This window comes from Megascapheus bottae, chromosome 6, assembly GCF_031878675.1.
Source record: "Megascapheus bottae isolate mThoBot1 chromosome 6, mThoBot2.hap1, whole genome shotgun sequence".
In the NCBI taxonomy this organism is placed as follows: Eukaryota; Metazoa; Chordata; class Mammalia; order Rodentia; family Geomyidae; genus Megascapheus; species Megascapheus bottae.
The window spans coordinates 40557944-40678744 of NC_143514.1; the positions used below are offsets into that span (position 1 = coordinate 40557944).

Consider the following 120801-nt stretch of genomic DNA (forward strand, 5'->3'; position numbering starts at 1 on the left):
CCCCTTCCCTTACTTTAGATTATGTGTTGAACTCTTTGCCATTTAACAAAGCAGTTTATATGTGCGATGCACCTTGATTCGCACCACCACGTACCACTTCATCATCTTCACCACCATTCAACCCAAATGTTTCTTTCTATTTCTCCATTCTGTGATATGATGAATGATGATCTGCATTATCTTTCCTTTCCCCCTTCATTCTTCCATGCCACCTGTGTGGCACATATTTGTCATTCCAGTGACTTGGTCAGTAGCTAACCTGATTAAAAGTCAGGCTGAGCTAAAAGTGAGCCTCTATCTCAAAAACAATCCAGGCATGGTAGATCACACCTATAACCCCAGCTACTTAAGAGATAAAAGACAGACAGTGGCAGTCTGAGGCCACCTCGACAAAAGCACACGCCTTTAATCAAAAAATGAAGCAAAAGGACTAGGAGAATGGCTCAGATGGCAAAGTGCTTGCCTAGCAATCCAGAGGCCTCCTAGTACCTCTGGTCTACCTGGAAAAGTTGAGTGTAAGGAGGAAGCCAGAGTTTCACAAATATAGTGGCTCTTTGACTGAGACTGGGACAGAAGTCATGTAGTGTGAGTCCTGGACCTTAAGCTCCCTCCCTTGCACCCACTAACACACCATTCTCCTACAATAGCAGAAGAATGGAGGATGTCAAGTATTTTTAAGGGTTGTTCCTTCTTTTTCTCAGTTTAGCATTTGTTAACTCTTAGGTGTTTACAAGTTAGATAGAACTGGTTGAAATAATAAAGCAGAAGTCAATAAATTTAAAACAAGCAGTGCTAAAACCCTTTGATCTGTTAACCCTGCAATTGCAATTTTTAAATTATCTTAAAGGTTTTCACATGAATTTGTAAACTAGGCATGCCAATCAAGCAAAGTAGTAAACTAAGCAAGGAAAACCCAAAAGACAATTCCCTAGAGAAAGGCCATCGCTTATTAACAAGTCTCAGACCAACAAGAACACAAGGACAGCAAGCCTTCTGCAGAAACTCGGTGCAGCTGACCTCAAGGGTCTCTGCATGACCCATTTCCTGGCCACCATCTAATGCCAAAGAATACGAGGGTCAGGTGATACTTGAAAATGCATTTTCCAAAGCCCAGTTTGGGCATTTTTCCTCTTGGTAAGCAGGAATTCTCTCAACTTTTCCCTCTCGGGTTCAGTATCCTTGAATCCAAGACCTTCAAAACAAAGGCCAAATCAAAGCTTCTTTTCAATAAATCAAATACAAGATGTCCTCAAGTGAGGATGCATAATGAGGGCCAAATCAAAGAGAAAAAACAAACAGGAACATTTCAGGAAAGATCTTGAGACTCTTATCTCTAACCAATGAAAGAAGACAGAAGAGAAGAAAGGAGGAGGGGAAAAGGATGGGGGAAAAGGGAAGAACCCAACATTTTACCAAAGTTACTCACCAACTGAGATGTCTTCAAAACCCAGAAACCTTTCCTTTTCTGAAGAAGTCAAGTTATACTCCAAAGTTTAACAGGACTGAGCCAGAGAACACCTTGAGAGTTTGAGTGTGTTCCTCCAGAACGAGCAGCTAATAAACTCATTCCAGGCTCTTGCTACAGGTAAAGAGGCCGACAAGCCATAGGAAAAGTTCTGTCTAAATTGCTAGCCAACAAAGCACAGTATGCTGATTACTGAAACTAGTTTCAAAAAGGTTTCCTCAGGCGCCCATGCCTGAGGAAATGGGAGACCTAAATCTCAAATGGCCTGCCTGGTGATAGGTTCTGGGTTGTTTTTAGAGGAAAGCTGATGGGAGATTAACTAAGAGAGTATCAGGTGGGTAAAAAAAAAATCCAAGTGCATTCAGGAATAAAGAGCAGGTGTTCAGATTTTTTTTCCCCTGAGTTTCAAGTGTTCAAGACAGGCAATTTTCTTCTGCCTTTTCATAATATGACCAGCAGGTGGCAGCAAAGCACAATGCAAGTGAAAAGGGAGTTGGCAGGTGCTCTAGGAAAAAGAAGTAATTATTATACAACCTGTCCCCAATTAACCATGTTCTGCTTACCATTTTTCTACCTTATGATGGTGTGAAAAGAATACCACTCAGTAGAAACCATAGTTCACATTTTTAATATTGCACATGATAGTAAATACGGGCAGTGGCAGTAAGCCACACCTGCCATTAGCCATGCAAGCCTAAAAGACACCTGAATTAAATGCATTTTTATTGTCAACAGCTTCAATTTACAAGAGGCATATCAAGGTGTGGCTTCATTGTAAGTTGAGAAATGTGGATACTTTTTGTTATTATGATTGATGCTTTTTTCCCCCACATAGTAATTTAGTAAGTCTTACTTTACATTTATAGCCCCTAACTGTGTCCTAACTCCTTGGAGATTTGGATCCCAGTGGCTTTCTTCCTCAACCACTGAGGAGGTATCTTTGTAGCTTGAGGAAGTCTTTCTGTTCAAGTTGAGGGGGTATCTTTTTTAAAAAAAAGTATGCTATTGGGTAAGCTGTCTTCAGGCTCAAGAATCTTCCTCTGACTCTTCCATTTACTGGTTTTGTTAGTCATCGGGACTATTAAGCATTAGGAGAATTTAACTGAGCATTTATAGTTAAGTCACCAAGACAACACTTGCCACACAGGAAGTCCTCAGAGCCAGTTACCTTGCTCTTTCTAAGACAAGTCAGGTGAACAAAGAGATAACCTATTGTGAGAGGTGTCTTTTTCAATAGTCTAAAGGAAGCAGAGAAGATTCATAAATCCGATTTTTCCTTGTTAATATCTTTTCAACTCTCTGTGGATGCCAGCCATGTCCATCACATTTCATTGTCCTACACATCCTGCTCACATTGGTTTTGTTCACGTGCCCATTTTTTTTATTAAATGCTATTGAAGACACGGGAGGTGCAAATATAGGAAATTGTTTTGTGTGGCTCTTTAGAAATAGAAAATACAGCAGGAAAGCAACAGAGATCAAACAAACAATGGCCTTTGAACACACACACACACACACACACACACACACACACACACACACACACACACACTTAGTGACTGCCAGAAAGGATGCAGGGCTGAGCTAATAAAGAAAGAATGTTCTTTGCTTCCACAATGAGCCAACTTTTGAACAGAAATACACACTTAGGCTACTTACACTGTAACTAGAACTGGATCTGAGAAAAAAAACAACCACTGGGAGAAAGGCAGATGAGAAAGAGTGCTGTCTGTAGCTCAGGCCTGCAAAGGTAGCTGAAAGTGTAGTGTGGAGGTGAAACACAAAGTCTTCAGCCCACACTAAATCCAAGGCACCAACATCATAAATTCACCCTTCTTTCCTACTTCTGATTATTGTAGCTTCACTATTCCACTTAAAAAAAACTTCATATATAACTTACAGCCTATTTATTTATCGGGTCCATATTTTATCCAAGTGAACTTCAGAATCTCTACCCCATACTGCTGTAAGAAACACATTTACCAATTAGAACAAGGGGCTCATATACAGCTCTCTTTGTTGTTTATCTTCCAGGAAAAAAATTCAGAAGTTAAAATACTATTCAGATAGACCTTCCCTGTGATCCCATCATACCACTTCTGGGCATCTATCCTGAGCATCATAACCCAGGATATGATAAGGACACCTGCTCAGCTAGGCTCATCTCTGCACTATTCACAATAGCCAAGTGATGGAAACAACCCAGATGCCCTACTGCAGATGAATCAATACCAAAAAATGTGGTGTATATATACAATGTAATTCTACATAGCCAACAGACAAGATAAAATAATGGCATTCGCTGGGAACTGGATGAAGCTACAGTGAATCATGTTGAGTGAGATAAGTCAAGACCAAAGGAACAAAAGGCACATGGTATCCTTAGTATGTGGATATTAGATACAAACAGTACAAGAGCAATGACTCAATATTTGGGTACCCAATATTATATATATGGACTTAGAGATATAAACATAACTACATGGACATAAAAATCTATGATGGGGAGCCAGGAGTTTGGCCTAGTGGTAGAGTGCTTGCCTAGCATACACAAAGACCCAAGTTTGATTCCTTGGTACCACATATCTAGATAAGAGCTAGAAGTGGTGCTGTGGCTCAAGTGGTAGAGCTCTAGCCTTGAGAAAGCCCAAGGACAGTGCTCAGGCCCTGAGTTCAAGCCCAGGACTGCTATGTACTCTGCAGACATAATATTTTATTACATAGATTAATATGCACCTATGACATACAAACCCTCAGCTTAATTTTAATTAGATTCTAAAATCTAAGTGCCAGTGATTATATACAGAGATTCCCTTCCTCAATACTTGTTTGCTAAACATGACATTTGAAATATGATGTAAAAATCAATGTTAAAAAAGCCATATAATGAGTGATTGTTGTCATTAATGTACTATCTCTCATCTCTTTTGCTATCCCTTGGGTTATCTCAAATTGTTACAGTACTTCACCTTTTTATCTGATATATTGTATGTATGCATATTTGGTTATTTGAAATTGGATAGGGAAGGGGGAAAACAAGATGAGGGGCGGGGGGTGAGGGAAGGGAAATGGGGACCAAGACATGAGAAAGGGTATCAATGTTTGTGAAGTAATGCACCTCCTATCTGGTGGATATAATGTAACCTTCTATTAATTACAATAAAAATATATGAAGAAAAAATCAATGTTAATAAATTATTTAATAAAAAAAGGAAAAATGAAAAAAATTAGAGTATGTTGGGAGGGAAAGGGGGACAAAAACATGAGACGGGGTATCAATGTGCGAGAAGTAATATACCCAAATGTAACTGAAACCCTGACAATAAAACTTCAAAAAAGAACTTAAATACTATTCAGATACAGTGATCAGCCCTTTACTTTCTTTTCTCCTCTTTGTTGTCCCGTAATTTATTATGTGTACTTTCTCATATTGTTACAGTATCTTGACTTTGTTACCTGGTATATTGTATATACGTTTTTTTATTTGTTTATTTGAACTAGGGAAGGGAAAAGGGAGAAAACAAGATAATTGGGAGGGGTGAGGGAGGGAAATGGGAACAAAAAGGTAAGAAAGGGTATTAATTTGCGAGAAGTAATGCACCTGTTGCCTGATGAATGTAACTGTAACCCCTCCATACATTATCCCTACAATTACAAAAAGAAGTACAGAATCCAATAAAGAGCTTCTGATGATTACAAGAGTGATATTTCATTGCAAATCACTGGAATGGCAGCAAGAACCTAGGAAAAGAAATCCCTGGAGGCAGTTCAGAGAACAAAAGCAAAAGGAGACACTGGCTGTAAGGTGAGACAAAGGAAAAATGGGGAACTAGTGCAGCAGCCATATTCACAAGACACTCTGTTAGAAATGAACTTTATAAGTGGGGAGGAGAGGAAGGACAAGGGAAAGTGAGAAAACAAAGGAGAGGGTAACACTATTGGACAAGAAATGTATTCATTACCTTACCTGTATAACTGTAACCCCTCTGTACATCATCTTTACGATAAAATGATGTATTGTTTTTAAAAAGATGTTGCCAAACTTCTCTCCATGAAAAGTATGGGTTGGTAGGAACTTCAAAGGCCAAGAATGAGTTTAAAAATTATATTAACTACTTACACAAATACAAAAATTGCCTTTATATTTTCAAACATTTGACAAAATAAATTCTGCATCATTTAATGGATAAAATAAGCATTCATAATAAATCTATTTGGATTTAGGCTTCTCCAAATTATAACATTGCTTATGATTCTAAACAAGAGTAAGATGAAAATACCTGGTTATATGTCCAGTATTTTCTCAGTAACTTTGGGAACACAAAGGAAAAGGAAGAAGATAAATTTTATAAGAGAAATCAGTGAGTGTATCTTGACACTTAGGTTTATAACATTTATTACCATAGCAACTGTGTGATCAAGTTGGAGTATTAGCTGCATGCCAAACACTCAAAGACAGGTTTCAAAACCACAATATTGGTTATATAAGTGTTTCCCTACAAAATTAATATCTTCCATACTTATTCTCAGTTCCAAGGTTTTGATGATTTTTTTAAACAAATATGCTATTTAAACAAACCTATCAGAAAGCCTCATAAAATTAAATTTAATGTCCTACATCTCAAGCATAGATATTTTTTAAAATAGACATTTTCAGCAGCTTTCCAAAATAAATATTGGTAAACTTTGTATAAAAATAATTCATTCAATATAAAACTCCATGGAGACCATTCATTTCCATACAAGTAAGTGTAACAATATCTGTTCTAATATATAGTTGTGCTTTTTTGTTGCCCCTCTGACAGTAAGAATGGGTTCAGAAGTTCTTTACTTTAAAATAGTTGGTTCAAGAACAAAACTAGGGGCTCAACTAGCTTTCTTTTTCATGAATAGTCCTTCAGTCTTTTTACACTTACATTTACGTGTTTCCTTAAATGCTGCCTAGCTTCATCATAGGAGAAAATTTTGAATAATTGTATTCCGAAGTCTAATAGTGCATGTTCTCTCAATAAGGTATACTTCAGGAAAGTTGGTTAGAATGACTTCCCAGATGATGCTTAGAGAGAAGTAAAAGAAAAAAAAAATGTTTTTGTTTCTTGAAGACTACAAGAAATAATGTAGAAAGAGGTGTCTTTCTGCATCTGCCCACTAGGTGGCACAAAACTTTGTGATTGCAGTGTGCCTCCTTACATGGGAACCTGTGTGCACAATTCTTAACAGCCTACTTTGCTTTAGCTATCAATAGTATGTGTGTGTGTGTGTGTGTGTGTGTGTGTGTGTGTGTGTGTGTGTGCACGCGTGCACACAGACACGTGCACGCTCATGTGCACCAGTACTGGGGCTTGAACTTAAATGTCTCTTAACTTTTTCTTTTTCTTTTCTTTTGTAGATCATGGGGCTTGAACTCAGGCTGGGTGCTGTCCCTGAGCTCTTTAGCTCAAGGCTACCATCCTAACCTTGAGCCACAGCCCCATTTCCTGTTTTCTAAAGGTTAGTTGGAGATAAGAGTCTCAGGTCCTTTTGTGCCTGGGCTGGCTTTGAACCTTCATCCTCAGATCTCAGCCTCCTGAGTAGCTAGGATTACAGGCAAGAGCCACCACACCAGATTTAATTCTTTTTTTTTTTTCCTCCACTCAAGATTAGGGTTCTACGGACAGGGAGTTTTGCCTAGTGGTAGAGTGTTTGCCTAGCATGCACGAAGACTCAAGTTTAATTCCTCAGTACCACATACATAGAAAAAGCTGGAAATGGTGCTGTGGCACAAGTGGTAGAGCTCTACCCTTGAGAAACCCCAAGGACAGTGCTCAGGCCCTGAGGTTCAGGACTGGCAAAAAAAAAATTTTTTTTTAAGTTTTTCAAGATCCAAGCTTTTGAGCCAGGCACGGTGGCTCACGCCTGTAATCCTGGCTACTCAGGAGGCTGAGATCTGAGAATCAAGGTTCAAAGCCAGCCCAGGCACTAAAGAACATGCAGTTCTTATCTCCAATTAATCACTAGAAAATGGGGAGTGGGGCTGTGACTTAAGGGTAGGGATCTAGCCTTGAGCTCAAGAGCTCAGGGACAAGTCCCATGACTTGACAAAAACAAACAAACAAAACAGATTAGGGCTCCACAGCATCATTTTTCACTTTCTGCTGGTTAATTGGAGGAAAGAGGAGTCTCAAGGACTTTCTTGCCTATGCTGCTCCCATATGTCAGCCTCTGGATTAGCAAGAACTACAGTATAAGCCACTGGTGCCCAGCTAATAATTAATATATGTATAGTTATAGATAGTTGTATAGTTATATATGTCACTGAAGGATGGGGCCATACTTGATGTTTGAAAAAAAATAATGATTTGGTTTTATTGGAAAAGGGTAAAAGAAAGTCGGAAAATGTCCTGGCTAGGGTGATCAATCCTTATTGTACATCCAGGACCTCCCACTGGTATAGGAAATGTATCCAAATCTTTCTATTTTGTTTACATATTTGCAAAGCAAAGACTATTTTTGTACTGTTTGTGAACATGTGGTTCATGTCTAAATGGAACATAGAGCTCCAATACATGGCTCTTACTCTTGGTAAGAACTGCTTTGTGTTTTCTTAACTTGGCTCTTGGGGATTTGAAGCTAGGAAACATTTTATTCCTGCCAATGCTGACACATGATTAATCTTCAGACAATCTGTTTTAACTTGAAACTCCCATGATTTCTTCTTGAAGAAGTTCATATGTAATGAAACCAAAGAGTAGCTTGTGTGACAATTTGAGGTCATCAAACGAAATACTCCAAATTCTACATTTATCACAAGTTTGGAAGTCCAAGGATAGGGATATCACTCAGTGGTCTGAACACTTGTTAAACATGTTTGAGGCCCTGGGCTCATTCCGCAATATCAAGAGAGAGGAAGTAAACATATATAAACAAATAACACAAATGCCGAATTTCAGGCAAGCCCTTGGAAGAAAATGGGAATATTTGACTATTCTGAAGTATCAAATACTCTAAAATTGCCTCAAACTTCATAAAAATCTACTTTTACAGAGCAGATAGTCTTCACAAAGACTCAATAAAACATAGTACTTGTGAAGTCAATTGTAAACATGGAAACCAGAATTCAACACACTGAATAGCTCTAAATCTATGTGAGTAGGCCAGAATATGCCAATTCAGTCCTCAATCTCTTCTCTGCTTTACCTCTTGAACCACCAACTCCTCTGGCCTAATTCTTTGTCTCTTCTATACTGGACCTTCAATTAAAGGTCTAAATTTTATAAGCACATATTAAAAATGATCAATAGACTTTGCCCCAAATTCTATATATGTAAGCATTTACTTCCAAATATCTACCACTGAATATCATTGAAAACACTCTCTCCTTAGCTTATTCTTACATAGAGCTAACATTTTTGTTGTCACACTCACTAGTGAGTTGCAGTAATTCCTACAACTTTTTCTTTGTAAGAGGATCAGTGAGTTGAGTATATTATATCCTGCAACAGTTTAACAATGCTGACATGAGACAAGCATAACAACATTTTTTTCATTACAACATTATTTTCTTCAAGCAAACACTTTTTAAGAGGACCCATGGGTAAGAATTTTTTTTTTATATTGACTGGCCAAAAATCCAAATAATGTTCATGTCGGGAAAAAATTACATTATTTAAATTTCAGTATCTTTCAATTTGATTTTACTAGAGCATAATAACTTTTAAAGGACAAATAACCAGAAAATATGTAGAAAATCTTTTAACTGGGGATCTTTCTTGATTTTTGGAACTGTTCAGTTCATAAAGCTGCAACTGGAATTAAAGTTGCATACAGGGATATACTTCTGTAGTAGCAAACTAGTAAAATCCAATCTCAATGTAAGCAACCCTAAACATATTCCTTATCACTAACCCATTTAGTTTGATGGTCTGAATAGTCTAGAACTTCTTGTCATTGAGTATCTAAACAAACAGGTTCCTAAGTATAGTTTGTTCCCTAAAATATGGCCATTGAATTGTCTTGAAATCAATAATGTGTACTGTCAGTCTTAAAGCCAAAGATGGATTTGTGCAAGCTTCATTTCATTCCTTATGCAGTAATTTATTTTTTACTAGATTCTTTTTATTACAAGTAAGTACTTTTATTATTTATTTATTTTTCTTTTCTTGGTTGTGGGGCTTGAATTCTGGGCCTGGGCACTGTCTCTGAGCTCTTCAGGTCAAGGCTAGTGCTCTACCACCTAAGCCACAGCACCACTTCCAGTTTTCTGGTGGTTAATTGGAGATAAAAGTCTCTGGGTCTTTTGTGCCAAGACTGGTTTTGAACCGCAATCCTCAGATCTCAGCTTCCTGAGTAGCTAGGATTACAGGGGTGAGCCAGCAGTGCCCAGCAAGTCAGTTACTTTAATTGCTAGTTTTATGTCATACTACACACATACAGAGTAGCACTAAAAAATATACGAGTTTGAATCTGAATTTGGGTTCTATTGCCTGTTAACTCTGAGACTTTGGACAAATTACTTAATAGCCTAATCTTTAAAAATAGTATGACAGTATTCTAAGAATATAAATGTCTAATACAATTATTTTAGCAATTACTTGAGTTAAAGTGAGTGTATTATACTAACAATATTTTCTTTCTATGGACTGTACTTGAATTTGATATACAATGATGAGCTAACTTGTCAAACCTTCAAGAGTGTAAACTTTTATACCAGAGCTAAGTTCTCTATTTATATCCAACATTTAATGAAGTACCCACTTTAAGTCACTTAATCTGATGACACAAAATACGAACATATCACATGTTTTCAAAAACATACAAGGATCCCTACTAAGTAAAAATGTGTGGGTGCATGTAGGTGTGTGAATTAACACAACATAGATAAAACTTAAGGTAAAACAAACACTTTTGAGACAGTCATATCTCATAAATATTAGTCTGAAACCTTCTTTTAGATGTGAGTATAATACAGAAGGTTAGTTTTCTATCCAGGTCTAATGTTCACAAACAATGGTACTCAACTAACTTATTTCTACTTTGTAAATATAGACTCAAAGAGTTTGTATACATTGCTAGACTCATGAAGAGTTTCTCACATTTTTTTAATGTCTAATTACTCTGACAGAAAAAGTAGACATCAATCATTTGGGAACAATGATTTTTCAAGTTAGACTCTGATCATTTTCTTTCTTCTCTCCCCATCCACAACCATAAGAGATTGTATTATACTGCTGATGACATACTGTAACATGAACCCAAAGTGTTCTTCATTGAAATTACACAGTTAGATCACACATCTTGTTTTCCATTATCTTATGAGTCTGCGTGGAACATGTTTGAAATTGGGGCATGTATGATACAAAATTCTTCTTACCAGAAGTTCCCAAGCTGAAATTATTTTCCACAAAGCATGAACAAGTGTCCTGGAGGACTCTGAGATCACTGAATAAACAGTGGGCTGGGAATGGGCACAGTACTGCTGACTCCTCTGTCAAAAACACATCCTTCTCCCTTTTTTTCACTGGGGTGATCCCTACATAGTAAACAGCCTTTTCACTGTGATTTTCTTCAGGGAAAGTTCCCTCCAGTTCCAAGAGGTCTTCCAATCCTGATAATGACAGAGTGGGTGAAATCATTTCAGGATACTGATCTGATAATATAAAAAATGCCTGCGTGTCTCCCTCCCAAGAGATATCAGAGAAAGAATCTTTCCCTGGAGAGCTCTTGCTGACAGAAGTCGGTAGAGGTCCTGCTTCTTCATCCATCTCACTTGATTTTGAACTACTGAGCAGGGTTGCATATTTCACAGAGGGCTGGCTCTGGCTGTCATCCTCATAGGTGATCTCTGCACTTTCTGTTTCTGAAACGTCCGCACTGTGGCATGGGTCACTGGTACAAATAGAATCCTTCTCAAGATCTGGAGTTGTCAAGAGAAGCGAGACCACTGGAGCTGGCATCAGCTCCTCTTTGTTTTTCCATGATGTATCAACACTGATATCTTCTGAAATGGTTTCAGGCTCCAGAAGGAGTGGACCAAATGTCACAGATTCTGTATGCTTGGTAAAAAGATGCTCAAATGTTTCAGGCTAAAAGAAAAGATATATTTTAATTCTCAATTATATTTTAAAAAAATTGTTTGCTTCATTAGGTCAGGTTCGCCAAAATGCAAGTGTGTAAAGTTAAGAATAAGGGACAAAAGTAAACCATAAATTTGGATACTATTTGGGGATTAAAGGAGATATATTAAGAATCATGAGGGAAATGGTTTAAACATTTAAAAGTAAAACAAGACAAAATTAGGGAATCTTCTAACTCTATAAACACAAACAAGCATAGTAATCAGTTTCTTCAGTAAAACTGAGCTCAACACTGCTTCATGTGATGGTATCTGAAAACACCTCTCAAAACTGATAGGTTTCTATAATTGGAAAACACTATCATCTGAAGAATTCCTTGTATTTTTATATTATCTTACATTTCCACAAATTTGAAATTTTAAACCCCAAGTTAAAAAAAACACCAAAGAATAAAATAAAACCAAAGAAGCAAAGTCACATGTCCAAAGATAGTTAACACAACTATTTTAGGACATAAGATATGAAGTTAAAATAACAGTGACTATTAAGAACATACCTTCCTTAGGTGGTAACGAGAATCTTGTTGAGACTAAAGAAAATCAGTACTAATAATACCTATTTGTTGAAATCAATGATGACGAAAGAGATGACAACAGACTTATAAACTGCTCCTCCTTGTAAACAACTTCCTATAAAATACAGATTACGGAACACGTGGAATGAAGACAAACACAAAAGACAAACGTACATTATATGTATTAGAGAAATGATGGTTACATCACAACAAAAATCCTGCTAAGTAGCTACAAAACAAGAACCTGTTTGTAGAAAAGTTCAATTCATACAATGGAAACATGCTGAAAAGAAAAATGCAAAATAAAAAATACATTACACTGAAAATTAACATAACTAAATAGGAAATGTATTCAGTTTACATATACATTTTAGCCTTTGAGTTTTACAGTTTTTAAGCTAATAGTGACTTATTAAGCTAATGATTAAGCTAACAATAGCGTGCCAATTATTAACCTAATAGTTGAGGCTTATTGCCTGAGATAATGTCATTCTCAACTGTTCTTCATAATGGCAAGTATATTCCATACAAAAATACAGTTTAGCAGCTTGAAATTCTTAAGTGAAATATATGAGCAATTAAAACAAAAAAGGAATAAATATACACAACTATAATGCAATACACTTATGAATTAAAATATTGCACAGTAACAAAAAGTGTTTATACAGTTTTCATTCTATCAGTATCATATATGAAAATAGTTTATATGCCTACTTTGTTACAGAAATCTAGAGATTTCTTATTTCCTTCAAATATTTGCTTGTTTGCTTTTTTTCCCTAAAGGATCCAACACTTATATGCTTATAGAATCATTTTAAAATGTTAAGTAAACTTAGAAAATTAAGAATATAAAATAAAAGAAATAGGTTTTTATAAACATGAAAACAAAAAAGTACAAAAAACTCCCATAATATATAGTACAGCTCACAAAGTATTCTTCAAATGACTTGTTATATTTTGTACTCCTTAAAATCTCAGCTCACAAAGTATTCTTCAAATGGCTTGTTATATTTTGCACTCCCTAAAATCTCAGTATGGGTAAATAATTGTTGGAATTGAATATTATGCATTTCTTCAAATATATTCAGATGGAAAATTTTGCTAAAAAATCCAACTCCTGCATTACTAAAATATATTTTACCAAGGGTCACAACTTTATTAAAAGGGTGACACTGATTAAGATGTATTGCATTGGTAAACTGCTTTGTTAACTGGCATTTCTTTTTTATAACTACTTAATGATAAAAAAATTAACAAAATATTTCATTCTTTTAATTTGGGGGAGACATATTAAGCATTCTTTCAGCTGGTAAAAATCTTTTTATAATTTCACTCTTGGATTTTACATTCCAATGACATCTGTTAATAGTCAATGGAGAAAACACATTCCTCTGAGGGTTTCTTTTCATCCAAATGAAACATTTAATAAATCTAATATAAATGACCCATGCATCGGCTAAAGTTGATAAATTTGATTTTATCTGAATGTAAGTAACAGCACAGAGTTAATATGACAATTGTGTTCTGGCAAGTGGTCTCTTTTCAGGTAAAAGAGTCCTCACGATGAACTATTTGTGAAAATGTCAATCTCTCTTCTTTGCATAACTGCAGTTTCCTGCCTGCCAAAAGTCTTGGGTAGTTCAGTGGAAACAAATTAAATTTAGGCAGGAATTGCCTAAGAAGGCTGAACTGAAGGCTGATGTTCTTTTTTGATCTCTACAATCTGACCTGAGTATATAGGGTTATTCTTGTAAGAGCTGTAATTTCATTGGTCTAGGACCAGCACTAACATCTGGCTTTCTTCAAATGTTATATGATGCCCTTTTCAAGGCTATTGAAAACAAAAAAATTTCGAGATTGATCAGTTAGATATAAAAAGTTACAAGACACTAAAAAAAAGCCAGGAAAATAGATCCATTTGTAGGTTCAAGTGTCCATAACGTAATTTAACATTAATTAATTTTGGGACATAAGAATTTAAACTAAGTAGTTTCATTGCAATCTGTAGTTGGATTCATTCTATTTTTAAGGAATTGCATCAAAAGTTGCAGTTGTGGAGTTCATCTTGGTACAGCTGATCTAATGGATGATTTATGATAGCAGGAGTCATAATTTTTAAAAACGTTTTATGATGAGGAAATGATATCTCAAATCCAGAAAACACCAATATTATTTTCAAGCATCAGTTAAATTTGAAAATTAACTCTCCATCCCTATTAAGCTAGATTCAAATCTGTAGTAGAACTCCAAATTTACACATCTCTTTTAAATACAGTATTTGTTAGTTCTCAATAGTTCAACCATTATGTATTTTTTGGTTTAAATGTCTCCCCTTCTTCAAAATGTAAAAATCTTCTAAAAGTATATGGATTGTTGGAAAGTTGGAGTACTGGGTTCATCTGTAGTGATCATGATTAGACTTCAAAGAATGTCCATTCTCTGTTTAGATAAAATGAAACAAAATAAGAACTCAAAAAAAATCTTTTATAAATCACCCAGAATACAAAAGAAAAATATCTCATAGCATTTTCTGTCAGGCATACTGCTGGATTGTAAATTCTTATGTTATATTACTATAATGCATCCATTTAGGAAAGGATTTGAACTATAGCTTCTTTCATTTTCTTACAGCATATCTTAATATTATACCCCAAGGATAGAATTTATTAGTCCAACATAAGAAAACTCAGAGAAGAATAATAAAGTGGGGAAAAATCAGAGATAAGAATAAAGACCTGACTTATAGATATATAAACTCTTATTATAAACATATAATAATAATAATAATAATAATAATAATAATAATAATAAAGAGTATAGTTTGAAGAAAATGAATAAAGGAAACAGAAGATCATAAACTATCCAGATTAGGCAGTGTGTGAAGAAACTGCTAGTAAAAAACACAGGAAGAAGGGAAAATTGAGGATAAAAACAGGCCTGAAGAAAATTCTGTTCTTGGAATGGGGCCCTTTGACTACTGCTGAACATAGAAGAGCCCTCATAAAAGAATTCCCTCTGTTTCAAAGTTGAGTATTTATTCTCAAGAGGGATAGAGAGACAGACAGGGAAGATTAGAGCAGCCATGAGATAGTAAGATCTTAGCACATGTCCATCCTCATCTGCCAGAGTACTGCCTGCACACCTGGGACAACAGACTCCACCTATATGTACTGAGCTTCCAGTCAGCCTAACTACTTCTTTATTTCCTAGGAAAAGAAAGGAAATAACTGCCAGATATTTAGGAGAAGTCTGAGATCAGAAAAGAAAAACCAAGATAATAAACAAGAGTAAAATGACCTGATGAAAACAGAAAATTCAAAGGAGAAAGGTGAAATGTAAAAAAATTTTTTTAAATAGCTAAGATTCAGTGTACATTTGTGAAATGGAAGCAAATAATTTGAGAGAATGAGTAGAGTTGGGAGGGAGAATAACAGAAGGGATGCCATTGATCAAGTACACTATATTCATGAACTGATATGTTGAGTTGAAATCCTTTTGTACAACTACTTAAAGATAATCAAATATACATGATATTTGATTTTGATACCAGGTATATAGTATATATGCTATATATAGATATCTTTATATACATAGATATTTGATTTTGATACCAGGTATATAATTTATATACTGTATGCTATATATAGTATATACCCATATATTATATATGCCAGTAAATAGTATATACAGGGTATATAGTATATTTGAATTAGGGAAGAGAAGGTGAACAACAAAAGGATGAGAGGGCAAAGCTGCAACATCAGTGATACTCATAAGACAATATGTTGGAAATGAACTCCACAACTTGGCAGAGGAGAGAAAATGGTAGAAAAACATGGGAAGGGATAACAATGTTTGACAAGAAATGTGCTCACTACCTCATGTATGTAACTGTAACCCCTCTGTATATCTGACAATAAAATTAAATTAAAAATAAAGATATTTTAAAATTCTATAATTGGTATTTATGGTAGTATTTAAGAAAATTTTGCATGTATAAAATCAACAAAACACTGAGGAAGATAGTACCTAGAAATGTACAAATAATATTAGTGTTTAAACATCCAACAGCAGTACTGACAGAATAGAAAATGGCAAAGTATCAGAATACAAAACAAACAGAAAGACACTGCTGTACAGATAATCCAACATCTAAAAAGGCAGAACCAAAGAAACAAGAGGAAAATAATAAAAATTTCTTAGACTTAACAGGAGAAAGAATTGAAAATTCCTTTAAATGGTAACCAAGTTAAATTTTTAAATATATTGTAAAAATTAACAGTACTCAGGAGGCTGAGATCTGAGGATTGTTTGAAACCAGCTAGGGCAGGAAAGCCCTTGAGACTCTTTTTTCAAACTAATCACAGAAAAATGCAGAAGTGGCCCTGTGGCTCAAGTGGTAAAGCACTAGCCTTGAGCAAAAGGAGCTCAGGGACAGCACCCAGGATCAGGGTGCAGGCCCAAGTAACACTGAAGTTTTATAATATTAAAAACAGAAAGAATATTTTGTAATAGCAAAAAGATAGGAAGTGACAAGAAATTCCATATTTGATTGAACAAAAAAGAAAGTAAGCTTGGCACTCATGGCTCACACCTGTAATCCTAGTTAATCAGGAGGCTGAGATCTAAGGATTGCAGTTCTAAGCCAGCCTAGGCAGAAAAGTCCATGAGACACTTATCTGCATGTAACTAGCAAAATGTGAGTAGTGGATCTGTGGCTAAAGGAAAATGCCAAGACCCGGAGTTTAAACCCTGTATACACATAAAAGAAAAAGGAGAAAGAAAAGGAGGGAAGGAGGGAGGGAGGGAGGGAGGGAGGGAGGAAGGAAGGAAGGAAGGAAGGAAGGAAGGAAGGAAGGAAGGAAGGAAGGAAGGAAAGAAAAGGAAGGAAGGAAAAGGAAGGAAGGGAGAGGAAGAGGAGGAGAAAGGGAAAGGGAAGGCAAGGCAAAGGGAAGGGAAAGGAAGGGAAGGGGAAGGGGGAAGGGAAGGAAGGAACAAACGAATGAATGAAGGAAAGAAGGAAGGAATGAAGAAAGGAAGGAAGGAAAGGGAAGGGAAGGGAAATATTTAGGTAGGAGGATGGGAAAAGGAGGAAAGAAAAAGTTCATGGATGAATAAACTTTCACGAGTAAATACAAGTTTATTTACTCTCCTACAGGAGAGTTAAATTATTTGAACTCTCTTTTCATTTACTATAGCTTCTAATTACTGTTATTTACAGCAGTGCTTCAGGAATCATGTTGTATATAACTATTTGGTTTTGTGTAGTGCATGCCCTGATATTTCCTGCTAAAAAATTGGAAAAGTACATGTGCACAGTTCAGTAGAAAGTAGAATTAATTTTATCTTGCCAGTTTTAGGAATATACAGTCTACCTGGCTTCTAGGGTAGGAAAACTACCATATTATAAGCAATAATAAAAAATATTCAGTAAACTTTAGAGTTTTCTAAAAAATTCTATTACAGAAGTAATAGAATTTCATTATAATTGAGCCCTTCATAAGGAACTTCTGCTTAAGTGGAAATATGTACATAAGTTTTATTCTAATTTCATTTTTTAGATAGTAGTATGTGAAGATAAGATTATTTGATCATTTGAAGTTATTTAAATAACTATGAATAGCAAACAATAGTGATGAAAGAATTGATTACTACCCTTTTGCCTATCCATAGTTTGCACCCAAAATAATGTAGCCAATTATCTATTTTCCAACACTGTTGACCTTTAACATTGATTTCATTATGGTCTGTGAACAGGAGAGACATATATATTGCCAACTCATGATAAAGTACTGATTTTTGCTTCCCTCTATTTCCTGCTATTCTTAAAAGTACATAATAAACCATATGAAAATGAATTGCATGAAAGCTTTTAAATTTTAAAAATACTAAAGGATCTAGAAGTCATATGACATCTAAGGTATGTTCTGAATTAAATATATATATATATATATATATATATATATATAAAATGAAAAAGTGAGTGACCTTCTGAAAATTCAGTCCTTGTGCCCAGGAACAATTCTTGGGATTTGGAACATCTTCCCAAAACAGCTTTTTCATTCTACAAAGGAAAAATAAGAAAATTCCAGAATTACAGGAAAACACCTACATTGAAAATGTTATTGTACAGACCAATGGGATTGGGATAAGGGGCAAGGGAGAATGATAAAAGAAATGACACTGGTCAAGATGCACTACACACAGAAGTGTATACGTTGAACTGAAATCTTTTTTGTATGTTGACAGTTAATGAGCATACAGAATACACATTAGTTCAGCATTCCAGTTGCATTTACATCCTACCACATAAAGTATTCTACCAAACTTCTATCTTGACCTAAATTAATAATATCCTAATAACTTGTTCTAATATTCTGATAAAAATAGCTCTGTGCCAGGTACTGTGCATTTGGCTTTCTCCAAAACTAAGCAATTAAAAAGAGCTATCTTATTGTCAGAGAGAAGCCCAGCCCACTGGCATCCAATAACTTACTTGACTAGAAAGTAAAATCAGACTCTAAATTCTTCCTTCTTTTTCTTTTGATGGAAGAAAAATGTTTCCTCAGAAATCCAGCATGTGTGAAATGGCCCCATTGGTCTGGATATGACAACACAGGGTGATGTGGCACACAAAATAGCTCAGAGAGCTCAAGGCCATTTCTCTGACCACCCAGGCAGCCTGGAGTCAGCAGGCCCATTCTCTCAGAGCAAAAAACTCATGGCTCCAGGTCTCCACTAAAAGTCTGTTTGCAAGGTCCTATGCTTACCACCAAACCCTCGATCCCAATTAAAGAGATCCAAAAGCTTTTAGCTACATCTCAGAATATGTTACCTAGACGTTTCTCCTATAAGCCTGTCCATTCTTTGATGGGTGTAGATGTGTGCGTATACAGAAAACTAAACACCTTAAATTCATCCTTGAGCTTTCTGTTGTGCAATCAGGGAGAAAAAGTATTTCCTGAAAGAATGTCTTTCTTTTTTATGCTAAATTCATTGTATACTACATACATACAATATCATACAGAAAGCTTTAATGTCTATTATTTAAGTTTTAGATCAAGGCTTACATATACATAGGGATTTTTCCATAAAGATTTTTAGCACTACATATAATACCTTTGATGTGATATGAGCAATGTCCCAAGCAGTAAGACAGAAGAAGAAATGATTATGGGCACAATTACAAATAGACCTGTATCATTTTGGTGTTTGTCGATATCATCTGAAAAAGAAACACGATTTACACAAATCTCGGAGTATGAGGAAATTTTAACCTATTTCTGTATAAAAAGTATACATTATTCTGATTTAATCACAAATCTGTACTAGCCTCAAATTATAAAAAAATAGGGAAATAAGAGCACAAATTTTGTGGATATTAATAAAATAATAATTTTATTCAATATTAGATTTAAAGGTAGCAAATATTTTCCAGTTATTTGCTTGCCCAGTTTTTCCATGTGATCACTTTTAACTCATATGAGTCAAAAGTATCCATTAAAGTTCATATGATGAGTCTCACTGGCAAAGCCAGTCAGCAGCACCTGCCAGTGTTTCCAGTGTTTATCTAGATCACTGCAGATGCACTGATTTCCTTGCTGTTCTTTGAACCACTGGGCTCATTCTGCAGGGCCTTGGCACATGGATTCTTTAGCCTAAAGAGGTAGAAATTCCTACAGGACTATACTCAAACATCAACTCTGCAGAAAGAGAAAGGAAAGAAAGAAGGAAAAACAGGAAGGTAGGAAGGAAGGAAAGAAGGAAGGAAGGAAGGAAGGAAGGTAGGAAGGAAGGAAGGAAGGAAGGATAAAGACAATTTCTGGTCATCTTGGCTACAACACCACACTTTAACTGTATGCCTTCATATTATTTTATTTTCCTTCAAATATACATCTGTATCTGATATTGTACTTTACATAACTTATATATTACCCTTCACTCATCTTAGAACCTTGGAAATTAAGCTCAGTAAGAGCAAGAGACTTGCATGTGTGAGCTCCTCCCAAGTTATTAAAACAATACTCAAGAGATATTCCTTAAATAACAGACAAAATATTGAAGTTATTTTTATTCTAAAAAGAGATGAATGTTTCTTTCTTGAAGCCACTTAGTTGAGTTGCTTGGATTTGAAGACCGCTTTAAAATAACAAAATTGAGTCACGAGCCAATGATTGACACTTGTAATCCTGGCTACTCAGGTGACTAAGAGTTGAGGAAATAAGCCAGCCTGGGCAGAAAAGTCTGTGAGACTCTTATCTCCAACTAACCAGCAAAAAGCCAGCTATAGGAATATGGTTAAAGTGGTAGAGTGTAAGCCTTGAACAAAAAGCCAACTAAGAGTAGGAGCTCTTCCCCTGAATTCAAGTTCTAATACCAGCTCAAAAAAAATAAATAAAAATGTTCGTTAAAATTAATTTGAAATAAAAGAGGACCAGTGTTTAGAGAAAAATGTATATACCGCCTTATAATAAATATTTCTACATAAAGATTCAATTCTCCCATTATTATATCAAATAAAATAATAATCCAATGGCACCATTACTTCTAACAAATTACAAAACATACCCATGTACAAAAGAAAAAAAACTAAAAATAAAACTTTTACCTTGAGTGAAACTATTAATTATCTTCGGTTTTCCCACTCCCTCCATAAATATTGGATAAAGACTGAACTGATACTTCTCAATGGGGATAAAATAATCTGCAGAGAAAGATTCAGTAGGAGCTCATTGGTACTTAACTGAGCAAAATGCATACATACAAAAACACAATATATATATATCAATTTATATATATATATATATCCATTGAAGTGATGAAAGCAATCTCAAAAGTAACCCAAATACTTCCAGTTTTCTAGCAATGATAATTTTCCACATAATTTTTCAAACATCATACCCACACACAGACAGAGGCAATTTTCTAGGACGTGTTCGGGTATAGCCATTTGGTTCAAGTTCACTGGTAAATGGCCATTTGTCCTTGCCTCATCTTCTTTACCAAAAAATTATCTACCCCATTGTTTCCCTTATCCTCACAGTAGGTAATAGTCTCTTTCTCCAAAAAGGCTATTTTACTTAATGTGCCTATGCAAGACATCTGGAAGATTAAAGTCTTGTGAAGTCTTCTGTAAAGCAGGAGACCCAGGATTCTCCTGCAGTCTCTGGAAGAGATCATCCCCACAGAAAAGCTGAAGAAAGATCCAATAATGGTTTTCACAAACGCTAATGAGAATTGTGTATTACTTCAAAAAAGGCAAATTGCCTTAAAGTCTAAATTCAGTATAACTCTGGCTTAAAGAAAGGCACCGAGATGGCATAGGAAGAAAATCAGTTCTCTTTCGATAATTTATAATTAAATTTACCAGATGGCACCTTCCAGACCACTCACTGGAAGGGAAAGGGACTGTGAGTCCCGTGGATGATACTGCAGCATGACTATGGAAGCCACTGGCTCTCTGGGTTAACATACTTTAATCCTCACCAGGACTTGTCAGCGCTAGGAAGGGCACAGATGGAAAGTGCTCTGATGTCCTCTTGGGATAACTTGTCTGTCTTCAAGAGACACTGGCCTTGGTCATCAGCTCCAAGATCCTTCGACCTTTGACCTTGATTTCCCACTCATTACCATACCATATCATGAATGGGGCATAGTTTGGGAAAATAATTTAGCAGTAAGTATTAAAAGCCACTAAAAAGAGTGTTTTGTTTTTGTTTCTTTGAGGATAAAGTTGGAAGCAACATGAATAGGTTAAATAGATTTTATAATAAAACATTATATGTGACAAAAAACATTAGGAAGAAATATAAAATATTTAAACATGTCTGTGTACAATATGAAAAGAAGCCATGGAAATGGGACAAAATGTTTTGCTAAGGTGAAGGACATAAGTATTAAGAGGTAGGTGTTCATCTATATTTCAAAGTTCTTTTTAACAGGCAATATTACTTAAGTACTCATCTACTGCATCACATTAATTCATGGAAGAATTACTAAAAAAAAGAATACTTGCCATGAATATAATACTTCTTGACATTTGAAGGGATCCTAAGCCATTTACTTTCATCATCTTCGTTGAGATTTTTCCATTCCATAATTAAGTACATTAGGTTGTAATCACTGGGTGATAGAATCCAGGAAAGAATCACACAACTGCTGTTTAAAGGATAAGCACTGAGTGACTGCACGATATTTACTGAGGGAAAAAAAGGAAATTTATTTTTAAATTCAAAATGAATGAGCATTTACTAACACTTTGAGGCACAGATAACCAATTGGATGAGGGGAAATGGAAGAGAAGACAGACGATTTAAATAAGCATAATATGTGGCAATTATTTCTGTGGGGTAAGAGTCACATAAACATAGAAATAATATGACCCAATCAATAGTAAGGAGGACAAAAGAGATTCTACCTAGAGCCTAAAAGAAGGAATGGTTCTCAGTAGGAACCCTGCCAAAGTCTATTAACTATTCTATATCTCTCCCACTGCTGGATTGCCATTCTCAAAACACAAATCATATCCATGTTACTTTAATGCTCCTGTGGGTTTCCATGCCAGACGCTGGCATTACTGTTGTGTCTACAAGTCCCTCATAGCCAAGTGTCAACCGCGTCTCTGGCCTTTGTGCTTTATGATGCCCTCCCGTCTTTCTTCATGTCTTACTCTGTGTTGGGAGGTATTTGGTCAGGTTTCTCCTCTGCTGGAAACATATGGTCTTTCTACCTCCCTCAACTTGGGGAAATTTAATTCTAACACTTCAGATTTCTGTGCCATACTATTTCCTCAAAATGACTTCTCTAACTCTCAAAGGCAGATTAGGTTCCCTTTTCTTCCTTCTTTTCCCATATAATTATGTTTCTTTCCCGAGGTCACATATCTCAGTTTCTAAGTAGACATTGTATATTATTTTATTATTATCACCTCTTAGTTCCTGAGTGGTGCAACCTGTATATTTTTTCTCACGTGAAAATTTCCACCACTGCACACTAAGCATACAATAAATATTTCTATACCATCTATATTGAAAACAGTATAAAAACATAAAACATTGTATTGGGTGCTCTGTGCTCTACAGGAAATTTACACTATGCATTCAAAAGTCATCATAACATAAGTCAGTCTGCAAAATATCGTAAGAAAGTTAGAAAGTGTTGAAATTAAAAGAAGGGGCAAGACACACTCAAACCAATAACTAGGCTTGGCATAATGACTGGTGCTTAAAATCCAAGTAAGTGGGAGGCGTAAGTAAGACTATCTGAACATTACCTAGCATAACCAGAGCTGGAAGCATGGCTCAGCTGCTCAAGAGCCCACCTAGCAAACATAAGACCCTGAGTTCAAATTCTAGTACCACCACCACCAAAAAGATAATAGGCCAAGACTTCATGGAAGAAACGTTACTTGGAGAGATATTCAGAGTTGGGTAGAGTTCCAGAAAATTTGCATTTCCATTAAAAATAGGTACATTGTATAATCAAGATTAGAAATTCCGGGCCGGGAGTTTGGCCTAGTGGTAGAGTGCTTGCCTAGCATGCACGAAGACCCGGGTTCGACTCCTTGGTACCACATACTTAGAAAAAAGGCCGGAAGTGGTGCTGAGGCTCAAGTGGTAGAGCTTTAGCCTTGAGAAAGTCCAAAGCTCTGAGCTCCAGCCCAGGACTGGCAAAAAAAAAAAAAAAGATTAAAAATTCCTATGAGAGTAATTCCCAGTTCTCTGAATAGTTACATATATCAAAATCAATGGAAAAAGGATTTGCTACTCATATTAAATGAAGTTCACAGTGATTTTCAAGTCTTGACAATTAGCCCAAATCCAGATAGCATGTCATACCACTACAATATATGTGCATTGCATTTTATATGGAAATCCTATATAGAGACAAAGCAAAAAGAGAAGAAAACAAAAACAGAAAAAAAAGAAAGAACCTCTGTTTCCGTTTCCTGGAGTTCATTTCCATAAATACTGTTCTGTATGATCAGATATGCATAGGTATCGCACCTTTTTGTTCCTCTCCTAAGCGAATCTTCCTTTGATCTCACTGTGGGTGAATCCTACAGCCTTATAGAATTTATCCTAGCTCAGTTTATTTTTGATCTAGTTCTCACATATGAAATAAAACATGCTTTCTTTGTTTGTCTATACGTCTTTGGGAGTGAAAGGGGAGGCGCAGAAATGGAGGGACAAAGGGTGAACAATTCACTGGGGCCATGTTGGAAATAAATTATACAACTAGTGGGTTGGATAGGAGGGAAAATCAGGGAGAGAATGAGGGAAGATAACATTGTCCAAAAGAAAATGTCCTCTTAACTTATGGAACTGTAACCCTCTGGCTAATAGATTTTTTAAATAATTAAAAAGAAAATATTGTATGTATATATAAATAAATACATTATATTTATATGTATTTACTCCACACAAATACATATGCTATAATGTCCACAGTGTATAAAAGTATGCTACATCTAACAAAACATCATATATTTACATACAAAATAATATATATACTTATTTTTACACTCTGATTCACACTTAGAGTCACACAGACACACACATAGACCTACAATCTTCCTCTCTCCAAAAGGATTAAGTATTAGATTTACGAGAACATTCTCATTTTATTATAACACTTCAAAAATGTTCTGGCACATGAATACAATCACTGTGCAGTACGTTTTGTTATTTTTCAGGCAAAGCAGAGTGATGGATGAACGGGAATTCCAGACAGCTCAGAGAGAATTTAGAAGGGAACAGTGTTCAGCAGTGAAGTGTTTACAGGAGCAATGGATTCCCATTCTGTAACTCTTCTCACCTTTGCTCATGGGCCATGAGAATGTGAGATTAAAATTTGCAGAGGAAGCGCCAATGGAATTGATGGCCTGAACTGACACAGTATGCACTTGCTCTGTCCACAGGAAAGTGAGCTGGGTATGATTTCCCACATCTTCTGACCATGTTCCATTGTGGGAGGTATGATGTTTTACCACGTATCTCCTCACACTGCACAGTGAGTCATTTTTCATCAGGGGCTGTAGTAAACATAGAAATTGATTAGTTGAAGAACTACAGTGCTTTTTATATGAAATGAGCACACAGAGCTCTGATTACAATTTCCCATCAGTAGGTACCATTTAGATAAAGGCCAGGAACTGCCTATTACAATGCTGAGGGAAGTAGGGAAAGAGAGAAACTGCCTCCAAGCACATTCTCAGTGATTGTGTCTGGGTAGTTACGGAGAAGACTATATATCCCTTGAAGATATTTTAGTAAAATGTTTCAATAGACTTTAGAGAAAGACTGCTAAGTAATACTTCAAACAAACAAACCAGAACTAATTTTACACAGCAAAAAAAAAAAAAGGACCTGTGCATTCATTCTTGGAAGATCCTTAGCTCTGATGCATTTAGAAGAAGATTTCAAGCAGAGAGTGTTTGCAGGAAGGAAAAGAACACTACTGGGTTGATGTATGGCCACAGACTTTCTACCTTATAGCCCTTTGAAAAGATTAGACCACATTTTTTTTTAAGATTCCTACATAAAATGCGTACCAATATCTTTTACATCCAATGTTGTTCTTCCATTCTACAGAGCCTAACAATCTATACTAGTGCAGACAGGATTAAATGTTACCAATCCTTTCTAAAGGCATTGAAAGCTGGCATTGAAATGTACTACAGACTAGAAGAGTGTGCCTCAATTTTTTTGTGGAGGGGCAATTTTGAAAGCTTCTCATGACTTAAGTGGGAAATTTATGAACAAGTATTCTGGGTTGAGCATCCTTTACCTGAAAATTTGAAATCCAAATTGCTCCAAAATCTGAACTTTTGAATATCATGTCAGTGCTGAAAATAGTTGAGTTTTCAGTGATTATTTTGGATTTCAGATCTGAGGCTTAAGGATGTCTTGGTTCTGGAGCTCTTGCCTTACAAACAGAGTGACTAGACCATGAGCTGAGGCCTTTAAACCCCAGTGAGCTACAGTGAAGCTTTCCTGCTTATACATAGTTTATAGCTGGTTATTTTGTCATTGTGAGAGAAAACGAACTTAGGAACCATTATATTTGACCTTTCTAACTTCAAGTTAGAAAACAGAACTAAAACAATACAAAACTAAAACAAAATTAAAGAAGGATAATTCAGTCAAAAAAAGGCATTCAAGTTCTTTGAAAAGTGATAGATGAATAATAATGCTTTCTCTCCTTATTTCATATTAAATCTAAAGAACCCAATAGGACTGACTCTGGCTACTGTGGCCATTTAAATTATCAATTAAATACAAGCTAAAACTTAAGATTTTCTGTCACTTTAGGCACATTTCAATTACTAAGAGCTACATGAGCCTACTTATAGGACAATGCAGATACAAACCATTTCCATTGTTACAGAAAGTCCAAGTGAACAGCATCATTGAGGAAACATGGAATCTGTGGTATAAAGAAAACTTAAGAAGATCAGAATGTGGTCAAGAGGTAGAGTGCTTGCCTAGCATGCATGAAACCCTGCATTCGATTCATACACAGAAAAAGCCTGAAACAGTACTGTGGCCCAAGCGGTAGAGCATTAGCCTTGAGAAAGCTCAAGGACAGGGCCCAGGCTCTTAGTTCAAGACCCAGGACAGGCAAAAAGGAAAAGAAAAAAAAATAAGAAAGACAATTTTGTTGCTGTTGTTCAGTTTGTTATGGTGGAAGAAGAAGGAAGGAATGACTGCAGCCTGGGTAACAGTGCAGTTGTTACAGTCATGAGGGGCTAAAGACAAAGTAAAGATACTGAAATTCTGGTTACAGTTGGCCCTACCACCGTCTTAGAAACATCATCGCCGGATCTTCACTATAGAAATGCTCAGATCTCTGAAGCAGGTGTCCATAGAAATAAAACAAAGGAGAAAAAGGAGGAGGAGGAGGAGGAGGAGGAGGGGAAGCGGAGGAGGGAGAGGAGGGGGAGAAGGGAAGAGAGGAGGAGGAGGAGCAGAGGAAGAGGAAGAGGCGGAAGAAGAAGAAGGAGGAGGAAGAGGAGGAGGAGGAGGAGGAGGAGGAGGAGAATCTGTTGGGTAAACAGCTGTTTCTTTTTCAGCAGAGCTTCCTTCCTTGGTGAGTTTCACTCCTCAGTCAGTCAGAGTACAAGACCCTGAGCTCCTGGGAGTTAAAACTGCTCAAAGAAATGATTAAGAAACATCAGCATCAGTTTTTAAAGCTAACATTAAATTAGAAATATTGAAATAGAGAACAATTTATAATAGTCTTGATTATACAAACAAGTAAAATTATACAGTAGCTAGATTTACAAATGAAAGGTACATAAACTCTATACATTTTTTTTTGTCAGTCATGGCACTTGAACTCTGAGCCTGGGCATTGTCCCTGAGCTTTTCAGCTCAAGGTTACCACCCTTCCCCTTGAACCACAGTACCACTTCCAGTTTTCTGGTGGTTAATTTGAGATAAGAATCTCATGGACTTTGGTGCTCAGGCTAGAGTTGAACCATGACCTTCAGATCTCAGCCTCCTAAGTAGAATTACAGGCATGAGCTACCACACCAGGCTTACATTTTATTTTTTGCATAACGATTGAAATTAGATCAGGAAACATTTTTAGAATACAAGTGTTAGTATACTCTTGGGGAATGAACTTTAATTTGACATGTAAGGTGATCAACATTGTTTTACTTCGTGTGCTTCATTCCCAAATCAGTCTTCAAATGAGGTATCTCTTGGGATAGAAATTAATTCAGGTGAAACAGAGAATGTTTTGGAATTTTTGAGCATTTTATCATTTAGCAGAATAGTATTTATCTGCTCCTACATAGATATATCTTACATTTTAGATATTCTGGAAGTATAAAGGGGAGTCTACCTTTATGTTTTTCAAGATTAAATATAAGTATAATTTTTGGACTCAAGGGTATGTACACTAAATATCATTTGGCCCAATTTGCATTCATACACTTTTTGAATCTTTTCTTTTTTGCCAGTCCTGGGCTTGAGCTTAGGGCCTGAGCACTGTCCTTGGGATTTCTCAAGGCTAGAGCTCTACCACTTGAGTCTCAGCACCACTTCCAGCTTTTTTCTAAGTATGTGGTACTGAGGAATCAAAGCCAGTTTTTCGTGCATCCTAGGCAAGCAGCCTAACTCTAGGCCAAACTCCCGGCCCCTCATTCTTTCAATCTTGACATCTAAGTAATCTCACAAAAATAGTTGTGATACAATTTTGTGAAAAGAGAATTAGATTTTCCTAACTCTGTTCCAATGCTCCAACCACTACATATCTTTGTTCTTTGCAATCAGATCTCAAAAATGAAATGAAAATAAAAAACTGGAGGTAGTTTAGGAGACTAAAACTGACAGGATTATGAACAATGAAATAAGGATACCTTTTAGGAGAACAAAAGTAAAATTGAAACCTAAGATAGAAAGCAAGGAATACCTTCCAAAGTAAGGTGACATTTTTCTCCTTTTTAGTAACATCTCCATTAATTATTCTCCACAATTCCGGTCCTCTCTTGGGAACTACAAAATTACAAGAAGGCCAAATTGTTCATGTGTCTTTTTTTTCATTTTTTTTCATGTGTCTTTATAACAAATTATTTCAGTCATATATAAAGTGATGTCAAAGCACTTGCAAGACTCATTTACAAAATCTTTGCAGACCTTTGACATCCATGACAGCTGTGTATGCTGGGCTGCTCCAATTGCTCCAGTACCCTAGGCCGTCCAACCTCTTGCAGCGCATCTGAACAATGTAGACCGCACATAGATCTGGCACTGGGAGACTGGCCGATTTTGATTTTGCATCATACACCTCATGCATCTGTAAGACAAGTCAACGTAGTATACTGAATTTCACTAGTATGTATGTATCTAAAGGACCCTAAAGTACATTTTCCTTGTAAACCTTAGAACATTTCCAGAATTAAGAGAAAATGGGTTTGGGTTCAAAACCAGCCCGGAAGAAAGGTTTGTATGGCTCATCTCCAATTAACCACCAAGAAGCTGGAAGTTGAGACCAATGACTCAAGTGGTCGAGTGCCAGCCTTAAGAATAAAGCTGACATTTCACTTACTGTTTCTCCCTAGACAATCAAATGGAAAAAAAAATCATGTTTAGTTGAAATAATTGTGAGGTAATACATAATTTGGTTCCCTGATATGTCTGGGTTTTTGTACATTACTACCTCAAAACTAATGGGGAGAGCAATTTTACACACACTTGCCTCTATAGATACAAATCTGCAAGTTTAATTAAAGCAACTTCTTTTAAAGTATATTCTGCTGAATGTATGTGTATGCACTAGTAGATGTTAGAGGAAAACATGGTCCTTGGAATGAGTTTGGGAACCACCAGATTAAAAAAAGGCACAACTGTCTCATTAATTAAGACCTTTCAGACAGTGAACATGCCATATACTGCAACACTTCCCTACAAAGATACACTGATGCAGGTCTCACTAAACCTATTTAAACATATGTCTTAGGGAATTTGTGTTCTGGGAACATATTTTGAGAAAGGATTGATCCAGAAATGTTGTTCCATAAAAGCATTAAAAAGGCTGTAAATGGGCCAGGAGTGTAGCCTAGTGGTAGCCTTGTGCCTAGTATGCACAAGGACCAGGGTTGATTCCTCAGCACCACATACATAGAAAAAAAGCCAGAAATGGTGCTGTGGCACAAGTGGTAGAGCTCTAGCCTTGAGAAAGCCCAAGGACAGTACCCAGGCCCTGAGTTCAAGGTCAAGGACTGGCAAAAAAAAAAGACTGTAAACAATCTAATGAAAATACAAGATGATATACTTTTATATGCCAATAACTTTACATTAAAAATAACTCTTATACATTAAAATAATTTGAACTTAGTGAAATGAACTGAAGAAATTTCTAAGTAAAGATACTTTTCACTTCACTACTACACTGTTGGTGGTACTGTAAACTCATTCAACCACTATGGAAAGCAGTATCTTGGTTCCTTAAAAGACTAAACATAGAGCTCCCCTATGACCCAGCAATTCCACTCCTTAGCATTTACCCAAATGTCCAGAAACAAGGACATACTAAATCCACTATCACAATGATGCTCATTGCAGCACTATTTACCATAGCAAAGATATGGAACCAACCCAGATGCCCCTCAGTTGATGAGTGGATCAACAAGATGTGGTATTTATACACAATGGAATTCTATGCTGCTGTCAGAAAGAATGACATTTGTTAGGAAATGAAAAGACTTAGAAAAAAATCATATTAACTGAAGTAAGCCAGACTCAAAGGAACATAGGCTCAATGGTTTCCCTTATTTGTCATAATCAGTAGAAACCTTAGGCTCTCCTAGCAGAGATTTGCAATAGAACAAAACATAGATACATAAGGCCATATAGTATGTTTGTGCAGTAATGCGCCTTCTATCTGGTGAATATAATGTAATCCTTCTATTAATTACAATAAAAATATATGAAAAAAGATACCTTCCACTGTATTTCTTTCCCACTTAATCCATATCGAAGCTGGAACTGAAGCTTATTCTCTGGAAAGAGTGGCTTTTCCCAGGATACTTTCAATAATCCAGTATTTACTGTCATTTCTGCTTTCACACTAGATGGAGGAAATGGTCTCACTAGAAATTATGAGAATGATATTATGGAATGGCAATTTAAACAGCAATGTGCTTAAATATCATACTATAACACATATTTATAAGCCATAAAATATTTAATTCCTCATATTCATAATCTAAAATCCTCCTAAAACTTTCTCTTAACCTCTATAATTTTATGCAGTATATAAGAATTATTTCTATTTCACAGACAAAGAGTTTCCTGGAGAAAAAAAATCTATGATTAATTACCCATGGCACTCTATAAGTTAAGAAAATACTTCATTAAAAATTGAGCCACTGAGCAACGTTTGTGTTTGACCAACTTTTGAACTGTCTTGCTAGCTTGAAAATTTGTGTTGGCATTGGAAAAATCAAACTAAACAGAATTCCCATATGTGATTGATATTCTCATATATCGACTGATCACATTCATTTTGATATCAATCTATGTCAAAAAATTAGGGAAATTAATTAGTTATTTTTCCCCCAGATGAATAGTGATACTCAAGTATGATATTTCTTTTAAAGGTCTGTGCCTCCAGATAACTTTCTGTGAGGTCTGCTGTTTTCTGCATTCATCATTTTTGCTACTTTTATAAAGAACTAGTGTATCTTTCAAATAGCACAAGAATGTTTTAAAATTCTTAATTACAAAATGACTCTGTTACTGACTTAATGTCTTTAGACCTAAAGCATATAAAAATATTGATACTTCAATATTTCATTAGTTTCCAGGGGGAAAAATACTCTCAATCTTTTGTAAAAGGAGAATTTTTGCATATATTTTTGCTCTGTAAATAAAGATGCTTATACTCTCATAATAACAATTATGTATTTCTTTGTGTTTTTGTAATTTTACATAAAACAGTTATTTTCTATTTTTACTCAGATAAAAATATTTGTGCATAAAATGTAAAAGTAGTAAATGAGAAAACTAAAACTATTATACATTAAAAAAAAATTGAGCCACTAAGACTAGCAGGATGTAACTCACTCATCAAGTGCTTGCTTAGTATGAGCAAGGCCCAGAGTTCAGTTCATGGGAAGGAGAAAGGCATGTTCAAAGAAAAAATAATGGGGAAGGAAAAATGTCTTGGAAAATAATATAACTTGTGACACAGGCCTTGCCTAACATGTATGAGGCCTTAACTATGATTCCCAAGGCCACATAAAAAGAAAAGAAAAAGGAACAAAATCCTTGGCACTGCATAGTAAAGGTATCACACGGAAGACATTGGTATTAATTTAACCTGTGACCTTTAACTTAGACATATCCAACATAAGAATTACCTCCAAATTCACAATTTCTACTTTAAAGCCACTCTTCCAAATAATAAAAGACAAATATAAGCTTGGGATATTTGACATAAAAAGGTGAAAGTCTATGCATAACTGTGAGCCTCTGGGGTTCCTGTCTCTATTATCTGCCCAGTGAGAGGACAGTACAATGTAGAGGTTGCAGAGCCAATTGATCAGATACATGAATGTTAGAAGTATCATACTTGCACACCAACTAGTAAATAACTGCTTTCCACAGAATATCTCTAAAACCAGCTCACACTGGCTCTCTCATTTACATCTGTATGACCCAGTGGCTAAGAGGTAAGTGCCTGATACCAAAAAGGACCCCCACAGAGAGGCAAGAATGCCACTCTTCTTAGTGATTATTTTCAAAGGTCTTCTCTGCATCCATGCAATCCAAAGTATTTATGTGACAGGTCCAAGTTTACAAAGCTAGCAAATGATAGAGCTGCCACTGATTTCCGGGTTGAATTTGCACATTGCTCTTTTTTTCCCCCTAAGACCATAGTTTCAAAAAGACAAAGCACCACAGGTTATGCAGAGAACATATATTGCTGAATCCACGTTGCCTCTGTCATGTTACATGTGTACATGTGAGTGCTACTTGTGTGTGTCAATGGGTAGGAAGTTTCTTTGCTGTCCTAATTTATTTAGTACCCATAAAACCTTGCACAATAAAGTTACATACAGTAGAAAGTGAGTTACATGGAAAGTTTATACTGAAAAAAATACATAATTAAAACAAGAATGTCCTGTATTAGTAAAATGTGCATTTTAATTTAAATGTGATATAATTAATTGAATAAAATATTGATTGGGGCATAATACCCAACAAAATAGTATATAGAAACAATTGCTATTTTTTAACTTCTATACAAATGTTATTTCTCAAAAATTTCACAATCATAATGGAAATACATACCAAAAATTTCAAAGGCTCTCTGAATGTTTAGATCCCAAAACACTTACTGAAAAGATGTCCTAAATATTATGAATGTGTCATCCTAGTTTATTTTGTAATTCAGAGTAGTATGCTAAAAATATTCCAATTGGTGTGCACTAGCTGTCTATCCCTATAAAGAAGCACACCACGCAATAATAATATAAAATAAACTCAATTTTAGATGGGCACGGTGGCTCACACCTGTAATCCTAGCTACTCAGGAAGCTGAGATCTGAGGATTGCAGTCCAAAGCCAGCCTGAGCACTAAAGACTCTGAGAGTTTTATCTCCAATTAACCATAGAAAACCGGAAGTGGCACTGTAGCTCAAAGGGTAGGGCCGTAGCCTTGAGCTGAAGAGCTCAGGGACAGCACCTAGGCCCAAAATTCAAGCCCCATGACCATCACCAAAAACAAAAAAATCTAGCATAATTAGAAAATGGCAAAGAACAATTTTAACTCTAAATCGTGTTGCATCCAAATCTACTACTTACCTACAGAATCAGGGACCACACATGTTGGTGGGGAGTTGAGTGAACCTAATGAATGATTGATTCTAATCCACATTGTGTAGCCAGATAATAGAAAGATGGGCTGGAAAACACACTCATAAAAGCCATCCTTCTGCAAATGGCAATCTTTGGGCTCAGATATAGTATGAATAGATGGACTATCAGAACAATAAAGACTGCTCCTAAAGACACAAATATAGTCAATTAACACACAGCATTGATCAAAGCAAAATGGGTATTTGAGAATTCAGAATTGTTCTAAAAAAGGGGGGTATTTTTCTCCATCTGAAAATAGGTGTTTTATCTTCTTCAAATTCAAAATTCCCAACTATTTTCCAGGATGTCTTTCTATAGAAATAGTAATATGTATAAAATATTTTATTCATCATTAATTAGAGTAGATTTTTAAGGCTCAAATAAGAAGATAATCCAGTTTAGAGATAAAATCTAGAATATATTGAAAACCAAGCTAACATTTTATATTAGTGACAATTTTTAAAACATAGATTGCATATAATAATAGCAATCCCCAGAATGGGAATAAGGCTGATTCTTAATACTTTAAATCAGGAATTAATTCTACCAAAATTATGCTGTCACTGACAGTATAACTTAACAGTTTCCATCTAAATTAAAATAATGATCTGTATATGAACAATACAGTCAAGTGTATTAATCATTTTCTCAGGTAATAAAACAGTTAAAATTCTGAGACTCAACCAATATTCTACCTCAGGACATACAAAGAATTTCTTCTCTACTCTGGGACACTGCTTCCACTACTATTTGTTCTGAACACAGCACTCAAATGGCTGAAGTAGCAGTGAAGAGCACAGAGCAGAAATCAGAAGAAAATAAAACGTCTACAATGCTCTCTCTTCCATCACTGTGTAAGCTTTTTCCCCCTTAAGGTTATTGATATAGGTCTAATGTATTGGGGGGGAATAAGTACTAGTGAGTGAGAAAATCACAAGAAGGAAGAGGATCACCCGCAGGCACAGTGTAGTGTAGAAGCAAAGTGAAGAAATAGTCCACTTGGAAAACATGCCAGCATCACCATCGTGAGAGCGATTAATCATTAGCGAATGCTTTCTGGAAGTTAAGAATTTCTAATACATTTGTCAATAAAATATCTTCTTAAGTCCCACAGAAATCTTGTAAGTCCTGCTATCTCTCCAGCTCATAGACAAAGCTACTGAGGGTCCCGAGACTGAGAAGCTCAGTGGTATGCAACTAGTTTCACATGTGTTCTGTAAATGTCAATAAGGGAGATGAGCTGTGAGCTTTTACAAAAGGTTTCCACAAATTCATTCTGTTTCATGAAAACACCATGAAAAGAACATATTATAAAAGTAAAATCACATCACCATGAACTTCTTATTGGGTTTAAAATACTCAAAGCTTGTACTTTTAAGGGAACTATTGTCCCATTTCAGAAACTGCCACATCTATACTAACACTTCACAGTAATCAACGCACAGAATTAGGACCAGAATTCAGACTGTGATATTTGATTGAGGGGATACATTCTTCAAGTTGAAATTTCAGATTTTAAGAACAAATGAGCATGTTATTGAAAACCTCCAACACAAATAAACAGTGGGGCATAGTGTTTAAGAGCAGAATGTGTTTTTGAAAATGATTATGAAATACTTTAAAAATAAAAATGTATGTATATTATCACCTCTAATTAAAATAAATGATGCTAGGAAAAACAAGAGAAATGATAGGAGATGTCTTAATAAAAATAGCATACAAAATAAGCAAGTACAACACAAATTTCTTTTTATTAGAACTTATTACTTTTGATTATTGTTTATTTCCCAAATGACTTCACCAAGAGATTGAACTTAGGGCTTAGCATATGGGAGACAAGCTCTCTGTCACTTGTACATTGTAGTTAGTTTGTTTCATTTTAGTGGTACTAGGGTTTGAAATCAGGGCCTTGAGTTTGCTAGGAAGTCACTCTACAACTTGAGCCACACCACCAGCCACACCTTGTATTTTGCATTTGAGATAGGGTCTTGTCAGCTTTGCCTAGACTAGCCTTGAACTCTAAATCCTTCTGCCTCTGTCTTCTAAGTAGGTGTGATTACATGTGTAAACATGGCTCCTCACCTAGTTTTTTCTTTTTCTTTTTTGCTTTTGTGTGTGTGTGTGTGTGTGTGTGTGTGTGTGTGTATGTGTGTCTGTGTGTGTGTGTGTGTGTGTGTGTGTGTGTTATAGGGCTTGAACTCTGGGCCTGGGCACTGTCCTTGAGCTCTTCAGCTCAAAGCTACCACCCTACCCCTGAAGCCATAGCCCTACTTCCCGTTTTCTAGTGATTTATTGGAGATAAGAGGCTCACATTCTTTAGAGCTGGCTTTGAACTGTGATCCTCAGATCTCAGCCTCCGGAGTAGCTAGGGTTTTAGACAAGAGCCATCACACCCAGCTCCTCACCTAGTTTTTAAAACCGTTCATATGTGTCTTAGAATCTTTAACTTTGACTCTTAAACATTAACTTTTAGCCAAATGATGTCAATCATTTTTAAGCCTCCACCCTCTACTATAGACAGTCCTCAAAGTCAAATTTAAATGTATATAAGCTTCTCTTTCATCTCATTGATGAGTTAAAACTCCATTATAGCTGGTCATGGGCGGCTTATACCTGCAATCTTAGCTACTCAAAAGGCTCAGAACTGGACATGGCGCTGTGGCTCAAGGGGTAGGGTGGAAGGTTTGAGTTGAAGAGCCCAGGCCCAGAGTTGAAGTCCCACAATTGATCAAAAAAAAAAATGAATAAATAAGGCTGAGAACTTAGGATCATGGTTCAAAGCCAACCTGAGGAAGCAAATTCATGAAACTCTTATCTCCAATTAACCACCGAAACACCGGAAATGGAGATAGGGCTCAAGTATTAGACCACTAGCCTTGAGCAAATAATCTCAGGAACGGAAGCTGGTACCTCAGTTCAAGCCCCAGGAATGCCACAATAAATAAAAAATAACCCTCAACTAAAGATAATGAGTTGTCAGACAAGGTAACTTAAAAATAAATATGTATTATTTATTGTCAACCACAAGTGTGAATTATTTTAAAATTTCCAAGTGAGTTATAGTCTACCTGTTGCTTTCAAGAAGAAATCTACCAGACTACTATTATGATGGCTATTTCAGTACAGAAAAACAGAACAGCAAACAAAAGTCACACCTACCTGTGATATCTTAACTGCAAAGAATTTCCCACAAGTGATTGGATTGGATTTGCTGGCCATCTGCAAGTCATTTTAGTTAAGTACCCATCAGTTTCACATGATATATTGATATTGACATCTATTTAAAACACATTAAAATATTAATATAAAACAAAAACAGTGAATGAAAAAAATTAATTTATTTACACATTTATAAGACTCTGCTATTGAGAGTCCACAATAAGAGTTATATTAGGGGACAAAAGGAAGAAGACTTTGGAATCCTTACCGATCACGTGTAACTCGGCATAGCGGTGGTGGCACTCCTGCTCATGGCAGCAGTACACAGCGTCATAGGTGAACTTCCCACGTGGTTTGGTGGCTTGCACGTGGGGAAAAGTGACTTTGCTAACAAGGTCACTCACAACATTATACTGACTCTGAGGGATTTTCTCAGCCAAATTCATCCACCAAACAATTTTTGTGGAAGACACAATCTTGTTTGCATGTTTATAGATGCAGTGGAAAGACACATTCGACCCAGCACTTGTCAAGATTTTAGCTGGGAAGTATATGACCTCTGCAATGAGGAAGAGAGAAAGGAGATGAGATTAAGATAGAGAGCACCATGGAAGTAACGCATACTATATAAAAGAAAGAAACAACATAGTCTAGGGTTCTATTCTGTCAACAATCCAACCAACGTACCAAGAAATCAGACAATTCTAATTGCCTGTTCGTGGACAGTTAAAGACTCATAACTTCTGTTTCCAAGTGATTGAGCTTCTATAATGCCTTTGCTATCTTCTAAATCCACAGATTTACTCATCATGAAACATGTTTTGGTGAGTAATTGTTACTTGCTAAATTTTAAGCAATTAATAATAATAATACAGTTTCATTCTACAGTGACATATTATCCACAGCCACTGCTTTAAGATGAGAGAAATCTGGGGAGAGCACTTAGGATAAATCACCATGAGACAAAACCCAGAAAGAAAAGGTGGTTATTTCTATTGTCTTATTTAAATTACATGAAAATTTCAAATAAATAGGTAAAATAAATAAAGGAAAAATATGACAACTCATTAGGAAATAAACCAGCCAAGGAAGTAGGGTAAAGAGTTAATAGTTGTAGAACTATTCTGAGTTATCCAATTCCAGTGTCCAGTGTTGGAGGACAAAGATTGTATTCTAAAACATGACTTTTACTTTACGTGTCTATTCATTCCATGTTTGTAGATTTTTTTTATTAGAAACTTTGTTTGCCAATCACAAAGGCATATTGATAGACCATATCCCTGTGAAGGAAGAATAGGATAAAAGTAGGCTAAGAAGAAATCATTTGTATTATGGTTTATGAAAAACTAAAAAGATAAACAGTCTAGGTTGACTGCATGATTTTCCAGTAAGCCGTTTGGTGCTGATAGCCTGTTTGTATTTTGTGTATCTATAGTAACTGAAACAAGAAAAAACTTAGTAGTAGGAAATTACTGAGCAGAAGCCAGGCCACTCAATTATGAGTACTGCACACTATAATCCCAGCCCAGAGGAGAATTCAGCCTTCACGTGTACATTACATACTAAGCTCCTTCAATATACCTGAGAGATTGCTAACCTACCTCAACAATGAACTAGCTCAAAGTCTTAGAGCAATTATTCCTTATTTTTAAAAAGTACATAGGAACTTTCACCAAGGAAATTCAATTATCTGTTAAGCAGAGATCAAAAATTAACATCTAAATTTGTCACAATACACCCCTGAGTCTCCAAGGCAAAATTAATTATTCTACTTATTAAATACAGTATTTAGCTCTTCTCACAGTCTTACTTCAAGCTGAGAAATGAGTTACAAATCATGTCCATTACCCCACCCTGCTAGATTTTGAACACATAGACTATGGAGTCACAAACTACAATGGCACTAATGCTTACCAAGTGGATTCTCTGGTATCTGATAAGCACTTCCTTGCATTACTTTGTTTCATCCATAAAAAACTCTTCTGTGTGTGTGTGTGTGTGTGTGTGTGCGCACACACACACACGCGCGTGCGAGCCTTTCCTAGGGCTTGCACTTGGGGCCTAGGTACTGTTCCCAAGCATTTGTACTCAAGGCTAGCACACTACGATTTCCAGCACTCTACTCTACTTTCAGTCTTTGGGTAGTTAATTGGAGATGAGAGTCTCATGACCTTTGCTTCCCAGGCTGGCTTTGAACTGTAATCCTCAGACCTCAGCCTTTTGAGTAACGAGGATTACAGAGCAGAGCCACCAGAACCTGGCAACAACTCTATTTTATAGGTAAGAGAATTGAGACACAGAAAGATTAAGACATTCAGCAAGTAAATGAATGGTGAGGCTGGTATTCCTACAAACTGTCAGAGTCTGAAATCAAGTCACTTAAACATTTAATGATCCTTTCTGACTAATACTTTTTAAATGGTAACTAATCAATAAGTACTCTTTTTGAGTTACAACAAATATTTGCTTAATATTTTAAATTTGAATAAGAAAAATAGTTTCCCTTGTGACAAATCAGATAGCCCTATTGAGTGTCTTCGTAAAGTCACAACTTAACATGAGGAAGGATTAGGACTACGCTGAACTCCGGGGCAGCTGTATGAAGCTCTGGAGCTCAGTTTTTATGGTGAAGCTCTAATAAATTTCAGTTTTTTTGTTATTAAAAATGATCTCAAAACTAGGAAACTTTACATTGAAAAAATGGAAATAATTCATTTATTAAATAACATGACATTAAATATATTTTAACATTTTATGACAAATATACTTGATTTTATATAAATTAAGAAATCATCAAAATAACTGCTGTTCTGAAGTGAGAAACTTTATAGTAATTGATTGACTGACAGATTGGTTTAGCAAAGGAGCTCACAGTTCTGTCTCAGTCTCTCAAGTGTTGGGTTTACACCTGTGAAATACTGTGACCAACACAACTCTCATCTTCTTTTTTCCTATGAGAGAAATTCACTAAAAAATACTTTGAAAGTACATAGGAATTCCACTACAATTTTAAGTAATCATTCAGCCTGTTCAAATTTTAAATAAAATATCAACATTGTTCCCCATCTTTAATTTTTTGGGCCATACAGCTCAAGATGTTTATGACATACCAAAGGCAAATTCCTGAAGTCTATTTCATTCTATTACAAGACATACCTTGAGTGGTAAAGGCATGAGGAAAACTCCATTCACTCCAGACTCCTGCCCCATCCAGTCTTTTGCTCCTCACCTGGACCTCATATGAGGACCCAGGAAGCACGCTCTCTACCAGCAGGGATGTAGCAGACACAGTCTCATCACCCTGTTAATATCATGTTCAAATATCAAGTCAGCGTAGAATCGTAACTAAAGCTGATCGTATGCAAGTCTCCATACCAAAAGAAAGTTAATGCTACATGGGAGGTATCTGGCCAGAGTTGAATTAAAACAGAAATCAGTGACCAAATAACAAATAATTGTCAATAAAATGTTAACTACTCTAGGGTCAAATCATCATATGATAGTTGTCAAATACTTTTAACTGGATGACAATGAATGGATGCCCTTTAGAATATTGAAAAATGAAGCTAATATCAATGGAAAACTCAAACTATTGCTGCCATCTATATACCTGATATAAAAAGGGGGAGAGGACCCTATGACCCAGCAATTCCACTCCTTTGGCATTGACCCAAACGTCCAGAAACAGGGACATACTAAAGCCACTAGCACAACGATGTTCACTGAAGCACTATTTACCATAGCAAAGATAATGGAACCAACCCAGATGCCCCTCAGTAAATCATCGGATCAACAAGATGTGGTGTTTATACACAATGGAATTCTATGCTACTGTCAGAAAGAATGACATTGCCCCATTTGTAAGAAAATGGAAAGACTTGGAAAAAATCATATTAAGTGAAGCAAGCCAAACCCAAAGAAACACAGGCTCCTTGGTATCCCTCATTTGTAATAATTAGTACACATCTAGAACTCTCCTAGCAGAGAATTACAAAAAGCTAGGTACATAAGGTCACATAGGATGAGACTAAATGAATGGATCTCTAGGATATGGAAACAAGGGCTTTATCTGGTATGACTGTTGTTCTTAATGCACTTTGTTACTTGTCTTCTCCTTTGTTGCCCTTTGGTTAATCTCATTACTGTATCTTGACTTTGTTACTGGGTAGGGTATATTGTATATGCATTTATTTGTTTATTTGAAATAGGAAAGGGAAAGGGGAAAACAAGATGATTGGAAGGGGGTAGAGGGAGGAAAATGGCGACAAAAACATGAGAAGGGGTATCAATGTGTGGGAAGTAATGCATCTACTATATGACGACTGTAACTTTAACCCTTCTATATATTGCCCCAACAAAACAAAATAAAAATGGGGAGGAGAGAGGAGAAGAAGTAGAGACCTATTCTAGCTTCTAAAGGAGTGATTCACAGCCAGAGGGGTGAATGATTTCTAAGAAAATGATCCTGATAATAAGCTAAAGCTATATGGCAGGTGTCAAAACACAGCTTATAAACCAGAAGGAAAACATCTGAGTCCAAAGCCTGCATTAAAAATCCTCTAACTAAGAAACTTCTTGGTGAATGCATTTAGTTTTCCTGTGTAATGTTCTTCAATGTTACTAAATTCTCTGGACTCTTTAAAATCATAGGGCCAAGGAAGCAGAACTAGGTCACAGTCTGAAAATGATAAAAAGCATCAGTAAAGCATTAGGCAATATCAGATCACCCGCATTTGAAATCCTGTAGTGCTCACTTTGCAGATGAGAAAACAGAAACCTACAGTAACCTACAGTGTCTTGTTTTCAAACAAGACACTTCCTATCTCCAATCTGCTGCTCCTGGTGAGAATAAAATTTTAAAAAAAGTAACTTAACCCCTGTCTGGGGCTGAGGATATGGGTAAGTGTGTAAAACATTTTCTTAGCAAGCACAAAGCCCCAAATACAATTTCCACTACTGAAAAAAAATCAAATGCGCTATCAAAAACAAAAGCCACAAAATGTACATGTACTACTGCGGGATGCTGCTGATTCTTGCCTGTAACACTGTCTGTGGAGGAGGCTGACACCTGGAGGTCTTGGTTCACAGACAACCCAAGCAGAAAAGTCTATCAGTTTCCATTTCTAAAATAACCAGAAAACCACAGAGCTTGCCTCTACATAACTGTTCTTGGATTCCATTCTCCCCAGATAGCAACAACTTCATCACCTTCAAATTCTCACTAAGATGCCACCTCTCGATGCAGTCTGCCTCAACTTCCACTATTACAACTCTTCATCATTCACCATCACATGCAAACTCCTCTTACCTGGTTCATAATCCCCAGGAATCTAAATGCACTAGATCATATCCTGGCATCAAGAAGGTGTTCAGTAAGTACTGAGTGAATGAAATAGGGTTTAACAGCCTTCACAGTAAAAAAATGCACACACTGTGGGGTGCAGAAAGGGAAAGTGGGAGAAAATCATGGAAGGGGTAACAATGTTCAAGAAGTAATGTGCCCATTTAACCTGGGCGAGGTAGCTCTCGCTTGTAATGCTAGCTACTGAGGAGGCTGAGATCTGTGTATCAAAGCCAGTCAGGCACAAAAGGACCTGAGATTCTTATCTCCAATTAACCTCTAGAAAATGGGAAGTGGGACTTAGCTCAAGGGTAAGGTGATAGCCTTGAGCTGAAGAGCTCAGGGACAATGCCCAGGTCCAGGGGTAGGGCAGTAGTCTTGAGCTGAAGAGCTCATGGTCAGTGCCCAGGCCAGCTCAAGCCCCATGACCCACAAAAAAAAGAAGTAATGTTCCCACTACCTTATGAATGCAACTCTATACATCACCCTGATAATAAAAAAGTGAATATTCCATGTAAACATATATTAAATAATAGAGAAGTGAAAATGAAATGTAGAAACAGTGGCCATATAAGAAAAACAGCTATAAAGTCTCCCAACTGGACTCTCTGGGGTTCAGAGTAAGTATAAAGTATATTATATATACTATATATTATATACTATAACATATATTATATATTATATACCATAGTATATATATTATATAATATATATTGTAATATACTATTCAATTACAATTGTTTCTGCTCTAAAAGGAGCATGCATACATTGTAAGAAAACATTGCTTTTATAGGTCTTCTGGGGGTGATTAGTTACATCTCAGTTTTTTATTTTATTTACTAAAATATACTTACAGCTCTTATAACTGTTGAATTCTCTGAATATTTTACTTGGTACTCCAGTGGAAATGGAATCGATGTTGAGCTGGACCAAGAAATCTTTAAAGCACCATCATCTGTGACTTCCATATGCAAACCCACCGGTGGATCAGGCTTCACTTAAAAAAGAAGCAAAATGCTTTTAAGTCAAGAAGACTTCATGGTAGTCACATATTAGTGAAATGAACTCAACATTCTCTTTTTCAACTGCTTAAAAGATAATCTTGCTCAAGGATAATTACATAACCAAATCAAAGTTCCACGATTAAGACTACATCATGTGCCTGTCATAGCAATCCACACATCTTCATCTCCTTCCCCCTAAGTTACAAAGATATTTGGGATGTGTAATCTTCTGCTACAAAAATCTTACCTAACTCTATTTAACCCAGTACTTCTCAAATGGACTTGAAGTCTCTCTCCAATCCAACCCACGTTAATTAGCAAGTATTGAGAAAAGATGGTAGAACAGTATTTTTTTAATGTGTATGTCTATACAGTTGATTTTAAACCACATCAATAAAAAGCCACTCAATCCACAAAATGAGTATTCCCATGTAATAAATGTACTACTAACAGGCCCTGGCTGTCTCTAGAAATAGAAACAAAGTTTCATAGCTTAATGAGTTTTATGAAATAGATAATTTCTAAATTCAAATGTATATGTTCATGTTTATGCATGTTAAATATTTGGCTATACACACATGTGAACGCAATTTAAAACAAAATCTTCAAAATATGTGTAGGAACAATTTAACACCTTACAATAAGAATTACTTAAATGAAATATGATTTAAACCATACTGGAAATCTACATAGCTATTAAAAAATCACATTTCATGCAAATCAATAAATGCTAAATAAAAGAGAATAAAGTTTTTAAAAAGTAAGTCATATATATATTTTTTGCTGGTCATGGGGCTTGAACTCAGGGCCTGGGCACTGTCCTTGGACACTTTCTGCTTAAGGCTAGAGCTCTACCACTCTAACCACAGCTCCACTTCTGGCTTTTTCTGATATGTGGTACCAAGGAATTGAACAGAGGGCTGCATGCATGCTAGGCAAGCACTCTACCATTCAGTTGCACTCCCAGTCCCAAGTAAATCATATTTTTTTCAAACAGGAATAATAAAAATGTATGCTTTTAAATTTAAAAGATTAATCACATATTTTATTTGTATTCTTGACTTGTCAAATCTAACAAATAAAATATTTATCTAAGTCTACATTAAAATCAGCAGATCATCAAAATGATAGAGGATAGATTATAGATTTTCTTTATATATCTCTTTGCAAGGGTGTTTCATAATTAATTGGATTACTCAGGCATGTAAAAATTATTACATTGAAATATTTATTGATTTGAATTTTACTTTTTTTGCCAGTCCTGGGGCTTTCTTGAGGTTAGAGTTCTACCCCTTAAGCCACAGCACCATCTTAGGCTTTTTCTATATATGTGGGACTAAGGACTCGAACCCGGGTCTTCATGCATGCTAGGCAAGCACTCTTACCACTAGGCCAAACTCCCAGCTCCTGAATTTTATTTTTACATGAGATACTTTTCATATTTCATATTATCAAGAATTCACACATAGTTTATACCATTTCCCTTTTATCAAAATTATTAAGGTTTCTTGTCACATGACATATTACAAATGCCCCTTAGTTCATAGGAAAAGAACTGGCTAAACACTCAAGTCTACAAACTACAAGTAGATATAGCTGAATTCTCACGATCAAAATAATACAAAATAAGAAAGGCACTGGTGGCTCATGCCTATAATCCTAGCTACTCAGGAAGATGAGATTTAAGGGTCATGGTTCAAAGCCAGTCTGGGCACAAAAGCCCATGAGACTTAACTCCAGTTAACCACTAGAAAACTAGAAGTGGCTCTGTGGCTAAATGGGTAGGGTGGTAGCCTTGAGCTGAAGAGCTCATGGAGAACACCAGGACACAGTTCATGCCCCATGACTATCAATAAACATTTTAAATAATAATAATAATAATAATAATAATAATATAGACATGAAAGAGAAGCAAAGTCATAAAATTATAAGCTGGCCTCTTGGCAGTAAGAAAATAGGGTGCTGCCTATTACTTGAGGCTTTTCAATAACCAACTTGTGTAGTCTATTGGCCTTTTAGCCTGTGTTAAATCATCTGTGTCTGCTCATTGCCATTGCCCTTGTCATCTGAGACAGCACCTATGTGTCCACAGCTCCTCCAGCACTCAGGACAATCCTGGCACACATGGCCTCTGAGAAATAGCTACTTAATGATTCAATTCGGGAAGAAACATGCTTATAATAATGTTCAGAACTAGCTAGTGAGATATGGGAAAAACAAAACCAAACAATATATATCTACTGAATATATCTGGGTTTTAAGTTAAGAAAAAAAAACAAACTTAAGTGACAGCTGTAAAGACATTTGTATAACTGTAAACTCACTGGAGAAGCTGATTGGAACACACACTAGTGATACCTTCACATGGTTTACCACTTTGGTCAAAGCGATATAAGCCTGTAAAAAATGTTTTTAACTTGTAAGCAATCACCCTCTGGGTGGCTGATATTGGTTCTATACTCACTTAGCTGCAACTTACCGATATTTATAGGCTGAACTGACATGAGAGGTGACTGGAAAATTCTTTCACTGGATGCGATTTTCAAATACATAAGAAGAGTAGAATTGAGCTTGGCTGTTGGGACAGGCACATGGCATTCCCAGCATTCCTTAGCTAAACAACTGCACAGCACAGTCTGAAAACTGTCTGTTTGTGGAACCACAGGCAGCTCATCAATGACTCTATACCTGTATTTAAAAAGAAGGGCTAAATAGTCACATGAACCTAGATAGAAAAGGGCTAAATAGTCACATGAACCTAGATAGGTTTTTAAAGTAGGACACCAAATCCAAATTGAGGAAAGCTATTATGGAGACACCCACTTAAAAGGTTTCTGGGAAAATGATGCATGCAGAAAACAGAAAAAGACAAGTGTTACAGGAGTTTTTTGTTGTTTTGTTTTATTTTTACATGCTTGAAAGCAAGAAGATATGATATCGAAGCAATGGAGTACAGAAGGAAGAAAAACTGCAATACTAAAAATCCCATATCTAACCCCCCCAAAAAGTCTTCAAAACTAAATATCAAATAAAAGCTTTACTCAGATATATCAAAACTTAAATAATTCACCACCACAACATTTCCACTGTTAGGAGAAATCATATGGCAAAGGCTCAAAGGGACAAAAGTACCAGGGTACACAGTAGCTCACACTTGTAATGCTAGCTACTCAGGAGGCTGATTGCTGAGAATCATGGATCAAAGCCAGCCCAGGAAGGAAAGTCCATGAGACTCTTGTCTCCAAGTAACCACTGAAAATCCAGAGGGGATCTGTAGCTAAAGAGCACCAGCCTTGGGGCTGGGAGTTTGGCCTAGTGGTTAAAGTGCTTGCCTAGCATGCACGAAGACCCGGGTTCAATTCCTCAGTACCACATACATAGCAAAAAGCCGGAAGTGGTGCTGAGGCTCAAGTGGTAGAGCTCTAGCCTTGAGAAAGTCCAAGGACAGTGCTCAGGCCCTGAGATCAAGCCCAGGACTGGCAAAAAAAAAAAAAAAAGAGCACCAGCCTTGAGGATAAAAGCTGAGGGATTAGGGTTCTCAAGGTTTAAACTCAAATCCTAGTATCAGTGTGCGTGCACGCGCACACACATACACACACACACACACACACACACACACACACACATACACACACACGGAGCACAAAGGAACAAAGGTCATATCTTTGCTCTCACTTGTAGATGCTAAACCTAAAGCTCAAACAAAGACATAAACACACACAAGATCAAAGATCATGTATATACGTCAATAATGAGTTTGTAATTTGGTACTGTTTGAGTGGATTAGAGAAGGGAAAGAAATAGGGAATGCTAGAGATAAAAAGTCCCCAAATCCATTATCTATGAAGGAATGATAGCCGGTGAAATTAAACTTACTGGAAACTGTTGAGTAACATATATTTTTTGGAAATATAAAATGACACACTTTTGAAAACAGATTGCTAATTTCTGAAGTCCTTAAACACCTTACAGAGTGAATTTAACCCATTATACTCCCCCATAGTCATTCCAGAATGAAAACCAAGTCAGTTCCAGAGAACATAAAGCTTTATTTTCAATCTCCTGAACCTTTACACAACTGAAATATCTAACCAGTAAATGGATAACACACAGTGGTATATATACATACAATGGCATACTACTTACCAATGAAAACAAATGAGACATTAATATAACATGACAAAATACTATATGATCCCATTTAACTAAGATTACAGAAATGCAAGTAAACAATGTTGTCAGAAAATCAGATCAAGGCCAGGTGTGATGGTTCACACCTGTACTCCTAGCTATTCAGAAGGTGAGGTCTGAGGATCAAGGTTTAAAGCCAGCCTGGGCACAAAAGGGCTTGAGACCTTTATCTCCAATTAACCGCTGCTAGGAAACGGGAAGTGGGGCTTGGCTCAAGGATAGGGAGGTAGCCTTGAGCTGAAGAGCTCAGGGACAGCACTCAGGCAGAGTTCAAGCCCCATGACCCACAAAAAAAGAAAGAGAGAGAGAGAGAGAGAGAGAGAGAGAGAGAGAGAGAGAGAGAGAGAGAGAGAGAGAGAAAGAAAGGAAAATCAAATCAGTCATTTCCTATAGAGGAAGGCACAAGATTTAAGGAGGGACAGAAGGAAATTTTGTCACTGATAAATTCATTTTATGGCAGTCATGGTTTTCTGAATAATTTGACATATCAAAACCTATCCATCTTATACTTTAAGTAGGTACAATTTATAGTATATCCATCAACTATATCCCAGTAAAGACACAATTATGTCTCTACTATATACAAAATAATGGAATTTTTTTTAAATCTCAGAAAAAATTCCAAGCATGCCTTTGTCTATCACTGTAAACTCCCAAATGAGTAATTTAACACTGAAAATTTTTTAATTAGATTAGCAGGTTTACCTAATGTGGGGGCGTAAAGAATAACAAGATACATCCCCGTTCCTGAATATTGTGATTTCTGATTCATCAGATTTTTCAAAACTCTGCCTATTCCTCAGTTAAGAAGTCTTAGCCTTAAGAAGTGTCCCCAACAGGAAGTAGAAACATTTCACATCAGACAGTCTTGTTCATTTTCAGAAATCCTAACAAGACTTCATTTTCAGAAATCCTAAACATCTACGGACCTTTCCAGTGAAAAACCACTGTAAGCACAAGAAGTAATATTCAGAGTAGGGAAAAAATGCATTGCTTTACCAGCTTCCCTAACTGGCATATATATGATCATTCACATATAAACAAAACATGAAAAATTAAACCTTAATCTTCCTACCCACATCCCAATTCTGGGTGTTTCTAATGATGACAGATCTTCAAGTTTTTTATCATAATAAGAAACAATCAGAACACAACATTGTGTGAGGGAGTCAGCTAGTCACTAACATAGGGATATTATGATTGTAAGATGGTACTATCCTGACACTAGGACTTAAAGTCAAGTACTTCCATTTGCTGTTCAGCTATAAGACATAGTCAAGCACTTTCCTAATGTTAGCCTTAGTTCCCTTTATCAGTAAAGCAAACATAAGGCCTCTACCAACCATGTTTACAATGCTGTTGAGGCTATTTGAGACAATAATTGCATAAAACTGTTCTCAGAAAAAGCTCTATTTTTTTTTTTTTGGTGTTTGTTTTATGGAGGCAGGATCTTGCTGCTTGGTCTAGGATGGCCTTAAACTTCTCATCCTCCTGCCTCAGGGTCCCAAGTGCTGGCATAAAGTGGGAGCAACAACCAGAATTGAATAGCACAGGCACAATGCCCGGACTGAAATTTTGTAACTACAAATATGATTTTGAATCAGAGACAGAATGACTTAATGTTTTCAATTTTATTTGTATCATTAAACGAAGCCAACAGAATATCATTTTAAAAAATACCAAATGTTAAAATAAAAATAGCCAGGCATCAGTGGCTCATGCTTGAAATCCTGTAGGAGGCCTAACATTTGAGGATATGGCTCAAAGCCAGCCTGAGCAGGAACATCTGTGAGATTCTTTTTTGTTGTTTTGCTGGTCCTGGGGGTGCTTAACTCGGGCTGGGCATTGTCCCTGAGCTTTTATGCTCAAGGCTAGCTGTCTACTACTTGAGCCACAGTTCTACTTCTGGCTTTTTATGGTTAACTGGAGATAGGAGTCTCAGACTTTACTGCCCAGGTTGACTTCGAACAGCGATCCTCAGATCTCAGCCTCCCGAGTAGCTATGGTTACAGCATCCAGCTTTTGTCAACTTTTAAGTTCATTTTTATTTTTATCAATGTGATTCACACGTATCACTTAAAGGAACCAGGCAAATAAAAAGCGATCATTATAGCTCATTCCTTTCATTCTTGCCTCCATTTCCTTCAAATTATATTCTGTAACACTAGTTAATTTTTATTTTCAAAATTATGGCTGCTTCCAATATGGGGCTCTAAGAATTTAGCTCTTTTGTCCTCTGCTCCATTTCAGTCAGGCATACTTTGTTTCTTTATTGGCACAGATAGCTATATTCAAGTTGTGATTCAATAGCTTTCAGTACTTGTAAAGATTATATATCTCCAATTAATCACCAAAAAGCTGCAAGTGGTTCTGTGGCAGAAGTAGCTGAGCAAACAATTCCAAGGACAGTGCCATAGCACCTATTCTTGGTTTAAACCCCAGGATTGTCACAAAAATACATACAGACACATACATACATACATACATACATACATACATACATACATACATACATACGTACATACATACTGTTACAAAGAAGAATGTGAAAAACAGACCGATTGTGGTATTTTAAGTTCAAAACAGGCTTGCCATGTATTATGCTTTGATTGAAGAAATGATAAAATGATACAAAAATGTAATGCAACACAGACTAAGACATATATTTTCCACTAATATTTGCAAATAATAAGACATTTTGTCAATTTTATTTCTTTTAAAGCATACAAAAAAGTTTGAATCATATTTGTAGAAAACAGCTGATTACCAATTAGATTATCAACTTGGATAATTAGATAATTCTGTCACTTCGTTGCTGTGTCTGTTCATTCAACCTCATTTCCATTTTGTTAGCAATTATTTTGGTATATGCATAAATCATATATCAGAGTCTATATCCTTAATGATGAAAATATGTTGTATAATTATACTATAAAATATATATTATACTAATATGTATTTTTGAAAGAAGCGGTTCCTTTCAGAATCCCAATCACTCTAACAGAAAACTTCATCAAGGTTCTGTTTCATGTAAAATATCACCAAACAAATGGAAAGTTACCAAGGACAAGAAGAGGAAGGAAGCAAAAGAGGAATGCAAGCAAAAATAAATGAACTTCAACATCTATCAAGTTGTTAATATAACTGTATAAAGGAGAGGGACTAACTTAATTAACTATAGAACATAAAAATATTTTGATCCTGTAACCCTTAGCCTTGGTTAATTACAAAAGGAGTGTAAACAATTTGGTACTCTAGTTGGTATACTTGCTTTTCACAGTGGTAGGGGATAGGTATTTCAAAACCACCTTATGTGTATTCTAGGATTAGGCAAGTACATAATACACAAATGTGTATTGTGGGAATGAGAAGCTGGGTTTCTTCCTCCTGAGGGAAGAGAGAGACAGAGATGGAGAGAGTATGAAGCAGAGAGAGAGAGAGAGAAGAAGAGAAAAAGAGAGGGGGGAAGAGGAACATGGGAGGGAGAGAGAGAGAATATAATGAACCCAATGGTTTGGGATGAGAATGAAACATATTAGTATGAATACATACTCAAAATATACATATGCACACAAAGAGATATAGAATTATTGACCAGTATTTTATATAAACACATTGTATCCTGTGTACACAAACATATATGAATCCCTGTTCATAGGTCTAGAAATGATGTCAACTCAGCATCAAGGAGCACTAGACACCAGGGACTCTTTTGTGAATACTATTCTGCAATGAAAGAAACTGACTTCTTTGAGACGTGGCTGGATCCAATGTTTTGTTAGGTAGAGACGATCAGATGAAGCATCTTGTAATACTGGAGAGTAAGAAAGTCTTAAGGAAAAAAAGATGATGGTAATAGAGACACAGTCAATGGACAGAGAAGCTAGCTGGAATAGATGTCTATTGGCCACATCTAGATCAATCTGTGTAGTCAAATAATTACAGTACCCATCATATCACATAAAATAAAAATCCATTAGAAATTAGAAGAAAAAGAGGGATTTTCAGCTTTGTTTGACTTCTATGAAATGACTGGCTTACAGCTCCCTGTTCTTTCTCTTCCTACAAAGCTTTGTTTCCCAACAGCATAAGCTGATTGGTATTCAGTGAAATATTCAAAGTGACCTTATGAGAAATTTCTGTGTGTGACCTGATATCCAAGTACTTTGTCCTATGACTCTAAACCCCCTTATATTCTGAACTCCTATTTTTAACTCCTCTATTTGGCCATATTGCTGAGCATGGCCTGAAATCCCTCAACCTTGTTCTTTCCAGAAACCTTAGAGGATTGATTCTGTGGAGAAAATACTATTCTGTTCTGCTCATGCCCAGTGTATGAAAATAGTTCTCACGCTTTACACAGTTTTCTAGTTGTTAAGAATCCAGGACTCCTTTATCTCCTCATGTCCCAGAGTCATTTCTGTTGATTGTCAATAATAACTTTTGAGGAGATAATATCTTCAACAGAGGTCAAACTTGTTTTGTAATCAAAGGCAATAGATTCTTTGTGGCTATGTATCACCAAGAAAATGTATCTTTAAATTGGAGTTATTATAGCATATTCATCAGCTGAGATGGAAACTTGGCAGTACTTAGTCAAGAGAGTGTTCATAGCACAAGTAGTCCTTGAGCAGGTAACAGGAACACATGAGCAGGTCCCAGAATTCATGAGAATAGATCACTTTATACTAGAACCCTGAAAACTCATAGTAATAGAAGGATAAAAAGAAAGTCAAACAAGGATGCATGAGCCTCCACCTTCAGCTTTCTCAATGAGATTGCAAGGAGAAATGGTCAATGTGCCTCCCCAACCCACTCCCTGGCAAGCCAGTAGCCATGCTGTAAGCTGCCCCACAAGACAAGGAATGGCAGGAACCTCTGACCATCAGTGGTGAGGACTGAGGCCCTCTCCTTACTCAGAAAGAGCAAAGAAGCCCCAGGAATGAGCTTGGAATCAGCAAATCCTGCAGTAGATTCTTTGTCACTTGAAATAGACAATGCAGGTAATAACCCTACCACGCATTCAGAGATGTGGAGAGCATAGACAGTGTCCAGGAAAGAATCCAAGTTCTTCATTTCTTCTTGTTGTAGAAATAGAGCTGGACAGTGAGGGAAGGATTACTGAACACAGGAATCAGGGCTTTCTCAATTGATGGATGCCTCTCCCGATCAAGTGTTAAAATTCAGAAATGGCAGCTGAACAAAAACTAAAATAAGAGAAGATTCCTTCGGAAGGCTTCTACCTAATGGAAAGAATCTTAATAATTTTCACAGAAGACATTTGTGCAGTACAAAAGCATGTTTGGGGGAGAAAATCATATTACAAGAACACTGCTAATATGAACTATCAATACAAAGACTGAAACAGAGACCGTATAGAATGGGCAGAGGGAGAGTGTGCTGAGAGGAAGAAGTTGGGAGAAATGACTCAGGTACACTGATGAAAATCTTTCAGGAAAAAGAAAGGGTAACGTCAGCCAGAACTAAGTGCCCAGAGGGTCAGGCCAAAACCACAGAGTTGAACCCTGAAGTGAGGTAGGAAGGGGAAGTTAACTAACATGAGGGGTGAGGAAAGAAAGATGGTGAAAGGGGACTTCTGAAATTGAGAATACAGAACCTGCAGGCTTATCAATGGCATCAGCATCCATGAGATGGATCAGGTAGATGGAGTAGAAAACATTCAACTATTGAAGATATTCAAAGAATTGAGGCTAACACACCTGGATGGTGAAACCACCAAGAATGATAACAGAGTCACAGTGAAGAGACAAAGTAAACTAGACACGGTGATTGCGAAAATCTAGACTCCCTGATAGGGCCTGGGAGGCACTTCATGATTTGACCCTTGCTTATTTAGTCATGTGCCTAATCTCTTTGCATTCCTGGATTTCAAAGCCTCTTCATGTTCCCAGTCCTCAATGTACTATCTGTGTCTTTGTGAATATTCTTCACAATCTCTGGCTCCTTTTTCCTTGCCAAGTCTGGATTGGACAGCCTCCATACATGCTTCCAAAAGTCCCATTCTTTACTATAGTACAGAAGTTGGAAACTTGGCTATACCATCTTCTGTATTTATAACACTGTCAGGCTCCCACCAGCAGGACCAGTGTGACTCAACCTTGTTCTCCACACTCAGCTTGGGAGCTGGTATACAATAGGTACCTCATAAAGGAAAAGGTGGACTTCCTTCCCAGATATGAGACGAAATGTCCGAAACAGTTTGAACATATCACATTTCTAGAGCATATCACCTTCAGATTCTTTGACAGACATTAATATATGAGCTCAAGCAATGCTTTCCATTCAAGATGGTATTTATAGTTGTAGGTCCTTTATACATGTCGTTTTAGGTCCTTAACACATATTTTTTTTCACGCATGAGAACCTTTACAAAGATTTCTCCAATGACTTCTCTGATGTCACTAAAAGGAGATTTTGATCACAAACTTTACCAAAATAACCACCAGCATACATTATTTATCCCTGTATCTCACACTTGTTATGCTGACCAGCTCTTAATTTTTATCTACCTAAATACACACACAGAAGTCAAGGCATATGGTAGGTAGTATCATAGATAAGACACATTGAATCACACAGAAAAATATCGTGGCAGAAATACAAGGGAGCATTTCTCAGATTTTAGGCATAGTGACAGGTTTTTACTGAACTAATAACTTTAGAAACCTGATTTCTAAAGCTTACCAAAAAATTAATTCATCAAATTCATCACAAAAACAAATTGGGAAACTCCTTAATTCATTACTGTTTTTTTCCATGCATCTGATCCTACCATTTAGATAAATAAACAAATAAATGCACTATTGACTAAATGAAGATAAAATTCTCAGATGCACATAAGTTACAAGCCAAACATAAAATACTTTCAGGTATAGACTTTCATGTAGTTATGTATTTTGTAAGGACTAATGTGTGTTTTGTAAGGAATCTAATCCTCATGCATGTTCACAGGGCTGTAGAAACCAGAGATGAAGTACTCTTGCCCCTTCTTCTCTTTTTTCTTTCCAACCACCATAACCCAAATAGCTAACTCCTAACTCCCATGGGTTATGCTCCCATCCTAAATTTCACTAAAAGCAGTAAAGCCAGCTGAGCAGGGGAATCTCTGAAACAATGAGGCACAAGAAAATTTTTCCCCTTTTAAAGTTGGTTTCCTCACATATTTTGTCACAGTGATAGAAGGCTAACTAAAAACCTCCCTTAATTTTATATACAACCATCCTGTTGTTCTTTTTTTGTGAAACTTACCTCCTTCGCAGTTATTAGTCAATATTATGTGTTCTCTATTTTGTATACTATGTATCTTCAAACAGGCCCCTCTCACCATCCTTCGACTTTTCTCTCTTTGCTATATAACTTCCACAGGGTAGATATGAGCTCATGTTCTTTTCATTCTTCAACTATCACTGTGATTTGGATGACTCTGTAAAACTCAGGCTGGGATTCAATTGCCATGGTGATAGGACTGGATGGTAGAGCCCTTGAGATGATTCAGTCATGAAAGGCCTACATATCAGGATGGGCTCATGCTATTGTCACAGGACTGGCTCTATGAAAATAAACTCACCCTATTCCTTCTCACCCTCTCAGCATCTGGTTCCTGCTATCATGTTACCTCCTTAATCCATGCATTCCCTCCACGGTAGCTTCCCAACCTCCAGAACATAAAAACTGAGCTGATTTTCTTTATCAACCACCTTTTCTCTGGAATTGTCACAGCAACACAAAATGGGTTAAGACAATTGTTTACCTTTGCATATCCATGGTATAATTCTGTACGTGTTTGTGTATACATGTTGGTCTGTGTTGTTGTATGTATAGGTATGCATGTGTTATGTGTATATATGAGGCATGTACTATGTAGTGTTCATGTGTGGTGTGGCCTGTGTGTACAGTGTGTGATATGGTATATATGTATAACTATATATGGTATATATGTATATATATGTAATATGTCTGTATATATTAAATAATTCTCAATCTCATTCCCCATAGTACCTTATATTAAAGAAATTTGTGGTCGGGTGCTGGTAGCTCACACCTGTAATCCATGAGACTCTTTATCTCCAATTAACCACCAGAACACCAGAAGTGGGCTGTGGCTCAAGGGGTAGGGCGGTAGCTTTGAGCTAAAGAGCTCAGGGACAACTCCCAGGCCCAGAGTTCAAGCCCTAAGACCAATCAAAAACAAAATTTGGGGGCACTTTACCTACAAATTATAATAAGCTTCTAGACTATTTACTCAGGTGGAGCTGTAATGGAATATGAGAAGCAACTTATAATGCTGCCAAGATAGCAATACTGTGAGTACCGCTCAGAAATGGTTACAGTGAAAATTGGGATATAGCATCATCCCATGTGGGGGAGAGGTAAGAGTGTCTCCTTTTGTTTCAAGAGTAGTTGTAGTTCATTACATGAAGGCATGAACTTATAAAAAAGTTGTAGAGAAATTCAAGTATGTGTAAAAGGTGTGTATACGTGAAGTATCCCAAGGAATGAATTATGCTAGTTATTAAACAACTGTCTCTCAGCTTCAAAACTAGCCTCTCTTCTGTTTTGCTATGCAGGGTTGGACCTCTGCAAGGCCTCTCTTACTGCTTAAAAATCTTTTGAAATTCTACACCTGGAGAGCAAGAAAGATTAGAGAACTGATGGTAGAACAAAGAACTGGATCCTCTTTTGCTTTTCACTCTTGACATTGCACCCCCTCAGAGGCAGTTTTCCCAAATGGTCAGGATTTTAACCTCATTCTTAGAACCAAGTATGGACTTCTCATCTACAGATTCTTCTGCACACTTGGATTCCCATCTCCAGCATAGGGGTTCTGACTTTGCAAAGCCCACATCAAGTAGCTGAGAAACTACCACCAACCTCTTGAAGGCTCAGCTTTTCAGGATCCTTCCTCCAAAATGTCTCCCAGTGCTAACAATCTCCCTTTCTACTAAACCAACTCAGCCAACTTTGGTTGAAATCCCACTACTTCCACATCTGCAAGTCCACAGATATAAATCAGATCTCAGTAAGCCTTTCTGCTATATAGAAAACCCTTAACCTCTCAACTTCTCCCGCTTCTAGAAACATTATTCTACATTAATATTTTAAGACTTTTCTAGAGAGTAAATTGGCAAAAGTTTTAGAATTCATTTTGCTTATCTGTATTTATTGATTCACCAAACCATTTTTAAACATTTGTGTGAACATGGAGTTAAAACCAGAGGTAAACCTATTAGACATAGTAAGTGTGGTGTGTGCATGCATTTATTAAGTGGTAGAGCCCAATAACTTGGCCCTAAACTCTCTCATATTAGCTTCTCTAGTGAGATTTCTCAAACTTGAGCTCCATCAGAATCACCTGAAGGGCCTGGTAAGTATGAACTCACAAGCTCCATGTCCAGAACTGTGGATCTATCAGTTCTGTGGTCAAGATATCAAATTAAAATTTCCATCAAGTTTCCCAGGAATGTTGACTCTGCATGAACTATACCACTTGGCTTGCTAAGCAGACTTTCCTCCTGCTACCTCTCACCAGCTAGACTAGATCACCACCAAGGCTCCAACACCAACATTGTACTCACTAAACAGCACGCGTCACTGTCCACACCGGTAGCCACTGAAATGGAAGTCATGTACATGCCTGTCCCAAATACTAACCTGTTTGTACCCCAAAAGCAGACAGTATAGCTACTCATTTTTGTAGTAAAATGCAAAATATATCATGGTGGCCCTATTTTAAGCATAGGGTGAAGCTACATTTTTGGATTCATTCAAATCTTTGTACAACCATCATTACCATCCAACTCAAACTGACACTATAAACAAATTGAGCAATGATTCATTTCTTTTTCTCCAACATCTGATAACTACAACTCTATCTATACAACTTCATTTGGACAGCTTTGTGACACATTTCCTATCAATGCTATAATCTGAAGCAAGCCCTAGAAGTGAAGTCCCATTCACCTTAATCATCCAATAAAACTAATGAGAAATAACATAAAAGAGTTAAAATTTTAAATGAGCATTACTGTTAGAACCAAAAGGATTACTCTGTAACAGCTGAAATTACAAGTATATACTTGCTTAAAATTGCCATATTACATCTCCTCTGAAAAAGGTACATTTCTAGTGTATATAAATATTTATATTTACATAAATGCTTATGTTTCCAAGTCAATAACACCTGAAATATAAAAATATCTAACTGGGAATAAAAGAAATACAAAATAAATTTTTCCATTCAAATATCAATGGCTCCTAAATGGAGTTCACTTTTCTTACATACTAGGTGTTCATAGCTATAATATCTTTCTTCTATCATCAACCAATAAAGGAAGAGGAAACCTAATGGAAAGGAATGTTGTATAAAAAACACATAAGTCACCTTCTATAAATGTCCATAAATAAGAAAGGGGAAATGCACGGACAGTAGAGGTCTCATAATCAAGTTCTATGTATGGAAACACTTGTGACTTCTTTCCCAGCTCCCCCCCAAAAAAACATGGGTAGTAGAAATAGCCAAATTAATTTTGTTGGTACTTACAAAGTATATGAAAGATTGACCTTAAGGTCACCATTCTTGCCCGGATTTTTAAACAATGGCTCCATAGAACAGATGAATAATGTTAAATCTCCTTTCATCCAGCACTGTATGTTCCAGTTTGTACCTGAATTAAAAATAAACAGTAAATTCAAAAAAGATTTTGAACAACTCATTGAAAGAGAAGAGCTAAATTAAATTTACCCATGTTCTCATACAACACCCATTGCCCATTCTGGGAGGAAATACAGCAGGCTCTAACAAGTAGTGCGTTTGCCCAAGTCATTTCCTGTTTCCTATTTTGTAAGGCAAAAAGAACTTAATTAAACTCTTGCTTCACAAACGTGTCTTTAATCCAAAATTATTTAAAATGGACAAAAGATCTCAAAATTCATCTTAATTCAATTCCTTCTCACTTTTCCAGAGAAGAATGGACATCCAATACTAAGGAATAATCAAACTGAGAGGTATATTTATGTCTGACTTAGAAAATAAAAAGTACAAGAGTAATTCATATATGAACTATGATACATATCTTACATTTTCATTAGCATAACATCATGAGCTCCAAATACAACAGATGGAAATGTATTTCCCCAAACACTGAAAATCTCACCAGATATTGATAAACATTAACCACACGAAATTCATCATTTACAAGGCAGTGTAAGTGATTTCCAACTAGTAGGGACTTTGTAACTTTGTAAAAGAAACAATCTACTTGAAGGGATAAACAAGTTAAAATCCTCAGTAATTTAGTCACAAACCTAAGCCAAATCAACTTAAACTATTACCACTTATTAGCCCTTTTGTATAATAAGAGAAATTCAAAACATACAATATCATAATCACTCCTTTTCATAATTGAAGTAAGGGCTAACATAATTTATCATTTCAAGACAGCATTAAGAACTTGACTGCTTAGCACTATCTACCATAGCAAAGATATGAAACAAACCCAGAGGCCTCTCTGTAAACAATTGGATCAAGTAGAGGTGGTACTTATACACAAAGGAATTCTATGCTGCCATCAGAAAGAAGGCATCACCCCATTTGGAAGGAAATGGAAAGACTTGGAAAATCCATATTATGTGAAGTAAGCTAGACCCAAAAGAACATAGGCTCAATGGTTTCCCTCATTTGTAATCATTAGTACTCATCTAGGACTCTTCTAGCAGCGGATTACAATAGCTCAAAACAGATATTCGTAAAGTCATATTAGATGACACTAAATGAAAGGATCTCTAGGTTATGAAAACAAGAGATTTATCTTGTTTGATTGTTGTTCCTAGTGTGATTATTGTTTCTAATGTATTACGTTACTTGTCTTCTCTTTTGTTGCCCTTTGGTTAACCTTACATTGTTGCAGTATTTGGCTTGTTACCTGGCATTATATATATATATATATATATATATGTTTGTTTATTTGAAATATGAAGGGGGAGGGGGGGAAAACAAGATGATTGGGAGGGGGTGGGAGAGGGAATTGGGGACAAAAACATGAGAAGGCGTATCAATGTGTGAGAAGTAATGCACCTACTGTCTGGTGACTATAACTGTAACCTCTCTATACATAATAATAAAAAAGATTTCTTAACTAAAGAAGCTATATTTAGAATGTTTTATACTTGAAATGAGAACAAAAACCCTTGATTTAAAATATTTAGTTTCAGAGAGATTTCCTGTTTGAACAAATCATTATTATTACTCAGGGGTATTTTTAAATTTAAGTATTACAGTACTGTTGTCAGTAATTTAATATCTTATCTATATAATAAGAATACAGCATATTTTTTCTCTCTCAAAGGAACCTGAGAAGTCTATAAGAAATATACATAAATGTAAAAGCAGTTTATTGCATATTTATAGGCTATAAAATGATTTGGGCTTTATGTATTATTCTGATCATCTGATGAATCCTAATTTTATGGCTGATACAAAATAATGTTTTGTTATTTTGTTATCATTTGAAATAACATATCCATTAAGACATTTATCTCACACAAGCTACAGAGAATTAAAGAACTTTGTTCAATACAAAGTTGGTGCTTAGAAGGTTACTTACCTACTTGCTGCAAAGCTGAAGAATTTGCTGTTGAATCAACTGCTTTCCCTTCAATGTTGTCCATACCTGAAGAGCAGTTTTTATCATGCTCACTCCCAAAGTAACAGTGGAGAGTTGTATTGGATGCATTAGAGATGTAGGTGCCACTAAAATTAAGCTCAGTTTCATCAGTTGCCTCATAATCCCCAATTACATTTGATGAGTTCTTTGAGATTCCATCAGACAAGAGGATACAGTTGTTGGTTATATTTGGTGGTATGCAGAATAATTTAAATTTCTGGGGAGTTACTGGATATGTCAAATTAAATGCAGTTATCATATAAAGAAATTCTGTGAGGATAGCAAAAATATAAAAGAAAAGTAATCAGCGGGGTACTGTGGCTCACGCCTGTAATCCTAGCCACTCAGGAGGCTGAGATCTGAGGATGAAGGTTCAAAGCCAGCCTGAGCACAAAAGCACCTGAGACTCTTATCTCTTATCTCCAATTAACCTCTAGAAAATGAGAAGTGGGGCTTGGCTCAAGGGTAGGGTGGTAACCTTGAGTTGAAGAGCTCCATGACCCAATAAATAAATAAATAAATAATAAAAGTAATCATTTTGACTAAAATATAATAAGAAACAAGATGATGTAAAAGCATGTTGTACTTTGGGATAGTTAACTTTCCAGAGGTTCAATCAGTTCCCAGGGAATAGGGGCTTCATTATATGATAGTATACATTAGTGATGGAAATAATGCCATTAGCTCCTTTTGAAAATTCATCCATTATTTTTCCTTAGGAAGCTAACATATTTACATTTTTGAAAAGGACATTAACACTAAATGTTTTGCCTTTCCTTTTCTAAAGTAAAATCACATTAACTTCTAGAATAAATGAGAAATATGTAAATATGCTAATTTAATTTATGCATTACAATACTGTGGCTTGAACTCAGGGCCTTACACTTGCTAGGCAGAAGCTCTACAAGTTAAGCCATACATATCTGAGCCCCTACCTAGCTAGGAATATAGGTTTATGTCACACATCAGATTCGTCTGCTGGGACTTGGTTTTTCTAATCCCCATCCTATTCCCCAGCTGCTCTCAAACCATAATCTTCCCAATGTTCATTTCCCAAGTTGCTGGAATTATAGACAAGCACTATCACTGCCAATTCTAGATATACAATTATATAAATAAACATGAAAGTGTTTTATATTAATTAATGGGAGTACTAAGTTAATGTTGTTTCATATTGCACTTTCAGAGAAGGTTCATCTTTGACTAAAGGAAACTGTTCTCCTAAATCTACCCAGAATATTTCAGATAGAAGATATCACACATGACATTATGTAGGACAGGCCTAACTCATTCTCCAAGAAATAATGCAAACAAACTTTTTTAAGAGATGTCAAGTGCCAATTCCTTTTCAAATATAAAGATTAGGGATGTTCATGAATGATGTAAAACACAAAATTCAGCATTAACTGATCTCCTCTTCTTCCTAGATGAGTGGGCATATCATTAAACACTGATATCAGCATCCTTGAAAAGATCCACCTGAGCAGATGACTGCTTCGCAATGGCATGATGCTGTGCTCTACTTATGGTGGGAAGTTCTGAAGCTCTACTTGGCATTTTCTTTCTTCGTTCATTCACCCATGACCAATCTGATCAAATAGTGCTTAGTTGAGTCTCCCTCATCTCCACTAGGTCATCTTTGTCTGATTACAATGTTATTAGAGGGTTTTGTTATTTGGCAAGAGGAAGGGAGGTCCTGGCTTTATATTCAGTCTTTAACCAATGTTCATGGAGAGACTGAATACTTAGAACTGTGCCTCTTATGATGTAAGACAGTATGTCACTAACATTTGTCAAAAGCCATCCACTCTGTGAAAGTAAACTCTTGCATAAATTAGAGGCTTTGGATGATAATGACAATATCACTCTAGGATTGTTCATGGTAGCAAGTGTACCATTCTGGTGGAGGGTGAAAACATTGGAGGAGGCTATAAATATGTGAAAGCAAGAAATGCATGGGAAATCTCTATGCCTTGTTTGGAATCTTGCTATGAACTTTAAAAACTGATTTTCAAAATGAGGTCTACTAAAAATGAAAGAAATTTGAAAAAAATCAATTCACAAATGTAATTTTATAACAAAAAAGGAATACATTTAAATATTCCAATGATATATAGGTAATGATTAAGTGTTTCATTTCTAAACACTTCTATGCATATAAATTAATATAAATAGGTACACATGTAGATATTAAAGTGTCCCTATTGTGCCCATGATGAGGACAATTAGACATTGTGACACCACCCAAAACCAATCCTTATCCTATCCATGTTTCTTTGGACTTCAGTTCTAACATATGTTTCTAAATCTGCATTATTCTTTCTAGCTGCACATGGAAGATACATTAAGCTGAATTAAAATTAGCTTAAATTCCTAAAAGGCATTGAAATCTACAAAGAAAAATGAACTTCATATCCAGCAATAATTGAGTCTGACTGATTAAAAAAATGAATGTTTTGTTTACACATGTTTCTTTCACTCAGAATGAATCCTAAACAGAAAGAGGTCCAAAACCTTCATTTGAAGGCATGTTTCAAGTATCAGATAATATCACAACCCCTCTGATTTATAAGACAAGTTAATCATAACCTTGCACAAAGCCACTATGAAACGTTAGAATCTAATTAAAAAGAAGTAGAGAAAATAGAAAATCTCTTAAATATACTTATATAAATGTAATGTGTATATACAATTAGTAGGAGGAGGCAGAGGTATTATTTTCCTTTGATAGTCCCAATCACACAGTTTCTTTGAAATCTGAAGCAGTGAAGCTATCTTGGGTATTTTCTGCAGAGATGCATATGGTTTCATTGAGAATGAATGGAATGTATAGGAAGAATCATAGTGAAGCATATTATAAGAACACCTTTGATTGAAGTAACAAAAGAGATGATCAGAACTAGTGGACACAAAGTAATACACACCAGATACAGTAAGTTTTGTCACAGATGGCCTGACTTTAATTCCAAAATGTTGGAAGTAAAAGTAAATTAGTTCAAATTTCATAAAATTAAAGCTCAGTATTTAGCTCAAGAGGACAAAGAAAAACAAAATGGTGCAATATGACTCCCCAGTGGTCAGCCCATGCAGAAGTCCACAAAAAATGCACATAAAAATAGGTTCCTTTTCATGTGCTTTTATAGAATATAAAATGAGTTGGGAATTATTTACTATTTTGTCATCTTTAAATCCTAATTTTATTATTTTAATTATTATTATTACTATTTTGTTTTGTTTTGTTACTTGTCAGTTGTGGGGTTTGAAATCTGGGCCTGGGCTCTGTTCCTGAGTTCTTCAGCTCAAGTGTACCACTGTACCACTTGTTTTTCTAGTGGTTAATTGGAAATAAGGTTCTTACAGACTTACATGCCCAGGCTGGTTTTGAACCATGATCTTCAGATATCAGCCTCCCAAGTAGTTAGTATTATAGGCATGAGCCACTGGTGCCTGGCTTATTTTAATTATTTTTAATTATTTTAATTATTTAATTATTTGTTTTAATTATTTATTTCTGTACTTCAGCTTGAACTCATGGCGGCCTTGTGCTCTTGCTTGGCTTTTCTGCTCAAGGCAGGTGCTCTACCACCTGAGCCAGGTGTTGGCTGCTGATTCTTTGGAAATAAGAATCTCCTCAGTGCCAGGCACTGGCAGCTCATGCCTGTAATCCTAGCTAGTTAGGAGGTGGAGATCTGAGGATCACAATTCAATGCCAGCTCAGATATTAACAGTCTGTGAGCCTCTTATCTCCAATTATCCACCAGAAAATCAGAAGTGGCACTGTGGTTCAAGTGGTAGAGTAGTAGCCTTGAGCTGAAGAGCTCAGGGACAGCACTCAGGCCCAGAGTTCAAGTCCATGCCCCAGAACAAACAAAAAACTCTCCTTAGTATTATAACAGAATTGTTTATCATAAGCATGTATAGGCTTCCTAACCAGAAAATTATGTTATTCAATAAGAGATAGCAGCTTGAGGGCAAATCTCTGCTGTACATATTGGCATTAAAATAGTAAATGACTTACCCCAATGTAAAAAAATCACATACAATTTTTGACAGATCATCTTACTTCAGAGATGTGCTCCTGAAAAACAGTAAATCAGAAACAGAATATCACATTTGTAAAAACGCAGCAGGGCAAGCTATGTCTGGCACAAAAGGGGAAAGGTTATAAATAAGTCTTTAAATTTGAATCCTATAATATCAATATTGATATTGACTAAAATCAGGGAAGTATTTCACATTAAATTGTAAGATAGATTTGTTGTTGTGCACATGCTATCTGACATAGGAAAAATACAAGCCATGTTAAAAAAAAAAGCACTTGGTGATTTTTTATTACATGCAAACCAAAACAAGTATCAAAGAGCCTCAACTTTAAACTATGCTCTAATTCAACATCATTAATATTGTTAATTGTTTTTTATTTTAATGCTCAATGCTTAAGATTCATTTTTTTTAAGATTTTGTCTTTTAATGAGAACACTGATTTGTGGTAATAATGCTAATTATAATTGATGCCAATTTCATATTTGCTTAATCTAATGACAACTTGACTATTTCCATAATAAATCTAAAGACTCAAGTGGTTCTTATTTTACTGTATTTACTATATTATTCACTGTATTTTTACAGTATTTTTATCTTACTATATGATATTTTATCAGTAATAAATTCAAAATTTCTAATTAAAAAACAAAAAAAAGATTTTGTCTTTTTTATCATGTCTCAGTTTTGTTTGTTTTGGTTATTCAGTGTGTTTACTTGTAGTTTTCTTTTTCCAGTCCTGTGGCTTGAACTCAGGGCCTGGGCACTGTCCTTGAGCTTTTTCTCAAGGCTAGATCTCTACCACTTGAGCCACAGCATCATTTCTGGCTTTTTCTCTGTATATGGTACTGAGGAATCGAACCCATGGGCATGCTAGGCAAGCACTCTACCACTAAGCCAAACTCCTGGCCTTTACTTGTAGATTTATAGGCACACTTCTAGTTACCACAAATGCAGCTTGTGTTTTTTGGTTCTGGCTTACCTTATCTTGGCTTTGGTAAACAATGCTGCAATAAACATGTTTGTGCTGGTGGCTTTAACTTGGTCTGGTTAGAGTCCATTGGATTAAATGCTCAGGGTAGAATTACTGGGTCACAGGGAAGCTCTATGTTTATTTAGTCTTTTATGGAACTTCCATACTTCTTTCCAGAGTGGTTGAACAAGTTTGCATTCTCACCAACAGTGTAGTAGCTCCCTTTTGGCCACATCCCAGCCAGCATTTGTTATTGTTAGTTTTCCTGATAATGGCTATTCTGTCTTTTTATAATATTGCAAAATCAAATGGTTGTAACATAGGTATAGGTTGTGTATTTGTTTTCAATGATAAAGGAGATATTTTACAAAATGCTACTCGAAACCTATTTATTATTTAGAGATAAGATAATATGCACATAGGATAGTAAACAAAGTAATATAAATAATATAAATGAACATATCCAAGTCTAAGTACTAATTCAGAAATTAGCTTTACCATAAATTCTACCTAGTTTGAAATATGTCACATAAGATTATTTGTACTGCTAAATCATGAATTAATGTTAACGCTGAGCTATATTGAGCTTAGTCTTGTACTAAAACTTTATACAATTCTGATGTTTCAGGCTTTGGGGGCAACTCAACCCACTGAATGAAATACAATATCGGGTAAGAATCCCTGAATTCAGTATTACCAGAAACATTGATTCCAAAGTCTAGGCTCTTGTAATCATCTCTCATCTCTAGGACATGGTGACCAAATAGATCTGTTTACCTCTGGTTCTTGGATTGTTGGATGAGCTCTAAAATGCCCTTTGGAGTTATCTACACTTCTGAGAATTTTTATTTTAAAATAGAAATCCTGCCTTTATTTTAAAAAAAACGAGTTTAAATTATTGAGAAGTATCTGTAATTCATAGCTGAGAAATGGTACCAGGTGATACACAAATAGAAAAAGGAATGCGATTGCTTATTTTACAATTTACAAACCGTCAGGGCGGGGGATGAGTATACACAATCTGTAGTCCAGTATATGTGTTTTCAAATAACCAGTTATTCATCATCACTTGGGTCTCTCTTACTGATGTCATAACAGTACTTTAGGTTTTTTAGAATTGGGTTTAGTGCATAGGAGTCTCACCATCTGCATGATATAATTGTTTACAATGTATGCAAAGTCCCTCCTGTTTATCACAATACCTTTTTCTGACATTAAAATTTCTCCTAATGAGGTTTATCTTTGTGATTATTGTTCTTAATGTACTATGTGAAGTTATTTCTTTTCTCTTTTTTCCCCCCTTATGGTTTATCTCATGCTGTTACTGTATCTGACTTTGGTACCTGGTTTATTGTATATATGTTAATTTTTTTATTTGAAATAGGGAAAGAGAAGAGGAAAAGCAAGATGACTAGGAAGGGCTAAAAGAGGAAAAGTGGGAGAAAAACATGGGAAGGGGTATTAATATTTGAGAAGTAACTATAACCCCTCTATACATTAACTCAACAATAAAATAAAACTGGGAAGGGATATCAGTGTTCAAGAAGTAATGTACTCACTACCTAATGGGTATAACCATAACCCCTCTATACATCACTCTGACAATAAAATACAATTTTAAAAACTCTCCCAAAAGAAACCCAAGAGCAGGTTTCATAACCAGGATATTTTACTTTAAAAATACAAATTAAATGTTTGCATGTTATGTAAATATAAATTCAAGGATCAAACCTTTAACAAAACAAACATGATAACAATCTAATGACTTAGGTGCAACATACTTATGGACCGCTTTGATTAAACTAATGATGAGTAATTCCTTTATTTAATGTTTTTGGCAAAGTATAAACTAACCCAATCATTTGGATTCTTGCAGCCAAGTTCCATTATTTTCAACAAAGCAATAATCACAAATGTAAAACTGTCTCAGATATAACCTCAAAGAAGACTCGGGTTCGATTCCTCAGTACCACATACAAAGAAAAAGCCAGAAGTGGTGCTGTAGCACAAGTGGTAGAGCTCTAGCCTTGAGGAAAACCCAAGGACAATGCATAAGCCCTGAGTTCATGCCCAGAACTGGCAAAAAAAAAAAGAAAAGAAAAAGAAAAAGAAAAGAAAAAGGGAAATAAATTTTTAACTAATTTTTAAAAATCAAGCAGATGATGACATGATCCTATACCTGAACGACCCAATAAACTCTACTCCCAAACTCCTAAAACTAATAAATCACTTTAGCAAAGTAGCAGGGTACAAAATCAACCTTCAAAAGTCAATAGCTTTTCTGTGCACCAACAGTACGCAAACAGAATGAGAAATCAAGAAAATGATCCCATTTGAAATACCTCCCAAAAGAATAAAATATTTAGGAATTAACTTAATCAAAGATGTAAAGGAATTATTTAATGAAAACTATAAAAGTTTAACAAAAGAAATTAAAGGACAGCAGGAAATGGAAAGACATCCCATGCTCATGGGTAGGGAGAACCAATATAGCGAAAATGGCCATACTGTCAAAATTGATATACAAATTCAATGCAATCCCCATCAAAATACCAAAGACATTCTTTGCTGAAATAGAAGGTGTAATCCAAAGGTTCACATGGAACAAGAAAAGACCTAGAATAGACAAAACACTGGCAAAAAAAATAGACCAGAAGATCAATGGAACAGAAGAGAAAAATCCAGAAATAAAACCACATACTTATAGTCAACTTATATTTAACAAAGGAGCCAGATATATACAGTAAAACAAACACAGCCTCTTCAATTATTGGTGCTGGGAAAACTTGGCAGCCATGTGCAAAAAACTAAAATTTGATCCCAGCCTATCACCACGCACAAGCATTAACTCAAAATGGATCAAAGACCTTAATGTTAGACTGGAAAACTTGAAACTGCTACATGATAGAATAGGAGAGACACTGGAACTCATAGGCACAGACAAAAACTTGAACAGAGTGCCAGGGTCACAACAGACTGGAGAGAGCCTCAACAAATGGAACTACCTAAAAATAAAAAGTTTCTCCACAGACAAAGGCAGATAGCTACTAAAGTAGAAAGACAGCCAACCAACTGGGAAAAGATATTTACCAATAACACATCAGACAAAACGCTTAATATCCAGTATCTACAGGGAACTCAAAAAACGAATCCCCCCAAAACCAACAAACCAATCACTAAACAGTCAAGGGAACTGAAGAGAGACTTATCCAAAGAAGAAGTTAAAATGGATATATATATATATATATATATATATGAGAAAATGCTCATCATCCCAAGATTAACTTCAAATGGATCAAAGACCTAGAGGTAAAAGCAAATACACTGAGAACTTTACAAGAAAGAACAGGAGAAACACTAGGTCTCCTTGGCACAGGTCGAAACTTTCTTAATAAGGACCAAGAAACACAACAAATCAGAGAAAGTTTGGATAAGTGGGACTGCATTAAGCTGCAGAGCTTCTGTATGGTAAAGGACATAACTAGCAAATTAAATAGAAAGCCTACAGAGTGGGAGAAGATCTTCACTAACCATACAACAAAGGGTTCATACCTAAAATATATCAACAGCTCAAAAAATTGAATCACTCCAAAACAACCATCCCATTAAAAGATGGGCCAAAGACTTAAAGAGAGTCTTCTCTGATGAAGAAATAAGAATGGCCTACAGACACATGAAGAAATGTTTGACATCTCTGGCCATAAAAGAAATGCAAATCAAAACAACTCTAAGATTCCACCTCACTCCAGTTAGAATGGCCAGGATCAAGAAATCTAATAACAACAGATACTGGAGGGAATTCGGCCAGGATGGATCACTACTACACTGTTGGTGGGAGTGCAAACTTGTTCAACCACTTTGGAAAGCAGTATAGCAGTACCTCAAAAGACTAAACATAGAGCTCCCCTATGACCCAGCATTTACCCACTCAGCCAGAAACAAGAACATACTAAATCCACTAGCACAACGATGTTCATTGCAGCACTATTTACCATAGCAAAAATATGGAACCAACCCATATGCCCCTCAGTAGATGAGTGGATCAACAAGATGTGGTATTTGTACACAATGGAATTCTATGCTGCTGTCAGAAAGAATGACATTGCCCCATTTGTAAGAAAATGGAAAAACAGAAAAAAATCATATTAAGTGAAGTAAGCCAGACTCAAAGGAACTTAGGCTCAATGGTTTCCCTCATTCATCATAATCAGTAAAAACCTTGGGCTCTCATAGCAGAGATTTACAATAGAACAAAACCTAGATACATAAGGTCATATAGGATGATACTAAATGAAAGGATAGAAACAAAAGCCATAAAATGAGTGATTGTTGTCCTTAATGTACTATCTCTCATCTCTTTTGCTGTCCCTTTGTTATCTCATATTGTTATCTGATCTATTGTATATATGCGTATTTGGTTATTTGAAGTTGGATAGGGAAGGGAGGAAAACAAGATGAGGGGCAGGGGTCGGGAAGGAAATGGAGACCAAGACATGAGACATGGTATCAATGTTTGTGAAGTAATGCACCTTCTATCTGGTGAATATAATGTAACCCTTTTATTAATCACAATAAAAATATATGAAAAATGCTCATCATCCACGGTCATAAAGGAAATGCAAATAAAAATAACCCTAAGATACCATCTTATCCCAATTAAAATGGCCAATATTCTGAACTCAGACAACAACAAATGCTGGCAGGGTTGTGGAGAAAGAGGAACCCTACTGCACTGCTGGTGGGAATGTAAACTAGATCAGCCACTCTGGAAGGCAGTTTGGAGGTTTCTTAAAAAACTGAAACTAGACCATCCCTACTACTCAGCCATACCACTCCTAGGCATCTACTCTGAGCATCATAACCCAGGATATGATAAGGACACCTGCACAACCATATTCATATCTGCATTATTCACAATAGCCAAGCGATGGAAATAACCCAGATGCCCTACTGCAGATGAATGGATCCAAAAAAAAATGTGGTACATATATACAATGAAATTCTACATAGCCTACAGATAAGATAAAATAATGCCATTCTCTGGGAAGTGGATGAAACTAGAGCAAATCATGTTGAATGAGATAAGACCAAAGGAACAAAAGTCACATGGTCTGCTTGATATGTGGATATTAGATCCAAACAGTACAAGAGCAATGACTCAATATTCAGGTACCCAGGGTTATGGATATGCTCTTGGAGATATAACTACACAGACATAAAAATAAATTATGGGGGGCCAGGAGTTTGGCCTAGTGGTAGAGTGCTTACCTAGCATGCATGAAAGCCCGGGTTCCACATACATACAAAAAAAGCCAGAGTGGTGCTGAGGCTCAAGTGGTAGAGCTCTAGCCTTGAAAAAGTCCAAGGACAGTGCTCAGGCCCTGAGCTCAAGCACATATATGTGTATATATATACACATATGTATATATATATGATGGGATACATCATCTATAGACTAATGTTATATAGACTGATATGTATCTATGACATACAAACCCTCAGCTTAATTTTAATTATGTTCTTATATCTATGTGCCAGTGATTTCATATAGAGATTCCCTTCTTGTATACTTGTCTCTTAAGCATGGCATTTGAAATATGATATAAAAATTAGTGTTAATAAAATCTTTAAAAAAATCAAGCAAAGGAAAATCTCATAATATTGACACAAAAATAAGTCTAAAGCATCAAGCATCCATTCATTTGAACATGCTTCATAAACATGTATCATAATTTTCTCAGAATCATATAAATGTGCAGAAAACTGATTTCATAAGGTATGGGTACAGTATCAGAGCTTCATGGGACATAAAAATTCAATCATTTATCATCTCTCTACTATTATGAATATCTTATTCTACCATCATCTCTTCTTTGGACTATCAAAAATAGGCTCTTATTTATTCTCTGCATTTCTGCTCTTGTTCTCCAATTTAGTCTGCCCTTAATACAGCAGTCATGTGACCTTCTCACTGAATAAATCAAATCACATGAATGTGAATGAATGGATGGATGATAACAATGGATAGCAAATTATGACTTGTAATATCTTCCAATGTGGGCTGATGATATCACACTAAAACTGAAGTTCAGACAAGCAATTCTAATATTCACACTGATGGTTCTTTTAGAATCTAGCTTAATATCAAGAAGCATTCCATATAGTTGATTCTTAGCCATGTTGGCACTCCAGTTATTACTATAAACTTTAAACAAAAGAAAATTCAAAATCCACATTCCACTGAATGATCATAGTACAGATTTTGAGAAGAGGTCAGATTGTCTCATTTCCATCATTGATGATCATTTGTGTCAATTGTATTTCTCAAATCTACTTAAATATAAAATTGAAGAATCTCAGTTCCTGGATAGTGTTTATGCAGGGAAAATATCATCCACAGCTTACTCTGACAGTTTAAAAAAATTCTGAACCTGTACAAAAATTCATCATTCCATCAGTTCTCATAATTCCATCACTTTGATAAAAAAGAAAAAAAAAACTCCAGGAGCCCTATCTGACACTACTACTTTTTTGCATTCTCTTGCTGTTAGGGAATCTTTTACTTAAAAATAGCAATTTAGCAATTTAAAGACAAATTAAATTTATGCATGTTATTTAAATATAAATTCAAATGTCAACCCTTTAACAAAATAAAAGTGTGGTGCTAATATAATTCTTAACTTAAATTTTAAATACTTGTTTTTATACCAGTCCTAGGGCTTGAACTCAGGGTGTGGGCACCGTCACTGAGACATTTTGTTCAAGGCTAGTGCTCACCACAGCTCCACTTACGGATTTTGGAGACTTAATTGGAAATAAGTGTCTCATGGGCTTTCTTGCTTATTCTGGCATTGAATGGCAATCCACAGATTTCAGCCTCCTCAATAGCTAAGATTATAGCTGTGAGCCACTAGTGCCTTCTAAAAGTTTAGTTTTATTCATTCACTTACAATAGAAATTTGTCATATTTTCCCCATCAATAAGCAAAGAGTTAAATTACTTCGAAAATTAAAAACAAAATCCTCATCTGTCACCCTGAGTATTTGTAACTTTGGAAACATAATTTTAAGCACTTTTAATCTCAACATGATTTTAATAGTGCGATGTGATCTTGTGACAACGTAATTCCTAAAACAATGAAGAAGGATGTTATGACTCACAGACCTTGGTGTCATAAAGTCAACCAAGTTAAATAGTCATTTCATCCAGTGACCTAAAGGCTTTACATAAATAACTTTAATATTTACTGAATACTCAATCTAAATCACATAAAAGTAACTGAAGAATCATAATTAAGAACTTTCAACTATAGGAAATAACATTATCTTTTGGTATTTTTACAAAGTCTTTTATTACAAATATGAAGACAGTACTAAGGAACAGCACACTTAAGATAGCAAGGGGGACAAATCCGATTTCCTCTTCCTCATAGGATAACTTCAACATTAAATCATATCAACCCCCCACAAAAAATAGAACAAAAACAGAACTACTAGCAAAAGAGAGATTTAAACAAATTCTTGATAGACAAAGCCAAGAGTAATGAAGTAGTAAAATGAAGAATCAACTACCTAGAGTATATGAGGAAGAGACGTCATCCATGACACAGTCTGGAGCTAGCTGTTCTACATTATGAAGAGCCAGGAGAAAGAACAGTTTCAGTAGAGAGAAAGGACAAAAAAAATCAGCATATAAAATGACTTTTCTAACATGAGAAGGGGTATCAATATGTGAGAAGTAATGCACCTACTATCTGGAGAATGTAACTGTAACCCCTCTATACATTACCTCAATAATAAAAAAATAAAATGAAAAATAAGGCTATTCTACATACTAACAATGAATAGACTAAGAAAGAACATAAGAAAACAACTTCACTTACAGTAGCCTCAAAATAATAAAATACCTGTGAGAAGATGAGGCATAGTAGTGCTTATCTTCAGTTCAGCTATTCAAGGGGCAACGGTAGGAGAATCACAGTTCAAGGCCAACCCAGGCAAAAATTTCATAAAACGCTATCTCAAAAACAAGCCAGGTGTGGTCAGCCACCTCAATAGTCCCAGCTACTCAGGAGATAGAATGATCATAATTTAAGGCCAACCTTGAATAAAAGCAAAAGTATCTAGAAAAACAAACTAAAACATGGTAGAATGCTTTCCTTGGATGCACAGGGCCCTGAATTCAAAACACAATACAGCTAAAAAATAAGAATAATAATTCATAAAGCACATAGAAATATACCTAAAGAAGAAGGTAAAACCCTAAGTAATAAACAACCAATGAAATGATAAAATGTGGTACATGAATACATGTGGGATTTTTTTTATTAATTTAAATTTTTGGAAGTCATGGGATTGCAACTGCAGCCTCATGCTCTCTAGGAGTCAGCTATAAATAATAAAAATATGTCATTTTCAGGAAAATAAATGGAACTAGAGATCATCACGTTCAGTGAAATAAGCCAAGCTCAGAAAGGCAATGAGACAGGCAAAAGAAGACAAACACTGACATCCAGTTATTGGATTAGTAAAGGTGATGTCACTGGCGACCTTGCCAGTCGTAAACCTTGAGGTCAGTTTGATAAAGCATTGAGAGCTAAAGTTGGCTAGGAATAGGTTTAAACAATGGTTTCATAATTCATAGTATTTTGTTTTAAAGGGAAGAGAAGAAATGGCTTAAACTGATCAACCAATTGGTAAGCACAAGAATCTAAAAGGAGAATCTACAATACTCCTTATGCAATTTTTATCATTTTCCTTTTAAAATAAAGATGAAACTACATTATGATAAGAAAGGAACAAGCAAAAAGTTTCTGGGAGAAATGATTTTTGGCAGAGTTCTTTTCCTGAATTAATAAGTATCGGAATATTTGCCTTATAACTACCTGTTAAAATGACTTGCTTAATGCCCAAAGTGGCAAGGTGTTTTAGGAGGAAGGTGAAAGGGAGGGTGCATGAAAGGAGGGAGAAGAGTGAGCAAAGGAAGTCAATATATTCATTGTGTATCATGTAAAAAATCCAATTAGATACCTTGAGGATAAGGATGGAGGGGGACAAAGTAGGGAGGGAAGGTGTGGCATTGATAAAGAAGTAGTCACAACCTGATGTATGGACTCATAACCTCTTTGTATAACAATAATAATAATAAAATACTTGTTACATTGTCAACCAACATATTTAAGTGCTTCAGATATGCTATAGCTCAAAGGGTTAAAATTTTTCAGAGTAATATGATCATGCACATAAAAACACATGTTACTACCAAATGATAAGAAGTACATGAGAGAAATATGCCAAACAAAAAGTGGATCAGATTGGAATACAAACTCCAACGCATGCAAAATCTGACCAGTAGCTGAATATTTGTGCCTCTCTACCTTAATTAAAATTGGAATTTGTAAATCACAGAAAATCTTAAGAGTTGGAACCAACCTTAAGTCTTTTCCTTCATTTCTAACTCCACAGGGGTTACGAGTATGAGTTAGGAGTCTGAGTGCTTGGCTTGCAGAATCAAGAATGTAGTACAATATCTGCCAAAAGAATTCTTTTTATTTTTTTTTCTGGATGTCTTTAAATCTTACTTCCATGACCTCCCAAAGCTACTGCATTTCACAAATACATCCCAGTCCAAAGATGAAAAGACATCAAAAATAAGTTAATACATCCCAGTCCAAAGATGAAAAGACATCAAAAATAAGTTAAAGCATGCTCTTAGGAGTAATTCAAATCAATGCTACTCTCCTACATTGCACACAAATCACATGTGTGGGACAAATTCTTAAAATGTTATGCCAAAGCCAACGGAAAGAGCTGGAAGTACTTCTATGCCTATCTTAACTATCAATGGATAATTCTCAAATAATTTTGAAAGCACGATCATCATCACAGATAGAGTCAGAAACTAGTCTATCATTCTCTCTTCAAACAGCCAAAGGTTTGTGTTTTTGTTTTTCTCAAAAAGGAAGCAGAAGTTACACTAACATTTTATAGTACACATTGTGGGTATAACTTGTATTTATGTATGTCAATTCCTAATTTCTGGCGTATCTGTTTAATTAACCTCTGCTATTTTCTGGGATTCATTCCAAGACAACTAACTGTATTACTGGCATCGGTAGTCCTGAGCTTAATTTCAGAGAGGCTCTGAAGTGATCTGCAACCACTTTTTAATATTCTGCACACAACTTTATGCTAAAAAGTAACAGACAATATTCAAGAGTAGTAATTGAAAGGTGCAATTTTTGATTTTCTTCAAAACAGAACAAAAGCTATGCCACATTTGTTGGACATCACTGCAAATATTGCTTTCAAGTAAACACAATTCTTCAGGCTAGTATGAGGCAACATTTATCTTCACATAGTCACATGATTCTGGGTTTCTTACACACGTGTTTTCTCTATAACTTTAAGCTGGAAAAATTCTGAAAGAACACAGAATAAATACCTAGAATATAACCCAATACAGATCCTGGAATTTCATGTCATTAACAATATGTGTATCAAGTGTAAGAATTAAAGCACTTTCCCTTTAAAAAAAAAATCTGGGAAATACCTTAAATACTCCTAAAAGAGATACTATTAAACAATCCTCAGTAATTCTCTTAGCCCAAATGTCTAGTTTTTGAAAAATGAAGAAATAAAAGCCAGCTAAAGCACAACATGCTAGTCAATGAGAGGTCCTACCAAACTCAGATTTCCTGATTGCAAGTACAAAGCACTGGGGGGAAAAAATCATTTGTTTCAATATACTTAAATACTGTGGACACTTCAGGCAAACTCTTAGGACAAAGAACTCCCTCAGGCATACAAGAAATAATAATAATAATAATAAAAAGAACAACCAAGTTCTCGAAATAGTACCTGCAACAACCAGTTCTTTAGAGAGCCCAAAAAGAGTCCTCAGTGGGGTCTTTCTCCCCCACCCCAGTAAGCACTCCTTTAAGTAAATGCGGGGTTGGGCTTAGACTTCAGCTCCCGGTTGGCTGGGGGCGAAGGAGGGGCTGGGGTTTTTTGTTTTGCATGTTTGTTGGGTGGGGGGGGGGGGATGTGTGTTGTGGGAAATGGAAGCTGTCAGCTCAGCCACCCCACAACACAAATATCACCCAAACCCATCCTCTGGCCCCCGGGCTTCCTGATTTACCTTATTGTCTCTTCAGTTTCCGAAGTAGAAGGAAGGCCTAGGGAAAAAAAAAAAAAGTTAAGGGGGTGGCTCACCCTTGCCCCCCCCAAGTGCACCCCCATTTGTAGAACTATAGTAGGTATTTGCTGCATCCTCGTCGCCCCTGGGGAAGCGAGGAGTCTCCCTGAATCCCACGGGACCCACACAGGCTTACGGGGTGTTGATCTTTGGGGGGGAGGGCCTGGAAAGCGGACCCCCCCCCAAATCCTCCTGTGCCCTCCAGCACGCGTCCCAACGTGCGGCTCTGGCGTGGCGCCGCGCAGGAAGGGGCAGGGAGGGATGGAGGACAGGGAAGCGGGGTCCCACCTGGATCCCGGGTCCGACCTGAACACAAGCAGAGATGGCGGTGGCGCCTGGGCTGCGGTACCTGCGTGGCTCCGCTGGGATGGGGCAGCGCCAAACTCCCGACTGGAGGTGCGGGGGAAAGTCTGGAGGGCTGGCGGCGGCGGCGGGCGGAGGAGGGGCCGAGGGGAAGCCCAGCTGGGTGGGTGGCGCCCTGTGTGCGCCCAAAGTGATCGTTCCGGTGGCGAGTGGGGTAGGAGGGCTGCCTGCGTGACTGGAGCGACCCGGGGCGGGGGGGTCCCTGCCCCGCCTCCCCAGGGAGGAGTGGCCCAGAAGCACTGAGGGAACGCAGGACCCCTGCAGCAGAAAGACAAGATCCTGGAACTGTCACCAGACCCTCTAGCAGGCAGCTGGGCACTGCCACCCGGAGCCCATAACTCTCAGCTTGGCACTGGGGATCCTCTGTCCCTCCCACCGCTAGACTGCCAGGCCTTCACTCCAGCAGGTGTGTCCACTGCTTCAGGAAAGATGGAAACAATTGGAAGGGGAGGAGAAAAAAAAAGTAGTGAAGTAACTAGTGTCTGGCTTATGCTTGTTAGGAAGGCCGGAGAACGTATTCATTCGTCTAGTAGGGGGTTGTGGGGGTGAGCTAATGTCCATTTATTTCTCTTTCCATCCTGAAATTCAATGACATTTGACGTAGACAGTACAAAATAAAATCTGTCCTTGTACAGTCTGACTCCATGCTCAAAGTACAAAGGTATTTTCTTGTTCTCTGCTCAAAATGTTCCATTTATTTATTTGTCTTGATTTGATGTATTTTTTTTATTCTGGATATATTCTGGCAGACAATATGTGAAGCACAGTTATATTGTGTTGTTTTAACTTGGGAGTTGAGGGTAGGAGGACAAGCGGATAAGTAAACATGCAGAAAATTCCAAATCGTGCCTGGTAATCTGAAAGAAAACAAGGTTATGAGAGGGGGGATAGAGAAGACTAGACATTCCCTAGATTGAGTGGATGGCTGTAATTCAAGCCCTCTGAGACCCAAATTGAACCATCATTTTCATTGGAAGAAGCATCAGAGACATGGAGAAGTAGCTCAGAGCTAGGTAGGGCCAGAACCAAGGTCTTTGACTCCTTAGCCCTCCTTCCCTCTCCCACTCCCCCCAATTACAGAAGGAAGCTTAACCCTGCATTCCAGAAGGAAGCTTCCCACTTCTGGAATTCTTAATGGGACTTTCCCCTCATAGAAATAGCCTCTGAGGACCAGTGCTACCTTTTTTAAAAAGCATGTGGACCTCCAACTATTTGTTGACCCAATCAGAAACATCATGTTTGACTATACAGCTTTCTAGGTTAAGCAAAACATAACCCAGAAATGCTAACCTTAGGGTTTTCATCAACATCAGAAACCAGACAAATAGAAGCAAGAACTGAAGTAGAAACACTAATTCAGTTTCTCTAAAGTATTATGAAACAATAACTGGCGTCTCTGAATGATTATGGGGGGGGACACAAAAAAGAATCCTTAACAAATTATCTGTGTGAATTAGCATATTTGTTTGCTAGGAACACGCAGATCCAGATTCCAACCATCAGCTCAGGGAAATTACTTCTTGCTTCTTCCATAGTTCCCTTCTTTGGCTTGTAGCCACATAACTCTAATTTCTGCCTCTATCCCATGTACCTTCTCTGTGTCTGTGTTACTTTCCTGCCTTTAATACAAGGACATTTGTCATTGGATTTAGAGAATATCCCATAACTCAGGATGATCTTGAGATCCCTAACTTAATTACATCTAAAAAGCCCTTTTTTAAAAATCAGGTCAAGTTCAAATTCAGAGATGTGACAGACATTTTAGCGCGATATAACTGCTGGGACCAAATTAATAGGGACCAAACTCACTGACCCCTGTGGTTTCATTCCAATATTAGTCATTGAAATTATATCAACTCCAAGTGTAACTAATCATTTCATTCATTGTAAACAACTAAAAGTAAACAAGATTAAAGAAATACAAAGGTTCAAGCCCTCAATTCATGTTTGAGTCACAGGTAATATTTAAAAGTCAAGCATGAATTAAACTGCAGAGCTTCTGTAGGGCAAAGGACATACCTAGTAAATTAAATAGGAAGCCTACAGAATGGGAGAAAATTTTCACTAACCATACAATGGACAAAGGCCTCATATCTAAAATACATCAACAGCTCAAAAAATTGAATCACTCCAAAACTAATCTCCAAAGTAACAACTATCCCATTAAAAGATGGGCCAAAGACTTAAAGAAAGTCTTCTCCGAAGAAGAAACAAAAATGGCCTATAGACACATGAAGAAATGCTCGACATCTCTGGTCATAAAAGAAATGCAAATCAAAACAACTCTAAGATTCCACTTCACTCCAGTTAGAATGGCCAGGATCAAGAAATCTAATAACAACAGATGCTGGAGGGGATGTGGCCAGGAGGGATCACTACTACACTGTTGGTGGGAGTGCAAACTCGTTCAACCACTATAGAAAGCAGTATGGCAGTTCCTCAAAAGACTAAATATAGAGCTCCCCTATGACCCAGAAATTCCACTACTTGACATTTACCCAACCATCCAGAAATAAGGGCATACTAAATCCACTAGTGCAATGATGTTCATTGCAGCATTTATTTACCATAAAGAAGATATGGAACCAACCCAGATGTCCCTCAGTTGATGAGTGGATCAAGAAGATGTGGTATTTATACACAATGGAATTCTATGCTGCTGTCAGAAAGAATGACTCTGCCCCATTTGTAAGAAAATGGAAAAACTTAGAAAAAATCCTATTAAGTGAAGTAAGCCAGACTCAAAGAACATAGGCTCAATGGTTTCCCTCAGTTGTCATCATCAGTAGAAACCTTGGGCTCTCCTGGCAAAGGTTTACAATAGAGCAAAATCTTGATACATAAGGCCACACAGTGTGACTAAATGAAAGGACCTCTAGGATATAAAAACAAAAGCCATAAAACGAATGATTGTTGTCCTTAATGTACTATGTTATCTCTCATCTCTTTCACTGTCCTTTGGTTATCTCATATTGTTGCAGTATTTCACTTTGTTATCTGATATATTGGATATATGTGTATTTTGTTATTTGAAATTGGATAGGGAAGGGGGGAAAACAAGATGAGCGGTGAGGATGGGGGGAGGGAAATGGGGACCAAGACATGAGAAAGGGTATCAATGTATGTGAAGTAATGCACCTTCTATCTGGTGAATATAATGTAACCCTTCTATTAATTACAATTTAAAAATATATGAAAAAGTCAAGCATGAGCCATTACATGTTGCTATTATTATATAAATGCATCCTACATAGATTTTTTTCTGATGTTGTAGTTAATATTGAGTATCTGCCCTGAACCAAGCTCTGAGTCGAGATCTCCTTGTAGAATTTATATTGGAGGTAACAGTGGTTTTGAATTTCATACTCTCTGGCATAATGCCTGAAGCTCATCTCAGACCTGATAGAGTTGTGAATGGATAAATGAGTAAAATAAAATCACTACCAATCTGCCACACACTTATTACCACATTGAAAAACATGTTTATAATAAGATAGAATTTATCAGTGCAAAACATATTAAGGCTCTGACTCATTCATGTTTTTGAGTGAAGGAAATAAAATCCCTAAAAGAAACCTTTGAATTAGAAAAAGAAATTAATGAGTCCACCTCACTTTTCTTTTGAAAAAAAATCAATCAACTGCCTATTTGCACTGATACATATCCCACTGGGAGCAATCAATCGCTACTGAGCTTACAGTTACCTAGGGAGGATGAAATATTTCATACAAGTATTTTGGCTGTTAGTTTCAAAAACATAAATATTGTCCAGTTATGAAGTTGGTAATATTGATGCATCACAACTTAAAATCCTTTATGATTTCAAGGACCTTCTTCTCTCTTGATAAACCTTGTTTCCTCTGATTGCTCTTATCTTTCTACCTTTGCAGTCCTGAGCAATCAACCAATTCAACTGTGATCACCAAGCTGAGTCATGTTCACTGACTTACGTGACTCATAAAGCATCTATCCATGAGCTCACTGTACAGTCAATGAGTTAGAATATTGTGAGAGTCCAGGAATGAATCCCCTGCGTATTAATGTAAAATAGGCAATGGGAGGAGGGTTGGTCTTACTTTAACAAAAATTACTGAAGCAGGGAGTCCTCCTTTAAATAAAAATATGGGGACTATTACCAGGGATGATGTAGGCCAAAAGAACACAGATACCCAACCCAAGAGATTATCAGAAAGGATGTATTATTCAAGCCCATAATCCATTGACTGTATAGAGATTGTATTAGACAGTTAGGATTGCCCTGGTTCTGTCTGGCTTTACACCTGGAAGGAGCCATGTCTTCAAAGACGTAAGAAGAGAAAGGTGGAGAGGTATTTCTGCCTGTTTATAGATGTTTTATCTCATGACTGAGAAGTATCAGCCCCTGCCTGAGAGTTGCAGATTGCCTATCCTATCAGTCTGTCTCTCAGTTTTGGAGTAGTAAAGGACCAGGATCACAAAAATTCATTCCTTGCAATAAACCTCCCGCTGTGTAGTTCCCATCAGTTCTGCTTTTCTAGTTACACCTCTGCAGCCCTTGATGCCTGAAAGTGGGGCACTGGCACAGCAAAAATGTGTGGAAATGTCCTTGGAATTGAGCAGAGGGCAGAAACTGAAAGCCCAGGAGAGAAGCCCTCTTTATTTTAAACAGACTCTCAGAGGAAATGGTGATGTATGCAGCTCTGCTTCCTAAGGAAACAAGAAGCATCACAGAGAAAACATACTGCCCTAGAGGATGCATTAAACATCATGAACAATCTAACGGTATTTCCACCAATAGTATGTGGACAAATGGTTGCTGGTAAAGACTCAGAAGGAAATGAGAACTGTTACTTGAAGAAGGGTAATACTTGCTATATAGTGACCAGTTTCCTTAGCAGAATCATGCCCTGCAGTTGTGTGGTCAGGAGAACTTATAAACAATGAGACTGAACACACAGCTGAAAACATTTCCAAGCAAAGTAGTTCAACCACATGTAGGCAAATATAAGAGCACTGAGATAAATAAGAAAATGATTGCTAAACACACACACACACACACACACACACACACACACACACACACACACAGAGCCAGCTCTTAATGATATCTAAAGTTCTCAGTTCATCCCGATTCCAACAGATGAAAAACTTAGGAGATTCATAGTCAGGAGAGCAGACTGTAAAGAAAAAACTTAAAAGTTAGCATGTTAGAAAAAGTAATATAGACAGAGCACATTTGGTCTAAGATTAATATATGTATTTATGTCAAGCTAGCAATGAAACCTCTTGGTACTATTAATTTATGCAAAGAAAACATTTTCTTACGAATAAACATACACAAAGGAAAGTTTGGCTGGTCAGTCTTTTCCTAATACCTTGGAAAAGATGTTGAAAAATCCAAATATTACTCACACAAAAGGCTGAAGTGATCAGGAGATGTATAGATTCCTGACAGCCATCCAGTGGAACTTCCAAATACAGGTGAGGTTATCTAGAGAGAGTGAATTCTGGAGTGAATTCCTCTAATACATACAAGCTTGAAATTAAAGAAAGTTAAAGAGTCTAAAACTCTCATGGACAGAAACCAGGTTAATAAAAGTACACTGCTTCAGACACAGATCAACAACAACAACAACAACAACACACACACACACACACACACACACACACACACACACACACACACGAGTGATGACCAAATAACTAAACTCCTTTGAAGGTAGGGAAATATAACTGACTTTTAATAGCCCCATCAAGTCTAATTAAAGAAAAATAGTTTGGGAAATAAAGAATGAGTCATAGTTCACCTTAGACACTAGAAAATGGTCATGAAAAGGATGTGACAGACTGTTCTGTGTAGTGCCTGTGGACCCAATTGAGATCAGTGAGTTGAAAAAAATCACGGAGACAGATTTCAACTAAAATTAAAGGGGAACTTTCTAATTCTCACAGCCATTCAAAGTAGAATGAGGGAGGACAAGGGCTGGCAGGGGAAAAAGTGGGAGAAAATGAGGGTGAGGGTGATATTGTCCAAAAAGAAATGTACTTGTTACTTGCTGTATGTAACTGTAAACCCTCTGTACATCACCTTTACAATAAAATTTAAATTTTGAAAAAAAAAGTAGAATGAGCTGTCTGATAGTCAATGAGGTTTTCATATGATATCAAATTTTTGTTCATATAAAATTTCAACATTAATAAAAAAACACTGTTGTCCTCTTCCATCAGGTTGCTCCCTCTAAACACCATTTGTACACAGATTGTGCAGCCAGCCCATTGGCACTAGAAATGTATTCCACACGGCATTCGGGTGCCCATCACCACATCTTTATCTTCCAAAGCTTTATATACCATATCCAATAAGTAATGCCCCCACCATGTGGACACAAGCACATTCATTTCCTTCTCCAGAATTTTCTACTTTTTAAAAATGATACTTTATTTCTCTCTCAACCAACACAGTCCCTTATTTTTATTAAATTTTAGAGATTATATATTGAATTTTTTACTATATTCTCCTCCACACACAGTTCTTCTCTTCATTCATCTAGTCCCCTCCCCTTGACTCCATCCCAACCTTTTCACATACACATTTCCTAGGATTTGTTTTGTTGAACTACGATTTTGTCTTCCTAAGAAGTTACACTGTTAGAGCTCTCCTCTAAATCATTTTGATTTGTTTTGTTTTGTGGTGCTGAGATGGAATCAAGATTTTTATGCATTTTAGGCAAACACTCTGCCATTGAGCTATATCCCCTAATAACTGATATATATATATATACATACATATATATAGCACAGCACCATTTCTGGCATTTTCTATGTATGTGGTACCAAGGAATCAAACCCAGGTCTTCATCATGCTACTCAAGCCCTCTACCACTAGGCCAAACTTCTGGCCTCACAACTGATATTTTTTAAAAGAAACTAAATTCTCTTTAGAAACATTATAGGAAAGTGCTGGATGAAATAGATACTAGACTGGAACAGTAGTGACTAAGGTCATCCATACATCAAATAATCTATGACTTGGGATTAAAATTTGTGAGCATACATGAAGACCGTATGGTCTAAATGACATCCTTTTTAGTAACGAATTTACATACCATCCACAGTAGAGTTAATCCACCATGTTTCTGTAGCATAAACAATTCTTCTACCCCGAAGTGGTGTGGTTTTTTTTTATTTTCCCACATTTGTTCTCCAATGTAAAGATAATAGGTAACATGAATGGATGGGTGGATGGATGGATGGATGGATGGATGGAACAGATAATACAGAGATATGTGATTTTAAGATGGCTGGGTAAATTGGCAAATCTAAAACAGGAAAGTTGATTGGAGCCTGTTATTATACATACACATATATGACCATGTATACAACCATTAGGTAAGGAACACCATGACCTTTCAGGAACAATTAGAATATACAATTATAGCAAGGCTTAGTAACATTTCTTTGACTTTGACTAGTTTTACATTCTATATTCTATTAGTAATGTCAAAGAGGTCTGGAAGAAACCAGTAGAGGTGGAAGATTATCATCTAAAACTGATAGATTACACAAACATTAAAATTCATGGTTATTAAAGTCTTAAAGAATACTAGTGAGTTTATTTTTAATTGTAGTGTTCTTGTTTCTGATTTTTTTTAGAAGGGAAGGTATGGTGGAGTGGTAAGATTGTGTTCTCAGTGAATGTGAGGAGGCTTCAGGAAGGATACAGAAATACTTAGATCTAACTATGGATTAGCAAGTTAGAAAGCTGTTATATATACAACCAAATGTCTTCCTATATTTAGTTGTACTGAATTATATTAGCTGAATAAACAATATAATTGTTTTCGTTAAATAGTGGATCCTAAGACTAAAGGAAACATTAAAACAGGAAAACCTTTTACATAAAAGGTCTTAAAAACTTTCCAGTTCATCTAGCATGCCATTAGCAGATAATCAACAGGCTCACTTACTTGAATAAATACTAGCTAATCCCTCTGCCTGCACCAGAAATACATTTAACAAGGGAAAGTTCAAAGCAGATAAAGTTAACACTGAGTTAATAAAAACTTAAGACCAATTTTTCCATATTAAACACAGATAGTACCCCTAAAACACATTTCATTTTTCACAAGGTAAGATAAAATAGCTACTAAGCAAGAAATACTATAGCAGTTTAAATTTTTACAAAGGAAATTGAAAAATAAATAGGGAAAATGTGGATGTTAACATATTTTATAGACAGGATAATTGATATCAGTGAGCCAACTATGGCTACCTTAAGTGTTAGCAATTTTTTCTTTAAATTGCTGACTTCACAAAGTCTATTAAAATGTTGCCTCCGGACCCAGAATTTTAGCCAATTTTATGCAGTTCACATAGTTTCTGTAAGATGTACTCTACTCATATTGTTGGTCCATAAATGCATTTTGAGTGAATGAATGAAGAACAAAGAGAAAAAAGTGTGCAAAAACAAATGAATATTTTGTGGTCAAACCATAAAATTGTGGAAGATAAATACTAATGACAAGACATTAATTATGAAAACACTTCAAGAAATCCTTATTGTCCTCTAATAAGTTCTAATATATTCTTAGAGTGCAAAACATAATGAATTATAACTGGCATTTTTTAAAAATGAGATGTTTAGAAAACAATTATATGAATATTTTCTTACACACAAATGGTCATGTCATTCCTTTTAGGAATATTAGATCTTTTATCATATTGTTAAAATACAGCCCAGATCATTTCATGCCTTTGTTTAAAAGTATCTGTACAAAACTACAGATCATATTTTCTGAAATTGGAACTATGCTATCTATGGTCACTTAGAAATACACATTTTCCTTTTACCATATAATATTATTTGACCCATGTAATGGTTTTTTGAATATCTATGTGCCCTAGTACAGAGTTTATTTTTTTTATCTAGCTGTCTTTATATAAGACAGTGTCTTGAGTAGACAAGTTGCTCAATTAATAGGCATTGGACTGAAATATAAAAGGCAAATCTTATTGTTTTCTTTCTGTTTAATTTAAAAGAATAAAAAGTGATTTGTTTCAAGAATAGTTCACAATGTTACATACCTACAGTATAATTTCAAATTCACATACCAAAGAGATGTTCTTTTTTGCATAGTATAAGTTTTATAGTGATTTGTATGTTAGTGGTATGTGTGTGTATATGTATGTGTGTGCCAAAGAAAATATACCAACATACAAACAGTGCCTTTAAGCTATAGAATAATGCATGATTTTACTATGCTCTTGATTTTTACTTTCCCAAATTATCTTCAGAATTATATGTTACTTTAAATGCAGGTAGAAAAAAAAAGTTTTTTGAAAATATCTGAGTGTGAGTATGTGTCTTAAAAGACTAGTAGTGGGAGTTAGAGCAACTCAAAAACTAAAGGCCAGGGTGCTATTTCCATCCAAAGGCCCCAACTCATAACTCACTTAGGCCCCTAATCTGCTGATGTCTTTCCTCAACATCCAGAATGCTGCCAGCATGGTATATCAGAATGGTATTGTCTTGAATGATTGTGAAACCAACCCACCACAGACCATTATTTTTTACTGTTATCAGAAGATGTTTCAAGAGGACCACTAAAATTTTTATTCTTTGCCAGTCCTGAGGCTTGAACTCAGAGCCTGAGCATAGTTACTGAGCTTTCTCAAGACTAGCACTCTACCACTTGAGCCACAGTACCACTTCTGGATTTTTTTTCTGTGTATGCATTACTAAGAAGTAGAACCCAAGGATTTGTGCATGCTAGGCAAGCACTCTACCACTAGGCCATTCTCCTGGCCCCAGAGAAATAGTTTTTAAGACCCAGTTGTCTAAACAAAGGAAGTGTATGATGGGCATCATGTTATCAGCCCAGCACACCTTCCAGTGACTGACAAGCAGACTCACATGTGTCCCTGACTAAAGGGTTGAACACTTGCAAATGGGGCAAAATTTTCTCTAGAGTATCATAGAACACTCTAGAGGATAGAGTAGGATATTTGGGCAGTTAAGGAGAACAGCCTGAGATACAACCATCCCTCCGAATCAAAAACTCCATCCCAAGTTCCAGACTCCAGAACTGTGAAAAAATAAATTTCTGTTTTTTTCTCTAATCAAGAAAAGAAGAAAGAAAGAAAGAAAGAAAGAAAGAAAGAAAGAAAGAAAGAAAGAAAAAAAGATGTTTCAAGAAATAAAAGGCAGGTTAACTGGATTGTTTATTTACAGTTTTGTACCAAAAATAAAGATTAGTTAAGCTCTAGGTTAAAATTAGTCCCAGAACTAAAATATGAATTTTCTTTAAATTTTTGTAGTACTTCTTTCTATATCCTTATGTTTATTAATTACTTTCCTTATTTATCAAAACTAGACACCAAGGTATAAGCAAAATTACATAATTCTCTTCACTTTACATATAATCCAATCTATCATTTTCTTATACTCTGAAGAGTATAATGAGAAATAATGTTCCAAGAACCAATATTCAAGGGTTATTCCCAAGTGATGACTGAAAAGGCAGCTATGGATAATTATTAGAATAAAATAATTTCTGAATGCTGAAGCTAAATGTGATTTTCACAGAAATGTCTTTCAAACTTTAAGTCCCTATGGATCTGAAAGGAAACTAGCCAGTGCTTCTGAAACTCCCGATAATCTGTAAACACATACTACAAACCAATTTTCACATAGCACAAAACACTTCATTCTCTGCAGGAACATAATGGGATCCGAGAGCAAAACCCACCAGGCCACTCACTGACCAATAAACCAACTCAGAGTTAAGTTGTGTCACAGATTCATAGTGCAAATCCAGTAGGGGGCTATTATTTTTTTTTCCAGAGACCCTTGTTTTGAATTAATAGGTCATAAAAGTCTCTTGTTGATTTTGTTAGTCTCTGGCTTTGACCATAACATTACACAAAGGAACTTTTACTAATATAGTTACAGAAGCTAGTTAATTCCGTGCAAACGGTTAACTGACCCTCTCCCATTCATCTTTTCCTCTGATTAAACTACTTCTTATTGGCTGAAGAACTAGGTTTTTCCTGACTCCAAACACATGGCTCTAGATGGGCTGCCAGTTTTAACATTCAAGATGGAAGCAGAGGCTACATTACACAGCATGTAGTCCAAGCTGAAGCTGTCACACTATCTGCCACTTCCCACATTACTCCCCACTCCCCACCTGTGCCTGGAAAGTAGCTTAGAAGTGTGATTCCAGAAAAGCCAGTCAAGCTGTTTTCTGAAGGCTTTCAAATAAGAATGAGAATGAGGCAACAGGCTGGGAATCACTCCCTTTTCCTCTCAGATGATGACTGTAGTGACAGATTCAACATCCAGGATTCAAGCAAATACAAATTGAAAGCACTTTCTTAAATCTACTGCAGTAGCTCACATCTGTGAGCCTACTTAGTCAGGAGGTACAAAGCAGGAAAAGGGCAGTTTCAGGTCAGTTTGAACAAAATATTAGCAAGATTCCATCTCAACAAAATAAAGTAGACACCTTTATGCATGCCTGTGATCCCAGCTACACAGAACACTAGAGGTAAGAGGATCTCAGACTGAGGTCAGCCCTGGGCAAAAACTGAAAACTTTTCCTGAAAATTAGCCAAGCAGAAAAAGACCAGAGGTATGATTTACATACTAGAGAGCCTACCTAGCAGGCGTGGGGTCCTGGGAGAGCTGGGAGCATGGCGTAGTGGTACAGTGCTCATCTAGCACACACATAGCTCTGGGTTTGAGTCCTCGGTACCACATCCACAGAAAAAACTAGAAATGGTATTATGGTTCAAGTGTTAGCCTTACAAAAGCCCAAGGACAGTGCTTAGGCCCTGAGTTTAAGCTCCAGGACTGGCCAAAAAAAAAAGGAGTGAAATCCTGGGTTGAAACTCTAGTACAGCCAAATTTTTTTTTAAAAAGGGGGGGATTATTTTTTAAACTTGTGCAAAGTCCTCCCATTTCTTTGAAAATGATGCAATATCCTTTTTTCTAATGGACGAGTACACTTCCATTGTATATATCCATTCATCCATTGAGGCACATATAGTCAAGGTATACCTTGGCTACAGGAAATAGTGCTGCTATGAACATAATTGTACCAATGTCCTTACTGAATCTTAGTCTGCAGTCTTTTGGATAAATTCCCAAGAGTGGAATTGATGGGCTATAGGGTAGATCTATGTTTAGTTTGTTTGTTTGCTTGTTTGTTTTTGAGGAACTTCCATACTACTTTCCAGAGTACCTGAACAAATTTACGTTTAACTGATGGTATAACTCCTTAGAAATGTTCACTCACAGTCCAACAAAATAAACACCTGAAAATGGGTACTTGAAAGGGAGTGTGGGGTTAAGTGGAAGATGATAGGTGAATGAAGAGTGGAAAAGAGGGAGAATGCAATCATAAAATTCATTGCATAGAGTACATAATTGAGAAAACTGAGGAAAGAGATGGGGTTGGAAGGGATTAGAAAAATGTTGAAAGAGGTTATACTGCTCAAGATGTATTATACTCATCAATTGCTTTGTTGACTGGCAACTACTTTGTACAACTACTTAAAGGTAATAAAAATATACATTTTGAGTTGTACCAATATTGCAATTTTTTTCTTCTCATTATTCTTGATACAACATAACTCTTTGTTCTGTGTTAAGGAGTATAAGTAAATACAGGCAAGGGTGTGGATAAGCTCCATGCCAGTACTTCACCATTTTCTGCAAGAGACTTGAGCAGCCACAGATCGGGGTTTAGGTGGAAGTCCTGGAGCCAATCTCTGATGAATACTAAGGGACCGCTGTGAATGTGGCTGTAAACTGTAGTTATTAGTTCTTTGCAGCAGGAAAGATGTGCTGTAAAAGATAGCAATTTTAGGGCCAGGAGTTTGGCCTAGGGGTTAAAGTGCTTGCCTAGCATGCACCAAGACCCAGGTTCAATTCATTGGTACTACATACATAGAAAAAAGCCAGAAGTGGTGCTGAGGCTCAAGTAGTAGAGCTCTAGCCTTGAGAAAGTCCAAGGACAGTGCTTAGGCCCTGAGCTCAAGCCCAGGACTGGCAATAAATAAATAAATAAATAAATAAATAAATAAATAAATAAAATTCAAAAAAAAAAAAAGATAGCAATTTTAGAGCCCAAAGCAAGTGTCCAGAAACTATGGCCTTATTATCTTTTAACTAAACATAATTTGTTCGAGGATATTTTGTCTTTATCAACTGGTAGATGGTAAAACTCAAAGAATTCCAGTTCCTTGTTTTTCTTTTCTTTGTTTTGTTTTTGTTGAGTTTACACATAGCTTTCAAGCAGGGGCCAGCAGAAGGCAAGAGTGCAGGGCTAGGATAAACAAAGTTTCTGATCTTTGTTGAATTTGGCATCTGACTCTTCTGTCTGTTTTTGTGTGCGTTGTTCTGCATGGAGCCATGCCAGAAGTCACTTCCAATCAATGACTATCCTTCCATGCCCTCTGCCTTTTCAAAATGTACCGAGAAGTCTTTGCCAATGCTATCTGGGTCATGGGAAGTTTGGGGAGGCTTTCCAAGCCTAGCAACATATCTGTTCTATGCTCAGGAATTACCCTTCTGATCTCGGTTCCTTTCTGAGTCAAGTCAGAAATCCATGAAGCTAATTCAGATATAACTGCTCACATCACCCAGCTATTCCTGCATACTCACCCATGCTACTCTAGGTTGCAAAGGACAATAGCAGCCTCTCTCTTCCTCCCACCCCTCCCTCCACCCATAGCTCTTGCCAGGATAAAGAATAAAAGCTCTTCCTACTCTTTGATTCCCCCAAACTCACTGCTTTACCCCTACAGGTATGAGTCCTGGGGTATAAAATTCATCATGTACTTCAAAGACTTGGCTCCAATATTAGATGGATAAGACATGACATTATAAAGCAATTTAAGTTTTAATACTAACAAACACAAATGTCCCCTGTATGTTTCTTGGTAATAGAGTCATTAGCTGGGTGTAGGACCCTTCTCCCAGGAGCAAACCAGCTCTGCTCTCTTAGCTGGCTTTCCTCTTTATCTCTCATGTGAGAGAACTGTCTCTCTTGTTTTTTGTAGCCTGGACTCTTACTCAGACTATATGCTTGAAACTCAAAAGCAATGTCCTATAACATCTGCTTTGGTGCTAAGTGGCTAAAAATATTAAGGAGTAGAAGAGACAAATAGGGTAAATAAAAGATGGAGGGAAAATAACACAACAAATCATCAAGGTACTTCTCTGTGGAGGGCACAGTACGCAGATGGGAAGGAGCAAAGACTACATAAGAGTGAGTCTGAGGGCCCGGAGTTTGGCCTAGTAGTAGAGTGCTTGCCTAGCATGCACGAAGACCTGGGTTCCATTCCTTGGTACCACATACTTAGAAAACGCCAGAAGTGGTACTGAGGCTCAAGTGGTAGAGCTCTAGCCTTGAGGAAAAATCCAAGGACAGTGCTCAGGCCCTGAGCTTAAGCCCAGGACTAGCAAAAAAAAAGTGAGTCTGAGTGATATTTAACTCCTGCCTCTGGGCTCTCTCTGATTCCCAGGTGCCTGTTCTGCTTGCCAGATGCTTCATCAACCAACTTTTCCTTCAGTTCTGTGGGCTTCCTTAGTATTTGTCCTGAGTCTTCTCAGTCCACTATAGAACCTTATTCAACATATTATAACATATTAAACATATAAACATTTGTTTAGCCAAAAAAGTGGTAACTTGTTATTTCATGGAGGACTTGAATGACTATGTAACAGGAAGAAAAGGCAAGTGGATGTTTTGGATGTTTAAAAATCACCAGAAACCTTCTCTATCTCTTACCTCAGCTTCTTCATTCTTACTAACCAACTTTCTCTGCATGGTTCAAAGTATACTGTGGCTATTCCCAGATTTCCTACAAACTGATATCCACCACTGGGAAAAAAAGAAGAAACCTGGGGTTTTATGCTTCTGTTATTTAATTTTAGCAGTAGAGAAATACAAAGAAAAGGAAATTTTTGAGTTCACTACATTCTTCCAAGCTACATGGAACATAACTGTATCTGTACTATAATCTTATTTTTTTCTTTCTGACTATGCTATTTGGGTACTTACAAATATTAAGTGTATAAAGGAAAGAATACATTTATGATTATTTTGTATCTTTCCTTAAGCTAAATAGAGAACATAGCAATGAAATAATAAACAACAGAAGTACCTTTACCTAGGTGGAAACTAAAATCAATTATGTGTTAATACTTTGGTAGTGAAACATTAAATATGACTTGATTCAACAAAGCAGGGCATTACATTTCCAACATGTAAGTCAAGAAGACAAGATATATAATGTATGCACTTTTATATTTCCCAAGTATAAGGCTCTTCAGATCTTTTATTTCAATTGCAGGTTGGATGGAATGCATTCAGTTTGGAATGCCAGCAAAATGCATATATCCCATTCATGTTTTGTGATGGAGTCATCTATAAATGGGTTCCTATAACTGCTTATAATAAAAGAAGACTTGAAATATTGCAATGGTAAACAATGCATTTCCAAGTCACTCTCAGGACGCATCCATACATCATTGAAAAGTTTATTTCAAGCTCCAGCTAAAATGTCCAGGTTCCATTTGCACCTCTTCCTCTACTCATTTTCTTCAGTATTCCAATGAAATACAATACTAGTCAGTGTTTGGGGAACTCAAAACACAATGTGAAAAGTAAATAAAAGTAAAAAACACATTGTTATAATTCCTCCTTGTGTTGCAATGGTTACAAAAAATAGCCACTTTAATTTTGATACTTCCTCCAGCATCCCCAAACATTATTTTCCTCTTTGACCAGAAATGGGATGATAAGTTAAGCAAACAATGGAACTTCTGTAACTTGAGTGCCTGTGACAGTCCATAGCAACTTTCACCAGATTTGTAAGATTCCTGTGGGAAAACGAATTGCAGCTGAATTCTGTTTATGTTTCACAGTTGAGTTCTTATTACAAGATTGTATTTCAAATGTGAATTTTCAAACATGTGTGGAGAAATAGTATAGACTTGCCAACTCTTTCCAATGCCAAGTAAGGATTTAAGGAAAATAATGTTTTCTATTATCAACACTATTTCATACCAAAAAAAAAACCCAAAAGAACATTTTAAGGACAAAAACAGTAAGCAGGACATTGACTTAATGGTAGGAAGGGGCAGTATAGCCATTCCCAAGAACAGAAAGCTGACAATTATATAATAATTTTATATAATAATTGTATCAGTCAAGATTTCAACAGCAAAAAAGTAAAGAGATGATTTATACAGATATGGAAATGTTTTAACATCTACAGCCAATAAAATATCATGCACTGGGCCAGGAGTTTGGCCTAGTGGTAAGAGTGCTTGCCTAGCATGCATGAAGATCTGGGTTCAATTCCTTGGTACTACATATATAGAAAAAGCCAAAAGTGATGCTGTGGCTCAAGTGGTAGAGCACTAGTCCTTAAGAAAGTGCTCAGTCTGATGACAACCCTGGATATAAGCAATTACTTTACTTTCACAGACAGAATAAAAAAAAATGGGATAATGAAAAAAAGAAGTGCTCAGGTCCTGAGTTCAAGTCTCAGGATTGGCAGAAAAAGAAATAGTGAGCTACCCAGAAACTAGTAACAGCAAGAAGTCATTACTCTCCCCAGCCAGAAAAGGTAAAGAAAGGGAATGAGGCTTCCAGAGCCAAGTAATAGCTGGATTTGATAGGAGCTAGAGTTACACAAATGCAGCCACTGCCATTATGAAGACTGAAAGAATAGGGCTGCAAATGTGCTCTTACTCCAATGTGTTGCTTGAAGCTAGCTGGGAATCAAAGGGCTAGTAATCCACGACACAGGCTCAGAATAGGACAAGAAAGGTGGGAAAGGAAAGCTGGCCATGGATTAAGGATCCACCAGTACATAGTGATGACATCTGGTAGTCAAGCTATGAAAGACAGAAAAAGGAGCAGCTGTGTGACTTTTTTTTTCCATTTTACTCATTTATTTGTAGGAAAGTTACAAGAGAAATTTTAAGATAGAATGGTATGCTTGATATATTTGTCAATTAGTGGCTTAATATCTAATAGTGTGTCGTCAAGTGGGTTCTGAAATTGACAAACTGTTCCAGTACTTTATTTTTATCTCACTCACTATTCAAAATTCAACTTCACATAGGTATAAAATAGAAGCAAAACTCAGCACTCTCATTTTACTTCAGAACATTGTAGCACTCCTTAATTCATTGCTACAACGTTAACAGCCTCTATGGCTCAGGGACTTCTACCCTAAAGGTTCCAAACTTCACTGCACATGGATAGCACTTGAGCTCCTCAAAATATCTTGATCCATGTGTATTCCTGAATGATAACACCTCTCATGATAGTAATGTTGCCTATGAATTCATGCTCATATCTACAACTCTAATCCATAACCACATTAATCATCCTGCCTTCTGCCTTTGCTTTCCTACAAGAACGCCTTTTAAGAAACCTGACTCCAACTACTTGGATTCCATGTATCAAACTGTTCAATACTACAGTACAGGTAGGACTGCCTAAGGGTTGCTAATCCATCCCCCATGAACAATTTTATCAGCTGAAATTGGATGGCCAATTCTTTTTTCCTTTAGTCTTTAGGGCTGCACTCATGTCCAAAGTTACTTAATGGAATAACACCCCTTACCCAGTCCTTTATTGAGAGGTTTTATAACATAGTTAGAAGATAGGATTAAATTGTTTTGTTGTATTGCATATATTACCTGAGATTCCTTTAACCTTCTAAAATATTTTGAAGTGTTTTACATATTAAGGCTTCTTGTGTGCTATAAAATTCTATGAATTTTGATAAATTCATAGTGCTGGTTAGAAACCAACTATGATAATGTCATAAAAATAGGCTTGCATTTGCCTAAAGTATCTTCTATGGCTCACCTATTCAAAACTCCTCTCTTCTTAAACCCTAGCAAAAACATATCTGCCTAGTATATAGTCTTGTCTATGTGAATGTATCTGATATCTCTTTGTGTGTCAAAATTTCCTCTTCTTATAAGGGCATCGGTCAGATGGGTTTAGGATCTGCCCTATTTTAAATTATAATTTAAGCCCTACCTCCAAATTCATTCATATTCTGAGGTACAAGTGCTAGGGATATAGAGTATGCAGCCCACAATAATTATGCTTGTAGTAAACAATCATTTCTTTTTTATTTATGTAAAGAGCACAAAGATGAAGTCCATTGCATGTCTTATCTCATCTAACTTTATATATATATATGCACACATACACATATGTACATATATACATATATATATACATAGATCAGATGGAGCATGGCTTGGCAACACCTTTGAGTTTCTAGACTTTAGAACTATAAGATAAATTTTTGCTTTTTTAAAGCCAACCTAGTTTATATACTGTCAACTACTCTAGACATGTTAGATAATATTCAGGTAATATCAGGCCCACTGAATTTAACATTGTGAAATGTATATGAGTATGGGCCTTGAGTTTAACCTTCATACTTCCAAAAAACAAAAAAGAAAAGAAGAAGTGCATCTGGGTTTAGTACTAGTGCTAGCTTCCAACGTTGACAGATCACCTCTTTATACAAGATTAAGAAAGAGTTCATGGGAAACAGTGAAGATGGGATTTAAATAATAAAAAAATATTGCATTAGGAAGAATGGAAAAATAATATAGTTGGAAGGAAAAAGTAGGTGAAAATATAGGAGAAAAATCAGGGTACAGTGTTGAAGGAACCAATAGAACATATCTTTATTAAAGGTCCTAAATTTCTTTAAAATGCTATGATAAACAGTTGGAATTGTTCTCTAGAAAATGGAGTGTGCATGCCAATTAAGTGTCAGTTATGAACAAAGTATATAAAATGTTATACAAATATTGGGGTGTAAGTGAAGATTGGTAGACTATAGAGAAGGAAGACTGGAAGTTAGCAAAATACCCAAAGAAGAGATTCTCCACATCCAAACTACAATGGAGTGTGGAAATGTAAAAGCAGTTCCTACTTTGAAACTTCTATGCTAAGCCCCCTACTGGTTGCTCTGTATTAACCTCAACTGGACCTCTCTGGTAGAATGTAGTTGAATGACCATCCTTGAGTCAGGAGCTGTGGATAAAGCTCAGTAGTTGAATATGTGTGCATGGTCCTGGATTTCATCCCTAATATCATTTTTTGAATGGTGAGGAAAGCTAGTTTTGCATGTGTATGCTGGTCCCGAGGCTTGAATTCAGGACACTGTCCCAGAGCTATTATGCTCAAAGCTGCTGGCACTCTACCACTTGAGCCACTATGCCACTTCTAGATTTTTCAGTGGTCAACTAGAGGTAAGAGTCTCACAGACTTTTCTACCTGGGTTGGCTTTGAATGGTGATCCTCAGATCTCAGCCTCCTAAGTAGCTATGATTACAGGCATGTACCACTTGAGCCCAGCTAAGGAGCTAATATTTGACAACAGGAAGTTAATACCACAACCCTTTGTACAACTCATGTGGTGTAAATGGGGTTATTTGGAAAACTTATTTATAAAGATTATTTTTTTCAATATTTTTACCCTCCACTTCCCCCAAACAAAGGGGAAAAGCTATATAGCTCAGATCTTGGGAAATTTGTTATATTCATTTTTTTCTAGTTCCTAAAATGCAATGTTTCACTGTAATAAGAAGTTAATAGCTGTCTTTTTTTCTACCCACAAACATCTCAGACATTTGACTACAGTAAAGACAAGTACCTTTGAGTTATTTATGTGAATACTGCTGGTCAAATACACGGTGGTTTTCCTTTTAGACTAGAATCCCATAGTGCTTGTCCATCAGAGGCTCACTGGAGCCCATTTGCTCTTGAGACAGACCTGAACGAAGCAGACAATTTTCTAATGACACTGAATTGGAAAGGAAAAAAAAAACTGTACCTCAATTTCTGCTTGTAAGTTGATTGCCTCAAAGTAAAGATACAAACGTCGAAAGAGACCATTTTGTGCTTTGACAAAAGAGGATTCAAGCAATTCTTCAATGAACTTTTAAAGAAATCCTTGATTTATTTATTTTTAGATATTAAATCATCATGGAGTGAGACGTGAGCCTTTATGCCTTGGCCACTTAAAGAATTGAATGTAATTATAAGGTAACTAACTGCCATCTGTTGAAAATCTAAACTGAAGCATAGACCAGGAAAGCTGAGGATTGGGAAACGAAAGTACAGGGATCAAATAAACATTCTCCCCTTTTCTGCTTATATAATAAATAAATGTACTTATGCTTACCATGGCACAATAGCCAGTATGTTGCTCCCCTTTCTCTGTATCTACTCGTTATATCCAATATCAGAAAATGCCATGCTCCACCATATTTTTGGAGCATCATGTTTGTCTAGGGGTGGGGAATGCGGCTCCTACTGCAGTTAGAGAATGGAAGAAGGAATGAAAGATGAGAAGAATTGGGTCATTTGAAATAGAATAGGGAAGGGGGAAAACAAGATGAGGGACGGGGGTGGAGGGAGGGAAATGTGCACCAAAACATGAGAAAGGGTGTCAATGTTTGTGAAGTAATGCACCTCTGTCTGGTGAATATAATGCAACCCTTCTATTAATTATAATAAAAATATATGAAAAAAAGAAAGATGAGAAGAAACTATTCTGGAAAGACCTCCAGAGTTATTCAGCTAGGAGGTCCTTCCTAATCTTGGAAAGCCCCTCAGGTCCCAAAGACAATAACATTTGAACAAATTCCACCTTGGGTAAACTAAATACCTAGAGAGGTAGATTATTTCCTTCTAATCATAGCCAAAATACTGAAAACATTCATAATTCTCTTTTGTAGTTGTTAGATTGAGCCCCTCAAAACAGTGAAAATTAGGGGAAATACTGTAAAGTAGTGGTACTGATACTTCATGTTACACATGAACTATTCTAACCATTTCATGATGTTATATTGTATAAGGGACAGTCACATACTAACATGTTCTGAAGAGATGGCAATGAAACATCTTGCAACCATATTCACCCATTCATTACTTCATTTTTGCCTTCCAAATTCATTTCTTCAGAGCATTTTGTCAGTGGTATAATGCTTGCCTAGCAAGCATAAAATTTGATCCTCAGTACACATACATCCAACAAAAAAGAGCATAGTATGTGCTAAGTACTGATTTAACTTGAAATAAAAAAAAAACAACTGTAGGACTTCATCTTCTCTCATCATGACACATAAGTTGCAGTTGAGTGCACAGGGTACTTCTCATTTAGAAAGGAGGAAGTTTAGTTAGAAATTCTGTCCTTGAGCAGACAGAAGTTAGGAAAATGCCACAATTGGTAGAAAATAATCACTAAGCGTGAGATAAGTGGTTTCATCCTGTTTATGTACCCTGAGACTTGAATGCATAAACAATTAGCTCATAATGTTCTGTCTTTTTCATTCCCTTTCTATCTATGCTGAGGTCAGGCTCTTTTTTATAAATCCTTCAGTTGTAGATGCTGACATTCATGTTAAAATAGTCCAACAAGGCAAGGTACTACTACTAATGCTACAAAGATTCCTACCTTTGAACCATCTAGAAGAAGCCAAATAAGGAAAACTTGGGGTTCTGTTTTCAAATATTTGAATAGTTGTTCACAGCCAAGAGGGAATAACTTAAAGTTATGAGTAAGTTAAGACCAGTGAATGACTATTTGTTTATTTTAATGTATAGAGGGGTTACAGTTATATTTGCCAGATAGAAGTTGCATAACTTCAGTGAATGATTATTATAAAGAATAAGCTTTTCCTATATTTTTTGCAAGGCCTGTGCTTAAGCTCAGGGCCTGAGTACTGTCTGTGGACTTTCTCAAGGCTAGAGCTCTACCACTTGAACCTCAGCACCACTTCTGGCTTTTTTCTATGTATGTGGTACTGAGGAATTGAGCCTGGGTCTTTGTGCATGCTACGCTAGCACTCAATCACTAGGCCAAACTCCGGGCCCTCCCTGTATTTTTTTTAAAACAAATCTTTAGAGGAATACTTTGTGAGTCATAAAGTGTGTATCAATCTTCTAGTGGATTCTATTAAATCTAAGTTCTGCTTCCAACCTGGTTTGGAGTCTGAGATTCTTCTTTCTGTCAAAGTCTCAGGATATTTAGATGGTCCTGGTTGCAGAACTATTTCTCAAGTCCCCCAGTACGAGTCACCTGACAATAGAGCCCATTAGGACATGGAGTGGTCAGTCACTGGAAGTATTTGCATGATGCTGATAGTTGTCAGTCCCTATTGCAACAGAAAGAATTTCTATTCAGAGAAGTCTCTTTTTAAGTCTTTAGCCCACCTTTTAATGGAATGGTTGTTTCTTTGAGGATTTGTTTTGGAGAAACTCAATTTTTTGAGCTATAGTTATATTTTAGATATGAGGCCCGCGTCTGTTGTATGGCTAGCGAAGATCTTCTCCCACTCTGTGGACTTTCTATTTGACACGCAAGCCATGCCCTTTTCTATACAGAAGCTCTGCAGTTTAATGCAGTCCAAACTTTCTTTAATTTGTTGTGTTTTGGGGTCTTTATTAAGAAAGTTTTGACCTGTGCCAAGGAGTCCTAGTGTATTTCCTATTCCTTCTTGTAAAGTTTTCAGAGTATCTGCTTTTTCCTCAAGGTCTTTGATCCATTTGGAATTAATCCTAGTGCAGGGTGACATAGAAGGATCCAACTTTAGTTTTCTACAGGTGTTTAACCAATTCTACCAATACCATTTGTTAAAGAAGCTGTCTTTCTTTCATCCTATTTTTTAGCACCTTTATCAAAGATTAGGTAGCTACAGGTCTGTGGGTTGATTTCTGGGTCTTCAGTTCTATTCCATTGGTCCTCAGACCTGTTCTTGTGCCAGTACCACACTGATTCAGTTACTGTAGCTCTGTAATAGAGTCTGAGGTTTGGTAGTGACATTCCTCCATCACTGTTCTTTCTGCTAAGGATTATTTTTTTTGACTAAAACACATAGTCTTTTATTATCATGATGCATGTATAATTTTTGTACAATTGAAAATGACGTCCATTGTGTTCAAATCTCAGGTTCTATGGATTTTTTTTAGCAATGATATAATTTTCAGACAAATGTCCAATGAAGAGAGAGCTATTTATAATTGCCTGATTTAGAAAATAATTTAAATTATATATAATTAAACATTTGTATTTTATTAATTACAACAGTAATTTGTATAAATAAAATCAAGTGACTTAAACAAGTGAATAATTATCATAAATTCTGTCATGTACACATTCTTATTTACTTAATGTATGCTATACCATCTTCTGTCATAAATTAATATTTTTATACTTTTAAATAAAGTATTGGGTCTCACCATCTCATTTCCTTTTAGAATTACAGTCTTTCAAAACTCTATTGGTAATATACAAAAATAGGTTAGTATGTTGCATATATGTGCTAGTGTATGTGTATGTGTCTATGTGTGTGTAATTTTGATATTTACCAGGCAAATTGATCATTGTCTACATCTAACATTTATTTATTTTTCTTTCATATATACCCAGAATTGATTGAATCTTGACATATATTTTAATTAATCTAGTTTTTCTTCTAAATTACTGCACTATTAAGGATTATATTTGCTACATGGAGTCTTTTATTATTCCATATGAATTTTGGGATTGCTTTCTCTAATTTCTTAAAGAATGACATTAGGATATTGATGGATAGTGCATTGAATTTGTAGATAGCCCTTGGCAGGATTGCCATTTCAATGATGTTAATTCTTCCAACCCAGGAGTATGGGAGGTTATTCCACTTCCTTAGTTCTGCTTTAATTTCCTTTTTCAGGTTTTTAAAGTTTTTATCATAAAGCTCCTTTACATCCTTAGTTGTTGATTCCTGAGTATTAAATTTTTCTTTATAGACACATGAAGAAATGTTCAACATCTCTGGCCATAAAAGAAATGCAAATCAAAACAACTTTGAGATTCTACCTCACTCCAGTTGGAATGGCCATGATCAAGAAATCTAATAGCAACAGATGCTGGCAGGGATGTGGCCAGGAAAGATAACTACTAAATTGTTGGTGGGAGTGTAAACTCATTTAACCACTATGGAAAGCAGTATGGCAATTTTTCAAAAGACTAAACATTGAACTCCCCTCTGACTCAGCAATTCCACTCCTTGGCATTTACCCAAACATCCAGAAGCAAGGGCATACTAAACTTACTAGGACAATGATGTTCATTGCACTATTATTTGCCATAGCTAAGATATGGAACCAACCTAGATGCCCCTCAGTAGATGAATGGATCAAGAAGATGTGGTAATTATACACAATGGAATTCTATGCTGCTGTCAGAAAGAACAACATTGCCCCATTTGTAAGGAAATCGAAAGACTTTTGAAAAAAAACATATTAAGTGAAGTAAGCCAGGCCCAAAGAAACAAAGGCTCCATGGTTTCCCTCTTTGTAATAATTAGTACAGATCTAGGATTCTCCTTGCAGAGTGTCACAATACCTCAAAAGCTATGTATAAATGGTAATACAGGATGAGACTAAACGAAATGATTTCTAAGATACTAATGTATCTCTTAATGTACTATGTGAAGTTATTTCTTTTCTCTTTTTTTCACCTATAGTTAATCTCATATGGTTACTGTTTCTGATTTTGTTACCTGTTATACTGTATACTTGTTTGAAATATGAAAGGAAAGGGGGAAACAAGATGATTAGGAGGGAAAGGGGGACAAAAACATGAGAAGGGTTATTACGTTTCAAGAGGTAATATACCCATTGCCTGACTAATGTAACTGTAACCACTCTATATATTATCCTGACAACAAAGTACAATAAAAAAGAAAGAAATACTTTCTGCACTGTATATGAAAATGACATAAATATTTTCTTTCAAATCAAATTATTTGATCTAACCATTTTAGAACAGAATTAACTTGCCATGTTATTAATTCTCTTTATTAAATATGAATACATATATAATGAAAAAGGTAAGGTAAGGATTTTTCCTACTCTGTGTCAATAGTTATACAAACAAAAGATCATAGACTGTGGGGCATGTCACATCAGGGAAATGGAAACCTATGCTGTAAAAGGAGGCCTAACTCGTGGCCCAGTGCTCATTCCCTGGTCTTGGGACTGCACCTGGCTGAGATGGTGCCTGCCGCCCAGTAGGAAGGCATGGCTGTGGTTTGTAAGGCCACCGCTGGGATGGAACCCTTCCATCCTCTCCAACAGCACATGTTTCCTACTTCATCAATGAGAGTACCTCCCCGGCCCTGCCCAGCTTTGTGCTGATAGGCTTCTGAATCCTATATCAGCTGAATGGTCCTCAATGAGAGTGCCTCCCCCAGCTCTGCCCACCTTTGTGCTGATAGGCTCCTGCATCCTATATTAGCTGAATGGACTTCCTCAATAAAGGAGTTCCTGCCTTGACAGATCTCCCTGACGCATCTGATTGTCCTTCAGCAAGGGAGGGCTGAGTGTGGGCTGTCCGAAGGCCCTCTCCTTTCGGCTTGTCCTGGTCGCACGAGTTCTCCCTATCCTTCCTGCGGGTGGGGGAGGAACCTAGGACTAAAAACCCTGCCAATAGACATCAAGTTAAAAAAAAATCTATTTGTGGGACTTGTAGCTCCACGGTAAAGTCTTTATCTAGTCCCAGCACACACAAATGAAAAGGAAGGAAGGAAGGAAGGAAGGTAGGAAAGAAGGAAGGAAGGAAGGAAGGAAGGAAGGAAGGAAGGAAGGAAGGAAGGAAGGAAGGAAGGAAGGAAGGAAGGAAGGAAGGAAGGAAGGAAGGAAGGAGAGGAAGGAGAGGAAGGAGAGGAAGGAGAAGAAGGAAAGGAAGACAGGCAAAGACATCTACTCTTAGTCAAGCACTGGCACAGATCTAGACATTCAGCAACAAACAAAGTAGATTTATTTCTGATCATTAGAGATCAAAGTATAGCTGACTAACACATAACACTCCCATGCTATTTATTTCATTTGCTAAAACACACTGAATTGTCAAAGCAGCTAGCATCAAAAATTCTATGACAATGAGGCCAAAGGAAAGACTTATCTGTCATTTAAAGTGTCAGGAGAAACAACAAATACCACCAAGCATGCTGGGATGCTTTCCAAGCAGCTCTGGCTCCAGACCCTGGCACTCTGACAGGACAACTCTCCACCCCACTCCAAGGAAGCATAATATTGGCAAGAATTAAATTATTGTAACTACTACAAAGAAACAGAAACTCCAAAACACCATTACTCACTGCCTCACCAGATGACCCACCCCTCACCTCCCATTTTGTATGATGAGACAGAAAACACCTGGTAGGCTCTCCCATATCCTTCTTATTGCAAAAGTAGATAATGGAACCTCAGAGGAAAGAAAGACATTGAAACATTACATTGGTTTTTAGTATAAACTTAGGCATTTCTTTCTTCAATGATCTAGTCCATAGCATACATCACTGTCACAGTCTATCAATCCCCTCAATTATTCACTGGGTCATCTCCATCATACTTGACCTTTCCAAGACAGGATGTTAGGCCCATGACAGGCTGATCTCCTCTAACTTCTTTCTCACAATACAATATTCAGAGCCTTGTCTATATCATTTTTGCATTTCTACTATTGTTTTCACTGAAGATTTAAATTAGCTGGGCATGATAGAGTACACTTAAAATCCTAGAATTTGGGAGGCTCAAGTACAAGAATAGAGGAGTTCAAGGCCCATCTGGGCAACAGAGCCAGAACTTATCTATAGAGAAAAGATTGCGGTAAGTGAATATATCTTTACTATATCGTCAGGCCTCATAATTGTGGGGTAAATGTTGATTTTACTCAGTAAACAGACTATGAGATAGAAATTTTGCAAGCAAGTGCTTTACCTGAGGGTGATCCATGAAATTGCACATGCAGAGATCTGCTAGAAAGAACAGCTAAGAATAAGGGCCATGTTATATATTTGCTTTCTTGTGACTTTAAATTATTCCCTATTGGCCATGATAACTATTCATATAGGTCAAAAAAGCAGATAGCTGGCACATCAGGTCATGTTTATTTTATGGAACCCTGAACGCTGTAGTTTCCACATGCAATTTTAAGAGTACCCAATGTCAAACTCCTGGTAATACTGACCATTTTAATGAAAAAATAAGCTACAATCTGTATTTTCATCTTTATTGGAAAATAATATGCCAGTATAGAAATTTTATTTTAGCTATGTGTTCCTAGCTCGGTCCCTTCTCAAAATAAAGAAGGCGGTCTTACTATCAAAAACAAAAACAACAGTATCATGTAAAGTTAAGCCAAAAAGTAAAACTTCCCCAGCAAACACAGTCAATCTTGTATGCCAACATCTGTTGACTTTGATCTCCCTTTCTTACGTAAGTGGAAATGTTTTCAAGATGCACACTAGCTTATTGATAGGCACATCCAGGTTTATTAGAGTACACAGTCCCCATAGACAGCATATTACATTAGAATTCCAGGAAAAGAATTCAACTTCATGATTCATTGATTACACAAGACAGTTTAATAAATGATACAAAAGTCAGAAACTCTGCCCTGACCTCAGAAAAGTCTCATTCTAGTAAGAAAGATGAAACAAGCAAACAAAGGACTCTTTTAAGTTTAAAGAGGACAAAAGGCATGATTCAAGTGGTAGAATGCCAACCTTGGATTGAAAAAGCCAAGCAACAGCAAGAGTTCCTAAGTTCAAGCCCTGTATCCCAACCAAAAAAAAGAAAAATACAATATAAAGGAAGATTCTAAGATGAAGAGCTCTAAAAACTGGCTGCACAACAATGTGAATTTCCTTAACACTACTAAGTAATATCCTTAAATTAGTTAAGATAGTAAATTTTATAGTGAATCCATAACCCACAATTGATTCATTTTATTTTAAAATTATTTAAAATATCCCAAAGATTATTGATTGACCACTCTTCTAAAGAAGAGAGAAGGCTAGTATTAACGTGACACCAGACTAGATTCTTGGGAATAAAGCAGAGACAAGATTTGACCCAAGAACATTCACCTTGGTGAAAACAAAGAAATAAGCTCAAAATATACTATGGAGAATCAGTTATCCAAAACTAAATAAACAAGCAGGGAAGTAAGCCAGACCCAAAGGAACATGGTCTTAATGGCTTCCCTTGTTTGTAATTATTAGTATAAACCTTGGACTCTCCAAGCAGAGGATTTACAATAGCTCACAACTTAGATACATAAGGCCATATAGGATGAGGCTAAATGCTAGGAGCTCCAGGATATGGAAATAAGAGCCATATAATGTGTGATTGTTTTTCTTAATGTAGTATGTTATTTCTCCTCTCTTTTGTTGTCCATTGATTATTGTCATATTGTTACAGTATCTTACCTTGTTATCTGGTATATTGTATATACAATTATTTGTTTATTTGAAATAGGAAAGGGAAGAGGGGAAACAAAATGAGGGGAGGGGGTGGGGGAGGGAAATAAGGACAAAAACACGAGAAGGAGTATCAATGTATGTGAAGTTATGTGTCTTCTCTCTGGTGAACATAACTGTAACCTTTCTAGTAATTACAATAAAAATAATAACTGCCAAAAAAAGAAAACAAGCAGGAAAAACAAAAGGGGGTGCAGTGAAAACACAGAAGATGACAAAGATAAAGCTAGGAGTGATGGAGTACAAGAATATAGCAGAGGCCAGGAGTTTGGCCTAGTGGTTAAAGTGCTTGCCTAGCATGCACAAAGACCCAGGTTCGATTCCTTGGTACCACATATATAGAAAAAAAAACGGAAGTGGTGCTGAGGCTCAAGTGGTAGAGCTGTAGCCTTGAGAAAGTCCAAGGACAGTGCTCAGGCCCTGAGCTCAAGCCCAGGACTGGCAAAAAAAAAAAGAACATAGCAAAAAAAAACTACTGAACAATTGATTGCTAGTAACTGCAATTTCCACTCTAGTTTGTTAGGAAAGCAATTTGCTTTCCTGGGTACAGAGTTGGGCCATCTAGGTAGTAAGACAGTTGCTAGAGATAAAACGGCAAAGACCTGCAAAAATTAGAAAAATTAATTTTAAAACTTAATTTAAAAAACAGTAAAAGTGAGCCTTAAACGATGGCTGCTGGATCTTCACTAATTATGAGGTGGAGAAAGAGCATCTCAGTATAAGAACAGCACAAGCACTGAGGCAGGAAAGGACAGGGATTTTGGTAAGGCACAGATAGTAGATTGATCTAAAACATAGCAAAATTAAAGGGATAATGTAAGATAACCCTGGAACCCTCTGGGACCTGAATGGGGGGTCCTAGTCTTTCTTCCAGGGTTATCTTACATTAGTCTTTTAATGTTACTAAATAAATGAAGTTCTAAACAGAGTTAATTTAAAAATTGTATATTTAATGCATTGGAGTAAGAAGAAAAATGCACAAACCACATGCTTAAACTCTTTTTTAAAGTCTCAGGAGGAGCAAAGTCAACATAACGTTTCATCTTGATTATTGCTTGTATTCACAATGACGAGTGTTCATCTGATACCTAGTGAATATTAAATTCGTCTTGAATTAATAGATGTATTCAAGGAAAATAAAGAATAAATAAAAATACTATTGAGGGAATATGATTTTATATTAGAACTCAAGAGGACATATATATGATTTTTGAACTTTGGAACCTGGGAGCTTGAGGAATAAACAAAGGACAATTATGAGTTTTCCAGCCCCATTCATGTATAGTAAAGACTTTTGACTGCTAATATTTCTTATTGAAGAAATAAGCTATAATTGAGCTTGTTAAATACACACAGCACAGAAAGAAGTACCCTTAGTGGATAAAAATGACATGAATTGAAATCTCCAAATTATCTAATTATATTTTTTTGAACGGAAAGAAGTAGTATTCCCAGCTGACCTAAAGAGATTTTAAATCCACTGTGAGTTTCAATGATATCCTCCACACTTTTCTTTTCTTTTTTTTTCAGTAGCAAAATGTACAAAAAACTGAAAAAAGTAAATAGAAATGCTTCCCTATAGCTCATCTCACTATTTTAGAAGCAATCCATTTTACTTTAAGTACTCATAACAGATATCTTCTAAAAGGGAAGAATACTGTTATGAATGAAACTCAGCGTTCTCAGTTCACAACGTTTCTATCTCTTTTCTGATAAATGATGAAAGAATCAAGATGATCTGCATTCTCCCTGCCTCAGCTATTGCTGGACAAGAAGAAAAGGTTTCTTGCTTTTTACATCCCAAATACCTTTTTCTCCAAAGCAGAAAAATCATAGTAGGGTCTCCCCTGGAAGACAAACTCTAGAGAATGAATCATATTTTAAAAATCTCATAATCTATCTGTTTGAAATCTTAAACTAAAGGGGTATCAATGTTTAGAAGTAATGTTCCCACTACCTGACAAATGTAACTATAACCCCTCTATATGTTACTCTGACAATGAAATACAATAATAAAAAAATCTTAAAATCAAAGTTAATAAATTCTCTAATAAAAAAAAGAAAATAAATCTTAAACTAAAGCCTGGATAAAAACATAAATGGTCTTAAATTTTGTGTAGCAATAGAGAGTTATTGAGAAGTTTATTAAGGTGTCTGATTTCTTGCATTCCAGTAACAGAAACACGTCAGAGTTTTCTGACGTTTTACACTCTAAACATGAGCAGACATATCGACATATTAGCTATAAATGGGGCCTCTTACAGTTTTTTAATATCATTGATATATTCTCTGTATATAGGAAAATAATTGTCTTTTCTATTTACAATTAAAGATAATTTAAGAATATGACAAATGCTAACTACTTCATATCAGAAGTAGCAAAACATCTTTTCTTTTCCCCTTATGCTGTAGCTGGTACTGTCACTTGAGCCATCCCTGTAGCCTAGATTTTTGCCAATTAATTGAGAGATAGTCTCCTAGACTTATCTGCCCTGGTTGGTATAACCCTTTTTAACCTCAGCTTCCTAAATAGATAAGATTACAAAATTAATTCACTGATGCCTGTCTATAGAACATATTCTTAAGGCCAGCTAACATCCCATCCAGCAACAAGAACTCAATGCATGTGGTAAGAAAATAGAAGCATTGGGCCAGGCATTTGGCCTACTGGTAGAGTGCTTGCCTAGCATGCACAAAGACCCAGTACCAGATAAAAAGAAAAGGCTGGAAGTGGTGCTGTGGCTCAAGTGGTAGAGCTCTAGCCTTAAGAAAGCCCAAGAATAGTGCTCAAGCCCTAAGTTCAAGTACCAGGACTGGCAAAAAAAAAAAAAAAGAAACTGTATGAATGAAAGGACCTCCAGGATATAGAAACAAAAGTCATATAATGAGTGATTGTTGTCCTTAATGTACTATGTTATCTCTCATTTCTTTTGCTGTCCCTTGGTTATCGCATATTGTTACAGTATTTTACCTGGTTATCTGATATATTTATATATGCATATTTGCTTATTTGAAGTCAGACAGGGAAGGGAAGAAAACAAGATGAGGGGATGGGGTGGGAGGAGGGAAATGGGGACCAAGACATGAGAAAGGGTATGAATGCATGTGAAGTAATGCACCTTCTATCTGGTGAATATAATATAACCCTTCTATTTACTACAATAAAAAAATATATTTTTAAAAAGAAAGTAGGAGAATCACAGAGGCTAGACTAGTCAAAAAATGAGAGCCCCAAAATAAAGCAAAACAAAAAGAGGGATGAAGTATTTACCTAAGCAAGTATAAGGCCCTAAGTTTAACCCTAATAAAGCAAGAAAGTGTAGGGGAGAGAAAAGAGTCATGTACAGGACAAACCCATAATGATTGAAAAGCAAAATTCTTTTGTAAACTCAAAATTACTATTCTTTTACATTGTTACTGGTATAGTGCACATGCTTCAAGAACACACTGTTACATTTATTATTTCATTAAAATGAGAGATTAAAAAATAGAAGCTATATATAGATAAATACATGTGTGTGTATATATATATAGATAAATACACATATGTGTGGACTCATACAGTATATATTTGTAGCATATATATATCATATGTGTATACATATGCACATCAAATATATATGCGCATATATATAATTGATAATGATATATTGTTTAGTCAATCATTTCATCATTTTGGTGTTACAATCTTGTAGCCAAGATCCAATCCAAGATCTGTCCAATTCCTGGCTTTCCCAATGTGTTTTGTCCTCTGATATAAATCTTACAGATTTCTATATTTCTCAGCTCCCCTCCATGTGTTTGATCAACTGTCCCAAAATATGATAAATTATTTCCATTTCTGAGACTATATAGCCACAGTTCTTTATAATTCTTGAAATTTGCAAAAAAAAAATACACTCAAGAAGGAACTTGGAAAACAGTTCCCCAAGTCATCCAAGAGGATGGAGACTAAATACAAATTTCTCAGCCTGCAAAGCCACAGAAGCTGGCTAGTAGGAGCTTTATTGTAGGTCCAAGGATTAAGAACACACAAAATATCCATTTATCACAAAATCCCTCTGAAGAGATGAAATATTATGGTAGATTTATCAAAGATCTTAAAATATCATGCTTTTTCTTTTTTTTAAAAAAGAGAAGCCATCCCTCTTCTCTTTCCCATAAATATCATTCCTATCAGCCCAGATTCAATAGCTAGGATTTAAGGGAGGAAAATTCAGAAAACTAACAGTGAACTAGGGAAAACTGACTTGATGAAAAAAAAAATTTAAGATACTCAAGGGAAATTTCTAGTAGAAAAAGCAGCTTAAGATCAACCTCCTGATTTCTAGGACTGTAATCTGACTTTCAGTTTTGCCAGCTGGCACAGGACTTATTCTCAACTCAAATAAAATTCGTTCTTAAAACTTTGAAAAAAAATTCAAATTTTGAAGATTTAGTGCCAGAATATCCTAAACATGGTGAATAAGTTATATGAACTTAAAAAAACATATATTATAATTCTACTCATGTATATGTGTATATAGTTCAGTATAGTCACAAAGTAAAATGAGGACATTTTTATGAAAGACATTTATAAACTTTGAATTAGGGAAGGAAGGGGGAACAACAAAACTGTGAGACAAAGGACATAGGGTGAGTCAACACAACAGCAGCAATACATACAAGACAAGACAATAGAAATGATGTTAATTCTTCAGAACAGAAATTCAACAGTCTATGAAATTTAACAAAAAGGAGCACACAAAATACCAGCTCCTTTGGGACACAGAAAAGGCAGTACTCAGAGGAAAATTTATAGCTCTGAGTGCTTACATTAACAAATTGTAAAAATTGCAAACCTTCAAAATAATGTCCAATCTTAAGCTCTTGGAAAAAGAGCCATCAACCAACCCTAATCCCAGTAAAAGAAAGCTAATTATTAAAATCAAAGAACTAAATGAATTGGAATCCAAAAAAAGAAACTATAGAAAGAATCAACAAAACAAGGAGTTGGCTCGTTGAAAAACTTAACAAAATTGACAGACCCTTAGCAAATCTTACCAAAAAAAAAAAAGAAGGGAGCACACCCAAATAAACAAAAATCACAGATCAGATAAGAATAGGAATATCACAACAGAAATTACCAAGATCCAGAGCATCATGAGGGAATTCTTTTCAAACCTTTATGCCAACAAATTTGAGAATCTAGACGAAATGGATGAATTTCTAGCCAATATTAACACACACACACTGAACCAAGAAGACCTAATTCAACTAAACAGGCCTATTTCAAGTACTGAAATAGAAATGGCAATAAGAGACCTTCCATCTAAGAAAAGACCAGGGCCAGATGGATTCACAGCTGAATTCTATAAGGTCTTCAAAGCAGAGCTCACACCAATACTCCTCAAGCTCTTCAACAAAACTGAAAACAAAGGCTCTTTGCCAAACTCATTCTATGAAGCCAGTATAACCCTCATCCCAAAACCAGAAAAAGATTCAACAAAAAAAAGAACTATAGACTCATTTTTTGATGAATATTGATGCAAAACTTCTCAACAAAATACTGACCAACCACTTGCAGCAACTCATCAAAAAAATTATACACCATGATCAAACAGGATTCAACACAGAGATGCAAAGTTGGTTCAACATATGTAAATCAATTAATATAATTCAACACATCAAGAGAATAAGGACAAGAATCACATGATTATCTCAATAGATGCAGAAAAGGTATTTGACAAGATCCAACACCCCTTTATGCTGAAAGCCCTGGAGAAACTAGGAATCCATGGACCATTCCTCAGTATTATAAAGGCTGTGTATGACAAACCCACAGCTAGTATTATACTTAATGGAGAAAAGCTAAAGCCATTCCCTCTAAAATCAGGAACAATACAAGGATGCCCACTCTCTCCACTCCTCTTTAACATAGTATTAGAATTCCTAGCCAGAGCAATAAGGCAAGAAGCAAACATAAAGAGGATCCAAATAGGGAAAGAAGAAGTGAAACTTTCCCTCTTTGCAGATGACATGATTCTGTATTTAAAGAACCCTATAGACTCCACTCCTAAGCTCCTTGAGCTGATTCAAAACTTTGGAAAGGTAGCAGGGTATAAAATTAACTCTCAAAAATCAACTGCTTCCTATATGCCAACAATGAGAGGAACGAGGGAACAATCAGAACAGCAACTCCTTTTGCAGTAGCCTCAAAGAAAATAAAGTACCTAGGAATTAATTTAACTAAAAATGCGAAGGACCTTTTTGATGGAAACTTTAAAACCCTGAAAAAGGAAATTAAAGCAGAACTGAGGAAATGGAAAAACCCTACCACGTTCCTGGATTGGAAGAATTAACATCATGAAAATGGCAATCTTTCCAATGGCTATCTACAAATTCAACGCAATACCCATCAATATCCCAATGTCATTCCTTAAAGAAATAGAAGAGGCAATCAAAAATGTCATATGGAATAATAGAAGACCAGGTATAGCCAAAACAATTCTTAGCAGAAAGAACAGTGCAGGAGGAATTTCAATACCAAACTTTAGGCTCTATTACAGAGCTATAGTGACCAAAACAGCTTGGTACTGGCACAAGAACATGCTTGAAGACCAAGGGAACAGAACTGAGGACCCAGATATTAACCCACAGACCTATGGCCACCTAATCTTTGATAAGGGAGAAAAAAATAGAATGGAAGAAAGACAGCCTCTTCAACAAGTAGTGCTGGCAGAACTGGTTACGCACCTACAGAAAACTAAAGTTGGATCCTGCTTAGTCAAGAATCACAACAAATCAGAGAAAGGCTGGATAAGTGGGACTGCATTACACTGCAGAGCTTCTGCATGGCAAAGGACATAGCTAGCAAATTAACTAGAAAGCCTACAGACTGGGAGAAGATCTTCACTAACCATACAATGGACAAAGGCCTCATATCTAAAATATATCAATAACTCAAAATATTGAATCACTCCAAAACTAATATTCAAAGAAACAACCATCTCATTAAAAGTTGCTCAAAGAGTTAAAGAGAGTCTTCTCGGAAGAAGAAACAAAAATGGCCTATAGACACATGAAGAAATGCTCGACATCTCTGGTCATGAAAGAAATGCAAATCAAAACAACTCTAACATTCCTCCTCACTCAAGTTAGAATGGCCAGGATCAAAAAAAAACTAATAACAACAGATGCTGGAGGAGATGCGGCCAGGAGGGATCACTACTACATTGTTGGTGGGAGTGCAACCTCGTTCAACCACTATGGAAAGCAGTATGGTAGTTCTTCAAAAGACTAAACATAGAACTCCCCGATGACCAAGCAATTCCATTCCTTGGCATTTACCCAAATGTCCAGAAACAAGGACATACCAAATCCACTAGCACAATGATGTTCATTGCAGCACTATTTGCCATAGCAAAGATATGTAACCAATCCAGAATACCCCTCAGTTGATGAGTGGATCAACAAGTTGTGGTATTTATACACAATGGAATTTTATGCTACTGTCAGAAAAAAAAACAATATTGCCCCATTTGTAAGAAAATGGAAAGACTGAGAAAAAAATCATATTAAGTGAAATAAGCCAGACTCAAAGAACATAGGCTCAATGGTTTCCCTCATCTGACATAATCAGTAGAAACCTTGGTCTCTCTTAGCAGAGATTCACAATAGAACAAAATCTAGATAAATAAAATGTAAGGACCTCGAGGATAAAGAAACAAAAGCCATATAATGAGTGATTGCTGTCCTTAACGTACTATGCTATGTCATCTCTTTTACTGTCTCTTGGTTATCTCATATTGTTATAATATTTCACCTTGTTACCTGATATATTTTATATATGCTTAATTGGTTATTTGAAATTGGATAGGGAAGGGGAGAAATCAAGATGAGCAGGGGTGGGGGGTGGAGGGAGGAGGGAAATGGGGACCATGACATGAAAAAGGGTATCAATGTTTGTAAAGTAATGCACCTTCTGTCTGGTGAATATAATGTAACACTTCTATTAATTACAATAAAAAATATATGAAAAAAAGAAATGCAAATCAAAACAATCCAAGATTCCACCTCACTCCAGTTAGAATGGCCAGGTTCAAGAAAACTAATAACAACAGATGCTGGAGGGGATGTGGCCAGGAGGGATTTGGTGGCAGTGCAAACTCTTTCAACCACTGTGGAAAGCAGTATGGCATTTCCTCAAAAGACCAAACATAGAGCTCCCCAATGACCCAGCAATTCCACTCCTTGGCATTCACCCAATGGTCCAGAAACAAGGACATACTAAATCTCTAGCACAACGATGTTCATTGCAGCACTATTCACCATAGCAAAGATATAGAACCAACCCAGATGTCCCTCAGTTGATAAGTGGATCAACAAGATATGGTATTTATACACAATGGAATTTTATGCTGCTGTCAGAAAGAACAACATTGCCCCATTTGTAAGGAAATGGAAAGACTTAGAAAAAAATCATATTAAGTGAAGTAAGCCAGACTCAAAGGGACATAGGCTCAATGGTTTCCTGCATTTGTCATAATCTGTAGAAACCTTGAGCTCTCTTAGCAGAGATTTACAATAGAGCAAATCCTAGATACATAAGACCATATAGAATAACACTAAATAAAAGGACCTCCAGGATATAGAAACAAAAGCCATATAACAGTGATTGTTGTCCTTAATGTACTATTTTATCTGTCATCTCTTTTGCTGTTTATTGGTTATTTCATATTGTTACAGTATTTTACCTGGCTATCTGATATATTGTATATATGCACATTTGGTTATTTGAAGTCATATAGGGAAGGGAGGAAAACAAGATGAGGGGCGGGGTGGGGGGAAGAAAATGGGGACCAAGACATGAGAAAGGGTATCAATGAATGTGAAGTAATGCACCTTCTATCTCGTGAATATAATGTAACCCTTCTATTAATTACAATGAAAATATATTAAAAAAAAGAAATGCAAATCAAAAGAACTCTCAGATTCCATCTCACTTCAGTTAGAATGGCCACGATCAAGAAATCTAATAACAACAGATGCTGGAGGGGAAGCGGCCAGGAGGGATCACTACTACACTGTTGGTAGGAGTGCAAGCTCATTCAACTACTATGGAAAGCAGTATGGCAGTTCCTCAATAGACATTGCCCCATTTTTAAGGAAATGGAAAGACAGAAAAAATCGTATTAAGTGAACAAATCCAGACTCAAAGGAACATAGGCTCAATGGTTTCCCTCATTTGTCATAATCAGTAGAAACCTTGGGCTCTCCTAGCAGAGATTTACAATAGTATAAAACCTATAGGCCTATAGTATGATGCTAAATGAAATGATACAGAAACAAAAGCCATAGAATGAGTGATTGTTGTCCTTAATGTACTATGTTATCTCTCATCTCTTTTGCTGTACCTTGGTTGTCTCATATTGTTACAATATTTCACCTTGTTATCTGATATATTGTATGTATGCATATTTGGTTATTTGAAACTGGATAGGGAAGGGAGGAAGGCAAGATGACGAGCAGGGGTGGGTGGAAGGAAATGGGGATCAAGACATGAGAAAGGGTATCAATGTATGTGATGTAATGCACCTTCTATCTGGTGAATATCATGTATCCCTTCTATTGATTACAATAAAAAATATATGGGAAAAAAACATTTTAAGACTAGCATCAGAATGGCTGAAGTACTTCCCTTAATCCTCTGCTTTGCAAACTGTTTTCTATATTACATTTTGCAGTCTTATACACCAGAAATTTAAAAAAAATACTAGGGTATCATCCAAGAGCAAAAAAGACATCCAAGAAGAAAAGACTTCCACTCAACTCCCAGAACCTCAAAAATAGTACACTCACATTTGAGCTTTCTTAATTATTATTGAATGTTGACATAAAGGAACATACTTTCCAAAGAAAATAGTGTACAGCCATCTTAGCGGAAATGTATAGGTATTTCAATCATATGTATGTATAATAAGTCAAGAGTTACTGCTATAGCTGGGCATGGTGGCTCATACCTGTAATCCTAGCTACTCAGGAGGCTGAAATCTGAGGATCAAGGTTCAAACCTCTAGAAAACGGGAAGTGGGGCTTGGCTCAAGGGTAGGGTGGTAGCCTTGAGCTAAAGAGCTCTGGGACAGCACCCAGGCCAAGTTCAAGCCACACAAACCACAAAATAAAGGAATTACTGCTTCATATTATATCAAAAAAGCTATTTTATTCAGTGATACCTTGAAGCAAGGATGAGAACTCAGAATTAACATAGGCTATCTTCAATAAAGCAAGGGTAGGAGGAGATACTGATTATTGTAAAAAATTTGAAGAGTTGACAGAATAAAGAACAACCATTCCTTATAGAAACTGAACCCCCCAGCACAACCTCCAATCCCACGGGAAAGTTTCTGCCCCTCACTGTTCCTCAATAAACAGTCCTCACTTATAAAATGAAAGAAAGGAAGAAAGAAAGGAACAAAGAAAGAAAGGAACAAAGAAAGAAAGAAAGAAAGAAAGAAAGAAAGAAAGAAAGAAAGAAAGAAAGAAAGAAAAAAAGAAAGAAAGAAAGAAGGAAAGAGAGAGGAAAGAAGGAAGGAAGGAAGGAAGCAAGGAAGGAAGGAAGGAAGATTGAACTGAACTCATGGACCAGAAGGTCACTAGACACCAAGGCAGTTCACTACATGCATTTCTCATCTCTGGTAGTCTTGGTCTTCTTAGGAACACTGGCCTGAATGAGACTAATTTGTCATGTCTTTATTTCTAGCATAAAATGAAACACAAATCCTACTTCACAAAAGAAATCTATCCTCAAATGTCATGATTCAAGTTGTAGAGCACTTGCTCTCAGCACCGCAATATAGATAGGTGATAAATATAGACAGTTAAACAGAGAAAGTGATAAAGATGAGAGAGAGAGAAAAAAGAACGCATACTACTTTAGAAGAACTCAGATCACAAATGAAAGTTCCAGGAAGAAAGAAAACTGAGTTATACAATCATTGGCGGATCCCAAAAACGAAATAAGAACTCTCAGAGCCTCATCCTTTCCACCACAGCAAGCCCAAATGAGTCTATCATGATGAGAGAAAAGATGAAACTGAGAAATTTGCTAAAATCTCTTAATTCTCAGATTCCAAAATAAAGCTTCAGGGAAAACTCCACTTTACCACCTGGAAAACTAGTTTACCACTGGCATTCAGCTTTCCAACAGGCTTGTGTTCTTCTTCATCTTCATTCTTCTCAGCTGTACTCTCTGTGCAGAGAGCATTGCAGAAATTTGCAGAGGAAGCACCTGTATCCAAAAGAACACTTAAAAGGCTGACCATACAAACTGCTAAATAGAAGCACTATAGGATCTATTGTTAGTAATTTGTTTTCAGAACCATACTGAGAAATGACACCATTCGTAATCCGAAAAGGAAATAGGTTGGTCTTTCTCAGTATGTCTCTGCCTGTGACATGATAAAGGATTTATGTAAACAGCCTTGAACATCATCCTAGTCCCAACCCCACATATAAGAGGAAATGCTCTTGATGATAACGCAGAGCAGTGTAATACAAGGTTGAAATGGGTTTGAATCCTGATTCTCTTTTCTCTATCGTATTCCTTTCTCTTCATAACAATTAAAACAAAAATAAAATAGGGCTAGGGATATGGTTCATGTGATAGAGTACCTGTCCAGCAAATATAAAACCCTGAGCTCAAGCCCCACAACTGACAAAAAAAAAAGACTAAGAAAAAAGAAATGAAAAATGCATGGTTTCATTGTACTCATAAATGATATGTTAAACTGAAGTCCCTTTTGCAACTACTTTCCCTTTTGCAAATACTGAAAGATAATAAAAAGTAAAGAAAAATTTAAAAAGCAAATTGAATAAAATATTTTTAAAAGGAAAAGAAAAGCAGACACATGAGGCACTTAGTCTAAGGCAGTGCCTAGCCCTAATGAGTACTTAGCATAGATTTGTTACAAAAATTACATAGTAATCTAGAGCAAATCATGTTGAGTGAGACAAGTCAAGACTTAAGGAACAAAAGGCGCATGGTATCCTTAATATGTAGCTATTAAATCCAAAGAGTACAAGAGCGAGGACTCAATAACTGCATACCCAAAGCTATGGACATAGTAATGGAAATATAAACATAACTATATAGACATAAAAACCTATGACTCTATAGACATAATGCTTTATTTCATAAATTAATATGTTTCTATGACATACAAACCCTTAGCCTAATTGTGATTAACTTCTAAATACTAAGTTCCAGTGATTGTAGATTCTGTCCTTGAACACTTGTTTGTTAAACTTGTCATTTAAAATATGATGTAAAAATCAATGTTAATAAATTCTTTAAAAATATATATATTTAACACAAGGGGGAAAAATTACATAGTATGAACATGAAATGATGGCTTTGTTCTTCCCTGTTTTACACATGAGGAAATGTCTTACAGCTGAGAAATTGAGATGGAAGAGGATTAAATAAATTATTCAAAATCAAGTAGTGCTAAATGAGTCTCAGGTGAGGTTTTCACTAGAAATTATCACATAAATTATTAATTTTCTCTTTTCTTCTAATTTCTATACTCTTTACTGTTGTTTTTTTGGATTCATCCTTTATTCTTTAGATAAGGTCTTTTTATATTTCCTAGACTAGCTTCAAACTCATTATTCCTCAGCCTGTATCTTCTAAGTACAGAGATTAAAGTTGGGCACTACATTACCAACTTTTTTTTCTACTATGTTGTTTTGCTTCTATAATATTAAATTACCTGAAAGAAAATACAAAGCATTAGGTTGTTGGAAAATACCTTCTCCTCAATCACAATCAGATATTTTATGTTCAAGAGTTTTTCTGCATATACAGTGACAGCTTTTTTATTCCAATTTTTTTCTTTTGCAGAACTTTGTTGTTGTTGTTGGCTGTGGGGTTTGAAATTAGGGCTTGGGTGCTATCCTTGAGCTTTTTCACTCAAGGCTAGCACTCTATCACTTTGAATCCCAGTGCCACTTCTGGTTTTCTGGTGGTAAATTAGAGATATGAGTCTCATTAATTTTTCTGCCTGGACTGGCTTTGAACCACAATCTTCAGATCTCAGCTTCCTGAGTAGCTATGATTACAGTCTAAGCCACCAGCACCTGGTTTGCAGAACTTTTTAAAGAAAGGAATATTTAATTAAAACAATCAGATAGATTTGATTCCTAAATTCAAACAGCACATGGCTTAGTCTGCATAGAGTCTTCTGAAATTTTGTTGGATTTTGTTAGCAGATTTTTACAAAATTGAAACATATTTATATACTTGGAATAAATTTAACTTGATTATGATTAATGTGTTATATGCAGTGTTGGAATTCTTTTATGACACAGTATTTTGTTTGGAATGTTTGCATCTCTGTTTAACATGTAGATTTATAATTTACTTTTATTATACTTAGTACCCTTTGAGAGTAAAAAGAGCTAAAGCAAGTGAAATTATTCCTGTTGAACAGGTTCTCAATCAAAACTCCAAGTACTAAAGGAGAAAAATAAAGGATTGATGATCATAGTAAATTACTAAGGTGCTTAATATTCTCTTTCATGACAGATTATTGGGGATTTTTTTCTAGAAATACTTTCCTAGACAGCTCTGAGCTGAATTATGTTTCTTCCATGAGTTGAAGACCTTACCTCCAGATCTTTAGAATGTGACTATTTTTAGAGAGAGGATCCTCTAAAAAATGACTCAAACAAGAGAAAATGCTCAACATCTCTGGCTGTAAAGTAATGAGAATAAAAACAAAACTTAGATTCCACTTTACCCCATTTAGAATGGCCATTATCAAGAAATCTAATAACAGATGCTGGTGGGGATGTGGCCAAAAGGGAATGCTACTATTTTTGGTAGGAATATAAACCTGTTCAATCTCTGGAAAGCAGTATGAAGGTTCCACCAAAGACTAATCATAGAGCTCTCCTATGACCCAACAATTCCAGTCATGGGCATTTACCTAAATGACCACAAACAAGGCCACACTAAAGCTACTAGCACAACCATGTTCATTACAGCATTGTTTACCATAGCTAAGATATGGAACCAAATCCAATGTCCCCCAGTAGATGAATGGGTCAGGAAAATATGCTATGTATGCACAATGGAGTTCTTTGCTTCCATCAGAAAGACATTGCATCATTCATAAAGAATGGAAAGACCTAGAAAAAATTATATTAAGAAAAACAAGCCAGGCCCAAAAAATATAGGTTGCATGGTTTTCTTCATTTGTAATAACTAGAATATGCCTATGATATTCTTAGCAGGGAATCCCAGTAGCCCAATTTCTAAATGCATAGGACTAATACCAAGTGCATATAATGAAGTATTTCAAAATGAACTCCAAAAATTAGAAACAAGAGGTTCTTATGATCTGTTTACAGTTATTTCTATTTTTTTCTGTGCCTGGACACTTTAATTTAGTTCAGTGGTGGCCAGGAAATAAGCAGCATTTTAACAAGCATAAGACAGTCACCTCTAAGCCCCTGTTTTTTACTTTGGATGAAGTAAAAGTTATCAAGTATAACACTACTTTATCAGACAAATGTTTCTAGAAGGGCAACTGTTATATGCTAGAAGTTACTTTGGAAACTGACTCATTACATGCCCTGTTACTAACATTCCTTTATGTGTAAACCTGAGAATACATTTGCTAACCTGTGTTTTTGTATCTTTATAAAGGTGTGTGTATTCACTGGCTACCCAAGTGACATAAGAACACTACTTAGAGCTAAGACTGACTGTAATAAGAGCTCCCTTGTTGCAGCTGCTGTTGCTTCTGCTAGTGGTGATAGTGTTGGTAATTTTAATGCTGTTTCTCTTGTTATTAAAATAAATAAACAAAAACTTTTATAAAAACAGCTGTATTCTGAAAGCTGTGAGACTTGAGTCACATCTTGTCTTTTCCAGCAAAATAATTTTGAGATTTCTTTTCCTCTATTTTTCCTAATTTTCTCATTTTACAAAGTTATACTTTGGGGTTGTGCAATGTTTAAATTTTTTGCCTACTCTGACTTACTAACATGTGGAAGTTTTAGGAACACTTCACTTTATGTGTCCTCTGGGTATAGAAACCTTTTTTTTATAAGAAGGCTGTGTTAAACAAACACCAGTCTTTCTAAATCCCATAAAATAAAACTCAGTCTAGAAGAAGTATTTTAACACAGTCTTATTTATCCTTAAGTGACCCTGCTCAAAAGATGATCTTCTCAGTACATGCTTTCTTTTTTGTCCTCTCTTTTCTCTGAGCTTCTCTCCCTCCATTTTAAGTTTCTGTGTTATTTCCATTTTCAGTATACTACTATTCTCCAGATTAAACTGCATCTTATGTCTATTAATTTGTTAACTAATTATACTTTAGAATCTAAAATACTTTAAGAATCTAAGTCATGGAAGTATAACTTTTGTTCATACTATTAAAAAATCAAAATGATCTCATTTAGTATGTAATGTAGAGCCTTCTCACCATAGTAAAAGAATCCTCGAGCATCATTAAATGTAAATAGAACATATTGAGGAAGGGAAAAAGTTGAAAACAACTCTATAAATTACACAGTTATGATTTCTCCTGCCAAGCTCACTACTACCTGAGTAGAAATTGCCTTTGTGAGAGCAAGGGTCATACCAAAGCATTCAACTTTCACCTGATTCTGTCTAGCCCAAACTTCCAGTGCTAGCTATTTCCTGTCACAGCCCCAGGAAAAGTTGTGCAGGCAACTATGATTCCAAGAATCATATGGTAACTTACTATCTACCAAAGTATCCATGACAAAGTATCTCTCTACCAGGTAAGATCATCTCATCTAGAGTCCATAGTTAAAGGAAGGTATATCTGATTCAGCCAGTGTGCTTAATGTGTTTAATTGTACACTTAAGAACAGCATTTTCCAGTGCAAATTTATGAAGTTATAACTCCATGAAGTTCAGTGTTCATAGAGGTAAGGTAAAAGATACTCGATTTACGTAAATCTGAGAAGCACTGTGTTTACACAAGATCAAGCAGTTTCATTTATAGCAG

The 120801-nt window shown here is 36.2% G+C and overlaps 1 protein-coding gene across 1 annotated transcript; it reads right to left on the reverse strand.

Moving 5' to 3' along the window:
- Positions 1-10523: 10523 nt before the first annotated feature.
- Lepr (leptin receptor) lies at positions 10524-76571 on the reverse strand. Its single transcript, XM_090334676.1, has 20 exons — positions 76342-76571; positions 75997-76033; positions 63862-63921; positions 59784-60113; positions 57722-57845; positions 45449-45657; positions 42820-42962; positions 39781-39925; positions 36893-37183; positions 36625-36742; positions 33412-33611; positions 30544-30692; positions 28738-28897; positions 28514-28596; positions 24908-25124; positions 22107-22289; positions 20700-20795; positions 19211-19316; positions 18080-18155; positions 10524-11526 (listed from the first exon to the last, which is right to left on the reverse strand). The coding sequence occupies exons 3-20, from the start codon at positions 63899-63901 to the stop codon at positions 10717-10719; spliced, it is 3480 nt and encodes a 1159-aa protein (XP_090190802.1). The 5' UTR covers positions 63902-63921; positions 75997-76033; positions 76342-76571; the 3' UTR covers positions 10524-10716.
- Positions 76572-120801: the final 44230 nt, after the last annotated feature.

Bases quoted from the DNA above. Each gene is read 5' to 3' on its own strand.
- Lepr (XM_090334676.1), bottom strand. From the start codon at position 63,901: ATGATCTGTCAAAAATTGTATGTGATTTTTTTACATTGGG. The intron at 42,963-45,448 runs GTAAGTTGCAGC...TTCTTTTTTAAG, and splicing joins AGTTCAGCCTATAAATATCG to TGAAGCCTGATCCACCGGTG. The intron at 28,597-28,737 runs GTCTGCAAAGAT...GTAATTTTGTAG, and splicing joins AGCTGTCATGGATGTCAAAG to TTCCCAAGAGAGGACCGGAA.